This window comes from Nicotiana tomentosiformis, chromosome 6 (genome assembly GCF_000390325.3).
Source record: "Nicotiana tomentosiformis chromosome 6, ASM39032v3, whole genome shotgun sequence".
Taxonomy (NCBI): Eukaryota; Viridiplantae; Streptophyta; class Magnoliopsida; order Solanales; family Solanaceae; genus Nicotiana; species Nicotiana tomentosiformis.
In genome coordinates, this window is record NC_090817.1 from 128,587,188 (window position 1) to 128,714,751 (window position 127,564).

Sequence of the window (127,564 nt, forward strand, 5' to 3'; positions counted from 1 at the left end):
CCACCAAAAATCTTTTCCTCTTCCAATATGGGACAATGTCTCATTGTCAAGATGGGAAAACTTAAAATTTTACTCAAAAATTTTATTTTCCCTCCATTTCCCATTCACCCTCATTTTAATACTATTTCATCTTAAAAAATTAAAAAACCTCAACAGTTATGACGTTAGAGGTTATGTTGTATTTTTTAGCTTCTTTTTATATTTCTGTGGTACGTACGGTAAAATTAAGTAATGGAGTTGAAATCTAGAGAAGTACAAGTTTTAATAATACCATATGGTTTTTAGCTTAACATGGAAAGCGTGGCTTGGATAGAGAGATAAGCATGTCGTCGCACGAGACAAACATATAAATGTATAATGGTACAAGCCAATAGCCATGTTAAAGAGTCAATACTAAACTACAAACTATAAACATTGACTTTTAACACAAATTTTGTGTAATTTTAGATTCAACCAAAAATTATTTTGTGTATAGGATTTTCACTACTAATATATTACTATTTTCTAAAATCATATACATATATACATAAAAAATTTGTCAAACTTTACGGGTGCCCGTGACCTCTCTCTGTAGAACATAGGTTCGCCTCTGCATACTACTTTCCCCTATATATTATTTGTCTTTTAATGTTTATACTCCATAAGAATGATACATAGCCTTTATCATAAAAATATTTATCTAAAGTACATTTATCACTCTTTAAACATCTCTAATTAATTAATTCTAATAAAAATAGTAACGACATAAATGACTCGCAATTTTCTTTTTCCGAAATATTTGACATTTTAGAAGGGCAAAAAAGAGACCGTTTAATTATTATACTTTTTTTTCTTCTTCAAAATGACTACTATTTGGACCAAATACTCGCAGTAAATTCACCAATTAATTTCAAGGTTATCTTAAATTTTAATCTAAAGCCTGCTTGTCGATGAATCTTGGTTTAACGAGGTTTAGGTCCGTCTTATCTTTAGTTTAATTTCAATCAACCATGATATAATTGAAGGAACAAAAAACAAAAATGCTGACTTTCAAGTTAGTCCTTTAATTTGGTTTGAGATCGAGAGAGAGAAATCTTGGGTTCGTAAAGCTGCCACATAAAGAGGGCAACAAATACATTATGATTTAGGGGTTGACCTTCATTAACAGATATATGTCCTAATCAAGTTTGTATCTGTGGTGCTGAGTCTAAGATATTAATTTCAAGCCAATGGAGTAACATTCATTAACGTTCATACAGTTGGAACATGTCATGTGCATATAAGCATAGCAGATTAATTATGTTTTTTTTCAGGTTCACAACTTTAGGACAACATCCTCTTCCACCCTCCACTGAAGGTTGGATATGAATTATGTATGTTAATTTGTTAGTTAGGAGGAGTCAGAAAAACACAGTTGTACAATCATTACTACGAATATCTTCTCTTTTTTTGGGTACTAGTGGCATGCAATGAAAATGAAATAACTGCACAAATAGAAAGATCAAAATAAATCAAAATGTGCATGTGTATTGAATACGTCGTAGTTTGGCAGTTGAGCCCCAACTCAGACTTGTTATATGTTTTCTTTAACATCTCAGGCTGGGAAAATTGGCAAATGACAATTGCCATTTGCCAATTTTAGACCACATATGGTGGAAACGTACCCACCAAAGGTTCAGACCTCTCTTTTACAGGAATAGATGCGTTCTCTACTTCTGTGGTTCATTTGTTGAATGCGTAGGGTGTGTATTTGCAAGGTAAAATTCATTTTAAATTATGATACGAAAATAAAATTAACCCAAGTTAGTTCAGTGGGTTAGGGGCACATCACAAATGCCGCCGACAAAAATCAGATATTTAAATGGAGAAGGATAGAGATGACCCATAATCTATTGAGTTTTGAACATGCACCACCAATCCTCAGAATTTGTATCTAAAAAAATAAAAATAAAAAGTGGCACCACCATTGTCAAAGAGCCTGAACAAAATTGAACTCAACTATCAATTTACTCACCATTTAGCCTTTTTCAGAGGCTTCTTAATTAATGTCACCTTTTGATCCAACATAAGGTACTCCCTTTTCCTATCTTTCCTACCCTACATTCATGGCCACAACTCCAAAATAAAGAAGTTAAAATTTCAAGGAAAATTTTACTAAAAGAAAAGGCAGAAAAAGTTAGTTAAGTAAACAGATATGAAGGATATTAGTACCTATATCAGAGCCTAACAATGGCAACGTGGTTGCTCTTGAAGATAACTAAAAATAGACCAAAGATCCTACCTCTCTTCCCTCTCCTCACTGATCCTTTCCCTTAGTTTCAAACTAGACTTACTGTTTCTTCAAGAATCTCACTCTACATTCCACAATAAGAAGTAAAAACTAAAAAGTAAAAAGCTCAATGTAATATAAGTGCCAGTAGTCCCCTCTTCCTTTTCACATAAGAAACCAGAAAAGTGTAATATCTATCTGAATAGTATTGCCATCACTCTATTGATTTAGTTTGAGACCATAAGCCAAACAGCAAAGGCAGGAAACTCTAATTTTCTGAACAATCCGATACTACCAACCTAACCTTTGGCAAGGAATTATCTTTGCAGTAGCAGTTGCAAAAATGCAATAATATAGCAACAGAAAATAATATTAACAAGAAGAAATCAAAATTACGCCAACCCCTATTCAGTTTCTTAGTTGAGTTGATGTAATGCCCAAGCAGAAACTTAACATGAACAAGGGTGAAGGTCAATAAAAAACGTTTCAGTAGCATCGCTTTAATCTTGAGATTGTCATGTTTCATTAAGATACAGTTGTTGCTAATTCTTCAGGCAGACATGATATTAGGCTTCTCCTAAGACAAAATGTACGGCAAAACCAGGGAAAGGTTAATATTCAAAACCAGATAAGAAAGGTAAATGATATATAAAAAGGAAGCTATAGCAATTAGCAGGGGGCAGAAGAAGGGAAAAGAAAAAAGAGAGAAAGAAAATCTACTTTAAGAGGGGACCTCATTCACCTCAAGTCGCTGCCCAGTATACATGTCCTACACAAGAGCCAGTGCCTTCAGTTTCTGAATCTTTACATGCTTGCCTCTAAGGTGGAAGCCATGAGCAGAATTGTGCACGATACCACATCCGCGCGAGCATGAAAGCTTGTTCTTATGAAATAGAATAAGACTGCTCTATATTTACTTCGTTTTATCATGTATAGAGGGGCTAGAATATTCTGCTCCATTTTCTGAAGAAGTCATGTTAGAGGAAGCACTTGATGATACAGCACTATGATCATCGGGGCTACCGCTGAAACTGTTTGACGCAGGGGCAGGATTTCCTTGCGGTTCGCCATTTGCCTGCCTTTGTCCTTGTTCTGCTAGTCGTCTAAGAAGGTTCATGACAGTAGGAAGGAACTTTGTGGATAAAGAGAGAAGTCCAGGAATCTGAAACACATAAATTGAAGATCAGTTCCCTAAAATTTTTGAAGGAAGTTCTCCATATTGCAAGTAAAGTAATGAAATTGGGCAAATCACACTTGCTTTCAACTTCTAGTCTAAGAATGTTTCACCACCAGAGACTAGATTAGATTAAATAATAACTCCTGAAAGCCCACACGAAACATGAAGGTGGAATCCAGATGTCCGTCTAAAAGATCCACAGGAAAACAATGAACATATTTTTTTATCAAGGACCATTAAATTTAGGAAAGTTTGACTATGTTGGTTGCGTTAACCTTATCAAAACAGAAGTCTAGAAAGTCAGCTGCTACAGAAATGGCGTGTAAGAGTTAATTGGTCAAATTGCTGTTAAAACATAGAAACTGATATAATAGGAATTCAGATCTGATACTTACAGCACCATTGCGGAATTCACCAGAGATGTCCATTTGCACCCAAAGGGCTTTCAATAGTAGAAAAGAAACAAATATAACTCCCAAATACAAAGGGTTTCTGGAGAAAAAGTAAATCTCAACATAAGTTAAGCAATCAACGATGGATACACCAAGCCAGTGGGTACACAAACATGAATGTATCAAATTGTGGTGCTTTCTGATTTATTAGCAGAAAAGGTACCTTAAAAATGTCATGAATTCATTGAAACCCAAAACAACCAAGGCAACAATTGCCCAAGGAGGTGGTAACCAATTGTTACTTCTCCTGCTAGCCTCCTGCAGGGTAAAGTACCAGAAAATCAGAAAGATACAGCATAAGGGGAAACCACAAATATTCAAATGGCAATCAGAAAACTCAAAAGAATTTCTCAAGAAATATTCCGAATAGAAAGTCAACATGGTAAGATCAACTATGTACAGCAAATGTTGCGCATATTTATAACAGCTCAGATAATAGTTAAAATCACAGTGACAAGCACAGATAACGTGAGTGAGAACCCACACATTCTTAAACTGCTTAAACAGTTACATTCAAACAGTTGCTCTGAAACCCCAACATCAACTGAAGGGGGTAGGCTTTGTTCAAAATCGACTTCCAAGAACCAATTATAGTTACCCAGCCATTAATCTAGACATATTATTCAACATTGCTAATCCACCTTACTGCCAACCAAAACAAGTATAAAAGGACTTCACTTTCAAAAGAAGACTGAAGCGAAGCAATAGCAGCCAAAAGATCATGCCTGAGCAGCAATGGCTTGTGTAACAGTATATTCAGTCTCAGATTTAAATTGCCTCCACAAAGACTTGCACTGGACAGGTGTGATCAAAGTTTTCAATGCGGGGACCTGCAATAAAAATTGACTTAAAGATGATCAACTTGACAGCTTGAAAGATAGCAAGCAAAATAAACCATAAATGTCAGAGGTACAGTTTCTAAAGCTGAAACTAAGTGGTGACTCGTGAGCTTTATCATATGCACGTGAAGTATTGGACTGAGAAAACCCGATCCAGATTTTAACACAACATACTTTAGCCCCCAGAACTTTGGTTCAGTTCTAAGGACGCAGCGCAGGCTGTATGAATTGGGCGCATGTCACGAGTTCGACTCCTGCCACTGACACAAAATATGGAATTCAAATGGGAGCAGCGTAGAGGTGCGGGACCATACTCCATCAAGTTTCAAACCTGTTCTTACAATTGGGGTTGGGCTAGCTAATTCACATGGATTTCACGCTTATATAAAAAAAATTACATAACATAGTTAATGGCCATGACTGGGAAGATTCGAAGCAAACATTCACATTTTATGACATCTTGTTGGGCATCCAGACTTGCCGGGATCTTGTCCCCCCACCACCCCACCACCCCCTCTTTGGTTACTTTTTCTGCTTGCAAAAACTTCTAACACAAACCACGTCATTTATTAAGCTAATTACCTCATCCCAAGTGCTAGAGGCTAGAGGATCAACAGATGTGGATCTCTCTGAGGTGGAAGCACCTGATTTTCCATCCACAAGAGCAAGGGCTAGTGTCTTCTCTATACTATCACCCTCATCTTCCAAGCGAATCGCAGCCATAACTGACAGGAGCTTCAGAGACTGGGAGAACATTTGAAGGAGTCAACACAGACTGAAATGTAATACTCAAACCTGAAATCACATCCAAATGAGGAAGCTCAATCTAGTCAGTCATACAGCTGATCTAGCAGTTTTGGTAATTGCTCGGATATCTTCTTTTCCAGTCCAAACTCGTGGCATTGAATCAGAATCATGACTAAATAATGTTGAAAACCTGTCAATAATTTTCAGGTCAGTAACTCTTCTTCATCAACTTTTCTGTCAAGAAAAGTGAGAATAGAGTAACTCATGTCTGTACCTATCCTTCATGCGAATCAAAACCCTTCCAGCTTCTTCCTTTGCCTTTGCTTCAACTACTCCCTGTGCATAATCCTTCAGTCTTGAAACCATATTATCTCTAGCTTGTTCATCCATTTCAAAATCAGAAAGTGCAGTAGAGAAACCCAAGACTCCGGTTTCAGTCTCACGCTGAAGCAGCTTTCTTATCGCTGGCCATGTATCATCACCAGCTCCATCTAAAAGAGCTTCAACAGGTCCAGCTAATGCCTCGTTCAATTTTGTCTGAATTCCCATTAGTGCCAGTATAATTACATTAGAAAGAACAGTTGCAACTTGCAACAACAATAACAACATACCCAGTGTAATCCCACAAGTAGGGTATGGGGAGGGTAGTGTGTACGCAGACCTTACCCCTACTTTGTGAAGGTAGAGAAGTTGTTTTCGATAGACCCTCGGCTCAAAGAAAGCATAGTCACAGCAGACGACAAAGAAATATGGAGGTGGAGAAGCTTTAGAAAAAGAAACAGTAACAGCAGCCAGCAAAGTAAGATAACCGAAGCAAAATAAACAACGGGTAATAGTGACATCTAAGAATGGGAAATACAAGAATAACATTAGTACTATAAGTGAGGGAAATTAGAAAGAACAGTTGAATCTAAAAATATAGTTCTCAATGTTGCATGCTATAATATAAGATTCTTTAAAAACAATCAACATTTCAATTTATTTCATGAATGAATGCAGCAATCCAGCTCTCAGCTGCAACTGGCTGATGACAAACTCCCCACATAAGAAAGGGAAAACCCAAACATTCCTTTTTTTCCTAGATTGATTGAGGGATAGGCGAACGACAAATTATTTGAATGTCAAAATGCAACAGGAAAGCACTACCAAAGGATTAAATGAACTTTACTTTTTGATAGGTACTACAATGATTAAAACATACAGGTTCGCAAACTTCGTGCCTCATAGAGGGTTGTAACTTCAGCCAGCTTGGCACTACGAACTTCAGCAATATGAGCATCTACATCACGCTTGAGCTTATCCCTTATTCTAGAGGGATCCCAATTTGCTTGCCCAATAACAGCATCTGCAAAACAGTACTAGTAGTCATATTTCAAAAGCTAATCCGCCGTGACTGAACCCAATATTTAATCCCTGCATAATATCAGTCATTTACAGGCAAAGCCTTCCCCAGCCTTCCCCGTCTAACATAGTCCTCTACTTACAGCGTTAAAGGAAAGGGGATAAAGGGACGGGCCGCGGGATAAAATACGGGTTAATGGATAAATGGGACGGGTTAATGGGTGGGTGTTTTTTCCACCTATATATGCTGACATGGACAGCGGTTAGTTTTAAGAGATAAAAGTGGTCCACTTTACTAACGGCAAGGGTAATTTTGATACCAAAGGATAACGAAGGGCAAAAGTGGTCTATTTCCAATAGTTGAAGGGTAATTTTGGCCCCTTTTTTTTTTGAAAAAGGTAACAATAATTTTGGCCCTTTTCCGTATATAATATATCATGCAGGGCAGCAATAGCAGGCTATATCTTGTACCTGCACATTCTTCATTGAAGTGGGACATAAAAAACTCGGTGCAGTCCTGAGCAGCCACAGCGAACCCTTTACCTCCCTTTAGTGTGCCTTATCAAATGCTTCTTTGAATATTTCCAAAGTACGAGATCTTATGTGTCCCAGCATAGATTGGTACGCTTCTTGGACAAGCTGCAATAGGAGAAAGGATAAGTAACTAGATAAAGCAATCAGAAAATGTACCTTCAAAGGTTAAAAAAGCTTAGAACATTAACTCCAGCAGTTTCTCTTCCAATTGGATACATTATCTAACTTAATATTATAAATGAAAAAATAATAATTCTTTTTCTTCTTTTTTTATTTTTTATTTTTTTTCCACCATTACCTGCAGCAATTTCTCTTCCAACCGCTTCCGTTTTGTAGATCTTACTCCATCATCAAAGAAAGTAGCGTCAGCATCATACCTGAAAAGAAAGAATGTTACTGACCAAGTGCACATGTCCTTATTAATGAAATACGTACACCACAACTGATATAACATGTATCAAGAACAGAAAAAACATCAAATTATATCAATAGGAAAAAGAGAATTCTGTACAGATCTACATCGCTGTAGAAGTGCAACTTTGTAGTTTTAGTGTAGTAGCTTCTCTTCAGACAAAGTTACAGGCTTCCTACATTCTTTGGTATCATAGATGCAGTTTTAGACTTTGTCACCAGAGATTGTATAAGAAATGATAGAAATTTGGTCGCAAAATTTGGTAGACGTAGGAAAAAATACAAGCACACAGCTATAGAAAAGTTAATGCTGCACTGCATGAAAGTATGTCCCTACTATGACAGACAACTGTTTAAAATTGAGGTAAGCTTCCTTCCAAAGCCCTGGACTGGATGAGATTGCACGGCCTCTTTTAATTGACACCATTCCTAGAACAAAGATCAATCACGTCAATACACCTCATTTGTATTGAAAAAAGCACATATTTATGGGCAATTTTATCAGAGATTGTCAATAAATATAAGAATGTACAACACATTAAGTTAACCTTCAAAACAATTCAATACCTCATTTTCTGTAAAAGAAGCATATTTTTCATGGGCAATTTCTTCACAGCGTACAGTAGCTACCATAACCTGTAATTAGATAAGAATCAAACACAATAACTATGGAAACATAACCGGAAACTTCAAAGAGAATCAAATGTTAACCTTATGGGCAGGCAGGTCAAGGTCCTTGTTCTCCTTTATAATCTTCCATATCTCTTGAGCACTAAATGAAAAGCCCGAAGCAGGAACAACTGCCCGACGATCTCCAGCAAGCCCACCAGGTGCAATAGAATGAAAAAATCGGTGTCTTAGACTAGCCACCTTATGAAGAAAACAAAAATGAACAGAAATAAGCAACTCAAAGCCCATTAAACTGGAAAAGGAAAAACCATATTGGCAAAGTAACCACTTCTAAGAAATTAAACTTTTTAAAAGAGAAAAAGAAAGATAAAATGATCATTGTTTCCATTAATTTACTTTAAAGTACCTGTTCTTTGAATTGTTCTTCCTTTTCTTCATAACTAGAAAGAGCCACAACCTCGACCTGGAATGTCAATCGATTTCATTACATGAACATGCATAGACATAAAAGAGACAGTAAGAAGGTTAGGACAGATCGTAATGAGACTCACATTAAAGAAGTCGCTTAAAGGTGTTTCCTTGTAAGCTTGCGGCTTTGGGACGGAATCCCAAATCTATCCAAGAGAAGTGAACAAAAAATAATATTTGATTTTGTAAGACGAAACATAATAAGAAGAATCGTGCATATAGTACCTTTTGAATATCTTCCCGTAGTACAGGCTCCAAATTCTCAAGTGGAGTCTACAAAATTCAATTGGAAAATTAACTGGCTTATTGAAGTCTTTATACAATTTGCAGTTGAATGTGTAACACTCATTTATAAGAGAGGAAGGAACCTACCCTTGTTTTATCACGTATAACAAACATCAATGTCGTTTTACGAGGACTAAATAACCGCATCATGACCTGTTTAACATAAAGAAATCAGTAAATTGATCCAGGATATACAAAAAAAATAGTAAATTTTTTCTACTTTTACCTGGAAAACAGTCTTCAAAAGAGGTTTATTTGCAGCTTGCTCACGGCCAATGTCGTGACACCACCTGAATGTTGAGACATTTGATCAACTTGTCTATTTCAATTTTTGCTGGTATTATTTTATGTCAAGTCTATGTACTTCATACACTAAAGGAAGCTTACATGTTGATTAGCACTATATCGGAAACAGCAAGTGCAAACAGGGCACTCTGTTTTTCAAATGCAGTGTCATCCTAAAAGGAAAATAAAGTCTGAATGAGAAAACAATAAGCTCTATGCCCAGTTATAACACTCCATGACAAATGATGGGCAGGGAGCATTCAATGAGCATTGGTAGCTGAATTTTGGCGGCTCCAAATTTATCTCTTTCATATACATGATTGAAGATGGATATTACAACATTGACACAGACAATACGGGAAGCAAAATCAAATGTCTCATACACAAGCCAATTAGTAAGAACTTTTCCAGCATTATGTCAGGAGCATTGTCCTAGACAATGGCCCAGAGAAAGCTACTAGTCTTAAATTTGTCTTCATAGGTCAAGGAGCCGGATACATTAAATTTTAAAAGCAATACGAGACAACAAGGCTAATAAAGAATCAAGAAAATAATTGGTTTGTGTCCTCTTTAATTAGTAACAAACAGCTGATTCATATTAGCGGTAACAATGAATACAAATATATCATACAGCAGTACATGCAGATATGAATTGAGAATAATATATGTCTGGTCACAAGAATTGCATTGAATGGAGCAACAAAGAGGAAAGTCAATAATCATTTTTTTTGCATTTATAACCACACCTCTCCTTGCTCTCTTCCATCAGTGCCCTCTAAATCCATAACAAGGGTGCAAGGCTCAATTCCATCACATTGAGCCATCCAAATACCTTTCGTGGTTTGTGACCTGAAATGAAGTAAATTCTTTCAGCTCACTTCAATAGAATATCAGAGAATTAGCATTAATAACATAACTTCCAAAGACTTACCTTCCCTTGTAAGCATCCATCTCTCTGAAGTTGGTAAAGAAAAGATGATTTAACAGCGTACTCTTCCCTGTCATAATCATGGAATAGCATCAAAATGATTTAAAATTTGTCAAAATTGGCATTTATGGAATAGCATCAACTCAAAAGAAAATCAATGACTAAGAGTTAATCAAAATCTATGTTGCGTGGACTCTCCAAAATAATGTCACACCCGTGTCGGATCCTCCAAAAATACACTATTTTTGGAGGATCCGACACGCACCCGGTAACATTTTCGGAGAGTCCGAGCAACATAGATCAAAATGACCCGTGGTCAGTAGAGCTGAAAGGTATCCTGATAAAGGAGAGGTCTAAAAAGTGAGCCGTTCTAAAACATGCACAGGAAGATCTGAATCAGCTTTAGGATGCTTTTGACCTTTTGTTCACTAAGGATCAACATTCCCAAGTTACATTCTTTTATGTAAGGTGTTATATAACAGTCAAGAAGATGCAAAAAGTACAAAAGAAGATGGGTTAGCCCCATTACAAAAAGTACATTATCCAGGGCGGGGAGCTAACCAAAAAAACAAAAAGCTTGGCTGCCGAGTCAAAGTTATAGAGCCAATGAAATCTTGAAATGTGATAACATCATTTACAGGGGATAGATTACTCCAACTAAATAGATTCCGAAGACATTTGGGTTTCAAGTTTTCAAGTTAAATTGAAGTCAATAGATTCCAAAGAGCAAAATGAACGATAAGTGTTCACATTTCCAAGAAATTGTTCATACCACTACTTTGTGGGCCCATAATGGATACTACAGCATATGAAAGACCGCATTCTGCCAGTTTAACTTCCTTCGAGAAGTTCTCAAGTCCAGCAACATTGAACACCCCATCCCCATCAATGAGGTGAGTTGAACAACATTCATCACTTTTATCTGAAAGAACACAGATATAAAGTCAGAAAAACCCACTTATGATCTGAAGCTAACAGTCAAGGGGCTACACTCTTGATTACAGTGGCTAATCCAGGATTTTTAAATCATGGGAGCTCTAACTGATTTTAATTTGGAAATTGCTACTTAGACTGGGTGCTCAGTTAATATATTTGTGTAAATTAATAGTTTTTCTATATAAATAATAGTGTTTGTTTCAAAAGCGATGGGTGCTTAGAATACATAATCATTGCTCGATTAGATAAAAGTAAATCAACTTATGAATAGCAAAAAAAAAGGAAAATATTACTTTTTGCTATACAATAAAAGGGGGTCCCTCCCGGACCCTATTCAAAGGATGTTTCGTGCAGCGGGCGGCCCTTTTCTTTATAAGTTCAAAACCACCCCGGGCTGCCCTTTTCTTTATAAGTTCAAAACCACTCCCTCAACCACAAGCACCAACCATAGATGCATGCCCTTTCGAAAATGGCATAGAACATCTATTCTAACTGTAAAACATTCATGGTTGCAACCCAATTACATTTACTAATTCATCAATCTTTTCCATTTGTTGAAGAGAATTCAATTTAAGCTCATTTACACTATGCCAGGTAAACAAACAACTAAAGGCAATCTATCCACTCTAAGAAATCAATGTAATTTGAAATAAGTTACTACTTAACAACTAAAACCCAATGGCCAGAAAACAAAAAACATATAGTTAAACCGTGAGAAAGACGGTAAACTGAAGAACTATTACATGGCATTTGGTTTATGAATATGGAGCACGAAATTAATGGGGCGGAAGTTAAAAGCAGATCATTTAGAGTGTGAATTGGGAACTATGGAAGTGGATTGGAGCATCAGAAAGATAGAAGACATACCCATATGAGAAAGCTCAAAGCTCGATCAATGCTTGTGAATTCGAGGAGGAGAGTGCCAAAGTGCGATCTTTGAATAGAAATATGGCTTCTTCTGTCTTAAAAAGTGCGCCTCATATCCGATTATCACATGTGAAAACTCTATCAAGAATTGTAACTTTGCAATCATCAAAATCAAAGAGGAAGAATACTACTCCTACTACTAGTACTAGTAATTAGTGAGAGTAATAACAATAATAATAATTAGGTTAATACACCAGGTAAACAAAATCTATGAATACCCGGGACACCTTGTAAGGTGAAATACGAAAATTTGTAATATCTAATTAAATATGTCTCCCTTTTGAGAGGGAAGAGAATCTAGAGATATATCTTTAAAATATTAGTACAGTATCAATTTTAGGTGGCACAACATTATCTCTGCTTATTTCAATAAATAATTTTTTTTAAATCACATAAATAATATTAAATAATATGTTTGAGTTATATAAAATTATAAAATAAAAAATATCTTAAAATGATGAATATTTTTCTCATTTTTCTAGCTCAATAAATGAAGAAATCATGTTTCTTAGAAGTTATGAGATGCCTTATTAAGATTTATGATGATTTATGTTTGAATGCCTTATAAAAATGTTCTTCTTCGGTAATCTAATACTGAAAACAAAACATAAAATTATTTTATCACGACTCTCAAATAACATAAGCTAAAAATTGAATCTTACGCTTTTTTAACCCTATACCTCCTAAAAAAACTTGCTAATGGCAATGTAAAATTGAAAAAATGACTAATATTAATATAATATTTATAACAAATAAATTAATATAAAAAATAATATAGTGAAACGTTGTCATTTGTTGGATGGAGCAAAAAAAATGATAATTTATTTATGATATATTTTGTCTTCTACTATTTTATTCTTATTATTTGTGTTTTTACCAATTTAGTTGTCAATACTATACTACAATTGATTTGGCTCTATTTTCTGACTTCTTTCACCGCTAATGCTCTTTTTATGAAAATAAATTTATATGCCTGAATAGTTTGTCAACTTAACAAATAATTAATTTTACTTATATGATGAATTTGAAAAATAAAATAAAATTGGTTGTTGTTGCTAATTATTTAAGTCAAAGATTCAATTATTTGTTCTATTAAAGGAAATAAATTAGTTTTTTTTAATTCAAAACAATAATATTAGTTTGTATTATTTTCCTGATATTTAATTTACTTTAAAACCAACTAACGTTATGGGTTATTAAATTTTTCTTTGTTTAAAAAAAATTAAGATTTTATTTTATATAAATTAATATTTATTTAAACTATGTAACATAATTATAAGTTATTTTACCTAATAGTATCTACTTATATTTTTATAAAGTCAAAAAGAAATTAAGCTGTCGTTTTTTCTTTTCTAATTACTCGTACAATTTAATTCATCATGTTTGAAAACTATGTAAATACACTCGTTAATTGTAAATTTATAATTAAAAAACATGCTAAGACAAGTGAGTTATCACTTGAATAACAAACCAAATGAAGCATGACTATGTTATCTTAGTCGGCATGTATAATGTATATGTTTGAATTGTCTCCATTTTTTACAAAGTCAAATCAAAAAAGGATTTATATAAGATAAAATTGTGTTCAGCTCAAATAGACAAAAAATATTTTATTAAAAATTAAGACTCCTAAACCAAAAAGAAGTTCAAAGTGTCGTTTTGTACCTAATATATTCGTAAAGAATTAATTTGTCAAAATTTTACTAACTTTAAAAACCTTTCTAAACCTAAAAGAGGTATGAATTGGTTAAAACTTTCCTAGTGTAAAATTTAATACTCCTAAATATAAATGGATTTCAAAGTAAAAACTTTCCTCGTGCAAAAATTGAGAAGGAACGAAAATTTTCAACTGAAGGGATTAAAAATCAAACGAAATTTTATTATAGTGAACGAATTGAAAAAGAACTAAACTTTCCTACCGAAGGAATTGAAAATTTTAATTAATTATCTAAGATTTAAACTTTCCTAGTGTAAATTGAACGTCCTTGAAATTGTAGAATGGAAAAGAAATTCAAAAACAAAAGCTCTAAATATTCAAAAAAATAATTACTTAATTATTCCTAAATATTAGAAAATTAATTAAATGGATATTCCTAAATATTAGAAAATACAGTCAAACTTCTCTATAACAGTTTCGTTTGTTCCGATATTTTTTTGCTGCTATAGTGAAAGAATGTTATAGAAAATATATATTATAACATAACATAAAAATCGATTCCAAGAAAAAACTTGGCAAGTGAATGGTTGTTATATGAGAATGTTGTTATAGAGAGGTCTGAATGTAGTCAAATGACCATTTCGCCTTATGTGAAATCAAATTTTAAAGGGTAAAAAAAGCGAACAACATTTCGCTAAAAGCATTCGTACTTTTAATATCTATACTATATCTATACTATATTAAAAGCACAAAGTCCTTTAGCGAAATGTCGTTCGCTTTTTTTATCCTTTAAAAATAAATTTTACATTGGACAAAATTATAATTTTAATTATTTTTCTAATATTTAAGACTTTTAAATCAAATAAAATTTTAGTTATTAAACTTTTCCTTATTTGGACTAGGTAAGAAGTCCTAATATTTAGGTAATGGTAAAAACTTTAAAAAGTTATCTTTTTTCCAAATCAAATAAAGTTTGTTTGCCTAATCATTACTTTGAAACATGTAAGAAATTTTAAATAGGAAGTAAAAATCAATTATTATTTTAAATATATAATATAAGCTATTTATCTATTTAGAAAAAATTATAACAAAATGTAATGTGCTAATTTTATAAAAATAATGGTTAATATACTTAAGAAAGTTATCCCCTTTTCAAAATTACTTAAAGTTTTATCTATTTCCTTATTTGAACTATGTAAAAGATCTTAATATAGGATTTTAAAATCATTTAATATATTAATTATCTAATATAAATTATTTATTTATTTAAAAAATGTAATATAATTATAATTCTTTACATATTAACTTTGAACTATATATATGAACCATAATACATCTGCATATCAATTTGGGCTACTTTTCATCCAAATAATATATTTTTTACATAATTTTTGAAAACTACATTTACCAATTAGAACAAGCAACTATATATTTAAAAATATAAAAGATATAGAGAGATAGGGAGAAAGAGAGATCAGAAAAGTAGTTGGCAAGGGTCAATAACAATAATTATTCTGCAAACACAAAGATTCAAAAGTGAAATATGATCATATTAGTTTTTTTAAACCTTTTGAACATATAATTCATAGTGGATAAAATTATAATTATAGTTAGATATTTATATCATGATATGACCTTTAAGAATTTGAATAAATAAAAAATACATTATTTTTGTTAATATTGATAATAAATAATTAAGTCTCTAAATTATACAACTAATTAGCAAAAGAAACCTATTCAATTATTTTTTAAATTCATGAAAAATAAATTTTCAATTTGACAAACTCTTAATTAGGGTACATAAAGTTATTTTCATAGAAAGAACATTAGTATTAAAACCAATCAAAAAATAAAGCAAACCCAGTTATAATATAGTATTAAGAGTCTAATTGGTAAAATGTAAACTTGAAGCAATAAAGATGAAATAACAAATGACAAGATGTATTCTATTTGAGTTGTCATAAATTAATTTTTCCTTTTTTCGCATTTGTTCCGGCAAATAATAGGTTTCTATATTTAGTTCATAATTATTTATTATAAAATATTAACTAAACATTACTCATTTTTAGACTTTAGATTATCACGTATCAAATTTTAAGAGCTATAAGATAAACTTCTCATTCCCGAATCTCTAAAAGATCAAAAAATTAAATTTTTTAATTTGTTTTATTTGTCAAATCTTCAAAGAATAATAATAACAATATTTTTGTGTTATTTATTTTCAGTATTAAGTCAATAAAATATTAACAATTGTCATAAAATATTCCCAGAAAGTCCTCAAAATCACAACAAGGATTTGCGAACGTTAGCGGGACATGATTATTTTTTTTATTGAACTAGCTAAATAGGGTCGACATTCATCATTTTTAGGAACTTATAATTTTTTTAAAAATTTTTAATTTATAACTCTAACAAATTATATGATAATATCTAAGTGATTTTTAAACTTATTTACTTATTAATATGGGTACACGCGCAAAATGCATATTCTAAGACTAATAATATATTAAAAGCACGAAACCCCTTAATGAAATATTATCATCTTTTTTACCCTTCAAAAATATATTTCACACTAGATAAAATTATAATTTATTTTTATTTTCCTAATATTTAGGAATTTGAGTCAAGTAAAATTTTAATTATAAATTTTTTTCTTATTTGAAAAAGTAATTAACACCAAAAAAGGAAAAACCTCAAGTTGACACCTAAATTGGAGAAATCAAAGTAAGGAACTAAATATTGTGCACCTTGAACTCTATTAGGTTTAGGAGTCTTCATTATGAGTGTAAGCGAATTAGATTTTAAATATTTTTTTTTTTTATGAAAAAAAATATCATTTGAATTTTGGCAGGGTAACTTCCCTTCCTTCTCCAAGGAAGTTCAACAAAGGAGGAACAAAAGGCCCTTTACAATATTAATTATAATAACAATCATCCAGAATTAAAAACTGCACTTTCTATAAGCTTTGATTTTTATTTATAAGGTAAATAAGTAATTTTAATTTATACATTATATTTAAAGATTATTACATTTAAACTTTATAATAATCGCTAGGTTATACGTGCGAAAGACGTACTCTATAACTAGTAGTATGGATATAGATAAAGATCAATTTCATTTGTATTTACTATGTGAATAAAAAATTAGAATTTTTGTATACAAAAATAACTTAATAGCATTACTTTTAGTAAAAGGAAAATATCAAGTCTTTGAATATGCTAAAATATGCTGTTCGAATTTGACAAGAAATTAAAGTTTGACTTATTATCTTTACAAGAAAACAATCCCAGTTTATTAATCGGAATATCAGCTTGTTAAAAGTTGTAGTTGGCAAGCAAAACCCTCTTTGATTACGAAAATTAAGATTAATAAAATAAAATAAAAGTCAAGGAAGAATACTAGAATCATAGTCCACAAATAATTTTTTACTAGCTCAGCTAAAGTGCTAATGTCTCGATTTCGATATATATATATATATATATATATATATATATATATATATATATATATATATATATATATATATATATATGCCAAATACATACGCAACCCCTTAAAGTTGTCACCATTTTCCATTTAGACACTTAAACTGAACCTATTACCTATTGGACACTCAAACTATTGGCGAATCAAACTATTGGCGAAGTGTACCTATTGAACACAAAAAAACTCATACCCACAAAAAAACAAGCATGTGAAATCAAGCGTTGTTTACATGGCAATGTAACCAATAAAAGAAAATCACATCACTAAAAAAAAATACACATTGGCTCTTGAGACCAGGCCCACCACCTTCCTGTTTCTCTTACTTCCCTCATCACCTGCTTGTTCATCTTCAGTCACCGCACCAACAATAATCACCATAGAAAATCACTAACTTCATTGAAATTTAAACTAAAAATTAAAAAAAGACAGCACACTACAATCATACTTATAAAGAACACAAAATCAATCACCAAGTTGTTGCTTTGGATCTTCTAGTCAGGATGAGGATAATAAGGAATCAACAACACCCACAAAGTCCACTACCCTCACTCCACGACTTAGCTGAATATATGCAGATTTCAGAAAATTAATAGTTCCAATATATATTTTTTGGCATGTTCGAAGAATGTCAAGAGAGATACAACGATGCAATTTTTGGGTCATCACATTGATGACGGATTTCCCGATCACCATGATCCCGCTCCCCTCTTCGGAAGAGATAGAGGACATGCGAAGGGGTTAGAAAACCTTATATTCTAGTGCTTAATAAAAATTTAATTTTGTAATTTTGATGTTGTATATTTGAAGTAAATCTGTACAAAAACCAGAATTATTAGGAGGAAGAGGAACGAGAAAGTAGGAGAAAACAAGTATTTGAATAAAAAAAGAGAAAAAACTTTACTTCAGTTATTAAAGGCTTCACGCGCGCAACTCATAGTGAGATTTACTAATTATGCCACGTCTGCGTAAAGTGTTCAATAGGTACACTTTGCCAATAATTTAAGTGTCCAATAGGTAATAGGTTCAGTGTCTAAATGGAAAATTGTGACAACTTTAAGGGGCTACCTATGTATTTGGCCAAATATATATTATTATAAAAGCACGAATATTTAATGCTAAATATTGAACGACTAAAATATCCCTAAAATCTTGATCGACTTTTATACCCTTAAATATTTATTGAATTTACGGATATAATTGTAATTACCCAAAGTTGGAATTCTTTTCGGATTTAAATTGCACATAGACAGACCATACAAAGTGTATAGTTTATTTTCAATATGATTCATATTAGATACGATTTATATTATTCAATCAAAGTTAAACTTTCATTAGGACTCTTATAATTTATACACTTAGAATTTTTGTTAGTGCCACATAGTTATACACTTAGAATTTTTGTTAGTGCCACATGGTTGAAGGGAAATCCTATTATTTATAGGGTTATCATGGACAAACGGTGGGCTGGATTCTAGGAGGAAATTGAACGCTCCAAGGACGCTCTTTGTTAAGGTTACGTTTAATGGAATTTTGTTCTGTATCTTTTATTGTGAATATAAATATTTTGAATACAGATTATATGTTAGCAAGATTTGCAATATTTTTCTTTTTTATTGAAAGTTGGGTCGTGTTAGTTTATTCTAATTTTCTATATAGTTTATACTTTATATATGTGTAAGTACTACTTATGTACAGAATCATGGAAGAGAAGATTATTTGGCAAACGACACGAGAAGAAAAGTTAATATATATGGGAAAAGCGTCTTTGTTTTCCCTACGAAGATGTGGGTTTTGCTTTTCTTCCTATGTCAAAATGATACTCCCCTAATTCTGCTTTACTCAACTACATATCTATTGATAGGTTTGATACATGGAGTGTTTGTTTTCCTTTTTGCTTTTAATATTTTTGAATTTTATGAATAACGTATAGTGGAACTCGCTAGGCTTTTCTGATTGATATAGGTCATGTATCGTTTAATGTATCTTAATGTTAATGCACTTAAACTACTTTAGGAAGATTTTTAAGATTAGTAAAAATAATTGTGTAATACATAGTTATTTTTATGGAAGATGTAATTAATCATTTTTGTCTTTTGATTAAAAAAATTATTTGGTGTGTAGGAAATTAGCCAAGTCACAAGCGTTGTTTGCTCTTTAATTACACAATACAGTTATCTGAAGGAGTGTCAAATGCACGCAATTGCATTGCTATAATAAATTTTTTTTTCCTGAACTTGGTAACCTTTATAAGTTCTCCTCTCTTATGGTTTCTTTATTCATGTGCGTATGGCTTCGGAGCTTGATAAGTTTTATATGTTCTCCTCAGTCCTCTCTCATTATTTCTTTGCCTGCATGTGCGATTTTTTTTATGAGATACCTCGTCTTGTACCGGCTAACTAGAGCCCTTATGTGTCTTGAACTTATATTGAATGCGGTTAATATAAATTTTATAATATTTTTTGATTTTTTTTATAATCGTCAATTAAAAGAAGACATTTTCTCATTTGTTATAGCTATTGCCGCCGCTGAAGTAGTTATTGCACTAGCTATTATTTCATTAATTTACCGTAACAGAAAATCAACTCGTATCAACCAATCAAATTTGTTGAATAATTAGTATTAATACAGCCAAGAAGATCTTATGAAAATTGAACATTTTCGTAGTGAAGATTTAAAACAGATATTGGAAATTTTAGAAAAATATTTCGTAATTGATTTAGCAAAAAATAAGTTTTAAATCTATTGGACTTACTTAGTGAAAATAGATTGAAAATCTTTAGCATAATTAATATATTAATATATCATATATTCAAAATAAATTCAGAATTAAATTTAATAGATGTATCTAAGGAGAATTCGCTTTGAAGAAACTATTCCCTAGATACACATGTCGTGTTATTTCACAATTGAACAAATTTAAAAATTTAAAAAGACCTAAAGTTAGGGATTTATCAATAGGTAATGTTGCACCAATGTCCAACCAAAGGGAGACTGCGGTACGACCCAAAATTAACCGTCATGATGGCGCCTATCGTGGAACTAGGCCAGCCTCAACTCAACAACCCAACACCAACAACAATAAGTTTGAAAACGTTAACGGAAGCATTTAACATTAAAGAAAAACTGTTCGAAACATAAGAAAATCCCAAAGTGATACAATCCAGCCCAAAACCAGGGTGTCACTGAGTACATAAGCATCTATATCAGAAATACAGTCTACTATATGTCTAGAGATATAAACTGAAAGTACGACAAAGATAAAAAAAAAAAGGAGAGTCAAGGCCCGCGAACGCAATACATCTACCTTGATAGTCTCCAAAACTCTAGGATCCTCAATCAGCAACCGTCGCTATGACCGGTATCGCATAGATCTGCACACGAGGTGCGGGGAGTAACGTGAGTACACCATCTCAGTAAGTAATAAGTCCAAACTTTGGACCGAAAGGTAGTGACGAACTCAACCTCAACAGGCATAACAGAAATCAATGTGCAGAAACGTAGGCATGCTTTCAAGTTAAATATACAGCTCAAACAGTAAAGGAAATATAGATCTAAACAGTGTAAGGTATACAACTTAGCTATCTCTACATGCCAATGCACATACTGTATGAAATACCCCATGTGCTCCACTCTCAAGTATCCAACCACTCGGTACTGTATATGGCCATCCGGCACAGGGAAATCCATCCCGAAATATATACAACACTGACTATAAGTCACCAGTACCGAGGAAAAAGGGCAACATAACCATATGGAGAAATCCATCTCCAGGTATCAAGTGCTTCGGACAAATCCAGATCCAGGGAAATACATCCCTCAATAATATCATCCGCGCTCACTAGGTGTGTGTTACAAACTCCGAAGGGGCTCCTACAGCCCAAGTGCTATCATAATCATCAATATAACCACTGCGGTGTACAGCCCGATCCCATAACTGTCACTCATAACCAGGCTCTCGGCCTCACTCAATCATCAACCTTTTCAGTCTCACCCACGGGCTCATAATGTCATGAAAACAAACCCGAAACAATAATATGATGATTCAATAACTAATCGAGACTGAGGTATGATATAAAAATACATGAACATGACTGAGTACGGAATATTAATAAAAATAATGAGATGACAGCAAGAAATGACCACTAAGGGTCCCAACAATACCGGCATAAAGCCTAAACATGATATCTAGCATAATTTACAGCTCAATTACTTTATCACGTGATGAACGCATGGATATTAACAAAATAGAGTCACTAAACGGTGCCATGGAATCACGCAGGCCACAATTCTCATGGTGCATGCCCGTACACCCGTCACTTGGCATGTGTGTCACTTTAATACCAGTCACATAACATGTAATTTGGGGTTTCAAACCCTCAGAACTAAGTTTGAAAGCGTTACTTACCTTAAACCAAGCAAAATCCTACTCTGCGATGTCCTTGCCTCTCAAATCGGCCTCCAAACGTCCCGAATCTAGCCATAAGCAATACAATACGATCAATATAGGATAAAGAAACCAATTCCACAAGAAAAATATCAAATTATAGCCAAAATCCAAAATCAGCTCAAACCTGGCCCCCTAGCCCACGTCTCGGAATCCAATAAAAATTACAAAACCCGAAAGTCCATTCACTCACGAGTCTAGTCATACCAAATTTATCAAAATCCGACCTCAATTGCCCCTCCAAATCCCCAAAGTTCACTTTCCAATTCCCAAGCCCTAAATCCCCAAATTTTCAATTCCAATCCCTAATTAAATGATGAACAAAGCCATAGATTCACGGAAATTAGACCAATACGGGTTAGAATCACTTACCCCAAGGTCCTCCTTGAAAACCTTCGAAAAATTGCCTCTCTCCCGAGCTCCCCAAGTCCAAAATTGAAAATGAAAGACAAAACCTCGAGCTGGGGTTTTCTGCCCAGTTAAAATCGGATTCCAGTCGATGAATCTTGAAATGGGATATGCCATACAATAAACCATTAAACAAAGCAAACTAGACGGTTCGATCAAAATGAATTCTTGTTTTGACTAAATAGTTATGGATGACTTGACAATTCCAATTCGAATCGACCAATCGAATCTTATATATTTTCCACGTTCATAGGAGTGCGTTTATGTTTCTGCTTTACGAATATGATTTTTTGGTCATTTCTAATAATATATATCCTTATTCCTATTTTGGCATTTTTAATTTCCGAAGTGTTAGCCTTGTTATCCAGAAACTTGTTCAGAAATACCGTAATGGAAGGAACATAGGAGTTTGTCGCTAGGTATTTGACCAAATAGGATCTTCCAATTCCTGTAGAACCTATCACTAAAATACCCCTAGAGGGGGATAAGGCTAAGGGAGCGAAAAGGGTTTTCCATGAGATGGGAAATAAAAACTATTTTCCCCACACGAAATTTGTGAATAAGTGATTGTCTGATAATGAGCAAGGAATATCCGTCTTTACCGGCCGTGGAAGCTCTTACTCGAGGGGGTGCTCTTGGCCCAATGAATATCACTTATTCTGGTATTTATCAATGGTGGTATACAATCGGTTTATGCACTAATGAAGATCTTTATACTAGCGCTCTTTTTCTATTATTTCTTTCTATCATATCCTTAATAGTAGGTTGGTTACACCTACAACCGAAATGGAAACCGAGCGTTTCCTGGTTCAAAAATGTCGAATCTCGTCTGAATCATTATTTGTCAGGACTCTTTGGCGTAAGTTCCTTGGATTGGACATGGCATTTAGCTCATGTTGCTATTCCTGCATCTAGAGGGGAGTACGTTCGGTGGAATAATTTCTTAGATGTATTACCGCATCCCCAAGGGTTAGGCCCACTTTTTACAGGTCAATGGAATCTTTATGATCAAAACCCCAATTCAAGTAGTTATTTATTTGGTACTGCCCAAGGGGCAGGAACTGCTATTCTAACTCTTCTCGGGGGATTCCATCCACAAACGCAAAGTTTATGGCTGACTGATATTGCCCATCACCATTTAGTTATTACATTTATTTTATATCTCGTGGTAACAAAAATATATTGTTCTGGGGTATATCAAGGTTTAGTCTTAAGTTCATATTTCGTCGACCAATCCTTCCTAATTTACATCTTTATTGAAAGAATTTCTTTTGTAATTCCTTACATAAGGATTCATAAAATACCAGATCGCCACCTACACAAGTAAATTGTTGATAAAACTCCAAAATGGCATTTTTTTTTACCCAATTTAAAGGGCCCCGCTTTTTTCGATAAGAGTAGGTAACCCGTTCCCTGTCTTTATTTCTATTGCATTATATCTCATCGTATCACATTATGTTCTGCGAGATTAGAAAATCACCATCAATACCTCGATCTAGGTCTAAGATAATCCTTTGTTCCATAGCCCTGGGGCTATTTACAACTAGCCAATTAAGAAGTGTCACGACCCAAAATTCTAACCAGTCGTGATGGCGCCTATCTCAATACTAGGCAAGCTGAAATCTCAATGAACCACAACTTCTTTCAAGTCTGAAAATATAATATTTAAATAACATCCACAAATCTCATAATTACCTATACAACCACTCTCAAAACCTGGTGTCACTAAGTACATGAGCATCTAATTATGAATACAAGTCTGAAAAGTACAGTCTATAACAGTCTGAGACCAAATATAGTAAATAAGGAGATAGGGAAGGAGAGACAAGGTCTGCAAAACACGACAGCTACCTCAGAATCTCCAAAAAATTAAATGTGTGAAAGAATCAACACTCGCTATGTCCGGGAACACCTGGATCTGCACACGAAGTGCAGGGTGTAGTATGAGTACAACCAACTCAACAAGTAATAATAATAAATAAGGAACTGAAGATAGTAACGAGCTATACAATTATGGTTCATTTCCAGTAATTCTAGCAAAGAATAGACATGCTATCAAATCTAGCAGTTTAATGTCAAATCAATTTTTATACAGTTCTTGTTCATATAATCTGTATATCAAAATCTTTCAGAGATTTCACAATAATGACAGATAGCAACTAAGTGCAACAACAAATGGAAATCAAGTACAATCTTCTAGGACAACAATCACTCAATGGGCTCCCAGCCCTCATCACTCCCTCGGCTCCCAACCCTCATCACTCACTCTCAATGAGTACCCGCGCTCACAGGGGGTGTACAGACTCTGGAGGGGCTCCTACAGCCCAAGCGCTATAATCTGCACAGACAACTCACGTGCCATATTACAAATATCTGGATCCGCGCACGGCCAACTCACGTGATATAGTATAAATATCTGAATCCGCACGGCCAACTCACATGTTGCACGGCCAACTCACGTGCTATAGTATAATATAAGGATCTGCACAGCCAACTCACGTGCTATGATATTAATATCTCACAATCAGGCCCTCGGCCTCTCTCAGTCATAAATCTCTCCAGTCTCTCGGGCTCTCATTAATCATGAAATCAGCCCAAACAATAATAATATGATGTATCAATAATAATAACAGAGACTAAGATAAAATGTGCAAGTAAAAACTGAGACTGAGTACATATAGCATTTAGCAGGCAATTCAACAAGTTCACGACCTCTGTGGGTCCCAACAGTACTATTACATAGCCTAAGCATGATTTCTAACAAGATTTACAGTCAAATTTTATCAACACATAGAGAGCATATAGCTAACAATAAATTATTCAACTTTACAGTTTTCCGGGATGGACCAAGTCACAATCCCCTCAGTGCACGCCCATACGTCCGTCACCTAGCATGTGCGTCACCTCCAGAATAATCACATGATACCAAAATCCGAGGTTTAATACCCTCAAGACCAGATTTAAAACTATTATTTACCTCAAAGCGTGAAATGTTTTACTCTGCTATGCCTTTGCCTCGCAAATCGGCCTCCGAATGCCTCGAATCTAGTCACAAATAATTTGTTTCAGTCAATAAAATTTATTAGAATTAATTCCATAAGAAAATGCTAATTTTCTATAAAAATCTGAATTTTAGCTCAAAAATCGCCCGCGGGGCCCATGTCTCGGAACTCTACAAAAGTTATAAAATACGAAAGTCCATTCAACCACGAGTCTACCTATACTAATTTTACCAAATTTTGACCTCAATTCGACCCTCAAATCTACAAATCTTATTTCCAAATTTCTAAGTTTCAATTTCCAATTTACACCTCAAAATCATATAATCTAGTCGGATTATTCGATGATAATTCAATATTATTGAGTAGAAATGATCACAAGGGACTTGCCTCAAGTTTTCCTTGAAAATATATCAAAAATCGGCTCTCCTCAAGCTCCAATTTGTCAAAAATGGCGAATGGGACGAAGTCCCTGTTTTTATAATTCTGCCCAGACAACCTCGGTTCTGCCTCAATCTTGGCCTTCGATCGAGGTCCTCGATCCTGGACCTCGATCCTAGTCCTCGATCATGTCTTCGACCCTGGTTTCGACCGTGGCCCTCGACCCTGGGCTCGATTATGGCTTCGATCGTGGCCCTCGACCCTGGGCTCGATCATAGCTTCGATCGTGGCCCTTGACCCTGGGCTCGATTCTGGCAGGTTCTGGGCTCGATTCTGAGAGATTTATTGGCTCGAATCTGGCAGAAGAAATTTCCATCAGAAAGAAATTGCAGCAGCTGTTGTAGTTCAATTTTTGATCCGTTAACCATCCGAAACTCACTCGAGGCCCCCGGGACCTCAACCAAATATACCAACAAGTCCTAAAACATCATACAAACTTAGTCGAATCCTCAAATCACCTCAAACAACGCTAAAACCATGAATTACGCCCCAATTCAAGTCTATTGAACTTTGAAATTTCTAATTTTTACAAATAACGCCGAAACCTATCAAATCACGTCCGATTGACCTCAAATTTTGCACACAAGTCATAAAATGACATAACATACCTATTAAAATTTTCAGCATCAGATTTCGACCCCGATATCAAAAATTCACCCCCGGTCAAACTTCCTAAAAATTCAACTTTCGGCATTTCAAGCCTAATTCCTCTACGGACCTCCAAATATTTTTCCGAACACGCTTCTAAATCCAAAATTACCATACGGAGCTATTGGAATCATCAAAATTCAAATCTGAGGTCGTTTACACATAGGTCCATATCCGGTCCACTTTTCTAACTTAAATTTTCAATTATGAGACTAAGTGTCTTATTTCATTCCGAATTCCTTCCGGACCCGAACCAACTAACTCGATAAGTCATAAATCAATTGTATGACATAAATTGAGCAGTAAATGGGGGAATAGAATTATAATATTCAAAATGACATGTCGGGTCGTTACAAGAAGTCTCGGATGTACTAGCACTGCATCAAAGATGCAGTCATTGATTCTCCCGAGAGGTCACAATTACCGCGAGCCAAGTGGAGCATGCATGAAGTAGTCATATGCTTCTTCTATTATTTTCCTTGGCGCAGCTGGGCCATCCTGGACTTGAACCAGAAACCTCGCCCGTGAAGTAAATCATCGTACCTACAGTCCAACCAATTGGGAGAGAATCAATAGATTCCTTTTCGGGAGCGATTTATCCTTCCCGAACGCAGCATACAACTCTCCCCCGATCTGTTAGTTGTCAATTGAATTTATAGCATAATGAGACAAATAATTTTTTCCCTTTATTTTTATGGTACTATTCAAATATAATAACCTTCAACATATATACTATTAGCTTTTGATTATTTTAGCTACTTTTTATCGTTTTACTGCCTAAAGATGATTTTGATGCTTTCTCCATCATTAATGCGAGAAGAAACTATATGAAATAAGTTAGAATAAAGTGTCGTAATAAGGACAGATTTTTCAAAAAGAAGTATAATGTTGTGTAGAAAATACTAGATCTTAGAGAAGGCAGTATACATAAATGAGATATTTCTTATTCTTAGGCAGTAGATTTAAAATGTGGACCTGATATAAACGAGTAGCCAAACCAAATAGCTTCAAAATAGCATGTAACTAATGGAGGAAAAAAGAAGGCATGTTTTACTTTTTTTAAAGGAGGAATCAAAATCATTCGGAAGAAAAAAAAGATTAGGCCAAAAAAAAAAAAAATATATGACGATTGTGACGATTACGAAAGGAATAGAGGTTAGGTTGATTGCTTTAAAGGATATTTTTATATTTTAGTTTTTTAATTCTATATATAATATATATCATTAGTGATTGATACTTTTTGAAATTTTAGTGATTTTTATGGATTGTAATTATTCATCCAAATTTTAGTAATTTTAAATTATTCACATGAATTGGTTATGAGTTTAAATTTGCGTTAATTGAAATTTCTTATAGTGTATTTGATACCAAATTAAATTGAAAGACATTTTAAAAGTTAAAAAAGTTACTCTAATACTTAGTAATGTATTTTTACAATATCATTTGCATGAAACTCTATACAGACTAGATGCTAAGTGATAATGTGTAACATAAAATATTGGTAACTTCCGTATTAGAATTAAAACTATAAATATAGTGGAATCAACATAAGCTCTCTCTTTAACTACTTAATTGATAATGTGTAACATAAAATATTGGTAACTTCCGTATTAGAATTAAAACTATAAATATAGTGGAATCAACATAAGCTCTCTCTTTAACTACTTAATACAAGCTCGCTCTTTTGTTGACAAAAAAACCATTAAGCACAAAAATTTAGGTTGTAAAATTTCACTATAGATTTGAAAATCACAAGTACATATTTTAATGTTAATTTTTTTTTTGGTAATTAAACTTTTATATATACCAGAAAAAATATTTACACTCAATACAGAACCCTTATAGAGTTTTCTATACTTTCCTTCCTCCCCTATACACACCTTTGCTATCCTTCTGCTATTCTAGCTATTACTTTGGATAGTAGTCCAATCTACTTAGAACTTTTTCTATTTTTCTGTTGCTTCTACAATGCACTTCTTGTACAATTAGCTTGCTAAGAATCTCACAGTTCCTCGCTTTGGCTTGAAATAGTCTTGCCTTCCTTTCCTGCCACACAAAATATACATATCCTGCTAATTGTAACGACCCGACCGGTCCTTTTGAGAGTAATAGCCCTGATCCCCTATTAACTGCTTTCCCCAAATGTTTTTCTGCTATTGTGACTTGCCGGGATGATTGATTTTGAGTTTCGGAGTATTTTGGGATACTTAGTCCTCAAATGAGAGTTTAAGCCTTAAGATTTAGACCGTAGTCGGAACTGTATAAAAACGGGTCCAAAATGGAATTTCATCAACTCCGTTGAGTGATTTTGGGGTTAGGAGAGCATCCGGAATGTGTTTTTGGGGTCTGTAGCAGATTTAGGCTTGAATTGGCGGAAGCTAATTTTTCGGCGATTTCAGCCGATAGTGAAAATTTTGATATCGAGCTCGGAATGGAATTTCGAAAATAGTTGTAGGTTCGTAATGTTGATTATGACTTTTGCGCAAAATTCGAGGTCAATCGGACGTGATTTGATAGGTTTCGACATCAGTTATAGAATTTTGAAGTTTCAAGTTCTTTAAAATTAAATTGGAGGGTAATTCGTGATTTTTGCGTTATTTGATGGGATTTGAGAGCTCGACTAAATTCGTAAAGTGTTTTAGGATTGGTTGGTATGTTTGGTTGAGGTCCCGGGGACCTCGGGTATGTTTCGGATGCTTAACGGGTGAAAACTTGGACTTAGAGGAATTTCTGAACTTTGCTGGTTCTGGTGTTTTCGCACCTGCGTAAAAGAGACCGCAGGTGCGCGAGCCGCACATGCGGAGATGGAAGCGCAGATGCGAGAAATCGAGAGTTAGCCTGGGGTCGCAGGTGCGAGGAAGTTTCCGCATCTGCGATGCCCGCAATTGCGCAAGAACGTTCGCAAATGCGCAAGATGTGCAGAAGCGGAAGGAACTCCGCAGGCGCGAGTGCGCAGATGCGGCCCTTTCATCGCAGATGCGAAGGCAGAGGGGGTAAGTGAGTTGCGCAGATGCACACGTTTTTCCGCATAAGCGCACCCGCAGGTGCGAGCCCAGGTTCCGCAGGTGCGGAAATACCTGGGCAGTGATTAAAATCGAAGGACTTCGCGATTTTTATCATTTTTGGCTTTGCAAACTCGGGTTAGGGCGATTTTTGAGAGCATTTTTGAGGCATTTCTTGAGGTAAGTTCCTTGTGCTTATTTTTGGTCAATAATCTTGCCTTGCCATGTATTTTTCCAACTAGTTAATGTGTATTTAAGGTGGAAATTTGAAGTTGGAGACTAGGGATTTGGGAGTTTGAATTGTGGATTGGAGGACCATGTGGTGTAGGATTTTAGTAAATTTGATATGGTTAGACTCGTGAGTGAATGAGATTTCTAGTTTTGTGAATTTTGTCGGGTTTCGAGACGTGGGCTCCGGGGGCCGGGTTTGAGCCAATTTCGGGTTTTTGGCCTAATTTTTGTAGTTTTCTTGTGGGATACATTCCATTAGCGCGTATTGATGTTATTGTACTGTTATGAATAGATTCGGGCCATTTGGAGTCAGATACTCATGGCAAGAACGTGATATCAAATTAATTTGAGCGGTTCGAGGTAAGTGGCTTGCCTAACTCTGTGTTGGGGACTTCCCCCTTAGGATATATTGATATTATTTGGTGTGTGGGTGTCGTGTACGTGAGGTGACGAGTACGTACACGGGCTATTATTGCAAAAATAATCCCGTTTTTCCTTTCTAAATCATAATTTATTTTATATATGCTGAGTGGTACTACTCTTGGCTATTTATAATATGTTGTTTATCTTTAAAATATTGTGTTTCTTTATATTTTTTGCAATATTAGGCTTACCTAGTCGTAAAGACTAGGTGCCATCACGACACCTTACGGAGGGATAATTTGGGGTCGTGACAAGTTGGTATCAGAGCACTAGGTTCGTAGGAGTCGCGAGTCACAAGCCGGTTTATTAGAGTCTTGCGGATCGGTGCAGAGACGTCCGTACTTATCTTCGGGAGGCTATGTAACTGTTAGGAACAATCATATTTCTTTGATTTCCTTGTCGTGCGAGTTATTGACACCAAAAAAATTCTAAGATTCTATCCTATTCTTTCTCACAGATGGTGAGGACCCGCAATGGGAGGACCGACGACCAGACACCCGAGCCCCCTGCCAGAGCCACCAGAGGCCGTGGTCGGGGTAGAGGACGACCACGCGGTGCAGCCCGAGCACCTGCGAGAGTTGCGTCAGAGGAGCCCCCAGCAGCTCCAGCTGGAGGGCCAGCGCCGGAGATCCCTATTGCTACTCCAGCCCTCCAAGCGACTTTAGCTCAGTTCTTGAGCATGTTCAGCACTCTGGCTCAGGCTGGACTATTTCCGATAGCTCCCGCTACATCTCAGGCCAGGGGAGGGGCACAGACTCCCGTAGCCCGCACCTCTGAGCAGAGGATCCAGGTTGATCAGGCACCAGAGTATATTCCTATGCCCCCAGTGGCTACGGTTTAGCATAAGATCAGGGTAGCTGCTTCTGAGGTAGAGTAGCTCGGACTTGAGAGGTACAAGAAGTACCACCCACCTACTTTCAGCGGACTAGCTTCAGATGATGCTCTGGGTTTTCTTGAGGAGTGTCATCATATTCTTCACACTATGGGCATTGTGGAGACGAGTGGGGTTTCTTTCACCGCTTTCCAGCTGAGGGGAGCAACATATCAGTGGCGACGTGCCTATGAGCTGAGTAGTCCGGACGAGGCAGCCTCACTTACTTGGACTCACTTTTCAGAGATGTTCTTGCGTGAGTATGTTCCTCAGAGCCTCAGGGATGCTTGGCGTGCAGAGTTCGAGCAGTTGCGTCAGGGTTCTATGACTGTGTCGGAGTATACAATCCATTTCAGTGGGTTAGCTCACCATGCACCATTTCTGGTTGCTACAGTCAGAGAGAGGGTTCATCGCTTCATTGAGGGACTCCACCCCAATATTCGGACCAGTATGGCCAGGGAGTTGGAGATGGACATCACTTATCAGCAGGCAGTGAGCATTGCCAGGAGAGTGAAGGGCATGTTCGCCCGTGACCGAGAGGAGAGAGAGGCCAAGAGGTCTCGAGAGACTGGTCATTATTCAGGAGCTCGTGCACCAGCAGCACGCTATGGTAGGGGTTTTGTGAGTCGCCCTGTTCATTCAACTCTTCCAGCAGCCAGCGGTGTCCCAGCTCCTCCTAGACCTCATGAGCCCTATTATGCACCGCCAGTATCCAGTATGCCTCCTACTCGAGGTGCTATTACCGGCCAGTCCATCAGGCCAGGTCCGAGTCAGTCTCAGCCGCCGCGTCCTCCAAGAGGTTGTTTTGAGTGTGGTGACACTCGTCACCTGGTTAGAGATTGCCCCAGAGCCAGGAGGGGTGCACCTCCACAGACTTATCAGCCTCCACATGCTCCACTGGGTCCTCCGGCCATTCTTCCAGCACCAACTGCTACCCCACCTCCTCATCCAGCTCGAGGTGGAGGTCGGGGAGGTCGAGGTCGCCTTAGAGGGAGAGGCCAGGCCAGGTACTATGCTCTTCCAGCCCGTTCAGAAGCCGTTGCTTCAGATTCAATTATCACAGGTATCGTCCCCGTCTGTCATAGGGATGCATCAGTATTATTTGACCCAGGCTCTACGTATTCATATGTGTCTTCTTATTTTGCTCCACATTTGGGGATATCTCGGGATTCTTTGAGTTCCCATGTTTATGTATCTACTCCTGTGGGATATTCTCTCGTTGTGGGCCGCGTATATCGGTCATGTTTGATTGCTCTTAGTGGTTTTGAGACCAGAGCCAATTTGTTATTTCTCAGTATAGTAGATTTTGATGTTATCTTGGGCATGGACTGGTTGTCGCCCCATTATGCTATTCTTGATTGTCACGCTAAGACCGTGACGCTGGCTATGCCAGGTTTGCCGAGATTAGAGTGGAGAGGTACCTTAGATTATACGCCCTGCAGGGTCATTTCATTTCTTAAGGCTCAGCGAATGGTTGAGAAGGGGCGTGATGTGTATTTGGCCTATGTGAGAGATATCAGTATTGATACCCCTACAGTCGATTCAGTTCCAGTAGTGAGGGACTTTCCAGATGTGTTTCCAGCTAATCTTCCGGCTATGCCGCCCGATAGAGATATTAATTTTGGCATTGATTTGTTGCCGGGCACTCATCCCATCTCTATTCCTCCATATCGTATGGCTCCTCCTGAATTAAAGAAGTTGAAGGAGCACTTGCAGGAGTTGCTTGATAAGGGCTTCATCAGGCCTAGTGTATCACCTTGGGGTGCTCCGATCTTATTTGTGAAGAAGAAGGATGGTTCTATGCATATGTGTATTGATTATCGGCAGTTGAACAAGATTACAGTGAAGAACGGGTATCCTTTGCCTCGCATTGATGACTTATTTGATCAGTTACAGGGTTCCAGGGTATTTTCCAAGATTGACTTGCGTTCTGGCTATCATCAGTTGAAGATTCGGGAGCCGGATATCCCGAAGACTGCTTTCAGGACCAGATATGGTCACTATGAGTTTCTTGTCATGTCATTTGGGCTGACCAATGCCCTAGCAGCCTTTATGCATTTGATGCAAAGTGTATTCCGGCCTTATCTTGATTCCTTCATCATTGTGTTTATTGACGACATCCTGGTATATTCCCGGTCTCGGGAAGATCATGAGCAGCACCTGAGGACCGTGCTTCAGACTTTGAGGGATAAGAGGTTGTATGCAAAATTTTCTAAGTGTGAATTCTGGCTTGATTCAGTGGCATTCTTGGGCCACATAGTGTCTTGTGATGGGATCAAGGTAGATCCGAAGAAGGTGTAGGCAGTGCAGAGTTGGCCTAGACCGTCATCAGCTATGGAGATCCGCAATTTTCTTGATTTGGCAGGGTATTACCGTCGCTTTGTGGAGGGATTTTCATCCATTGCAGCACCTATGACCAGGCTGACCCATAAGGGTGCTCCGTTCAGGTGGACCGAGGAGTGTGAGCAGAGCTTTCAGAAGCTCAAGACAGCTTTGACTACAACCCCAGTATTAGTATTGCCTACAGGTTCAGGGGCATACACTGTCTATTGTGATGCCTCGAGGATTGGCCTTGGAGCGGTATTGATGCAGGACGGTAGGGCAATTTCCTACGCGTCTAGACAGTTGAAGGTGCATAAGAAGAACTATCCAATTCATGATCTCGAGTTAGCAGCTATTGTTCACGCCCTGAAGATCTGGCGTCATTATTTGTACGGTGTTTCCTATGAGATTTACACTGATCACCGGAGTTTGCAGTACTTGTCCAGGTAGAAGGACCTTAATTTGCGTCAGCAGAGGTGGTTGGAGCTACTTAAAGACTATGACATCACTATATTATACCACCCGGGAAAGGCCAATGTAGTGGCCGACGCCCTGAGTCGCCGGACAGAGAGTTTGGAGAGTTTGGCATATCTTCCGGCAGCTGAGAGGCCCTTAGCCTTGGATGTTCAGGCCTTAGCCAACCAGTTCGTGAGATTGGATATTTTAGAGCCTAGCCGGCTATTAGCTTGTATGGTTGCTCGGTCTTTTCTTTATGATCGTATCATGGAATGCTAGTATGATGATCCTCATCTTCTAGTTCTTCAGGACAGGGTTCGGCGAGGTGATGCCAGAGATGTGACTATTGGTGATGACGGCGAGATGAGGATGCAGGGCCGGATCTGTGTGCCCAATATAGATGGCCTTCGGGAGTTGATTCTTGAGGAGGCCCATAGCTCGCGGTACTCCATTCATCCGGGTGCCACGAAGATGTACCAGGACTTGAGGCAGCACTATTGGTGGATAAGAATGAAAAAGGATATAGTTGGGTTTGTGGCCAAGTGTCTCAAATGTCAGCGAGTCAAATATGAGCACCAGAGACCGAGTGGATTACTTCAGAGGTTAGAGATCTCAGAGTGGAAGTGGGAGCGGATCACCATGGACTTTGTAGTTGGACTTCCACGGACTTTGAGAAAGTTCAATGCTATTTGGGTGATCGTGGACCGACTGACCAAGTCAGCCCATTTCATTCCAATGTTGACTACATACTCTTCGGAGAGGTTGGCTGAGATTTATATCAGAGAGATTGTCCGCCTTCATGGTATTCCAATATCCATCATTTCAGACAGAGGTACACAGTTCACATCACGATTTTGGAGAGCCGTACAGCAGGAGTTGGGTACTAGGGTGGAGTTGAACACAGCCTTTCACCCTCAGACGGACGGGCAGTCCGAGCACACAATTCAGATTCTTGAGGATATGCTCTGTGCCTGTGTGATTGAGTTTGGAGGGTCATGGGACCGATACTTGCCACTTGCAGAGTTCGCTTACAAAAATAATTACCAGTCCATCATTCAGATGGCACCGTATGAGGCTTTGTATGGTAGACGGTGCCGGTCCCCAGTGGGATGGTTTAAGCCAGGCGAGGCCCGATTGTTGGGTACAGATTTGGTCCAGGATGCCCTGGTTAAGGTGAAGGTGATTCAGGAGAGACTTCGCACGGCCTAGTCCAGGCAGAAGAGTTATGCAGACCGTAAGGTTTGTGATTTGGCATTTATGGTTGGTGAGCGGGTCTTGCTTCGGGTATCACCTATGAAGGGTGTCATGAGGTTCGGAAAGAAGGGCAAGCTGAGCCCGAGGTTCATTGGTCCTTTTGAGATATTGCAGTGAGTTGGGGAGGTTGCTTATGAGCTTGCCTTGCCTCCCAGCCTAGCAGGAGTTCACCCGGTATTCCACGTTTCTATGCTCCGGAGGTATCACAGTGATCCGACTCATGTATTGGATTACAGCTCTGTCCAGTTGGACAAAGATCTATCTTATGTTGAGGAGCCAGTAGCCATTTTGGACAGGCAGGTCAGAAAGCTCAGGTCAAAGAATATTGCTTCAGTAAAGGTCCAGTGGAGGGGTCAGCCAGTCGAGGAGGCGACTTGGGAGACCGAGCAGGATATGCGCAGCCAGTACCCTCATCTTTTCACAGTTTCAGGTATGTCTTTATACTCGTTCGAGGACGAATGATTGTTTTAAGAGGGGGAGGATGTAATGACACGGCCGGTCCTTTTGAGAGTAATAGCCCCGATCCCCTATTAACTGCTTTCCCCAAATGTTTTTCTGCTATTGTGACTTGCCGGGATGATTGATTTTGAGTTTCGGAGTATTTTGGGACACTTAGTCCCCAAATGAGAGCTTAAGCCTTAAGATTTGGACCGTAGTCGGAACTATGTGAAGACGGATTTGGAATGGAATTCCGTCAACTCCGTTAGCTCCGTTGAGTGATTTTGGGGTTAAGAGCTCGTTCGGAATGTGTTTTGGGGGTCTCTAGCAAATTTAGGCTTGAATTGGCGGAAGCTAATTTTTCGGCGATTTCGGCCGATAGTGAAAATTTTGATATCGAACTCGGAATGGAATTCCGAAAATGGATGTAGGTTCGTAATGTTGATTATGACTTGTGCGCAAAATTCGAGGTCAATCGGACGTGATTTGATTGGTTTTGACATCGGTTGTAGAATTTTAAAGTTTCAAGTTCTTTAAAATTGAATTGGAGGGTGATTCATGATTTTTGCATTGTTTGATGGGATTTGAGAGCTCGACTAAATTCGTAAGGTGTTTTAGGATTGGTTGGTATGTTTGGTTGAGGTCCCGGGGGTCTCGGGTGTGTTTCGGATGCTTAACGGGTGAAAACTTGGACTTAGAGGAATTTCTGAACTTTGCTGGTTCTGGTGTTTTCGCACCTGCGTAAAAGAGACCGCAGGTGCGCGAGCTGCACATGCGGAGATGGAAGCGCAGATGTGAGAAATCGAGAGTTGGCCTGGGGTCACAGGTGCTAGGAAGTTTCCACATCTGCGATGCCCGCAATTGCTCAAGGACATTCGCAAATGCGCAAGATGCGCAGAAGCAGAAGGGACTCTGCAGGCGCGAGTGCGCAGATGCGGCCCTTTCGTCGCAGATGCGAAGGCAGAGGGGGTAAGTGAGTTGCGCAGATGCGCACATTTTTCCGCATAAGCGCACCCGCAGGTGCGAGCCCAGGTTCTGCAGGTGCGGAAATACCTGGGCAATGATTAAAACCGAAAGGCTTCGCGATTTTTATCCTTTTTGGCTTTGCAAACTCGGGTTAGGGCGATTTTTGAGAGCATTTTCGAGGCATTTCTTGAGGTAAGTTCCTTGTGCTTATTTTTGGTCAATAATCTTTCCTTGCCATGTATTTTCCCACCTAGTTAATGTGTATTTAAGGTGGAAATTTGAAGTTGGAAACTAGGGATTTGGGAGTTTGAATTGTGGATTGGAGGACCATTTGGTGTCGGATTTTAGTAAATTTGATATGGTTAGACTCGTGAGTGAATTAGCTTTCTAGTTTCGTGAATTTTGTCAGGTTTCGAGACGTGAGCCCCGGGGGCCGGGTTTGAGCCAATTTTGGGTTTTTGGCCTAATTTTTGTAGTTTTCTTGTGGGATACATTCCATTAGCGCGTATTGATGTTATTGTACTATTTTGAATAGATTCGGGCTATTTAGAGTCGGATACTCGTGGCAAGAACGTGATATCAAGTTAATTTGAGCGGTTCGAGGTAAGTGGCTTGCCTAACCCTGTGTTGGGGACTTCCCCCTTAGGATATATTGATATTATTTGGTGTGTGGGCGCCGTGTACGTGAGGTGACGAGTACGTACACGGGCTATTATTGCAAAAATAATTCCGTTTTTCCTTTCTAAATCATAAATTATTTTATATATGCCGAGTGGTACTACTCTTGGCTATTTATAATATGTTGTTTATCTTTAAAATGTTGTGTTTCTTTATATTTTTCGTAATATTAGGCTTACCTAGTCGTAAAGACTAGGTGCCATCACGACACCTGACGGAGGGATAATTTGGGGTCGTGACACTAATACAATCTTGAATAGCTCTGCTTTTGTATTTTTGTTTCTTGTCAAGTTTTCTGCCCATTACAATTCCTCAGCCCATTCATAGATGTTTCTGCTGATACCTTGCCAGTTGAGCATCCTTTTCCATAGCTCAACAGCATATTGGCATTCAAAGAATAGATGTTGTATAGATTTATTTGCACGTGAACATAAAGGACATGTCTGATCATTGTGAATACCCCACTTTAGCAATATATCCTTTGTGTACAACCTGCCATTTTCCACCAAAGTTAGCGTGAATATCCACCTAGGACATCCTGCATTGTTGTATACCAATTTCCTCCAGCTCACTTTGTTAAATTCTCCTCGCAGTTTATGGTACATGTGCTTTATAGAGCAAGTCTGCATCTGCCTGAGATCTTCATAATTGTATCCTACTTTCTCAAAGTTTTCTTTGGCTTTCAGTATCTTCCTCATGATCCATGATGCTTGGTTTATTTGCACCTCCCATACGTGTTTGTTCTTTATGTAGTAACAGTGTACCCATTGTATCCATATCTTGTTCTTTTCTTTGCATAGATTCCAGAATTGTTTGCTGATATCTGCTTTATTCCATAGACCAATGTCCATTACATTGAAGCCTCATGCTGACCTGGGTTGGCATACTTTCTCCCAAGCTACTAAAGCTTTCTTTGAAATGTTGTTATCTCCTGTCCATAAGAAGTTTTTGCAAATTGCCTCAATCAGCTTGGTAATCTTCTTTGGTAGCATGAAAATTTGAGCCCAATAAGTTTGAATGGAGAATAAGACACTTTTGATGAGTTGTAGTCACCTTGCATATGACAATAGCTTGGTTGTCCAGGATGTGATTCTTCCCACTAGCTTGTCAAGTATAGGTTGACATTGGATTAGTGAGACCCTTTTAGAGCTTAAAGGTACTCCAAGATATCTTACTGGAATCTCCTCTTTTGGATTCCAAGGAACTCCAGTATTTCTTTTTGAAATCTTGTGATACTCCACCAAAGAAGATGGAACTTTTCTGCTTATTAATTTCCAATCCTGACGCTTTTGAGAAGTCCATAAAACAGTTGTATAGTAGCTGAATTGAACCAATGTCTCCCCTGCAGACCAACAAAAGGTCATCTGCAAAACCAAGTTGCATGATCTGCATCTTTGCACATTTAGGATAATAGTTGAAATCCGGGATATGGTGCAATGCCTTCAATCTTCTTGTGAAGTATTCCATTGCCAGCACAAAAAGAAATGGGGATAGTGGATCCCCTTATCTAAGTCCTTTACTGGCTTCAAATGGATGAGTTGGTGAACCATTCAAGATGATGGTATACGTAACACTTTGTACACAAGCCATTATCCATTTCACAAACTGCTCTGGAAATGCTAATGCACTCAAAACCTGCTCAAGAAAAGGTCATTCAAGTGAATCATATTCCTTCTGCATGTCTAGCTTCATCATGCATCGAGGTGGCACCTCTTTCCTTCCATACCCTTTTACTAACTCATGGCTTAGTATGATATTATCAATAATGACTTTTCCAGGGACAAAGGAAGATTAAGTCTTGTCTATTAGATCATCCATGACACCTTGTAATCGACTGATCAGGACCTTTGAAATGATTTTGTAAATTGTGGTGCAACATGAAATAGGTCCATACTCCTTGATGGTAGCAGGATTTATGACTTTAGGAATTAGAGTTATTAATATGCAGTTAACTGGCTTAAACATCTGTGATGTCTGAAAGAAATCCAGCACAGCTTGTGTTACCTCCTCCCCTATGATATGCCATGACTTCTTGAAAAAAATTGCATTAAGCCCATCAAATCCTGGGGCCTTCAAGTCATTTATATCTTGTAGATCTTCCCATATCTCTTGCCTTGTGACATGCTGAATCAATTTAACTTGTTGTTTTCTTTTGAGCATTGTCTCTTTTTGCATTACATTTGGATTTATTGTTGGGATTGCAGGAGCATTTGACCCTAGCAATTGTTTATAGTATCCAAGTATTTCTGCGTCTATTTCCTCCTCCATATGTATTTGAACCCCTAAATCAGTCGTGAGAGCATGTATTCCATTTAAAGTGTTCCTGTCCTTCATATGAGCAAAGAAATATGCAGAGTTAGTATCTCCCAACTTCAGCCACTGTACCCTTGATCTTTGCCTATAAATGCTTTCCTTTATCAGTATCCACTTCTCTAGATTACTTTTCAGTTCCTTTTCTTTCTCAACTAATTTTGTATTTATCATTCTACAACCCATTTTCTCCTGCACTTCCTGTAATTCCCTTCTGGTTTCTTTGATTCTGTCATCAACACCTTTGTAGTGTTGTGTGTTGAGCCCCTTAATAACTTGTTTGATTCTCTTTAGTTTGTTCCATACTCCCTGTACCTTTCCAACATCTCCAGTTGTGTTCCATACTTGTTCTATTCCTTGTATAAATTGAGGGTGATCAGTTATGCAGTTAAAGAACCTGAATAGACGGGCTTTCTTCCTCTGTATTTGTGAGATCATCGGCTTAAGTGGGGAATGATCAGAGAATGATGGTTTTAGGATTTGTATACACAGGCTGGGCATTGTCATAATCCAGTTTATGTTTATCAATCCTCTGTCTATCCTGCTATAGGTATGATTATTTGTCCATGTGTAATCCCTTCCCATAGTGGGTAACTCATTCATGCCAGTATCACTTATGAACTCCATGAAATCCTTTGCTTCAATATCTTGTATTATACTGCCATGCTGTCTATCCTGACTATTCAGTACTAAGTTGAAATCTCCCATTGCTAGCCATGGTCCTTGCTGTATACTGTTTATCTGCCTCAATTTCTGCCACATACTCAACCTGTCTTTGATAGTATGCAAGCCATATATTGCTGTAAAGCCAAATACTAATAATCTTGAGTGAGTTCTGACTTGTCCATGTATGTACTAACAATCTATGTTAATTGGTTCAAACTCAAAGATTCTTGGGTCCCATAATATTCATATTCTGCTCTTATTATTGCTGCTGAAATTTGATATTCACTGCCATCCGGGTGCAATTGTATTGATGATACTACTAGCTTTCTGCTCCTTTATTCTGTGTTCTACTAATGCTATCACTATTTTTTTATTCTGCTTTATGAACTCCTTTGTCTCCTTTTGCTTGTATGCTTTATTTAAACCTCTAACATTAAATGTAATCACACTAATACTAGTATGAATTGAGTATCATGATATATCTCCTGTGCCCCATAAATCCTCATTTGCATATTGCTTGGTCTTGGCTCATTGGTTGCTTGTCCACTTTCTAAGGATTGAAACCCATTACTTCTACCTAGAGTCTTGCCTTCAGCTTGCTTTGTTTTTGCCATTCTTGCTGCTGACTTCCCACTAACCGTTGTCCACCCTTCTTCTTAAGATTGTTTAGTAGCTACACTAATCTGCATTGTGTTATTCTCTAGGAGTTTTGTTATTTCCATCTTCTTTGTTTGCTCCTTCTCCTGATTATTGTTCTTAGGTCCAGCTTTCTCAGTCTTCTGCCAGACTTGTTTGACTTTATTTCCTCTCCCTCTGTATGCCTGCCTTTGTGGTTGTTGCATTATGTTTTCATTGCAATTGTATCCTATTTGTAGACATTTGTTGCAGTATGTTGGTTCCCAATCATAGCTTATCTCTTGTTCAATTGTTTTCCTCATTGAATCCTGCAGCTTCACCCTTCTAGTAAGAGGTTTTGTAATGTCCATCTCAATTAGCATTCTCGCATAAGAGATTCTGATTGTACCAATTGTACAATCATTCGCATACACTGGATTTCTCAGGGCACTCCCTATCTTGCTTAATGCTTTCATACTCCAGTAATTCAGGGGAAGATTTGGGAACTTCACCTACAATGGAATGGTTCTCAGTACTTCATCATGCAGATTAAAATCTGGTGTCCATGCTTTCATTATAATGGAGCGGTTGTTGATGGTGTGAGGCCCAGTATATAAAACTTGACTTCTTTCCTCCAAGTTTGCAAATCTAATTACAAAATAGTCTTCATTATGATAATAAATCAGAGGTTTCATGCAGAACTTACCCACTGAATTAAGGAATCGTTCCATTGCTCCTATGGATGGTGAATCCCCAATTACATACAGTATAAGTGTTGTACTCTATTTTGTATTTTCCTGCTCAACATCCTCTAGATCTAATTTTATAATTTTCTCCCCATCTTGAATCATTGGTGCAATATATTGAAGATTCATTCCTCTCGATGCCAGCTTATTCCCTGCTACAACATTTGCCCATGACTGAGTTCCATTTTCCTTCTCCATTTATTCAGTACCTTTGAGATTTTCAGCCTTATCAGCTTTGCATGGCATTGTTACATTGCTATTTGGTGTAATAGAGTTCATCTCTGTCTTTCTGCTCCCAGATCCACTATCTATTCCACTACTAGCTACAGGCGTAGCTATCACTGCTTTCAGCTTGCCATTGTTAATTGCTGGATCTTATTCTAGTCTGCTCTGCTCACTCATCATGCTCTTCGGAGTGTTGTTTCCTCAATTCTCACCCTTTTTGGTGAGACAAAAATTTTTATTACTGGCTTCCTTACATCTACTGATCTCGGATCTATAGTCGAAATTTTCATTAGATTCCGTTTAGGTCGTCTTCTTCCTCCCATGGCTTCCAGTTGCGTACGTTAGCAAAGCTACGTTAACGTGCGCCAAGAGAAACGTGAAAGAATTTTTTGTTAGCACAAGACAATTTTAATGTTAAAATATTTATTCTATATAAGATTTTGTTTCATATGATACGAATATGATTCTTTGGAAGAAATTTAGGTGGAATGACTTCTTTGAGTGTGCTTGCTATGTTATATATTGTTTTAACGATTTTCAATAGTTTATAAGCTAGGATGAAGATATTTAAAAAATATTGTGATGATTCTAAAAATAAAATTGAGGTTACGAAAGATCGATATTTTTACTGTTGAGTAACTAAATTTTTTTTCTCAGACGATGATTTTCCTCCTTCTATTATGCCAATAAATAGTTAGTGATATTTAGGTACTTAGCGTATAGAGTGTCGTTTAATTTATATTTTTATACAAGTAATAGTACTACCTAATTGTTGATTTTGATGCTTTATAAAATGTCTTTTCATTTGAAAATTTTGTCACTCATTAATACAATTATGGAAAGAACTTTGTCTATTGTCATATATATATTTTTGTTAATTTAATATGAATTTATAAATTTATTTTCTAATCATATAATATTTTTATTAAACGACGCGAAAAATTACGTGCAACGCACGTAGATAGAAACTAGTATATATATATATATATATATATATAAAGGCATTTAGACAATATTTGGTTAAAATTTTAAAAGTATATATTTGAATTTAAAGTCTTTCAAAAGATTTTTTCAATTTTTAGCAAGAATTGTCCTTCAATCATTTCCGCTTCTTTAATCTTCTTTTCTTCTCCCTTTATGCTAAAGCTTACTCCCTCTATCTTAAATTATCTGTCGTGTTTCTCTCTTACACGCCCCTTAAAAAATATTAAATAGGATAAATTTTGACTATTTTACCCTTATTTATATTTTAAGATATAGAGGGTGTTTGGTCAAGCTTATAAGCTGGTCAAACTGGCTTATAAGCACCTTTTGGCTTATCTACGCGTTTGGTAAACACCCAAAGTGCTTATAAGCTAAAAGCGGCTATAAGTCATAAGTTGGTCAGCCCCAACTTATGGCTTTTCAGCTTACAAGCACTTTTAGTTTGACCAAAACTTTTACTAGTTTATCCTTAATAATATTTTTTAATTCACAAAATATTTTTCCCAAAATAAATTTCCTAACTTTCTCTTCATTGCATATTCGTTGTTCATCATTTTCATTACAAAGAAACTTTTTAGTTCATAATCTTTTGTAAAGTTTTTAAAGATATTTTAGTTATTTTAATGAAAGAACGGCTTATCAACACTTTTCTACCAAACACATCAACTGCTTATTATCAGTTTCAGCAAGTATATCCAAACACCTAAATACTTATTTAAAAAATCAGTTTCAACACTTAAAAATATTTTTTAGCACTTCAAGTTTATCAACTATTTACAATCAGCTAATCCAAACGGGTTCATAATCTCTCTTCATTTAATATTTAGTCATAATTTAGGTGTTTGTAGTTTTCAAGGATAATTATTACTAAGGGTAAAAAAGGAAAAAAATAATCAATTTTATCTTGAACTTCTAATATGACATATGACAAACAATTTGAGACAACTATTTTTAGTAATCACGACTGATAATATGAGACGGAGGGAGTACTTGACTAAACAAATTTGAAGAAGAGTTTTGCATAGATTTTTCTAATTTTAGCAAAAGCTTTTGTTCAAACAAATGTCAAGATGAAATCTTTTTAGTAGTCTTTTTTCCAAAATAAATAAATTTCTTGCATTTGTTTGGCAAAAAAAATTATGCAAAGAATAAAAAGTCTTCTTTTAGGTTTACAAAAAGTGTTCCTTGAAAATTTGTTTTTTGCGAAAACAAAAACAAATTGTTTTGAAAGCAGTCTTATGTAAATTATCTAAGCCAAATGTCATCTAAAAAAGATCTGGGTAATTAGTAAAATCACACAAGTATCATTGTATATATAACTTGTAAAGTAAGATGTCCCTCACATTAACATTCGAATTGTTTTTACCCAAATGTGCATGTTGGCTGAATTTTTTTTTACTAATGTAGAATTATTGTAAGAATTTCAAAAATTATACAAAACATATATGTGAAATGCAATTACATATATTCTAAGTTAGCAGAGTTAACACACGGTGTGAAAGATCTCATTAGCTTAAATCGAATTTTAAATTGCAATTTTTTCTATAAATTGTGAAGTAACACGATAATTGCATTTATTGAATGATGCGACTTATAAATCGCATTGAATCAACGCGATTTCGCATTCTATCAAATGATATTCATACGATACGACTTATAAAACGTATTTTTTAAAACCACCTTATAGAAGTAGGACTTACAAACAAAGTTATAAATCACATTCTGTTAATGCTACTAATAATCGTGTTTTATTAATACGACTTATAAATTGCATTATGTTAATCCTAATTATTAATAGCTGTCTCTCAATGACACTTGTAAATCGTACTATTAATGCGTTTATAAATCGCATTGGCCATTGCGATTTATTAAGTACGACTTACAAACAAACCGCAAATACAGAAGTTTGTCTCAAACTAGTGGCTCGTCAACCATTTGGCTCTGAGTGCAGAAAGGTACGGAGTTGAAGATGGGTCACCGAGTATCCCGCCGGCTGACCGCCATCTGCCTCTCTCTTCTCTTCTTCGTCTCGTCAACACACTCCTTCTATCTCCCCGGCGTTGCTCCTCGCGATTTTCACACTGTACGCTCTAAACTACTTCTATCCTTAGTTTTTTTCCCTTTTTTTTTTTTGTGTTTCAACGGTATTTTTATCAAGATAGGATCTTTTGGATCAAATAGTAATGTGATTGATCGTTTCTTAAATAATTTAAGCATATTTTAGTGTTCGGTATTCAGTAATTTCTGAAGTCTTACTATTTTACTGAGTTCATGTGACTGATAAATGATTGGATCTATGGTTTTTGACTGAGTGTTTAAGTTTTATGAAATGGGTTGCTGTTGCCTGCTTGATCTGATGTTTAGGGTAAATAAAAATGTTTGCTTTGTTTAGTACCTATAAAAAGTTTGATTTGCTTGATAAATGTGATATTTTGCTCTCTTTGTTGATAGACAAGAGTGGGTTGCTAGTGGTGAGCACCCTCCAACCAAGAGGTTGTGATTTCGAGTCGCCCCAAGAGCAATGTAGGGAGTTCTTGGAGGGAGGGAGTCGAGCGTCTATCGAAAACAGGGGTAGGGTTAAGGTCTACGTACACACTACCCTCACCAGACATCACTAGTGGATTATATTGGGTTGTTGTTGTTTGTTGTTGTTGTTGATAGACTAATTCTAACTTATAGCCTGTTTGGCCAAGCCGTAAAAATAAACTTATTTTGAGAAGTGTTTTTTTCAATAGTGCTTTTCAAAAAAGTACTTTTGGAGAAAAGAATTTGAAAAGCACTTTTGAATAATAATTTGTGTTTAGCCAATCTTTTCAAAAAGTGCTTTTATGTGTCAAATTACAAATAAGGACATGAAGAGATTTGCTTAATAGTTAATATTATATAAGTAGATAAATAATTACAAATTTTTATTATTAAAGATAATAATTAAATTTTTTATTTTATTTAATTAAAATATAAAAATAAAATTGAAAAGTACTTTATTCTTTCAAGATAATTTAAATATATTAAAAATCATCCAATAAATATGAAAGCTCATCCCAAAAGTCATTTTATATTACTTAATAGTTTAAACTAAGTAAGGTTATTTTGGTATATATAATATTTTGCAAAGGGTATTTTTGGTAGGAAGAAAAGTCAAAACTGCTTCTGCTTCTGGAGAGAAGTTACTTTTTTCTGCTTCTTCAAAACTGCTTCTGCTTCTAGCCAAAAGCACTTTTTTTTCAAAAAAAAAAAAAGCACTTTTGGCCTGCTGAGAAGCTTGGCCAAACATGCTATTAGTCAACTGAGGTAGACTCACCAGAGAAATGTAATACTCTGTCTGTCCTGCGGAGCCAGGAACTTTAGAGAATTCAAAATATAAAGGAGTAAACACATGAAGAAGCTAAGGGGACATATAATGTGTTTACACAAAAAAATTGACCTATATACACAATGCATTCTTCCGGTGAAGTGGTGTCAATTGACTGCGCTTGGACATGGGTAGCTCCACCCTTGCTAAAAGAATGACGCGGTTTGGAGTTGGAGGGTCAAAAAAAATTGTTGATTTCCAAATAATAGTAGTACCAAATAAATTGGGATAGAGGGAGTATATGTTAAAGCTCCAAAAACGTATTTCAAAGAGAAAGAAACCATGAAGGTCTTCCTATTTAAGAGATCACTTGAAGTGTTGCTTTTCCAACTGAGCTTGATTTACTTGAAGTCACCAGATGTTTGTCTATTGGGTTAACCTGACGTCTTGGACTTGTTGCTGGATAGAATCCATTAGAAAAGAGAATCAGTTGAATAAATCGGTGTTTGGGTGTCACGTTTTGCTATATATGTTTATATCTGTTGCTTTTGATTGTTCCCCCTTACTAAAAAAGATTGTGTTCCCTAGAGCTTCCTCTGTAGTTTTATTGTTTCTAACAAAGCTTCCTTTTCTGTGTTCCTCTTCTTCTTTAACAGGGTGATCCACTTTCTGTTAAAGTGAACAAGCTGTCATCTACCAAGACACAACTTCCCTATGACTATTACTACCTGAAGTACTGCAAACCTACAAAAATTTTGAATAGTGCAGAGAATTTGGGGGAGGTTCTTCGAGGGGACCGCATAGAGAATTCAGTTTATACTGTAAGGATATATGCTTTTATAGTCTAATGATGGTTTTATGTACTTATGTGTGCACTCGCTAACTGGATCTATATTTTAATCATCTGTTCACAGTTCCAAATGAGACAAGAACAGTCATGCCAAGTGGTGTGTCGGCAAAAACTTGATGCCGAATCTGCAAAGAACTTCAAGGAAAAAATTGATGATGAATACAGAGTCAATATGTAAGAGTAAATTTTCTTTAGCATTGTTCCCTTTATATTTTGTTCACTCCTGCCATTTGTGATACTTCTGTTCATGTTTTTTGCGTGAAATGAAAATTTAATATCAATCACATGGTGTTGCAGGATTTTGGATAACCTTCCTGTTGCTGTTCGTAGACAGAGGCGGGATGGAAGTCGGTCAACTACTTATGAGCATGGTTTCCGCGTTGGTTTCAAGGGGAATTATGCTGGGGTTAGTGATGTCTCTGAATTGTCAGATATGATAGCTTAATCTTCTCAAAATAATATAAATGTTTATGCATTCCACTTGCTTCTGTCAGAGCAAAGAGGAGAAATATTTTATAAACAACCACTTAAGCTTTCAAGTCATGTACCACAAGGATCCTGAAACTGATACTGCTCGTATTGTTGGATTTGAAGTCACTCCAAACAGGTTTAAATGCTTAACACCTATGACTTCTGAATCTATTTTAATTCCTCTCACCCCAGGGGGGCGGGGGGTTGTAACTCTAGCCTATCTGTTATCTTCTGATAATTTTATTAACAGCATTAATCACGAATACAAGGAGTGGAATGACAAGAACCCTCAAGTGTCAACATGCAACGAGAATACAAAAAATTTGATACAAGGTACCGCTATTCCACAGGAAGTAGATACAGATAAGGAGGTTGTATTCACATATGATGTTTCTTTCAAGGTATTCTCTTATTGAATCTTTAATTCCTTGTCCTTCCTGCTTCAGGCTTCAAGATATTCTTCGCTGATTCTGGATATCCTATCCACTATTATCTATCTTTCTCCAGGAAAGCGATGTAAAGTGGGCTTCTCGTTGGGATACATACCTTCTCATGAATGATGATCAGATTCACTGGTTTTCCATCATAAATTCTCTTATGATTGTCCTTTTCCTGTCCGGTATGGTTGCCATGATCATGATGAGAACTTTGTACAGAGATATTGCGAACTATAATCAATTGGAAACACAAGATGAAGCTCAAGAAGAAACAGGATGGAAGCTTGTTCATGGAGATGTTTTCCGTCCTCCAATTAATTCTGGATTACTGTGTGTTTATGTCGGGACCGGTGTTCAAATACTTGCAATGACACTAGTCACAATGATCTTTGCTCTGCTAGGTTTCTTGTCACCTTCCAACCGCGGTGGACTAATGACTGCCACGGTTCTGTTATGGGTTTTCATGGGCTTGTTGGCTGGGTATACTTCTGCACGTCTATACAAAATGTTCAAGGGAACAGAGTGGAAAAGGATTACCTTGAAAACTGCTTTCATGTTCCCTGGTATACTTTTTGCCATCTTCTTCGTATTGAATGCTCTCATCTGGGAAGAGCGATCTTCTGGGGCAGTGCCATTTGGAACCATGTTTGCTCTTGTTTGCTTATGGTTTGGAATCTCGGTCCCCTTAGTGTTTGTCGGAAGCTACCTTGGATATAAGAAGCCAGCCATTGAAGACCCTATTAAGACGAACAAAATCCCTAGGCAAATACCAGAGCAAGCATGGTACATGAGACCAGCTTTTTCTATACTTATTGGGGGTATTCTCCCATTTGGAGCTGTTTTCATTGAGCTGTTCTTCATCTTGACCTCCATATGGCTGAACCAGTACTACTATATCTTTGGTTTCCTTTTCATCGTTTTTCTGATCTTGATAATCACATGTGCCGAGATAGCCGTCGTGCTCTGTTACTTCCAGTTGTGCAGTGAAGACTATCATTGGTGGTGGAGAGCTTATCTTACTGCTGGATCCTCTGCTTTATACCTGTTCCTCTACTCCATCTTCTATTTCTTCACCAAGTTGGAAATCACAAAGTTGGTTTCAGCAATCTTGTATTTTGGCTATATGTTGATTGCATCATATGCCTTCTTTGTGTTAACAGGAACAATTGGATTCTATGCTTGCTTCTGGTTTGTTCGAAAGATCTACTCCTCGGTGAAGATCGACTGATCACAAGGGAGCCTCATAATATGTTGTTATTGTAGTGAAATGATGTAGGTTCTTATGTGCCAAGGTAAAAGGTAGAAAGTTTTCTTGCTTCAAAGAACAAGGGCTAAAGAGAGGAAGTTCCCAGGCTAGCATAGGTTTAGTCTGTATCTTGTCATCATATTTTTCGTTTAAACAGATGCCTGCATTCTTGATTGTACTATCTAGCTATACGATTTGGTGAAATTTTTGATAAAATTTTGTTCATCTCGAATCTTATGATGATGTAAACAAATCTGAGGTGCTTTAAGCCTCTGGAGTCATTGCTATTTGTAAATGAATTCTGCAATGGGAATACGTGGCGACTTTCCTATGTTATTTACATCAGGTTAGCCACTTTCGTGGCCTTGTATCTAGAAGTTAGCTGCTTTTTCAAAAGGGAAAAGGGCAATATACCCCTGTACTTTCGAAAAATGTTTAAATATACCCTTCATTATACTATGAGTCCAAATATATTATGTCGCTATACTTTAGATTCAAATATACCCCTCATTTAAACGGAGTGACACATGTCATCGTCCTATTGGCCAATTCTAAATATTTCCTAATTAATTAAAGACCCATACCCGAAAAATAATTTTCTAAAGCAATTTTTTTTACTAAAAACTGAAAAAACGAAAATATTTTTTTTTCTAATTTTTACAAAAAAATGGCTTTGAAAAAAACTGAAAAAACTGAAAAGTATTTTCTAAAGCAATTTTTTTGTAAAAACTAAAAAAAAATATTTTCGTTTTTTTCATTTTTTAGTAAAAATAATTTCAGTTTTTTTCAGTTTTTACAAAAAAAAATTGCTTTAGAAAATATTTTTCGTTTTTTCCAGTTTTTAGTAAAAATAATTTCAGTTTTTTCTAATTTTTAGTAAAAATAATTTTAGTTTTTTCAGTTTTTACAAAAAAAATTGCTTTAGAAAATATTTTTCAGTTTTTTCAGTTTTTTTTTAAGTAATTTTTTTGTAAAAACTGAAATAAATATTTTCGTTTTTTCCAGTTTTTAGTAAAAATAATTTCAGTTTTTTCTAATTTTTAGTAAAAATAATTTCAGTGTTTTTCTTTTTTTACAAAAAAAATTGCTTTAGAAAATTATTTTTCGGGTATGGGTAATGAGTATGAGTCTTTTTAATTAATTAGGAGATATTTAGAATTGGTCAATTGGACGATGACACATGTCATCCATTTAAATGAGGGGTATATTTGAACCCAAAATATAACAACATGAGTATATTTGGACTCATAATATAACGAAGGATATATTTAAACATTTTTCAAAAGTACACGAGTATATTTGGCTTTTTTCCCTTTTCAAAATTAGACCAAATCTGTAGTAGACAAGCAGTCTTTTCTTAAATTGATAAGTTAGCAGACTAAAAATGCCAGAAATTTGGGATAGGAATCCAAAGATCTTCAAATGTATGTGCAGTGGGTTGACTCATAATGGTTAGTTGAGCAACGAAGATGAAGGCCTAACTTGCGCATTTGGAGGTAAAAAGTTAAGCAATATATCAATTCAACAAATTAAAATAACTGAGATTTTTAAGAAGAAAAAAGGAGAGTTTTTAAATTATGCAAAGAATGCATCACCCGGTACACAAGCCAGGCAGCACAAGATGAAGTACAAGATAGAGAAAACATCTTAAAAGAGAGCTTGATGTTATTGCAACGTCACAGTAACATTACTACTAGTGCAGAGCAATGAATAATTGCTTTCTTACGTAGATAAATACAATATTGAAATCCCTCAACTGAAAAGGGCTTATAGATTCTACCACTAAAAATACTGCACACGGCCACATCAAGAATCATGTAGATGTGCACTTGGACCAACTCAAACTCTTGTTTTACAGAACACAGGCGTACACCAACCAATCTGACAGTAACTTATACAATGTACAGAATCTTCCCCCGTAGTTTTTCAATAAATATGAGCTTTGACCTTTTGGATGTGTTGCATATCTGTACAACTTCACCCTCAGTGAAGCCAAAAAATGATTTTGGTGATCCTTGGATGTGAAGTAGCTTCTTGAAATAATTCAGAAAAAGAATACTTAACTATTGCTATCGTGTATAATAGTACTAGCTGAAACCTTGTTTGTTTGTTTATCCTCAGTATCATCAACTGCAGATAGCTTCGACTGAGAGTTTCTTCATAACACCTGGACATGGATCACCACCAAAAATTTCTGGCGTCACAGGTACTGTGCACGACTCTTGCCCGATGCAATACTGAAAAAAACAGAAAACAAAAAAATGCAATTAGTTCAGTCAGAAAATAACATCCTGCAACTGCTTGCATAAATAAGAGGAAAAACTTAGCGCGATTAGGTCCAAGGGAACAATGCATTAGGATCTTATTTTCTAGGGGAAGACCGAAAAAAAAATCAATTTTGACAGCTACAACTAGTTATAACTGTGAATTTTGTCCAAGTTATTCTTCTAGAATATGGTGGTAAAATCACAAGCAAGATTTATTACCTTTTCAAAAGCATCATATGAGTGGTGGGCATGGCAGCTTCCTTCCCTGAAGCTTCCACAAACCCCCTGTGGTGATCCAAAACTTGCAAATTTGATTGAAGTAATCTTTTGACCAGGAGCACAACTTAAGTGCGCTCTAGGCCTGAGTGGTTTGTCAACTTTCCCAGATGCTTGCATCTGCCAATTCACTAACTGTGGTTGCCATTCATTTATATCTGCGCAGACACTTGCTAATTCTCTCTTGACCAAAGAAATTGCATTGGGATCCCCTCCCCATTCTTCAAATACAACTAACAAGTTTCCAGTAGGATGCAGCCAAGAACGTGGCACGTGATACCTGAATATCATGATTCTCAGTTAATAGCGAGCTTCTTGTTACACCAGAGGAAAATGCACCAAAAAGGTTTGTCATTACTTACCATCTCTGTGAGGCCTCTCCACAGTTACTTTGGCACTTATCCTCACTAAAGAAACCTGCATAGTTACAGGCACCACACGTACCAGATGCTTTATATCCAGGCCAGTATCGTCCAAGACTTTGTCCGTTTATCCACACTTGACCTTTGCCCATGACATTCATATCTAAAGCCAAAGGCTCATTTCCAGCTGGAGCATTGAAAGTGGTCTGGAAATATGAAGAGCTTGATATGAAAATTATTACGGTAAAATAAAACAATTAACCACTACAGATTACTCTAATAATTGAGCTTAAGATAAATCAAATATTCATTAACGAACAAGGCATAGATATGAGTTATGCACCTTGAACCAGGTGAGAGGCTGTCTCTGAGCCACCAAAGAGCCTTCAACCCACTCAACAGACGAGCTGCCACTGAGCGAATGAAGATTCAAGGCTTCTCCTTTTAGACCAACCTGGTCAAGAAAGTTAAAAAGTCAAATAAACTGGCAGTTAAAACAACTAAATTATCTGTCAAACGTTTCAAAAAGACAAACCTTGTAAGACCATTTCCGCCATGTTAAATCTCTTTTGCCCTCGTCAAGACCACTGAGTGAAACTGGCCCAAGAACACCAGTGTTCCATGTCTCAAAATGTGGGCCAATATTCTGAGTTCGAGCACAAGTAAAAACAAGCCAAGTGAACATGTGTACTTGAAGTACCAAAGTGTGACTCTGAAAATTAATTTTTGTGTGTGTGTGTGTGTGTGTGCAGTCTTTAGAGCCATGCAACTGCCTATGAGGATATACACTGTCATATGGACGACAATAGAGAAAGAGGGGCAAGATGGAGTGAGAACAAACCGGAAGACCAACAGCAATGCTTAGCAGAGAAATCTTGTTTACACCAGCTCTCAGATTTACTGCTTTATTGAAAGTAAGTTTCTGGCTTTTTAGACTTCCATATACAGTTCCTGCAAAAAAAAAAAAAAAACGATTTAACCAACCGAGACGTTATATAACTAACTTGTGGTTATACAGTGGAATGTCGGTGGCTTATTTTTTATTATCACATAAATTATCGCGTTGCTTGAGGGTTCCTGATGACACCAAACAGTTTCTCACCATGGAGGAGCCAGGGGCGGAAAGGCGTTCACCGGAAAATTACACTATATATACTAGGTCAAAGTTATTTATTATACATATATAGTAGATATTGATTCCCCTCGACTTCTTCGTATGTTTACTTCTTTATATCTTGACCCTTACTGAAATTCCTGTTGGGCCACTGGTTCTCACCTTTCAAATATTTAAAGAACAAATCCATTGCAAATAGATTTTTTTTAAAATTGACATAAAGCCAACAGAAATCTAATACTGTTTCATCATTTTTGTTATTTCCTTAAAATTTGAAGGATCAGTGCAGAACTAAAGATGCAAGTGTAAAGCTCGTGAAAAACAAATAATCATGTGACATACCTGCTAATTGATCATTCACGAAAACATGCAAAGCAGGACCAGCTGAAGAGACTCTAAGCCAAGGCCATTTTCCGCTACTCAAAAACCCTTCTCTTGGATCAATCTTGACACTGAAGATAGACATAAATGATCTTAAACTTGTGCGGAAGCTAAAGTATTAAAATGTCATTAATTTTCCTACTTTTGACATACGAAGCAGCACTCAGAAACTATGAGAAGCTACACAAGCACTTACTCGGTCATATACCACAAATAATCTGACACATCTCTTGTGGTATTTATCTGTTCCAGTAACCCAACAACCGTGAAAGTATTGTCTTCATAAGATGCTGGCTCATCATTGTATGACTGCCAAGAAAATCCCCTATTTACTGGAGTCATCTTCATCAGAGCACTTTGAGCACCAACCTTCACATGGAATTAAAAGAGCCGTTAGTCGCAGTAAGTGGTAAGAGGTAAGGAATTCTCTTTTTCATAACTCATTAATGTTTACTTAGAATTTGAGATGCAATTTCATTGTTATGCATCAAATAGCATAAATGCTTAATGGAGAGAGTCCAGTTCTCACCCTTGCAGTATTATATACGGTGTTCTTGCAGTCGGGTAGAATGCTGATAGACCAGGGTGGTAAGTTATAATGCCTGTTCGCGAAGGCCACTGTAGCAAAAGAATGTTGGTTGTAGTTTGCAAGGAATGCAGCACACGCCCCAGACTTCGACCTAAAAACACGGGCCTGCGGAAGAAATAGCAGTTAATTTCACTTCAGATTTCACATATACGTCGACTGCTCAAGAATTGCAACAAACCTTACCTCTTGATAGTGTCCAAGGGATGTCACAGTTGGATCGCCAGATACCAAAGCTGGTTCACAAAGCTTTATTGCTCTATGCAGATCTTTCAGATGACCCCACTTAGGTTGCCGTAACAATCCTAACGATCAAAAGGAAAAAAGAAACTTCATTTGGCTAAACAATCTAGTTCTTCTTCAGCTTCTTTTTTTTTTCTCTTTCGCGTCTTATTTCAAGCGGTAAACCATGAACATAAGAAACCTCATCAGCAAGAAATTATCTTTTCACAGCAATAACCAAACTTGAAAGTGTGATATCATATTCGTTGCAGAATAGGACTCGTCAAACCAATCACATTAGATGATATAATCACTATCAGCTAAGCCATCAAAAGTTACTGAAATTTCAAGCTTGGGAAACCAGGAAGCTTTTAAAAGAAGCAAATAGATACTTTTGTCACCGGCTTTTGCTTCAAATGCAGCTGGCATCAGGGGCAGATGCAACATAGGACCACCGGGTTCATCTGAACTCTGTACTTTCTACGCGGAACATAAATTTACGTGAAAAAATCCACCAAAATTGCATAAAATAATAGATCTGAACCCATAATTTTAAAAATAAAATAAATTCAATGTCGAGAATCTTAAAGATTGAACTCATAGAACTTAAATTATGGATCTTCTCTGGCTGACATGACTTACTACACCATCATATATCTATTGGTTGGCTTTTTTATTAGATTAATAACAGGTGGTAACCTCAAAGCATTCAACCTAAATTGTTACTCAATTCAAATAAAACAACTTGGTCAAAGAGTCCACTTTTCCATGGTTATGAAATGATAGAATTCTGATCTTAGCTCCTTCTTAAATGAAGATATTTAGTAGACTCAAATTTAAAGGAAAAAGTGCATACCAAATTCATCAAGTGGTGCATCATAATCATAACTAGTAGCAATAAATGGGCCACCAGCAGTCCTACCAAAGTTTGTTCCTCCATGATACTGAACCAAGAAAGAAATAAACATCATAAAACAATGCTCTTTGATTCATAAGCAATAGTAAATCTTGAAAATTAAAAGGGCAGCCCGGTGCACTAAGCTACCACTATGAGCGGGGTCCAGGAAAGGGCAGGACCACAAGGGTTTATTGTACACAGTCTTACCCTGCATTTTTGCAAGAAACTGTTTCCACGGCTCGAGCCCGTGGCAATAACTTTATATCCCAAGGCTCCCGTTCTAACTCTTGAAAATTAAATATTAAAAAGAAAACGCTCAATATACCATGTAGTAATTGATGAATGAGCCCCCAGTCTGTATAAATTTAGCAACACCAAATGCTAAGTCCTCAACAGGACGATAAGGAACTGGACCTCCAAATTCAGTGAACCTGCAAAAATTAATAATATAAAATTATTTCCAACATGGACTGTTGCTAAGATGTAAAATAAGAAACTGATCATTTATTGCTTCTGAAATATGTGTTTGCAAATTTACCATGCAGTCCAGGCTTCTGTCCACATCTTGGGTTTATAAGCCTTGTTTGGTGAGAAGGTGTCGCAGTAGAAACCATTGCAAGTATTAATCTAAACATGGGAAAGAGATACATTTTGAGTAAGATAATAAAGGAAGAAATATAAGAAATAGTTCTAACTTAACAAAAAAAAATGACACTATTAGCATTGAAAATCAAACAAATTTCTTTGACCATGATCTTTTCAAGAATTTTTAATTTCTTAATTAAGTGGCTGTGATTTAAAGTAGTTATATATAAATTTCTATTTACATGTTCAATCTCTCACAAAAAATACTTGCATTTGCCCTGCCTCACTCCAGGGGCAGATTTAGGCCGTTTGAAAGGTAAACGTGAACGATGGTCTTTCTAACAAACTAGGTATTTTATGTATATATTTTGTAAAATTGATCTAATATCATCTGTTGAACCTCGGCTCCAAAAAGGACGAATAATACACTTGGTTGAACGCTGAGTTATTTATCCAAAGGAACACATCCCCTTTATGTCACTAATAAAAATATGAAAACAAAGTAGTATTATAGAACTTATTCCCTAAACATTTTCACATTTACACCATAAATAAAGTAGAAATCAGATAAAAATATCTAACCAGACTGCAAGACAAGGAATTACTGTATGTATTAATTTGGTTGCAACTGTGATTCAATAATAGGATTAAAGTTAGAAAGGTGTATTCATACTTGGTAATAGACAAATTAACATGGTCTCAAGTCGGTGATCCAAAAAATGACAAATGTGAGTGATATTTGATGAAACGACAGGAGAAAAGACAGGTATGCTTTAAACAATAGACATACCATGTGTAGGATTTAATTTATCAATAATGAGAAGAAAAATAAAAACGACAAACAAGAAAGAGCAAATTAATGAGTTGTTATAGGGGCAAAACTTACGACAGGATCTGGAGCATCATTTTGCTTGCACATGACCCATGGGACACCTGTCCCAAGATCCAACGCCATTTTTGCTGCCCATTCTGAGTAAGATTTACCTGCTTCACCTAGTCTCAACTCTATTGGCCCATATTCATTCTCAATCTGCCATTTAAGTGGCCATTTGGACATAAGAATTGTGAAATTCCGATAAAAAGTGAATTTTTTTTTTCTGAAAATGGTATTTAAAAATTAAAACTGTTTTTAAATTTTTGTGAGTAATTGAAGTTAAAATTTTAAAAAATAATTTTTGGAGTTTTTCAAATTTCAAAAAAATCTGAGATTTTACGTGAAATTTGAAATTTACATTGCCAAACACTAATTCCTAATAAATAAATAAAAAAAGTGAACTTTTTTTTGGCCAAACGGGCCCTAAGTTAAATCAAAGAAAGAAAATTGCTTTCAACAATTTACCTCTCATTTTTAGCTATAGGAAAAAAATTGTACTGGAATTAAGGAAAATAGAAAGGAATTAAGAACTTCTTTAACAACCTGTGATAGTATTATAGGACCACCCTGAGATTCGTACAGCCGTTCTGCTTTCATCATATTAACAATCTTGGTAGTGAATTTTTGCATTGCAGCCTTTGTTATAGTAGCAATTTAGGCATGAAAAGAAATAGAGCCAAAATTAGAAACCAATGACATTAAAGTAATACTTACGAATTTATAGGTATTTTTTTAAATCTAATTACCTTGAAAGGCCCATTATCTGTTCTGAAACTGATACCTGGAACATACTTCAGCCAAACAGGGAAACCCCTAAAATTGAAACAGATAAAGCAAATCAAGAACTTAACTTTATGCCAAAATGGGTAATTACAATTTTAGCAGATAGGATAACAAGTTTATATACCCAAAATTCCATTCAGCACAAGCGTAAGGTCCAACTCTGAGATGCACATAAAGTCCTGCTTGGTGCACTAGCTTAATAAACTTCACTAGATCATACCTCTCTTCAAAGTAATACTGTAAAATGAAAGAAAAAAGAAGAGGAAATTGAATATCAGTACAAGTAAGTCATGAAAATTACCACTAAAGGTCTCAACTTTTACTCACTTTGCCTTGTTCAGGCTCATGCCCATTCCAGAAAACATAAGTCTGAATCACATCTATGCCTCCTTTTTTCGCCTTCTGAATTAAATCCGGCCACATCTGTGCAATACCAAACAAGGAATTTAAAGACACCATTTTGCCAAAAGAAAATCTTGAACAAAAAATGGGACATAACATAAATGATAAAACAAACAAAGTGCATTGTAATACCTCAGGGGTGCTTCTTGGGTAGTGAATAGATCCAGAAATAAGAATTCTTTTTTGGCCATTTACAATTATAGCATTTCGGTCATATGACACAGAAGCTAATCCGGAAAAAACACATGAACCCAATAACACTAACAACATCAGCAACACATTCGACATTACTAGCCTCGACACCATGTTGATTAGCATTGAGAACTCAGTCGCAAGTCTCAAGCTTGTGCCTTTACAAGAAATGACCTTTATTCCCAACCTTATCCCTTCTTTTCTTGCTACACTTTATTCTATAACTCTGTTATCTAGAAAGAAAAACATTAGGAGCGGGAAAGGAAAACAGCTGTGTTTAGTCTGAAATTTTCTTAAACTTTTTCCTACTTGTACAGCGTTAAAAGAATAAAGTTTAGAGTGTGTGTGATGAAATGAGGACTTGGGACTTAACAAAAAATTCCAGCTGTTTATAAACACCAAAAGTACGGATTAGTTTGAAAGTGAAAGTGGGACCATTTTTTAACTGTACCATGAAAATGGGTCCCATATTTGGCGTTTCCTACGCTTTTCCTAAAGCTCATCACTGCAACAAATTTATTATAGTAGATCTGAATTCTGACGATAACATATAGAAAATCATACTAGTCAATTCTGTAACTGATAAATTGACATAAAGATATGTATTAGGAGTATTTGATTAGTTATAATTAAATGATAGTAACACTTATATAAAGAACAGTTTTTTGTCAGGCTGAAAGTTTCCTCTGCATGCATTTTTGACAAATAATAGGTGAATATGTAGTATTTAGTACGACGAAAGTCATTTTTAGGTATATATTTTTTACAAAATAGGTTATTTTTTTAAATTGTAAGTGAAAAGTTTTTCTTAAAAGAATTTTATTAGACTGACGCTAATGTTAGCAAATTGGATAGAGTTTTAGTGAAATTTTTGAGAAAATTTATAAAAATATATAAATGTCGAGTTGAGTAGAAATATGAAACTAGTGTTGGAATATTTAGGAAGAAAAAATGAGAGTGCCATAAATTATTTTTCCCTTGTTTCTTAAAAGCATTTTTCTAACAATATTTTCGGTGATATCTAACGCACCCGTAAATTAATTAGGCATTAACAGCTGTTTGACTCTGTTATTATCTTTTTCTTTTTTACACATCTCTGTTTGGCTCGGTTAGAAAAGACGAACTTTAACACGGTGTTTCAAGCAGATGTACAAAGATTCTCCACTGTTCCGGCCTTATTGGCCGGAGCTTTATGTTTGTTCTTGGGGCCGCTTTCTCAATCGCTTAAAACGCAAGTACAACTGTCTCTATACAAATGGTCTCATATAATTGGACAGTGCGCTTCACGTCTCAGTTAAAGCATATGATACAAATTCTTCTAGGAAAGTACGCTTTGTGTAATTGGCCTGTCGTATGCATGGTTTGGCTAAAATTTCTAAGTAATAAAATTAAAAGCTATTATTAATCTAAATTTAATTGTAAAGTATTTTTAAAATAAATTTTTATTTTATTTGTTATTTTTCGCATGTTGAGAGAAAATAATAATTTATTTTTTTTGTTTTTTCTTTAGCATTAATTATTTATTTCAAATTATTTTTCAAATCAATTAAGACTATATACAATTAATATGTATATCATAACAAATTATGTACTTTATTTATTATTTCTTAAAAGGCACGGGAGGTCCAAATTGGACAACTAAAAGTGAACGCAAGGAGTACTAATCTCCAGGTGTTTGTGTTGTCTCGAGTTTTTAAAAATTGACTTTGAAATTTTGTAAAATAAAATCGGTAACGGAGTTTCTATTTATTTATTTTGCAGAGTTAGAAAATTGTGGTTAGAAACTTCCAATAAAAAGTTAGTATTTGATTTTGTTAAAAACTCAAAAATTAACTTATAAATTTAATTTCAAAACTTGAAACAAACAGAAATTAAAACTCATAGGTCTTCTAGAAGAGGTTCCCAGAATATATCATAGGCAAGGAAACTTAAAAACGAAAATTAGAATTTTTATTGTTTTGGTGCTTCAACACGAATTTGAAAAGGAAATGTTAAGTATGAAGGCAGCTTTAGACATTAAAACTCCCCTTCATTTTCTAGTCTTTTCATTTCTCCAAGTTCCTACTTAGATTTGAGATACTTGTCATGGTTAAAAATTAATGGATGAAATTTAATTAAATAAATTAAAGCACTAAGCATAGTTAAAGTATTTAGTTTCTTCTTTTATCTATTTTCAAAAAATAATATCTTTTACAATTCAATAATTATAGCTACACATTATCTAACATTCCTTCTCTCTTTCTTGTAGTAGTTTTCTTTCCATGAGTTAATTATTTTTGACTTCTACAAAATCTTCTTACATTCTCATTAAAAAGAAATTAAAAAAATATGAGAAGTAAATTCCAACCTTTGACAATAAAAATTAAAGAACGGTACAAATTTACTTTGAGAAAAATATAAAATAACAGAGAAATGACAACTCAAGTTGAGCCTCAAAATGGATTTGTACCGTTTTTTAATTTTTATTGTCAAATGTTGGAATTTACTTCTAATATTTTATTTTATTTTTTTAATGAGAATACAAGAAGATTTTTTAGAAGTGAAAAGAAAAATTAACTCATGGAAAAATAATCACTACAAAAAAAGAGAAGAAATATTAGATATTCTTATATACCACCACACAACAACTTGAATAAAGCAACATGTTATAGTTTACAAAGTAACATCTCAAAAGGCAAAGAATAAGAGCAGTAATAAGCAAAAATAGAGGGGGAAAACTAGTAGAATCATAGGAAGTTTACCGTTAAAAGATATTATTTGGAAATAGATAAAAAAAAAAAAATTAAATACTTTAATCACGGTTAATTTATTTAATTAAATCTCATCCATTAATTTTTAATCATGACAAGTGTCTCAAATCTAAATAGGAACTTGGAGAAATGGAGAGACTAGAAAATGGAGGGGAGTTGGATCCGTATAAAAGTAAAACTGATGAATAGTGTCTAATAGCACCATTTACTAATTTGTAACAGAAAACCTGAAAATGTGGATTTTATTCAGTTTTCGGATTAATGTATTTAACTTCCAAAATCTTATGGCTTTGCCAACTAACTATTTATGGCCAATAAGGGACGTAAACATCTTTAAGTATAGACAATGTTTTTAATTATTTCCCCATTTTCAGGTAAAATGGTTCCACTTAAAATTCTTGTATGTCAGCTTGTTATGGGGAATTACATGATTTATGGAATTAGGAGCCTCCAAATATAGTACTAATAATAATTGAGATTATAATGCTGATTTCGGGTATGTTTAATTTAGTGTATTGTGCTACTTAATCACGAACTAAATTAAATAGCCTTTTCCAGTTATAACTTTCATCTCTTTTCCAATCTGCTAAATTAAATTGTGAATTGTACTGTGATATCTTGAATTGGAAAAATAGCCTTTAAAAGATAATAAGTTTTAATGTATTAGTTAAGTTGACGTTTTGATGCAGCGGTCACCCTTCATTTTCGAAGTAAAAGTATTTATTTTTCTACAAGCTAGCATTATCCCTTTGAATTCAAACAGAAAAATTAATCTAGTTTTATCCCTTTGAATTCAAACCCAACCATATTTAGCTTCTGATGCATTAAACGACGTCCAAAATTTATAAAACTTTCGAATTTGAAGTCTATAAACGTAAAATACTATTATATTTGTTATATAATTATGTTAATTATAAAAACTTGTGTGTGTGTGTGTGTGTGTGGGGGGGGGGGGGGGGGGGGTACTATGTATGTGTGTGGACGGCCAAATATGTAGTACCAGAGGGGAATCAAATATTTGAATTTTATATGTTTGGAAATTTACCATAATCTATTTAGTTTATTAGCTAGGTTCGAAATATAATTTTTTTACTTTTTAGTAAATTTATAAATACATATATGAGATCTGAGCTAAAGTTAATTAGTTTTCGCCTTGTAGTGTGTAGTACCATAAATTCTCAGCTAACTCCCATTCTTCTCTCCTTTTCCGAACCAACTCACCTCGTATAATACTGCATTTATTTTTTCTTCAACATATTATATGTTTCATTGCGATTTTTGGGAAAGAATTTATTTATTCACTTGAAGATTGAGACGAAAAATGAATTAACAATAATAATAATAATAATAATAATATTAATATGTTAATATTATAGTATCCGTTATTTGGTCGGGTCGGGTGAACTAAAATATTCTCATGTAGCTTCTGAGAGCTCGGCCTCAATCAGATTGACAGATTGTCCAAATTGGTTGGTCAAAGGAGTATAATTTTTCGTCTGCATGCAGCTATACGAACATGGGCGAAGCTACACTCTCTTAAGGGTTGTCAATTTGACCACCCTTCGTTAGCAAATTATACTGCGTATATCTATATTTATCTATATTATTATAAAAACATGAATAATTGAATATAATATTGGTTTACAAAAATAACCTTATACTATTAAGCATAATAACTCATAATAAAAGGATATAACTGGAATTCTAGATATTAGTCTTATAATCTTATTAGTTTTAGAACATAATACTACACGTTAGGAATCCTACATGATTACCTTTAGAAATCCTATTAGTATAATTACTTTTGAAATTTCTAAGTCATAAAAAATTGAACAAGTAAATATTTAGTCATGTAATCCTATTCTTTTTAGGATATACTTCTTAAAAATTCCTATTACTAATTTAATTTGAAAACATATTATAATATCCTATTACTAATTTAATTTGAGAATGTATTATATTGTCCAAATTCATCTAGAAAAAGGAGACCTTATATTCTTATAAAAGCATAAATACAATATTAATATACCAAAATATCCCTAAAATATTAAGCCGAAGAACTCATAAGGAAAGGACATAACTGTAATAACCTATTTTTTGGACTACAATAACTTCTATGCTAATTTTTAATGTTTAAAATTTTAAAATTAATAAATTTTGTCAATTAAATTTTTATTAAAAATATATAGGAAGGTTTAATAAAAATAACTTCATAAGAATCCTCCGTATTGGCAATACATTACTACGCTATAATGTCCAATACCAAGAAAAAATAAAAGTAATATTAAATAGATTGCATAAAGAGTTGAAATTGAGAAAAAGATACTCCCACGTTAATATATTTTTATTTTATATTTAAACTATTTTTTCACTCAAATAATATTTTTTTATCAGTTTTTCGTGTAATATTGAAAAATACTCAATTATTAAATAACAACTAAGAAAATATTTAAGAATATAAATGTGTAAGAAAGAGAAAAAAAATAGTTGGTAAGAGTCAATACCACTAATGATTCTACAAACATAACGATCTAAAAGTGAAATATCATATCAAATTTTTACTCTTTGAAAATAAATTTTATGGTGGATAAAATTATAATTAAGATTAAATATTCAAACAAGAGATGAACTAATATTAAAATCTGAATCAACATAAAATAAATTATTTTTTATGTTAAAACCAAATAATTTAATCTTTTAATTAATTATTTAGCAAGAGAGTCCAATTCAGTTATTTTTTAAATTCATCATATGAGTAAAATTCTTATTCAAGTTTAAAAAAATCTAAGGATACATAAATTTATTCCATAAAAAGAGCGTTAGAACACAATGTAAAAAGGATAGTATATTATTAAGAATCAAAATGATATACAAGTGTCTGAGAAAGCACAATCAAAGCTAAATCCTAATCAAGAACAAGTTTTTATGACTATATTATAAAGAGCCGATTCTGGTATAACGGGATTATTCTTTGCAGATACCTCCGGCGGAATAGAAATAATTTTTTTATGTCATGCATTACTTGCAAATATCATATTAAGAGGCATGACACTATAAACAATAATAGCAAATGGTGCACCGATAATAATTTTATTGCGAGGCCACCCACTTCATATTTGATATACCTCTTCAAACAACTTAAATAATCATTACAAATATATCAAAGCAGAGAAACGGTGCTAAATTTATAAGGAAAGCAAAATTGATAATATGGGATGAAGCACTTATGTCTAAGTATCAAATAATCGAAATAATTGCCCGAAGTTCTAGAGATATATTAGATATTAATGAACCGTTTGTTGGAAAATTAATGGTTTGGGAGGTGATTTACGTCAATACTACCTGTAGTTCCAAAATCGACAGAAGCAGAGACTGTAAAAGCTATCTTGCCAAATTTATACTTCTGGCCTCAAATGAAAAAGATTCAACTGACAAAAAATATAAAGTAAAAATAGATTCAGTATTCAGTGTCTTTTTGCTTCGTGCCGGAAACGAATAAGAACATCCAATAAAAGATGATTTGGTTCTTCCTGAACACTTGGTTATCAATCCCAAATTGCAATGGTAGTGCATTTAATAAGAGAAATATTTCCATCATTAGATTAAAATACATTTTGTGCAAATCGCACGATAGAATTAAAAAGATGTCTTAGCTAGCAGAAATGAATATATTGATCAACTAAATAAAAAGGTTGATTGCAAAATTTTATAGTAAAAATAAAATGTTCTTCCGCTTTTAACTCAGCAGAAAATGATATCAATAATTACTACCAAGAAGAATACTTAAATACTTTAATACCAAATGGCCTTCTATCATATATGTTTGTTGTCAAGTTTATTATTTCTTACATATTTTAGTGTCACCGTATGTATAATAGACCAAGTTAAAATTGATCTTCCATTGTATATAGGTTAATTTTGAAGAAAAATAGGTCCATCATGCTACTGAAAAACTTAGATACGCCGAATAACTTATGTATTAACACACATATAGTATATAGAAGTTTTGACAATAACGTCATACATGTAAAAATTATGATACTGATCAATGTGCTTCTAAGTATATTCTTATCCATGAATTCAACTTTCGTCTTCCGAAACTAATGAATAACCTTTTAAATTTGTTGGAAAATATTTTTTAGTATGTTTATGTTTTGCATATATAATAAATAAAGCATAAGGACAACTATCCTAAATATTGGATTATATTTACCGCAATATATTTTCTTGCACGAATAATTGTATGTTGCACTTTCAAGAGGGAAATCAAGATCGACAACAAGCGTTCTGGTTAAGGCAAAGAAACCAAAGCATTAGGAGGAAACATACACAAAAAAAATTATCAAAAAAGTGTTCGTTAAGATACCATCACATTTAAATACTTTTAAACTATAATACATAATTATCTAACTAACATAACAAAATTGATCAATTGTGTAAGTTTTGATGATGTTCTTTTATTTTAAATTTATATATTATGCTAATGTAATAATATTTTTCGGCATTTAGATGATTGTTATGTTATTAAACATAAAATTTCTCTCATTAATTAAGTTTTATTGTTTCTTTATATAAATAAATGTTTAAATCATCATGTGTCATTATTAACGTGCAACGCACGTTCATAGATACTAGTATGTAAAATATTAGGTTTTAAAGGTATATAACATGCATTGAACACTCTTTCTTGGGGATTATTTTTTTTACTTATTTCAAGTTTGAACACCCTTAAAAATATTCCTGGCTTCCCCACTGCGAACAAGTATAAGTAACTTACTAATTGATCGAAGAAAAACTAAAATTCATATAAACAAGGCTTACAGCTAAGCGAAGATGAGACAACGTGGCACCATTCACAAAATAATAATCCCATTTTATTGTTTTAATTTTTGCAACGTCCCATTTTGTTCTTCAGTATGCTATTTATTGTCCCATTCAAAATGTGGAGATATTGTTAAAGCACCTCAACATATCCTTAGCTGATTTTTTTTTTGGTAATTAATTTTTATTACCAGAAAAAATATTTACAAGTATAACAAAACCTTATCACTATCCACCTAGGTTTGGACATGCAGTCCCAAACATAGGAACATCAAAACTAATTAACACCAGTTCTAAGTATAGACTAGCTAAGGATAAAATTTAAATATTGAAATCTTTTAGCTAGACTAGGACTCAAGCTTCCTCAACAATGGACCTCTTGGATTATCGTTTTAACCAGCTCCTCACTTCTCCTTTGCTGCCTGCGAAAAGTTCTCCAATTCCTTTCTTGCCATATATGGTATACAATGCAAGTTAGAAGCATTCTGTATATTGCTGATGGTGGTTGTTTACCTGCTGCATATTTTGTAGCCCATTTTACCTCTTCATTCCACCCAGCCATATCTCTTTTGACTCCAATCCAGTATAATAGTTTCCTCCAAAGTGTTGCTGAGTAGGTGCATCTGAAGAAAGGATGATTGTGGTCCTTTGTACCTCCTTCACACAACGAACATGATGGATTGGTTAATATTCCCCAAGTGATAAGCCTGTCTCGTGTGTATAATCTGCCCACGATTGCTAGATAAAAGATAAAGATCCATTTAGGATTGCTAGTGTTATTGCATAATAGTCTCCTCCATTCAACTTTAGGGAACTCTCCTCTAAGCTTATTATACATGTCTCTGATGGAGTAGCTCCTCGCATTCATCACCTCCTACACTCCTATATTTGCTTCATTTAGATACTTTGCAGTTCCTAATATTTTTCGATTGAGCGAAGAAGATTGTTTCACATTTACATTTCATATCACATGTTGTTTTATATAGTATGTATGCATCCACTGTATCCATAGGCGATCCTTCTTCTTACACAAATTCCATAGTTGCTTAAAGATTGCAGCTCTGTACCACGTGAGGATGTCAGTGATGTTCAAACCACCTACAGACTTTGGCCAGCACAATTGTTTCCAGGTCACTAATGCTTTATTGCTCCCTTCTACTTCACCTGTCCAGAGAAACCTCTTATAAATGCTCTCAATTTTTAAAATAATCTTCTTTGTTAAAGGAAAGATTTGTGACCAAAAGGATTGGATGGCAATCGGAATACTTTTGATCAATTGTAACCTTCCTGCATAAGATAAAAACTTTGCTGTCCAATGCTTAACTCTGGTGAGCATCATATCCAGTAGGGCCTGACACTGAGTTATAGATAATCTTTTGGTACTTAATGGAACCCCCAAGTATCTGAATGGTAGTGTGCCTGTGGAGAAGCCTAGGCATTGATTAATCTGTTGTTGAACATCCACTGTTACCCCTCCAAAATAGATACAACTTTTGTCTTATTTGTAATCAGTCCTGAGTAGCTAGAATAGTGCTAAAACACTCATAGAGCAGTTGAATGGACACCACATCACTTCTGCAAAATAATAACAAATCATCTGCAAAGCTGAGTCGCACTATGTTCAGCTTCTCACATCGGGGATGATAGTTAAAGTCAGGCATGTCCTTCAAAGTCATTAAGATTCTGGTCAAGTATTCCATGGCCAGGACAAAAAGATATGGCGACATTGGATCCCCTTGTCTGACTCCTCTTCTGGCATCGAAGGGAGCTGTTGGCTTGCCATTTATAGCAATAAAACAGGACACTGTAGTGACACATGTCATGATCCATGATAGGAATTTCTCTGGGATATTCAGTTTTGTGAGAACCTGCTCAAGAAACCCCCACTCTAAAGAATTGTACGCTTTCTGCATATTAATCTTGACCATACACTTGGTTGAAATTCCTTTCCTTCCATATCCTTTTACAAGTTCATGCCCCAGTAGGATATTATCATTCAATACTCTTCCTGGTACAAATGCTGCTTGACTCATATCTATTAAGGAGTCCATCACTGGTTGCAACCGGCTTGTGATCATCTTTGAGATAATTTTGTATATAATAGTGCAACATGAAATTGGTCGATACTGTTTGATGGAAGATGGATTCTTCACTTTGGGAATTAGTGTGATTGAGGTACTATTTATTGGCTTGTACATGGAACCCTCATTAAAGAATTTCAATACAGCCTTGGTAACATCCTCTCCAATTAAGTTCCATACCTTTTTGTAGAAGTATGCATTAAATCCATCCCCTCCTAGAGCCTTACAATCTCCTATTCACTTTAATGCTTGCACCACATCAGCTTTAGTGAAAGGGGAGATGAGTTGTAATTGTTGAAATCTTGTAAATCGTGGACCTTTCCTTATTATACTAGGATTAATAGCAGGCATACTATTAGCTGATTTTCCTAGTAATCTTCTGTAGAAACTCACTACTTCCTGCTCATATATCCTTAGCCGATTGATTGTTACGTGTCCTAAAACTATTCATTCAGACTCAGAAAGAATCGTCCTAGAATATATGATTTTTTAAAACCATTTTTTAAATACTTTTAGTTGTAATTTACTGTACTGTTTTACATTTAATAAATATGTATGAACTTTATTTTAAATATTGATATTTAATTCTCATTGTAAATTAAAAGAATAATGTAAATTTACTGAGTTCGAAAACTCAATCAGCGAGTGGTCCTGTCATGGAACTAAGGAGTTCATGCACTTTTATGGAGAAAAGCGAACAACCAGTAAACTATACATGCGAACCAGCTTTTTCTAGCCTTTGACTTTCTAACAAATTAACGCTTTGGCTTTTCAATGATTGGCGCAATGGATTCCAGTGGAAAAGCACATTAGTAGAAAAATTTCCATAAATATAAGAGCCCGTTTGGACATAAGAAATTTTTTCCTCCTTCTAATTTTTTTTTAAAATCAGCATTTGTCCATAAAATTTTCAATTTTCACTTGAAAATGCATTTTAAAAATTTTTAAAAATTTGAAAAACTCCAAAAAGTTATTTTTCAAAATTTTCTTTCAAATCAATCATAAAATTTCAAAAACAACCCAAAATTATATTCATGTCCAAACACAACTCTAAATTTCAAATACCATTTTCACATGAAAAAAGTTTTTTCCCTATTTTGGAATTTTACAATTCTTATGTCCAAACGCCCACTAAGTTGATGAGAGAATTTATACTATACTGAGTGGAGCTAGAAATTTTAGTAAGGAGTATCAGAATATATATATATATAAAAAAAAAAAGAAACACATGAAAAAAATAAAGGAAGTCAACACACAATGTATATATATATAATTGACCTAGTTAAACCGTATAATTTTTCAGTGAAGAAGTGTCAATTAGCCTAAGGTAGACGATGTGTACATGGTTCATGCATTGAAACCTCTAGAAACAATTTTCATGCAACTACAAGGAACAATGTTGGGATTTATTAATTAAAACAAAAGAGGGGTGAATGGAAAATGGTGGGAAAAGAAATAGAGAGAAATAAAATTTTGAATTAGTCCCTTTTACAAAGGAACGTGGTCCCTCATTGGATAGGAAGAGGAAAATTCTTGTGCTTATATATGGAAGCACTTCTTTTAGCTCTTAAAGAGTTGAGAAGACAGCAAGCCTCGCATCGTCGTCGTTCGACTTCGACTTTGATTGATAATTTTTTGGATCAAATTTATTTTCCTTTTCCGTCAATAATATTTTCTTTTCTAGTATTTTTGCGTGAAAAAATATTAATTTGGAATTTTGCGGCATTATTTTCCAACGCTCAAATTAGCGACCAAATATTCCGTTTTAACAGAAATTCAAATTTTCTGCTAAATAGACACCTTATCAAATGAACTGGCACCTTTGCACCTATTGGGACTCAACTTTTTTTAGCTATAAATAGAAAGGCTCAACCTCATTTTTCACCACCGAATCTGAAAATCTCTCCCCTCTCTCTTCTGCATTCTACATTGATTTTCAAAGCAAAACACAAGTATTTTGTGTGATTTACTCTGCCATTTGAGTTCGTCAAAGTTCTATTATTTGAAGTGCCGCTATCACAGAATAATTATTTCGCTCTATCATGGAAGAATTAATCCAAAATCTTAGGCAACTGTGAGGGAATTAAATTGCTTAAGGACACATAAGAAATTTGTGAGCTTGGAATTTTCTGTTTTTATTTTCTTAAACTAACGTCTTCTGATTTTCTGATTTTGAATATACAATACTAACAAACAGCAGTACATCTGCATACTAGAGTATGAACTATAGTAGGCAATTTTCCTGGTAAGCTGAATTTATCGTATAATGATAACCAAAGGAATTCCCAGTTTTGTTTTTAGAGTTAATATGTATATCTTTTTATTTTATTTTCATCTCCAAAGAAGTTGAGAAACATAAAATTGCAATTGATGATTATCATATTCGTAATATTACGTATTCTTTAGGATTTAAGACTGCTCACTTGGTGGGCTATTCGAACCTTCATCTAGGCATGTTCATGGATCGGATCTGATCGGATTTGACACTATTTAGATTGTAATTTTGAATTTCGAATTTTGTAAATTGCAATTCGAATCCGAGCCAAACTAAATTCGGATCAGATTGCATTTTGAAGTTTGGATCGAATAAATATTTCAGATTTTGGTTCGGATTGTACGCCTTATTAAGATGCTAAATAAATAATTTTAAGTTGCTATCTCCTACTATTTTATGTAGCAAAACTCATTGATTTTCATATCTTTTACTTAATATTGAAAACAAAGAAAAGGTATTTGTAGACATCAAAATTTTAGCAGATCAAGGTAAATCCTAAATTCAAGACGACTCTTAAAATATTAGGAGTCTATTAGGGTTACTTGGTGGCTACTCCATTCAAACCCTAATTCATGCCTATAAATAGGCTACATATGTCCTTCGAAGAGGATTTCAACAATTCCATAAACTCTCGGAATATGCACAAAGAGATCAAATATACGATCTCTAAAATTCCCTAAAACTCTTGGAATATTCACTAAGAGATCAAAGACGTTCCAAATATATCTTGTTCAAAGTTCTAGCAACATTCAAGATCCAAATGAATTGTTGCTACATGCTTCTTGATCATCATACATCAAGAAGATGCATATCATCCTCGAATAATGGCTAATAAATCGAAGGAAAGAATCAAGGGATAAACAGAGTTGTAACCCGCAATGTTTATCAATAAAATTCTTTTTTTTTTCTTTATAGTTGTTTGTAATTGTAGTTTTATTTTCCTTCGAAAATTCGTTCCAAACAAATTGATACGCCCAGTGGGACCAGTTCTGCCCTTCATCTCTTCTTCATCGAAAACTACAAGTTTCAAGATTATATGTTGTGATGGTCGAGTACTTCAAGTCTCGTCTTCAAGTTTCAGCAAGCCAACATATCGACAATCCTTGAAGTAGGAAAAATTTGTAGACACTGAAATTTTAGTAGATCAAGATAAATCCTAAATTCAAGAAGACTATTGAAATATTAGGAGTCTATTAGGGTTACTTGGTGGCTACTCCACTCAAACCCTAATTTATGCCTATAAATAGGCTACATATGTCCTTCAAATAGGATCTCAACAATTCCATAAACTCTCAAAATATGCACAAAGAGATCAAATATACGATCTCTAAAATTCCATAAAACTCTTGGAATATTCATTAAGAGATCAAAGACATGTCAAATATGTCTTGTTCAAAGTTCAATCAACATTCAAGATCCAAATGGATTGTTGTTACATGCTTTTTGATCATCATACATCAAGAAGATGCATATCTTCCTCGAATAATGGATAATAAATCGGAGGAAAGAATCAAGAGATAAACAGAGTTGTAACCCGTAATGTTTATCAATAAATTTCTTTTTTTCTTTATAGTTGTTTGTAATTGGTGTTTTATTTTCCTTCAAAAATTCGTTGCAAACAAATTTGGTACAAGATCAAATTACTTGTTCGTGATCAAATCCAAATTCAAGCTCAAGAAGGAGATTCAAGACCAAGCTTTACAAGCCCTTGAATCAAAATCAAAATCAAGCTCACTCAGAGAGTTTATATTCTTGAAGAATCGGAGGAATACCATAGAGATTGTAACACTTTCATTTTGTTGAAATCAAATACTACATTTGTTAAACAATTTTCCAGTCTTGATTATTTATTTTTCTCGACGCGAAAATTTGTTGTTACAAATTTTTGGGACGCCTAGTGGGACTAGTTCTGCCAGAATTTGTAGACAATAAATTTGCGTCGAGAAAATAAATTCAAGACCGAAAAATATCGCAACAATCGTAGTATTTGATTTCAAATAATTTGAGTGTACAATCTCTATGCATCCTTTGATTCTTCTTTCCAATAGTAAATAAATTCAAAGGCCCTTGAGTTTGATCTTGAATATATAGTTGTTGCCACGAACGATGATCTTGAATTCATCTAGCACGAACTTTGATTTGAACTCGTACTCCTTGGATCTTGATTTGTTCTTCGTTCTTGATCTTGAGCTTGATTGCTTGAACTTGAACTTGATTTGTACTTCGTTCATGAGCTTGAACTTGATTTGTTCTTCGTTCTTGAGCTTGAACTTAAACTTGATTGCATGAAGCTTGAAACTTATGGAGAAATTTGCAGCGTTTGATCCATGAGCTCTTTCTTGCTTCTTGTTATAACTTCTTGTGTCTTCTAGCTTTATGAATACCTCTATTTATAGTTGCAGAGAGTGGTGTGGCTCTGCGATTTGATTGTTCCATTTGAACTGACCAATACCATCTAGACACTTGGCACAACTCTATTGGTTGTTGATTTGACTTGGATTGCCACCCTTCTTGACATGTGTCACGATTTTATTGGCTCATTTATTTGGTTTGGATTGTCACATAATTTGATACGTGAAATGATTTTGTTGACTCGTTTATTTGTCTTGGATCGCCACATCACTTGACACGTGGCATGAGCCGGCTTTAAGATGGGCTGATAGCCATTTGGATCTTGGGCTAATGAAGTAGACTTATCATTTAATTTGTAGTCCAATTAGATGGACTAGCCCAACACATCTATATTGAATTTAAATAATTAACCCAATTTACTAGTCACAATATTTGTTTGGACTAGTATCTTGAGTTTAATATGGTCCAAATTATTTTATGAATTTAAACCCGATAAAATTTAAATGTTTACAACATTATTAGTGAGAGAGATAACAAAGAAACCTTTTTGTGAAAGGGCACCCATCTCTTTTTTATGTAAAATATAAATTTCGGATTTCGGATCGGTTCGGATGTAAATTGAGCCAAACGTTATCCGATCCGATATCCAAAATAATTAAATTAAATATTCAAAATCCAATCCAAAGACCTAAAATTTGATTCAAACCAACCCGAATAACATGAATTGGTTCGGATTTTTGGGTTGACCCAAATAATTCACAACCCTACTTCATCGTCTAGGTGAGCAAGCATTCAAATCCTCTCCCCTCCCCAATTTCCTAGTCCTCTTCCTCCCCCCATGTATAATAAAAATTAAGAAAACTAAAGAGAGAGAAAAAAGTATTGTATGATAGACATTACCATGGGAGGATGCAAATATAGAAGGTATATGAAGTTGATCAACATCTCATACATTGCATTCTGACTCAAACTATATATGTATAATTGAAATTCTTAAACATGTGTACTTCTACTAAGTTCAAACTCATTAGTACAAAAAAACTTATAATTGTAATGGTGCTCGATTCAACTAAGTTAAAATCCCATGCCCACAAATATAACGGAATCAGGCTATAAATTTAAAGAAAAGTGAAAATATGAACTCTTCTAAAAGAAACCTGAGTATGTGGCGTAACTTAACACAAAATGTAAGGATAAATAGAAATGTAAATATAGATTGTAGAGAATGCGAAATAGATAAGGTTGTCAGGGACAACGAATCTTAGGATTCAATAAATAGAATCAATCTAAGAAATCTGAAAGAACGATTCTTTACTATAGAAGAATATAACACTTTTATTACAATGTAAGCCTGAGAAAAAATTTGTTTTACAGAAATGGTAACCAAGCCCTTTTATAGTGGAGGGATTTGGCTCTAAGCATAATAAAATAAACATTCAGTAGGAGACCCATGATAAGTCAGTTTTTTCATAATTTCTGCTAAGATTCTCTCTAGTGGGATTGCAACGGCTTTTGTCTGCGAGCTCGATCTTGCTTAGAACCCTCGATTTTGGTTTGAGCTTGATTTCGACTCAAGCCCATGATCTTGGTTCGAGCCCGATCCTAGCTCGAGCCCTTGAATTGATTCGAGGTCAATGTTGGTTGGTCTCTGAATTATCAGCATGATAGATCTATTCTGCATCATGGTTCGATTTTGATTCGAGCTTGATAATGATATCGAACTCGACATGGATCGGCCTCCCCGGGTTCGAGGTTAGTTTGTTCCACCTTCGGGATCTTACTTCGATAGATCATCATTCGAACTCGATCGGACATGCTAAGGCCGAAATCTATTTCGACCGTATACATATTGTCCCCTCGTTTCTCAGAAAGAATGTGGCGAGAAACGATATGATTTTTTAACGGCTCGATCGTATTATAACATGACGTTTCCCTCGGGTTTGACCATGACGCATCTTGTAGCTGTCCCGTCGGTTTAGTCTTTCAAGGCCTATAATACATGTCAGGCGGTGGTCGGCCACCGCTGATACTGAACTGCCATCACTTGAACCTATAAATAACCCTTTCTTTTATCTTTTGCCACTTTTACATCTTCTATCTTCCAAATTTTCCAAGTTCTTCTTCGTACTCTCCAACTTACCAGTAAATCTGTGATTTCTTTCTGCAAAAGCCCCCCTTCAATTCTACCCAATCTTTGTCACTTTCTTCTATTCCTCACCTTTGAATTTGAAAATGGCGAAAACATCACAAACCATTCCTCAGAAAGAGAAGGCTTCATCTTCACAGTGTGCCGCCGATGAGACACTGGCAGAACCACGGCCTGAGGAGTGTATTCCCGGGGCGTGTGTTCTTACTTCAGATTTTAAGGTTGATAAAGGTTCATCGGTCCCTGGTCGATGTGAGCCGGTATTGAGGTACACGTGTTCAATTACCGAGAAACACCTCAAACAGCTAAAGAAGGATTGCAATTGGGGTGAAAAAGAAATAATAATTCATACCCCTGATGAAGATATCACTTCTTACGTGAAAGGGTTTTTGAATGTGTATACTTACCCTTTTACTTTAGGTCCCCTCGATTCCGTTATTATTGACTCCTGTCGACAATACCAGGTAACCCTAGGCCATGTCCATCTTTATTTGTGGTGGATCGTTATCCTGAACCGATATTTTATGAGCAAAATTGAACGGATGCTGTTCACCCTCGACCATCTTATCCAATTGTACCGTCCTCGACTTTTTCGAGGAGGGTTAATAAAACTTCAGCGTCGAGCTATCAAGGCTCTGTTCTCGAATATTGACGAGGACAGGGACCGGGGTTGGATGGGAAGGTTTGTTCGAGTAAGGACTTCGGACATGATTCTGACTGAAAAGATGCCCTTTCCCGATGAGTGGAATATGAAACGTAAGTGTGATCTTGCTGTTACTTCTACTTTGTTCTTTCATTTATTCTCTCATCGACACTCCTCTTTTTGTGATGTAGCAGTTCCCTGGATGCCCGGAGCAGTTCCTGATCTCAAGAACTGGGTATGAGCCCTTGTTTTGACCTCCACATACGCCGAGCGCTCATGGCGTGATTTGTCAAAGGGTCAGTGGGAGGCCAAAAATCACGGTAAGCTCATTTCTCGTACTCTTTGGTGATCCGAACGAGGTAGTTTTCAAAATATTTTATTAAGGTTTTCCATATGCAGGTTTGGGTAATGACGCGGTTTTGAGGCCCTTGCCCAATGAGGAGGAAATTTTGGCCTCTGTCCCAAAGCCGGTGAAGGAAAATAAAAGGAAAAGAGCCTCCGTTTCCGAAGATCCAAAATCGAAGAAGAGGATGGCTCGTAAGCCGAACAAGAATGTCATTACTTTGATCGTGGAATCCGTTCTGCATCTAAGGGATGGAGATGAAGATGAAGAAGAAGAAGAAGAAGAAGAAGAAGAAGAAGAAGAAGAAGAAGAAGAAGAAAATGATGAGTCCGCGCTAGCGGTCCGAATGAAGAGGACCACCGATGCCTCATCGGCGGCTGGATCGATGATGCTCCATGAGGCTCCGCCTCGAACTGAGGATATACCGGATAAAGATTTGGGTAGAGTCCTCGAACTATCGGATATCGAAGACGTATCTCATCGGAGCCAACCGGCAGGGGATATGACTGAAGAGGCCTTCGAACCCCTTCGAACCGAGGAGAATGCTCCAGGCGATTCATTTGGGGCAGCAGCAATTGAGGATTCACCTACCTTTCCCGCTTTTTCCGCAGGGGTGATTCGGGAAGCTCAAGATCTGGGAGCCCTCGATCTAGACAGGCCCCGCGATGAAGAAGATCCCTTTCGTGACCTGTTTACCGGCATTGAGGACGTTGCCGATGCTGGTGATGAAGCGGATCTTTTTCACGGAATGCGGCAGGTTTTGAATCAGGTGAGCTTTTAAAATTATTTTGTCGGTACTATCTTTATGTTCATTTTTCGTTAATTTTGCTTCTTATTTCTTTGTAGGCAGTGGCAGTTCATCGAGAACAATGTTCTCGATCCCAAAATAAGTTGCATCGATACGAGGTCGACCTACAATAGGCTACTGACGAGAGGAACTCCCTTAGACTTTCCTTAGGGCAGAGAGAAGAGGAAGTAAAAGACCTTAGAGCTGAGCTGGCCAAGGCTTATCGAGATCAGACCGATTTGTTTGAGCAGGTAATGATGCTTTTGAAAGCCTATGGGATTGATACCGGGACGATAGCTAGCATTCCGGTCTCACAGCTGCAGCAAAAAATCGAGATGATCGGGAAGCTTCGTGAGGAGGTCGACGTGATAAGAACAGAGTCTTTGCGGTGGAAAGAAGGTATGGACCGCTTTGCTGCAGAAAAAGAGACTGCTCGAGCCCAGTTATCATCGTCAGAAACCCAACTTCAGAAAATGAAGGAAAAAGGCCTGGTTCAAGCAAGAAGAATTGAGGAAATTGAGGCTCGGTTGGCCTCTGTACTTGCCAAGACTGAATCTGATGCCGAAAAGGCAAAGGCCGATACGGATACGCTCGTGGCCGTCTATCGGGCCGATGCTGAAGCTGCCCAAGTCCAGGCAAGAGAGGCAGCCAAGTCCACCGATATTCGAGCACATTAGGTCACCGAACTTGCTAAGTGCTGATCCCGAAGGAAAACTCTCGAGGATATCCATGCTCGTGGTTTTGATCTCGCTGAAGAGATAAAAAGGGCCAAAGAACTCGAAGCCGATGCTGAAGCTCTGGTTTTTGATGGCGATGATGATGATGATGGGAGCAAGGGTGAACCCGAAAACGGGGGGGATCTTGATAAAGAAGAGACCGCTCCTGACCGAGAAGTTTAGTTCTTAGTTTTTACGTTGTAATAACTCATGCAGATAAATTTATATATAGATATATCTCCTTTTTTGCCGACTTGCTTCTGTTTTTGTTTCCTGTCTTGTGAGGACTTTATTCACGCCTTATGAATGTTTTCATAATGATTTAAATAACTTAATCAAATTTGGACTTCATAGCCTCTGTAACCGAGCGAGCGCTTACTCAAACTTGGAGCGATGTAACCCTTAGTCTTATTAGTTGTCAATGATTCGATCTTGAAGAAATATACCCCGTAGGTATAATGGTCGAGTGAGTGCTTGCTCAAACTCGAAATAAAAGTAGCCTGTAGGCTTAGTAGTCGAGTGAATGATTCGAACTCGAAGTAATGTAGCATGTAAGCGTAATGGTCGAGTGAGTGTTTCCTCGTACTCGAAATAAAAGTAGCATATAGGCTTAGTTGAGTGAATGATTCGAACTCAAAGTAATGTACCCCGTAGGCGTAATGGTCGAGTGAGTGTTTGCTCGAACTCGAAATAAAAGTAGCCCATAGGCTTAGTCGAGTGAATGATTCGAACTCGAAGTAAAGTAGCCCGTAGGCGTAATGGTCGAGTGAGTGTTTACTTGAACTCGAAATAAAAGTAGCCCGTAGGCTTAGTCGAGTGAATAATTCGAACTCGAAGTAATGTAGCCCGTAGGCATAATGGTCGAGTGAGTGTTTGCTCGAACTCGAAATAAATGTAGCCCGTAGGCTTAGTCGAGTGAATGATTTGAACTCGAAGTAATGTAGCCCGTAGGCGTAATGGTCGAGTGAGTGTTTGCTCGAACTCGAAATAAAAGTAGCACGTAGTCTTAGTCGAGTGAATGATTCGAACTCGAAGTAATGTAGCCCGTAGGCGTAATGGTCGAGTGAGTGTTTGCTCGAACTCAAAATAAAAGTAGCCCGTATTCTTAGTCGAGTGAATGATTCGAACTCGAAGTAATGTAGCCCGTAGGCATAATGGTCGAGTGAGTGTTTGCTCGAACTCGAAATAAAAGTAGCACGTAGGCTTAGTCGAGTGAATGATTCGAACTCGAAGTAGTGTAGCCCGTAGGCGTAATGGTCGAGTGAGTGTTTGCTCGAACTCGAAATAAAAGTAACCCGTAGGCTTAGTCGAGTGAATGATTCGAACTCGAAGTAATATAGCCCATAGGCGTAATGGTCGAGTGAGTGTTTTCTCGAACTCGAAATAAAAGTAGCCCGTAGGCTCAGTGGTCGAATTTATCTTAATTCTGATTTCATAATAAATCTCAAAATAAAGGAATTTTCCTTGGATATAAGATGCCGATAAAGAAGAGAACTTTCTTCGCACGTTATTACACGCCTGGGTTTGGGCCAATCTATATGAGCATGGTTCGCTTTGACCATTTGGCTCTTATAATTTTTCCTATTGGAACCCTGTTGGTGTGAAATAACTCTCTTGCGAGGCCTCGGATATTGTTGTAAATGCTGCACGATCATTGGTTTCCTCATTAAAAACCTTGCCGAAAAACCCATTTGGGATAAAACCGGTCTAAGGGAAAAAGAGTGCAACGCGTGCTTTCAAGTGAGAGATCCATTTTAGCCCTTGTTCGGACTTCTGCAGGGGTCAGTTTTGAAATATAAATGAATATGGAAAGGTCGCCTTAGCAGTAGTACCGTTTTAGATGTGATACATTCCAGCTTCTTGATAGCTGTTTGCCGTTTATAATGCCGAGCCTGTACGATCCCTTTCCGATGTTCTCGAGCACTTGATATGGTCCTTCCCAGTTCGGTCCTAGTTTTCCTTCATTCGGATTTCGGGTATTGATGGTAATTTTTCTTAACACTAAGTCCCCAGGATTGAAATGGCAGAGCTTGGTTCTTCGATTATAATATCTTTCGATTCGCTGCTTTTGGGCGGCCAATTGGACGAGACCAGCTTCTCGTCTTTCGTCCAATAGTTCGAGGCTGGTATTCATAGCCTCATTATTTGATTCTTCCATTGCGAATCAAAATCTGGCACTGGGTTCACCAACTTCGACCGGTATCAATGCTTCGGACCCATATACTACGGAGAATGGGGTCGCCCCCGTACTGGATTTTGACGTCGTCTTATATGCCCAAAGGACTTCGGGCAGGATTTCTCTCCATTTCCCTTTAGCGTCATTCAAACTCTTCTTTAAGTTTTGAATGACAATTTTGTTCGTTGATTCGGCCTGTCCATTCGCACTGGGGTGGTATGGCGTCGATAATATCCTTCTTATCTTGTGGTCTTCAAGGAATCTTGTTACTTTGCTGCCAACGAATTGTTTTCCATTATCACACACTATTTCGGCGGGTATCCCGAATCGGCATATGATATGATCCCAAATAAAGTGTATAACTTCTTTCTCTCTTATTTTCTCAAACTCCTGCGCTTTAACCCATTTAGAAAAAATAGTCAGTCATAAATAAAATGAATTTGGCTTTACCTGGGGTCGATGGCAGAGGGCCGACGATATCCATTCCCCACTTCATGAACGACCATGGGGATAGGACTAAGTGGAGTTGCTCTCCGGGTTGGTGGATCATCGGTGCAAACCTTTGACATTTGTCACATTTACGAACAAATTCCTTCGCATCTTTGCCCATATAGATCCAATAATACCCTGCTCTGAAACTAATGTATCGGCTCCAGAGTGATTCCCGCAAGTACCCTCTTGCACTTCCCGTAGGATGTAACTGGTATCTCCCGGACCCAAGCATACTGCCAACGGTCCATCGAATGTTCTTCGGTACAACATTCCGTCCGAAGACAATGTGAATCGAGCAGCTTTAGTCCGTAGGGTTCTGGAATCTTTAGGGTCCGATGAGAGTTTTCCGCTCTTCAAGTATTCAATATACTTGTTTCTCCAATCCCAGGTTAAGCTTGTAGAATTTATTTCGGCGTGACCTTCTTCGATTACCAATTTTGAAAGTTGAACAACATTCCCCGAGCCCGAGTCATCTACCTCGACCGACGGCCCCAAATTCGCAAGCGCATCGGCCTCATTATTCTGTTCCCGTGGTACATGCCGTAAAGTCCATTGTTTGAAATGGTGCAAAGTGACAAGCAGTTTATCTAAATACCTTTGCATTCTACCTTCTCGAACTTCGAAGAATTTGTTTACTTGACTCACCACCAGCAAGGAGTCGCAATTGGCTTCAATGACTTCTGCTCCCAAGTTTCTAGCTAGCTCGAGACCTGCAATCATGGCTTCATACTCGGCCTCGTTGTTAGTCAACCTGATAGTTTTAATAGATTGCCTAATAGTGTTACCCGTGGGTGCTTTCAAAACTATGCCTAGCCCAGACCTTTTCACGTTCGAAGCCCGTCCATAAAAAGGATCCATACCTCTGATGATGTACCTGATTTCAACAGATCTTTTTCGACTTCGGGTACGAGGGTTGACGTGAAATCGGCCACGAAGTCTGCTAAAATTTGAGACTTGATGGCCATGCGGGGTTGATATTCGATACCGTACCTACTGAGTTCGACGACCTATTTAGCCAGTCGGCCTGATAACTCGGGTTTGTGCAAAATATTACGAAGCAGGTAAGTGGTTAACACACATATGGGATGACATTGAAAGTACGGCCTTAACTTTCTTGAGGCGCTTATCAATGCAAGTGCCAATTTTTCTAGGAGCGGATATCTAGTTTCCGCTTCTCCTAAGGTTCGACTCGTATAATAAACAGGGAATTGCGTACCTTGATCTTCTCGAACTAGGACACCGCTTATGGCGACTTTCGATACTGCCAAGTACAAACAAAGTTTTTTGTCTGTTTTTGGTATGTGAAGTAGTGGTGGGCTTGATAGATATCACTTTAGTTCCTCTAATGCTTGTTGGCACTCCGGGGTCCAAGCAAAATCGTTCTTCTTTTTGAGTAGAGAGAAAAATTTATGACTTCGGTCAAATGATCTTGAAATGAATCGGCCTAAGGTTGCAATCCGACCCGTTAGCCTTTGTACGACCTTCACGCTGTCCACAACGACGATGTCTTCGATGGACTTGATTTTATCGGGGTTTATCTCTATTCCACGATATGACACCATGAAGCCGAGGAACTTGCCCGAACCGACCCCGAAAGCACGTTTCTCGGGGTTGAGCTTCATATTGTATTTCCTTCAAATCTCGAATGTTTCCTGCAAATGAGTCAAATGGTCCTCTGCGCGTAGGGACTTAACTAACATGTCATCAATATAAACTTCCATTGATTTTCCTATTTATTCTTCGAACATTTTATTTATTAGGCGTTGGTAAGTAGCCCCTGCATTTTTTAGCCCGAAGGGCATCACATTATAATAATACGTTCCATATTTGGTGGCAAATGAAGTCTTTTCCTGGTCCTCCGGGTTCATCTGGATTTGATTATACCCGGAATAGGCATCGAAAAAAGTGAGGATCTCGTGGCCGGCCGTGACATCGATCATGCGATCGATGTTGGGCAGCGGAAAGGAATCCTTGGGGAATGCTTTATTCAAATCCTTATAGTCCACACACATTCTAAGTTTGTTCCCCTTTTTAGGGACTACAACTACGTTAGCTAGCCATTCGGGATATTTCACCTCCCGAATGGACCCTACTTTGAGAAGCTTGGTTACCTCGTCCTTTATGAATGTGTGTGCTCTATTGGACTAGGGTCTTCTCTTTTGCTTCACCGGTTTGAACCTGGGGTCCAAACATAGCCGATGCGTCGTTATGTCCGGCGGGATCCCTGTTATATCTAAATGAGACCATGCAAAACAATCGATGTTATCGATAAGAAATTGAACAAGTTTCTTCCTGAGTTCGGGGCTCAACCCCGTTCCCAAGTATATATTTCGCTCGGGCCAGTGCTCGATTAATGTGACTTGATCTACCTCCTCAATTGTTGATTTGGAGTTATCGGGAATCATGAAAGATCGAGGGACCCTTTGATCATCATCCTCTTCGATTTTCTGGTTGTTTGGCTGGGTTGAAGCCGATGTCTGTGATTGCTATTTGGTGTCCCGTTCTCCTTCTAGGCCCGATCTTTTTATCGGCGAAAGTGAGGACATTGGTTTAGCTTCGTCGACGACGAACATTTTCTTTGCGACTGGTTGTTCTCCGTACACCGTTTTGACACCCCTCGATGTCGGGAATTTGAGGGCCTAGTGTAGGGTCGAATGCATCATCGAGGTGCTTCTATAGGATCGGCATATTTATTGAAGCCGCTCTTACTCATAAGCCCCCGAGAATTTTGTCCTCGATCAATCCTTCGATTGTTCCACACTGCATTGCGTGTTGAACCGTTGTTCAACCGATCTGCGATGTACAGTCGATATCGGTCTCTGCTTGACCTTTGTTCTCTGTCGATCTCCTTTTGGTATTTAGTAACTGTCCTATTCTGAAGAACGGGTTCGTACTGAGCTCCCAACTGATCGTCCTCGGCCCTAATTTTCGATTGGTATCGGTTGTGTACATCTGCCCAAGTTATCGCTGGATACTCGATCAAATTTTGTTTCAGCCGATGTGATGCTGTCGAACTTAGCTCATTCAACCCTTTGGGTGAAAGCTTGTACGGGCCAATCGTCTGTGACCGGGGGTAAATTCATTCGTTCTATTTGAAATCGGGATACGAATTCCCTCATTATTTCATTCTCCCTTTGCTTTACTTTGAAGAGGTGTGATTTCCTTGTTGCAACCTTTATGGCACCAGCATATGCATTTACGAACGAATCTGCCAACATGGCAAAAGAATCGATGGAATTCGGCGGTAAATTATGGTACCAGATCATCGCTCCCTTCGAGAGGGTCTTCCCGAGCTTTTTCAACAACACGGATTCGATCTCATCGTCCTCCAAATCGTTGCCTTTTATGGCACATGTGTAAGAGGTGACATGTTCATTAGGATCGATCGTACCGTTATATTTGGAAATTTTGGGCATACGGAATTTTTTGGGGATTGGCTTCGGCACCGCACTCGACGGAAAAGGCTTTTGTATGAATTTTTTTGAATCAAGCCCCTTTATCATTGGTGGAGCCCCCGGGATTTGATCGACCCTGGCATTGTACGTTTTCACCCTCTTGTCATTGGCTTCGACTCATTTTGTGAGTTCCTCGAGCAATTTAGTAATTTCGGGAGTAGTCCCCGATTCTTGTTTGTTAGATTTCACTGTGGCAGGCTCTGTTATGGGGGTGACTTCTTGAAGTGGATTGGAATCCGGCCTGCTTTGTGCGCGAGTTTGGCTCTGTAGCTGAGCTATCGCTACTCGTTGAGCTTGTAGCATCTCGAAGATCATACGTAAGCTGGCGCCGATTTTTCTCGCATTTTGGGTGTCTCGAGTTACGGATCGAGTACCGCCCTGAATGCTTCTTTCCGGTTCAGAACGCTGATTCGCCTCCAAAGCTATTTGTGAATTGACATCCAATGGTATTTCGGCTCGAATTTTGGGTACTTCGATTCGAGTCTCGGTGCCATCATTAATTGGCCTTCCGGCCCCGGGTGCCAAATTGTTGGTTTCATCTTGAAGACCGGCTTCGTTATCGATCAGTGAAGATATTTGATTGGTGGTTATTCGTAGCTGATCTGAAATTCAAGATGTTTTCGAAAATAAGCGTAAAGCACAATGACGTGTTTTTTCAGATTTGTATCAAATAACTACTGTTATCCTCGGCCCCACGGTGGGCGCCAAACTGCTTACCCGAAAAATGGATAGAGTTGAATTTATACGCAGTTCCGAGGATATGTGGCGTAACTTAACACAAAATGTAAGGATAAATAGAAATGTAAATATAGATTGCAGAGAATGCGAAATAGATAAGGTTGTCAGGGACAACGAATCTTAGGATTCAACAAATAGAATCAATCTAAGAAATCTGAAAGAACGATTCTTTACTGTAGAAGAATATAACACTTTTATTACAATGTAAGCCTGAGAAAAAACTTGTTTTACAGAAATGGTAACCAAGCCCTTTTATAGTGGAGGGATTTGGCTCTAAGCATAATAAAATAAACATTCAGTGGGAGACCCATGATAAGTCAGTTTTTTCACAATTTCTGCTAAGATTCTCTCTAGTGGGATTGCAACGGCTTTTGTCTGCGAGCTCGATCTTGCTTAGAACCCTCGATTTTGGTTTGAGCTTGATTTCGACTCGAGCCCATGATCTTGGTTCGAGTCCGATCCTGGCTCGAGCCCTCGAATTGATTCGAGGTCAATGTTGGTTGGTCTCTGGATTATCAGCATGATAGATCTATTCTGCATCATGGTTCGATTTCGATTCGAGTTTGATAATGATATCGAACTCGACATGGATCGGCCTCCCTGGGTTCGAGGTTAGTTTGTTCCACCTTCGGGATCTTACTTCGATAGATCATTGTTCGAACTCGATCGGACGTGCTAAGGTCGAAATCTATATAGTATAGTATACATACATATATATATATATATATATATATATATATATATTATATCGGAAATAAGGTCTACATGTCAAAGCCATAGACAACAAAAATTGTCGATCATTACTTCATTACCCCAAGCCCATCCTCTAATCACTGCAATTACGATATCTGCTTTTCTTATAACAAAATTATATATAGAGTTTGATGCCTAAAAGTTTCAAGTAAAATGGATACAAGTATCTTTTGATTTCGTTATAACTAAAGGCAAAGTCATTTCTGCAACTCTGTAGATTGCAAATCTCACATGTTTTATACACCATTTATTCACCTTCTAACCACCCCCCCCCCCCCCCCCCCCCCCCCACACACACACACACACACCAAAACAAAAACCATGGGCAAATTAGAAAATAATCACTAGATCTAGATTGAACATAAGTATTTGCTAGCCTTCAAAAATAAAAATAAAATTGATAGAAGATTTTGTTGTGTGGTTGATTGGGTCAGTTTCAGCAATTAGATGAGAAAAGAGACGAAGCAACGTTGGTCACATGTGCATGCCATTAAACTTTAATTGAAAATAAAAGCACCGGCTCTAGTTGAAATGTTCCTTTCATGCTTTAAAGTTTCAACAACATAAATTATGCAAATAGTTTTCATTTGGTCACTCAAAAAAGCACTGATTTCTCATTTGCTTCTGCTGGTCCAATCGGAACAAGATGCATTCTAAACTTCGTCAGTTTTAACTTTACCATTCATATATTAATTTTTAATCTAAATCGTAACTTAGCTTGTATGTGAATTTCCGGCCGGAACTATAGATTAATAGAAGTTCTAAAGCTTTACGTATGTATATGTTTATAAATTGTTAAAAGGACTTGGGATAGTCATTTTTACGGGTGGTTACCGGAAAATAGCTAGGACTTGCAAAATTATTAAAAAGTAGTCACTATTCGATGCGGAAATAAAATATGAACAAAAGTTCTCTAACTGAAACACGAAAAGTTCCAGCATTATATGCTGGATTATGGAACTCCTGCGTATAAACTTTCAGCATATTATGTTAGAACCGCACATTATGTTAGAACTCCAGCACATTATGCTGGAATCTTACATGTAAAAAATTTGAACTCTAACATATTATGCTGGAATATTTCCGGATTTTGAGAATGGTTTTGTTCATATTTTATTTTTATACGAAAAAGTGACTAAATTTCGATTAATTTTAAAAATATGGCTAATTTTTAATTAATAGATATAAATCTGGCTATTTCTGATATCCCCCTATATAAACTCTTTATATATTTTGTAGGCCAACTCCCCTCATTAATCCATAAAGAATTAACTCAAATAGCGGCTCACCCTATCACTTAAATTAAAAATAGTCAGTGAATATATAATTTATGTATCATATGTGTATAATTATGTATAATCAATATATAATTTATATATATGGTTAGAAAAGGTAAATAATTAATATAGTCGGCTATTTTTGTAAAGATCCCATAGCACTATAGGAGCGCCCAACTCTAAGGATTGAAAGTGTGTGTCATTATCAGATACTAGATGGTAAGCAGTAGTTATCATCTTTAACATGACCTGTTGGGTTATTGAATAAGTGGGCCTCTTCGACTTTTCATTTATTGGAGCTTAGAAAAAATGAATTTTTATATTTCTATATACTATTTTAATTTTTATTACCCTCCCTACTTAAGTTTTAATATAATTATATATTATATACCTAATTATCAATTATGTACATTTTTAGGCATTTAATGATAATAATTAGTGTCCTAAAATCATTCTAACTTATCTTCCACTCCCCCACGTTTCTCTCTCCACAACCCCCTCCCCCCTCACGTATCTTGCACTCACCCACGTTTCTCTCTCCTCAAAATTCAGTATCACTCCATTAACGTCTATTTCCACTCTTTTTCAAAAACCAGTCTATATTTTTTCACTCTTATTCAAAAATTCCTCTCCATTTTTATAGATTCAAGTTCTAAATACTCTACCACACACCTCCATTAACGCCTACTTGCTTAGTTTTCAATGAAGAAGAAAACAGTTTCGAAGATCAGCCCTAAAAAAGCTAAAGTAGGTGATATTCCTACATTTGATTTGGGTGTTTTCTCAGAGAATTTACCAAAAAAAGTTTCAAAATCAGCACATGAAAAAGAAGAGACCAAGCCGAGGCTTTCCCCTCGTGAAGCTAGGGCAGAAGCTCATACAAAACAAAAGCACGATATGGATGCTGGTGAATCCTCGATACCTGTTAAATCTGCAAAACGGAAAGGCAAAGAAATTGCTTCCGATGATGATTTCGTCAAAAAAGAAGTTATCATGAAAGTTGCAAAAAAGAAATTAGAGTGTCTCCTACTGTTAAACCTTCAAAAAGAAGAAGGTTCAAAAAATTTCTAAAACTATTCCCCAACAGTCTTTGGAGAAGGTAAAAAAAATTTAGTTTCAGTTTTTTTTTAAAGCTAAAAAACTTGTTCTCATTCTTATGAATATGCATAATTTTTATTTTTTTAATTGTAAAAATTTTGTCTACATTGTGTAGATTTATTGTAGATTTATGTTTTTCTGATTGTAGTATAAACGTAATTATTTTGTTTATTGGTTTTGACTCTATTTTTCTGATTGTAGATAAATTATAATATAACTATAGTTATTTTGTTTTCTGGTTTTGACTCTGTTTTTCTAATTGTAGATAAATTATAGTATAAATGTAGTTATTTTGTTTTCTTGTTTTGAAACAAGTTTTAATAACTTTCTTTTTCCGTTGATGTAGAATGGACTATTTTTTGCACCTCCTGATGTTGATTATGGGATTATTAGGTTTCAAACATTATCCGACCCCACTATTCCAGGCCAAATCAAGGATTTACTATCTGAAAATGGTTTAAAGTTGTTTAAGAAGACATGTTTTGGGTATTTTCTTTCCTTGCCCAAAATATGTATGCAAAATCAAGCAATTCATCTTCTCATGAAGTATGATACGAACGCATCTGGTTCCGACTTTTTTTCAGCAGAGATAAAGGCTGAGAGGCTGAATTTTAGTTTAAGAGAGTTTGCCCTGATTAGTGGCCTTAGATGTTTTACGGAAGTGACAGACTTTGGTTACACACCTAAATATGACAGTAAAATAATGAGAAGCTATTTTCCAAACAAGGAAAATGTTGAGAAGTCATACTTAAAACAAATTGTAACCAACCGTAGTTGGGTGAACGATGAGGATGCAATCAAGTTGTGTATTCTCTATCTTATAGAATTCTTCCTCTGTCCTTCAGACAAAGATAATGTAGGTTTGATAGACCATTTTAGGTTCTATTTGGTGGACTCAGGGCAGTATGTGAACTACGCATGGGGTAGTGAATCTTATACACAATTGCTTCAGTCCGTTAGGCACAAGCTCAACCCTTCTGTTCATTTTTATGTCATTCGAGGCTTTGCACTAGCTATGCAAATATGGTTGTATGAGTGTTGCTCTACCATCAATACTGATATAGCTACAAGGGTTGCTAATTCGATCCCTCGCATACTTAGCTAGTCAGCTAGTAAAGACAAGATATGGATATCTCCAATTGAAGATAAAATGATCAAACTATCATGGATCAAGGTAAATGATTTTCACTTATGCACAAACAATATAATACAAATTATCTACATATTTTATACATCTTATGTCTAAGTCACTCACATTTCTTTTTTTCACTCAATTCACCAACATAATTAAAGCACCAGAAGAGCTTTCAAGAATGAATTTGCCAGATAAAGTTGAATACATCTTTGAAGAAGTTGAAACAAAGTCCGGGCATCCGATAGATGCTCCATCTCCATCCGGATATAAGCAGGCAATTGGAATAGATGGCAAGAAAGATATTATGAAATAAATAAAAAAATTAAGAAAAGATGTTGACAAGGTAACATATATACATAATCCTAGATAGTTTCTTTAATTTATGTTATGCAAATTATTTCGTTAACTCTTTCTATTTTAATATGTAGGTTGGTTCAGATCTTGGAACTTTAAAGAAAGGGGTTTTTGAAGAACTAGGTAGCATTCGACTCCTACTCAATGATTCAATCGAGGCTGTTTTATAGGCGATAAATAGTCAAAAGGATAATATTGATGCTAAGATTTCATTTGAAATATATTCATTTTAGACAACAATATTTACCATGTCTAAGTTTATATTATCATTCATAAAGTATATAGCCTAACAAATTAAATGACTGTTGTTTACTAGCAGTTCTACAAAAAATGATGAGCACTCCAAAGAAAAGAATAATCAACACTTTTCGGGCAATAGTGCTAAACCAGTGCATGCCAACAACAGTAAAACATGCATCTACATTATATCTACATTATATCTACAATATATCTACATATATCTAAATATCTACATTATGTCTACAATATATCTACATATCTACATTATGTCTATAATATATCTACATATTGCCTAAATTACCAGCAACTAATCTGCATTATATTTCCAATGGTTTTCTTAGATACAGGGCACGCGAAGGACATAGAAATCGAGGAGAATGTTCCTGTAGGTATTGATTTATCTTCCCAATTTGAAGGGGCATTTGATGAAGAGAATGCAGGTATGATTTTGTCACGACCTAATTTCCCCTCTGTATGATGTCATGACGACACCTAATCTCTACGACTAGGTAAGCCTAACATTTGTGGAATAATAAAATAAAAATATAAATTTAACAACTAACTGTAGCAATAGTAACATAATTGGGTACCATGCCGCTTGGCATGTACAATAACTAACTATTCAATAATATACAAAAAAATCTCAAAACCCGGAACATCGTGAATCACAAACTCCAGAAGGAAAAACTAGTGTCTTTATACATCAAAGTCTAACAAAAAAAAATACAGAAGATAATGGACTTGGGAAAGAGTAGAAGGGGACTCCGAGGTCTGCAGACGCGACAGATATACCTTGAAGTCTCCAAAGTTATCCCGGCTCACTGATAGCGCAGCTGATAAGGAGCACATGGATCTGCACACGAAAACATGTGCAGAAGAGTAGCATGAGTACACAACAATCGGTACCCAGTAAGTGCCAAGCCTAACCTCGATCGAGTAGTGACGAGGTCAGGTGAGGACCCTACTAGTATACATAACAATAAAGCAAGGCAAGAATGAAATATCGCAGTAAAATAAAAACTGAAATTTAACAAGGAAGAATTCATAGAAGGTAATAGCTCAGTACACAGAAATACTACATGGGATCTCCCTAGATATCGTCTCATAGTCCCAAATGTAAATGTGCAGAACAGGGGGATCTCCCGCAATACCGTTTCGTAGTCCCAAAGTAAATATGCAGTACATGGGGATCTCCCGTCTCATAGTCCCAAACGTAAATGTGCAGAACAGGGGGATCTCCCGGAATACCGTTCCGTAGTTCCAAAGTAAATATGCAGTACATGGGGATCTTCTGGAATACCGTTCCATAGTCCCAAAGTAAATATGCAGCCAAACAATAGAATTCATTAGTTACGGCACGAAATTCTACAGTTCAACCTAAGTACCAGTTAAGGAAAGACGGTAAATTCACTAAACATATTGCACGTAGTTCAAGTAAACAGTTAAGGCAAGTAGGCATGCTATTCCAGTCTAACCGGATACTACACATGCTGATGAAACTCAAATAAGAAGGAAATCAAGTTATTACTTAGTAGAAAAATCAGGTTTTTACACAATTTACTCGTGTACGTACTCGTCACTTCACGTACACGGCGCTCATGTATCAAAAACAATACAAATTCTACGGGGAGTTCTCCCACACAAGGTTAGGCAAGCCACTTACCTCGAACCAAGCTCAATCAAACGGTCACAATGCCTTTCCCACGAATATCCGACTCTGAATGGCCCAAATCTAACCAAAACAATTACATATCATAAATACAACTATAATAGGCTAATCTAATTAATGAAATCAAGATTTTAATAAAAATTTCGAAATTCGTCCTAAAATGTTGACTCGGGCCCACGTCTCGAAATCGGATAAAAGTCACAAAATACGAACATCCATTCACTCACGAATCTAACCATATAAAAATTACTCAAATCCGACCACAAATCCCCTTCCAAAACTCGAAATCTTTGTTGAAGAAGTTCTTCCAATTTTTCCCTAACTTCATTCCCAAAATCCGAAATTAAAGAGGAAATTAATGATGGATTAGTGAAATATAACCATAAAGGAGTTAAGAATCGTTACCCAATCGATACCTCTGAAAATCCCTCAAAATCTCGTCTAAATCCGAGCTCCCAACTCAAGTTTTTGATAAAATGGCAAAACCCTAATTTTTTGGAAACTTTAATATTGCCCAGTGATTCCTTAATCGTGATCGCGGAAATAGCCTCGCGATCGCGAAGAACAACTTTGCTTCCCCATAAATTAACTCTATGCGAATGCGTAAAACACCACGAGAATGCGATGCTCTGGTTCTCATACTTACGCGATCGCGAACACCCCAACGCATTCGCGATGAGCAAAGCGCGTGGCCCAGCTTTGGTCCACTTAACACTACGCTACTGCGACCTTGGCTCTGCATTCGCGAAGCACCACCTCACTTTACTACGCGTTCGCTTGCCCTTGTCCACGAATGCGAAGAATAATTCCATCCTCTACCCAGCTAAGCCTACGCGATCGTGGATCACCCCACGCGATTGCGTATAAGGAAACCAAAACTCACATACTAGAAAACTTCAGCAACCTCCTAAGTCCAGAAATTGATCCGTTGGGCATCCGAAACTCACCCGAGGCCCCCGGGACCTCAACCAAATATACCAACCAATCTTAAAACACCATACAAATTTAGTCAAGCCCTCAAACCACATCAAACAATGTTAAAATCATGAATCGCCCTCCAATTCAAACTTAAAGAACTTGAAACTTCAAATTTCTACAACTGATGCCGGAACCTATCAAACCACGTCCGATTGATCCCAAATTTTGTACACAAGTCATATTCAATATTACGGACCTACTACTACTTCTGAAATCAGAATCCTACCCCGATATCAAAATTTTCACTACCGGTTCAAATCTCCAAAAATTCGACTTTTGCCATTTCAAGCCTAAATAAGCTACGTACCTCCAAAACATAATTCGGACACGTCCCTAAGACCAAAATCACCTAACGGAGCTAACGGAACTGACGAAACTTCATTCCGGAGTCGTCTTCATACAGTTTCGACTACGGTCCAAATCCTAATGCTTAATTCTCCATTTAGGGACTAAGTGTCCCAAAACACTCCAATGGCCAAAACGAAACCTCCCGGCAAGTTACAATAGCAGAAATAAATATGGGAGAAGAAGTAAATAGGGGATCAGGGCTATTACTCTCAAAATGACCAGCCGGGTCGTTACAGATTTAGTACATGTTATCATCACATTTCACAATACATTTTGCATATCAGTTGCAGGACAATATTTCAGCAAATTTACTACAATTAAACTACAATTTATATGCAGTGATGTTAATGTTTACCACAAATTATCTACAATTTTATTAAGTTATACATATTTATTGTAATAGAGAAGGAAACTATGCATGTAGAATCTCCAAAACAGGAAGCTACATTAAGCATTCCAGGAGAACAAAAAAATGAGGAGAAGGAGACAAAAATGCAATCTCCCATTCAAGAAGAGAGCGTTATACAACAAAGAGATGATTGTTGTGAAGATTTCAGTGGTATTATACATTACATTATAATTGTAGGAAAAAAAACAGGTTTAATATAAGTTTCAATTTTCAATAAAGGGCTAATGCAACATGTCTTCTTATTCTTTTGTTTTAAATTTTGAAGGTGAACCAGTTGACTACATTAATGTAGGTGATTCGGACAATGACTCCAGATCTGAAAAAAGGAAAGTAACACTTGATAATTTTGAGGTGCCAGAGAACTTCTCCCAGATTGTTAAGTTCGGCGAGCTTAATGAAGATGAAACAACCCCTGTGCATCAAGGAAGAACAAGGCAGCCTGGAAAGCATGTCAGATCCTCCTTTCTCCCTTTTAATAGTTCTGGGGGGAGCACTTCTGTTGGACCTCCAATTTTTCTCATCAAACATCCATTTACTGGGGTTATTGGCGAAGATGTTGATTCTGACTTGTTGGAAGAATTTAATAAGTGGTTATACTTTGGTACCGATACAGTTTCAAAGAGGTTAGTTTATATAATTTGTTCATATTTTCGAGTGCATTCATCTTTTGAATTTTTACTTAAATCTACATATTTATTATAATTGCTATGTGTTTAAATATGAGGAAGGCACCTTATTCTGTAAAAGATAACCAACTTAAGCCGTGGTATGATCTTGGAGTCGAGAAAGTTGATAAAAAGGAGTGATTTTATACTTTGGCACATCCCGGGCAAGTCCTCAATGACACGGTAAATACATACCCTGGCAGAATTTAATGACTAGATGTAGTATTCTGTCATCTAAAGATTTTGTAATTTTTTTGTTTAAAAATTATAGTTAAATTGTATGAAGCATTGAAAAATAATGAAATCTGTTTTTATGCAGCACATTGATGTTATTTTATACTATTTGAGAAAGAGAGAACAGTATAGTCCTCAAAACAAAATACGGTTTACATCTACTGAGTGTATATTCAAGACTAGAATTGAACAAATTTATCAGAGGTACATCAATGCTCCTGCCGATAAAAAGTTTGATGTTGTCAAACCCTAGGACGTCGTATCCGAATACATATTGGGGTACAGGTTACTCGCAAATGTTGCATGGGATCAAGTTGATTTTGTGATTATGCCCATAAACATTGTGGAGAAATTTTATTGGTTGTTGGTTGTGTTTGACATTACCGATAAGGTTCTATATGTTTATGATTCTATGGTCTCTTCACGAAATCACAACCTTGTTGAATCTGTTGTCAACAAGTTTGCTGTTATGATCCTCCTCTACTTATCATGCACCGGCTTCTATGGTAAGTGTCCAGACATCAACTACAAGAACACAAGTACGGAAGAAGAAGAATTAGTTGCCCTTTTCTGTAGAAACATTTTAGTTAAATTATTTAGTTGTAGCTATTTTGTAGTAAAGTTGTAGACAAATTGTTATTTAAGAACAAGTCAGTTAAAGTTTATTTATAGTAGATTTGTGCTACAATTATTTTACCCTATGTTTTGTTATTTTATCCAGGATGCTGCTACTTAGAATAGGAAACATCTGGGTTTTTTTTTGTTGAAAGTTGTTAGTACTTGATATCGTTATTATTAGCATATAATTTCTTTATAACTTAACTACAATTATATATTATATATATAAAAAAATGCATAATCCAATCAAGTTATGAAAGGTTGAAATGAATACACTCAATAATTAAACAAAACAAATACAAACTAATTGCATTAAGAGCTGAAAATATTTCATTATAGGAGACAGTCTTTATTCATTTTATCAACACAATTACACCTTAACTATATTTCTCCAGAACACCTCAACACAATTTATCAAAAAATCTTATGACTTTATTAAATTTTATTATCTTTTGTTATGCCCTTTTAGTCCGCAGTTGCCACATGAAACCTTGTACTTCTTTGCATTTACTTCATTATATGGTTTGTATCTTTGTTTTTGAGGTTTTCCTGGTTGTCTTTTCCCAATAGGTGGCATTACAACTTCTTCAGCTATATGTTGTGGCACATTTCATTTGATTTCGTCAGGCAACGGGTCTACTGGTATTTCATAAGTATGCAAAAGGCTCTACCTCGTGTAATAAGGAGAACAATAGTTTTCATAAGACTCATTCCTGTGCCTCAAAGCCGCCAAAGCATGTGCCCAAGGAAGTTCATCAAGCTGGAATTGTCCACAACTACATCTCTTGTTTTGAAGACAAACAATTAAGCGCTTCACACCATCTATCACTGTATGGATGTGATCTGTTGAATCCCTCACCTACAATTTTATTACAAACACACAACAAGTTGTCAGAAACATATACAAAATAACTACAATTATACAATATTTTATCTACAATTAACATTATATATTTAGTTTGATGGAATCATTGATTTGATGTTACTGGATATAACTTACTCTCATCTTTTGCGATAATGTCTTGTTGTCCTCCAACTCTTTATTGTATTTTTTTCCAAGGTATGTGAATGTACCCTTTGCTTTCAATAACTTTTCATTAGTAAGAAGAATCCTCATGTACTCTAATAGTTCTACTATGGGCAACTCTCTTGCATATTTTGTTGCTGCATTCAATGACTCTGCAATGTTTGATGTCATCATCCACGTTATGTTCACCGTAGCTTGTACCTGAAACCATCTGTGATAGCCAATATCGTATAGGTATGCTTTAACACGTGTGTCGATCTCTTCAATCTTTGACATTCTTTCATTAAATTCATCAAGCGTGTATGATCGTGTCGTGACAAAGTACAATTCGCTTAACTTTAGATGACCCTTCTTAAACTTTGACCTTATATTTATCCAAATATGCCACATGCAAGCATAATGTGGCATGCCGGTATAAACAATAGATGTTGCCTTCAAGATACTCGCATTCCGATCCGAAACAACACACATATTTGATTTTTCACCATACGCATGTTTGAATTGCTCAAAAAACCACTTGCATGATGCGTCATTTTCTGAATCAACAACAGCATATGTCAGTGGTAATATGCTACCTATCACAGGTGGCAAAAAGAAATTCAATTTCCATAATAAAACTGGAGATGAAAAAAAATACATACTAAAAAACAAATTTACAATAATATTTCTACAATTAATCTACAATACCTGCTGCATCTATTGTGCTAGCTGTTAACATTATTCCCCTATATGCCGACTTCAAGAAGGTCCCATCAACTGCTACAACTGGCCTACAATACTCCCAACCCTTGATGGGCGTACTAAGCACAACAAATGCGTAAAAGAAACAGTAATCGTTAGTCTTCTGCAATTTAACTACCGACCCCGGATAAGTCTTCTCCAGAATATACAAATAACTTGGCAAGTGATTGTAGGAATCAGCCGGATGACCTCTCAAAAAATCCAAAGCATTTTTCTTTGCTCTCCAAGCTTGCATGTATGTTAAGTTCACACCGTGTTCCGACAACATATCAGTTTGTATGTCTTTTGGTATGTAAATTGTCTTAGGATCCGCATATTTTGGTATAACCATGCTACCAACTACCATGGCAGTAGGTTTGAGTTGTATGTATGTATTGTCCATCAAAGAGCATGCGTGCAAGCTGTTGAATTTTCGAACCTTGAACAATGCTGAATCATTTATGCTGGTGGACTTGAAGTGCCATGTACAGAATAAATTTTTTTAAAGAATATTATGAAGAATGTAGCTACAAAATAATAGGCTGTTTAAGCATAAAAATCTTATATTTAACAATTTATATACAAAAAACTACAAATTATATACAATTTGTATACAATGATATTACAAACTATACAAAAAGATACAAAGGAACTACAAATTAAACAAAAATATGATGCTGACAATTGAACTGTTCCTATCTTCTTGCGCTAGACCTTTTTACCCTAAATTGAAACTTGTTCATGACAGAATAGTACTTCATTGCACTGGCAATTGTTTGCTTGTCTTTATAGACTTGGCCTACTTCAATAACATTTGGTGTATGTTCTGTTATGATGATACTTTCATATTCCACTATCGCTGGAGATGTTGGCATATCAATCAACTTCAGTATTCCAGATAAACCTGCACTCAATTAAAGCTAACTACAGTTCAGACATACATTGTAGATAGTTTGTAGTAAAATTGTAGAACACGTGAAATTCAATACTTCAATATTCATAACAGTTGAACTACACATTTTATGTAGTATTTTTGTAGCAATATTGTAGAGAAATTATAGAACACATGAAATATAAAAAAATATCACCACTGAAATAACAGAGCAAACCTGTAATTGTGTTCAAATTAGAGATACTGCATTTCAAATCGAAATCACGCACTGTTATACATAGTAGATACATTCCTAAGCTTTTGTTTTCCTTTTTCGTCTCCATGTATACTCGAACTCCCATATCGTTCCGAATTTCCATTAGAGGACAATGTTCGTTGACAATGTATTTGATTTCTATGATTTTTTTCTGATATATTGATCATTAAATGCTCTGCGATTATAAAATTCAATTGACTATAATTTGAATCATCGCTGACTACAATTCCGTCAATATTAAAATCTCTGTATCTCCCAAAGCTATCCCAATTACCATTTAGCTGAAGCATAATAGCTATTTTTGATATTATGTCGCAGAATTCAATACAATTGTAGACAATTGTTTGCAATTGTTTTTTCAAAACCTTCGCTTATGGTTGTGAAACCAGAGGAAACAGAGAAAATCAGAGTATCGGCGATGATAAACTGAGAAAATCGGCGTAATAGCAGGCTTAATTCAATTGCGATGATTGCGTCGCAAAATTCTCTGCAGAATCCTACGCGATCCCAAAATTTCGCGTCTAAAAAAGGAAAGCTAATGCAGAAAGAATTCTAGTTTAAATAAATATATATAATTTATAGACAAAACGTATTTAGGCCGAGTAATTAAGTAAACATGGACATTTTTTGTAATAAAGTTTCATATAGTGTATACAAATGAAAAAATTCCTAGAAAAAAAGATTGGCTTTTGGGCCCAAGTGTTAGGCTTCTGCATAGGGAACCTTTTTTTATTTTTGGGATTTTTGCATGGTATGACAACTTATCTACATAATTGGCAGAAAAAAGCCTTAGTTATAAATATTGGCATGAGATAACCAATAAATGTATATCACAACAAGAATGTGTATATCACAATATTTTTCTTCTTTGTGTATATCGAAATATATATTATTGTTTTCCTTCTTTGTATATCTAAAATATAAAATGATAAATATAGTTGTTTAAAATTTATTTTTGTCTATATATAAATGTATATCACAACAAAAATATTTGCATTGCTTGTATATCACAGTATATGACACATCAAATATGTGTATACCAAAACGGATATCACAAATTTATGTTTCTTCTGTGTATATCAAACTGTATGTCAAAAATTTATTTTCCTTCTTTATATATTAAAATGTATATCAAATTTATTTATTCCCATGATTATATTTATTGTTTTATATTTTAGAACTTGCTCTAAACCTGTTATATCAAAAATTTATTTTTTTCTTTGACAAGAACGATATTGAAATAAGTTTATTCAAAATGAATTTCTCCCTCTTAAAATCAAAATGGACGATTTGATTTTGATTTAATATATTGCCAAATCTAACAATGTATATTACGATATACAAGATGATATACACGCATGCATATATGGTGAGATATATAGATGTATACCACCTCAAACACACATATTTTTATCTTACAATAAAAAAAGAAAAAAAGGGAGGGGGGGGGGGGAAGAAGAAAATTGGAATCCGCGGCTTGAAAAAGAAAGAGAAGAAGGGGGAAATTCATTTGTACCAGAATATACATCTAAGATATGTAAATATCGAATGAAAAATATGATCCGACAATCGCAATATTGGATTCTCATAATAATCAGTGCGAGAAACTTTTGTGACATGCGGCAGACTTCAGCCATATCGTTGGAATTGAAATAACACAAAAGAAACCCCCAAAAATTCTTACTGTAACTTCGTTTGAGATGCAAACCAAGTTTTGTAAGGAAACTTTATAATTCTATTTTTTTCTTTTACTTCAAGACCTTATAATTCTATCAAAAGTAATTCTCACATGCAATATTAAAAGGGCCCAAGTAAAAACTATTGAAATGCGGGGAAAGAAAAGATAAAAAGATTGTAGAAGAAATTGAAGAAGAAATATTAGAGAGAGAAACACTGGGAGAGAAAATAAATAAGAAACTAGGGTTTTTTTCGAATTTGGTTATATAATGTCAATCTTTTAGGCTGCCTTTGTCAAATTTAATACAAGGCTAAAAATGTGCAATTCTCTTTATGGGTTGTTATACCCATGCCATTTACACTTTATTTTTTTGGCTAAATGAAAGGAACTTAAATTAAAGGTGTTATTTGTACATTATGCCCAAATACATGTGAATTTAATTCCACTGTTAATGAAACTTTAGGACAAAAATGGGTTGCTCTAGTGGTGAGCATCCTCCACTTCCAACCAAGAGGTTGTGAGTTTGAGTCACCCCAAGAGTAAGGTGGGGAGTTCTTGGAGGGAGGGAGCCGAGGGTCTATCGGAAACAACCTCTCTATCCCAGGGTAGGGGTAAGGTCTGTGTACACACTACCCTCTCCTGACCCCACTAGTGAAATTATACTGGATTGTTGTTGTTGTTGTTGTTAATGAAACTTGGAAATTTTGGATTTTTTTCGTAGCATTTGTGTTTTTGTTCTTTCCATTCTATTTTCTTCTGTGATTGTCACTATTTATTTCTTTTATACCTGTAAAACCACAAAGTCTGTAATTCTCCAATCCAACTTAGTGAAAATTTGAATGGCAAAAATAATTTTCAAAGTAATCTAATAAGAATCAGTTCTATATCTGTCTCAGATATATACTTTGATTGATAGATTTTCCTACAATTTGAAGATAGGACACAAATTATGTACTATTTGAAGACAACATTATTTGTCAAAGAGACATCAAACCTCACCAGATTTCTGTATGTAAATTTGAAAAAGATGCATCTAGAAAAGAGCAAATATCATTTGTAGTCGGCCGGTGGAAACTATTATCATTCGCTAGCCATGAATTTATCCATACAATTTATAGCCCCAAATAAATTATAATAGTTAGCCTAACAAATATTATTGTAAAACCTAAATCGGCGATACTGGTTAACAGTAACGGCCGCCGGCCGGATTTGTCGAGCATGAATGTGGCTACGAGGATGAAAATTGTTTTGACGAATCCGACAACTACGGTGGCGAGCAACTTGTCGTGATCGGATTTAATACCTGCTTTTCCAAAAATTGTCGGACTATGCAAAACGACAACGTCGATTCCACTTGCTTGCTTAAAAAAATGAATTCTGACGCCGGTGAGTAGTATGTGACGGACGACCAGCATTGGTGAGAACATCAATTCGCACCATACTTTCCCGCCTTTGGGGCGTTTGGGTACTTCAACTATGTTGTCGTTGCTCTATTCCGGTATGCCGGCGGCTTCTTTAATATCGGCGAGTCGTAACTGAGCTTCTTTAATATCGGCGAGTCGTAGCTGAGCTTCTTTAATATCGGCGAGTCGTAACTGAGCTTCTTCTAATGAATCGGAGGTTTTGTTCAAAACTCACCTTGCATCGCCGAGTCGACACTATACAAAAAATATACTAAAATAGAATGTTACTATACAATTTATATACAATACATTGTCACTATACAGAATATATACAAAATAGACTGTCACTATATAAAAATATACTAAATAGACTGTCACTATACAATTTATATACAATAGATTGTCACTATACAAAATATATATAAAATAGACTGTCACTATACAAAATATATACTAAAATAGACTGTCACTATGTAATTTATATACAATAGACTGTCACTATATAGAATATATACAAAATAGACTGTCACTATGCAAAAAATATACAAAATAGACATTTCGGACTGTTAGATGTAATATGTTTGGGCCGAAAGGACATTTCGTATCCGTAAAAAAAAACATGGGCTATTAAAATTTTGAAAGGCTATAAAGGGTAGTTTTCTCTCTAGAAAACCCGGTCAAATGTAGATTTAGTGAATCTCAAAATAGAATAAAAGAAATCATTAACTTAATTAAATCAAACTAGGAAGGACACCCGAAATAAATGTAAGCATATTGGGAAAATACAGAAGAAGAAATAACAAGAAACACAAGAAAGGCAATTTCGTAATTTAGGTCTTTAGTGCGCACTCTGCACTTTCAATAGTAATAGTTACTCCACGTTTTTTAAACTAAACAACTACATACGTGTTATAAGAAAAATCAAATTATGGTGGATGTCTACTCTTCCTTCATGATCTTCTCAAATAGTTAATGATATATTCAATGACATATTTCTATGCTTAATGACATATTCAATGACATATTTTTCTTCACTTTTCATGCCTATATAAAGGCCTTGTAATAGATAAGAAAATACACACAATTGAAGAAGAAAATCTCTTCCTTCTCTCTATCTCTATTTCTTGTTCATGTTTTACTAAATTGCTTTTATTTCATAACAACATGTCCTGTTCATGTTTTACTAAATTGCTTTTATTTTATAACACGTTATCAGCACGAATTGCTCATTTCATGATCTTCTACGTCAAGATTATGTAAATTATAAGCAGACAATGAGATCAAGTACAATGAAAAATATCTTGGATGATAATACAAAGATAAGTTTTACATCCATCTAAACCCATTCATATTTTCATATTTTTGCATTAACTTTATGTGCAATATTTAGTTAAAATATTTTTTTCAATTGTATCCACTGAAATAAAGAACTGAAAAGGTATGTCTTTATTTACTACATCTCTTATAGGACAAATATAATATTCCAACGTATATATATGTTCTGACCTTTTACATACTATGATAGATAATTATTAAGGTAATTTAGTAATAATATTTTTACCATCACATGATGTATTTCATTGAAAGAAAAATTATCAAATATGTAGGCGATTTTACAGTACCTTGCAAATTTGGCATTCGAATATACAATCAATATCAACTCATTATAGTTATAATTTATAATAGTCACAGTTATGCATTAAGCCTTAAATATTTTTGCTGGAAATATATGGCTCATTCCTCCGTATTAGATTTTTTTGGTGAAGTTCTTATAGTTTTTGAAATATAAGTGGTTATAGGTTATCTGCATCTTTCCCCTAATTAATTTATTAAAATATAAAAATGATTGTATCATTTTAAAAAAAATGACATATATCCTAACTAGTATTTTTGTTGCAGAGGAACTGTTTCAAGATTGAAATAGTTATATATGTCTTCTTGAAAGTTAATTTACTTATGCCTATAATTATGAAGTAATAATATTTTAAAGGCTCGAGTGCGAGTCCTAGTGAATTTTAGCCTATTATGCCAAAGATTGAGGGTAAGACGATGGGTTCAAGTCCCAGCGCACTATGTTGATAAAAAGACGCTGGATTCAAGTTCCAACGCATTATGGCCTAGCATACCATTATATGGGTAAGACATTGGGTTTGAGTCCTAATGCACCATATTGATAATAATAATAACTAAATAAAAAATAATATATTTTTCATGAAAAAACTTGAAGCTTGTCCCACTTGATTTGCTCCATTCTTGAAGTGAATGTGATAGCAGTGCATGATAAGTCTAAATAAAGACAAGTGGTTGAAAAATGAATGTGGGCGTGCGAAAGGCCAAAATAATAATAGTTATCACTATGGTAATTATAAAAAGGGAGAACAAGACAATGTTTACCATCAAATTGGTATGAAAAAAATAAAATAAAGCACATTGTATGATTATACTCCATTCTTTGAAGAGAATGTGACATGTGATAAACATTGAGAATGCATACTCATTCCTGAAAGTGAATGTGAAAATATATATGTGATAAAGATTATGCATAATAATGTACTAGTGCATGGTTGGATAAATACTACAACTCACCTCTAAGGGGGTTTGAGACAAAGAAAGATAATGAATATTATTGTGTACTTACATGAATATATCATTGGTCGCATACATGTGATATGCCAAATATTTTGTCAAGCCTTATGAAAGTTATTAAAAGCAAAATTAAAGTAAGAAATTATTTTGCTTATGATGATTTTGAACATGACAATTATTATGATATGATTCTCTTTGTGAAGGAGACATTCATTATATGGATGGTGTGACAAAAGATCTTGTAGTACAAAAGCAGTTAAGAGATCTGAAAGAACTAATTTGTTACTACCCGAATGAATGAAATTGTTCATGACATTAATCTTGTAGTAAGTCTCAAAAGAAACATTTTGATTTACAAATATATTAGCCAAAGTGGTTGGCATATTGAGACTATAAATGAAAAGAAGATTGAATATCTTTATATTACTATAATCATATCGGGTAAATATAAAATGTTACCTGACTTTTCTTCTATTTGTACTACACAAGTATAAGCATGATGATGCAATCACAAGCCATAAGTAAACTAGAGGTTTACTGAAATAAATATTAGTTGGCATGACCGGTTGACCATCTCGGTTCAATTATGATGCGAAAATTTAATTGAGAATTACATTGGCATATATTGAAGAAATATAAGATTCTTCAAGAATTCTCTTCTGCTGCTTATTCTCATGATATACCAGTTAAGGTTGGGATTGAATCCCTTGATTTATGGAACGAATAAAAGGTGATAAATATGGGCCCAATCACCTTCCATGTGGACCGTTTACTATTATATGATTTTAATAGATGCATCTATTCTATGGTCACATGTGCATTTGTTATCAATTTGCAGTTTGGCTTTTACAAGATTGATTGCTCAAATTATTAGAGCACAGTTCCATAATATAAATTATGATGATTTATCTTGATAATACTGGTTTAAATCCAAGTTGGTTTAGCAGAAATTGTATGCCTCTAATTATATCTAAACCATTGGTTATGAGAACAAAATTGCCAAAATAAAATTTGATATGTGATATATTATTTAATATACAACAACACTTGTACGCATCTAGCCAAGTTATGATAAGTTCCCCCTATCACAATCGGTACAGGGTCAGAAACTAAATAATTTTCATCTAGAAATATGAATGTGCTATATGATTTAATTGTTCCACCACAATGCATAAAGATGGATCCCCAAATAAGGCTAGAGATATTTGTTGGTGATCCCAATAATAGGGGGAGAAAATGGGCAGCTGAAAAAGTAATGCATGTAATGAATTATTATGAGTATATCTAGATCCTCGTACGAGAAAATGTGAACTTGAAGTTCAAGTGATAATTCATTTGTAAAATATTGTCAGGCGTATTTGCTGACCCAAAACTAAATGTCATATTCAGCTGCTAATGCTCCAAATAAAATAAAGTTCATAATAAATAGAGTCTATGGCATGCATGAAGCATAATAGACTAATCGGTTCCAAAGATAAAACTCCTTGAAGAAGGAGAGGAGCAAATGTTCAAGATGGTCATAATAAGGAGGCAAGTGCTCTAGAAGAGCACCACGACATAACACTTCATAAGACCTCATGGGAGAGGCTCAGGTACCTGAAGATAATAAGATAAAGAGATCTCAATAAGTTATGTCTTTATTGGGTAATAGTAGAACCGATATAAAATGATCGTTGACGATATTGTTAATATAATGTAGCGCGCTCAATATTATTAATATTAACGAGGATCTTGAGCTCAAATCTGTCATGAAATTTGGACAGATAAATGATTGGCCAAATGAAAAATACGCAATGAAAATTAATTTCACCTGAAAAATATGAAGTTGGACGGATAGTCCCAACATCTGAAAGTATAAAGCCAGTGGAGGTATAAATGTATTCTTGTGCGGAAAAAAAAGGTCAAGTCGATAAATATAAAGACGACTTGTGTCATAAGAAAATTTGTAAATATCCTGGCATTGATTATATAGAGACATGTTCTCCTGTGGTGGATGTCGCCATTTCAGGTTTTAATCTGGCAATACAAGAAAAATGTGATATGCGTATAATGGAAATCATTGAGGATTTAAATTGTTCTGAAGCATATTAAGGTTTCCAAGAAATTTATTAAATAAAGATTCAAAAATCCTTATACGGATGGAAACAATCAGGGCGCATGTGGTATAATCGCCTGAGTGAGTACCTGTTGAAAGAAGGGTACAAGAATGATTCAATTTGTCCTTGTGTCTTTATAAAAAGATCTAGATCTAAATTTATTATAATCACCGTGTATGTTGATGATTTAAATATCATTGGAACTCCTAGAGAGCTTCCTAAAACAGTAGACTATTTAAAGAAAGAATTTGAAATGAAAGATCTTGGAAAGACAAAATTTTGTCTTGGTCTACAAATTGAGTATATGAACGATGGAATTTTTGTCCATCAACCAGCATACACTAAAATAATTTTAAAGCGATTATATATGGATAAAGCACATCCATTCTGACATCATGAAAATAATGAAGAGTTTATTGGTCCCGAAGTACCATATCTTAGTGCAATTGGTGCACTAATGTATCTTTCTAATATTACAAAGTATGGCATAACTTTTTCAGTTAATGTCTTAACAAGATATAGCTTTGCTCCTACAAGGAGACATTGGAATGGAATCAAACACATATTGCGGTATCTAAAAGGGACTACCGATATGGAATTATTTTATGACAATAATTTCAGTCCCGATCTTATTGGTTATGCCGATACTGGGTATTTATATGACCCACACAAGGCTCGATCTCAAACATGCTATGTGTTTACATATGGAGACACTGCCATATCTTGGCGATCGACTAAGCAATCAATCGTGGCTACTTCATTTAATCATGCTGAGATAATTGCTATTCATGAAGCAAGTCGAGAATGTGTATGGTTGAGGTCTATAATACATCTTATTCGAGACAAATGTGGTTTGAAGTGTGACAAACTACCCACAATTTTGTATGAAGACAATGCAACATGCATAGCCCAATTGAAGAGAGGATTCATAAAGGGGATAGGACAAAGCAAATTTTACCAAAGTTATTTTTCACACATGATCTTCAAAAGAATAGTGATATCAATGTGCAACAGATCCGTTCAAGTGATAATATGGCTGATATGTTCACCAAATCTCTACCGACATCAACCTTCAAGAAACTAGTGTACAAGATTGGGATGCGAAGGCTCAAGGATGTGAATTGATGCTCTCATCAGTGGGAGTTAATACGCGTTGTACTCTTTTTCCCTTACAAGGTTTTGTCCCACTGGGTTTTTCTTGCAAGGTTTTTAGCGAGGCAACCAAAAGGCGTATTTCTAAACATGTGTACTCTTTTTCCTTCACTAGGATTTTTTCCCATAGGATTTTTTCCTAATAAAGTTTTAACGAGGCACATTATCTATGGACATCCAAGGGGGAGTGTTATAAGAAAAATTAAATTATGGTGGATGTCTACTCTTCCTCCATGATCTTCTCAAATGCTTAATGACATATTCAATGACATATTTCTATGTTTAATGACATATTCAATGACATATTTTTCTTCACTTTTCATGCCTATATAAAGGCCTTGTAATGGATAAGAAAATACACACAATTGAAGAAGAAAATCTCTTCCTTCTCTCTATCTCTATTTCTTGTTCATGTTTTACTAAATTGCTTTTATTTCATAACAACATGTCTTGTTCATGTTTTACTAAATTGCTTTTATTTTATAACAATACGAATATTATTTCTAACGTGACGAAATATTGAGTTAGTTTTTAAAAGAAATACGGGTTGTGCCATAACCATTTGAAAGAAGTGCCATAAAACAATAGAGAAATGACATTTGCTAGCTAATTTAAAGGGCAATTATTTAGGAATTAGTCAATGCGTTCCGAATCTCAGTTTTTCAAGAAAAAAATATTCTAAGTTGTCCTGAAATCGAGATTTTTAATTTAAAATTTCAGGACAAAATAAGTATTGACTAATCTCTAAATATCATCCGTGCACTTGCCCCTAAAACAATTCAATCAATAGCCATGCACCTAACCACATGCTTGTTGGCATATTTCTCTTTTTTCAATTAGATTTTTCAATATTTTGCTTTATAAATTTATTAGTATTAGAAGTATCCATTAATTAGGCTTCTTAATATGTTACTAATGATAAACCTTTAAAATATTCGTAGGCTTCATAAAATATTCAATCTAACTAATTATTGTTGCATAATTTTTATGTTTATGATTGTTTTTTAAACATTTTAACTCATCCCGTTCACACAAAACGATAGTGCTAACATAATTATATACTCTCACTATTTCAATTTATGTGAAAATATCTTTTTAGTGCATTCCAAAAAATAATAATACTTTTTAAAATTTGGAAACACATTATTTCCTATTTTTTTTATAATCTAAAGCTTCTATAACCATAAATGTCATGATATGTTTATGACTATAATATTTTTAAAAAATATTTCTTTCTTAAACATGTGCTTATTGAAAGCTAATTTATCAGCATAAACTAAACGGGGTAAAGAGGTTGGAGAAGGAGTACGTTTAATGGTTTCTCTGTTTTTTCATTTGATAAGATGGAAGGATTATACTTTTTCAAACTCCAAGCAAGTCTCATAACATTTCTGTTAGAGCTTTGGATTAAAAGCAATGATATAATCCTTGCATGGATGTTGAGCGGGTTGGATGGGAAAATACAGATAGTGGGTTCGTAATGAAGTTACAGTTAGCGGGGTAAAAAAAAAAAATGAAACACACCAATTTAAAAAAGAACTAACCTTGTAAATCCCGAAGCCGCGAGAGCTCTAGTAGGTCAAACCCATATGTCGCACATCAGGTGACATTGGTATCACCAAGGGTAAGGGCCTTGCCAAGATCAACCAATCCCTTGATGCCGTACAATTTGCATAATATTAAAAGTAAAAAAAAACCAAGAATCAAAATAAGCCAAAAACTCTTCATTTCTTGTGTACTAAGGCAAAAGGGTTCCAAAAAACTTACCGTGTACGTCATATTGCAAGAATCTCCTGTGGGCAAGTTGTGATCTTTCAAGCCAAGCTTCGCAATAGACTTGCTATCTTCTTTGCAGCTTTGATAGCGGAGCAGCAAAACAGATCATGATTAAGCATATACCTCCGAAAGAATACTTAAACGGCCAAATACATAGACGACCCTTAACTTGGCACTTATTTTCAGTTAGACATCTTAACTTGATGTCTAACCTATTGAGAATTTATCAGTATGAATGAAAATTAGTGCCAAGTAAGAATTCATCCATATAGCTGGCACACTTAAACTAAATTGAATGAAGCCATAACTTAAAGTAGTAAGAAACAGTCTTGTCATTTGGACTATCTATAGGCTTCAACCGGTCAATGTTATGTAGACTCGTTTGGAGTTTGAAAAAAAGTATAATCCTGCCATCCTATCAAATGAAGAAACGAGAAAACAATTAAATGTGTAAGAGCATTTTCAATTTTTAGATAGTAGAACCAGAGGCAATACGCTGTGCTGGTGGACCCAAAGAGCTTCATGCTAGCTTTTTCCTAACTATAACGGAAGGTTATACATAAGCAAGTCGTGGATTTTATGAATGATTTATACTATTATGAACACCTTGAGAATAGTTAATTGCTTTTCATAATTGTGATACATGAAATAACAAATTAGGTGCAGAGGACACTAAGGACTTTCTTCCAATCAGCTTGGTGGGAAGTATTGATAAAACTATTACATAAATAGCTATCTATGAGAATGAGATGTGTCTTAAATAAGATACAACTAAAAAGACACTTTGCCAAAAAGAATTAAAACATATTCCGTTGGAGGCCATTGCACGTTAAAGCCCAATAGCAGAGCATCCCTCCCTCTACCAGCCTTGTTGAAGTCAGATTAACACAGGCCTAGACTTGATGGATCGGACCCAATCCTTTTTTCTTATCCGGATTATGTTGTAAATATAAATAGGAGTTTATTTTTTATTTCTATCGAAGTAAGAAGTAATGAAGAAATAGAGGAAACATCTTTGCAAATCAGGAAAACCTTAGTTATTTTAGCCCGACGATATCTTTACGAGCCTAAAAAAACCTTAGTTCTATTAGCTTGACCATACCTTCCTACTCTATTTCTTTTCATTTTGTATTTTTTTCTGCAAGGTAACTACTCAGAAAATATTAATCTAGTTAATGGGGTATATGAGGGTGAATGTTGGGCTTTTAAGCTTGGTTTAGCTTAATTTTAAGCTTGGTGTAACTTAAAGAGAGTGAATGAAAAATGGAGGGAAAAGGAAATATTTGAGTTTTCCTCTTTCACAAAGGGACATTGTCCCATATTGGAGGAAGAAAATGCTTTTGATGGGTATATATATAATTGCTCTTCTTCTAGCTCTTAAAGAGTTAAGAAGAAGGCAAGCCTCGCGTTGTCGTCGTTGTCGCTCGCTCGGCTTCGAAATTCGGATTTCGGATTTCGGATTTGGTCAACGATTAATTGATTAATCATTTTGGACAAAATTCCTTTCAATTATTTAATTAATTAATTAACGAAAATTCAATTCGGAATAACCCATGATCCGCGACGCGGTCCGGTTAGGCCCGTTTTCTTTCCCGGATTATTTTAAATCTGTTTTCCCGCAATATTTCAAACAGCATGTTCCAACAGCCATGGCTGTTTCTGAAAGGTTGCAAATAAGAGTGTTTAACGGGCGGGCTGGGACGGGTTGTACACAAAAAAAATCAGTCCGCCCGTTTAATGTTCTGGGCTATTAGCGGGCTGTACTTTTTCGAGTTTTTTTTTGTCCGTTCGGGTTCGGGCTTAACGGGCTGGACCGGGCCGTGCTATTTTTTTTAAGTAAATTTTATTTTTCTTATTCAATGTTATTGATACTTAAGTGTTTGCAAACTTTTAAGGCTTAGAATTAAACTTTAAAGTTTAAAGTTTTAAATTTGAAATTTGAATTTTACAATTTTGAAATTGAAATTTAAAAGTAAGTGGCTACAAAAAATTATTTAATAAGACCAATAGGCAATATGTAAGGATCAAGTTTCGAAGGCTTTTATTTGATATTTTTATTGAATAATATATAATACTTCAAATTAAGTTGCAAGTTCTTTTTTGATTTTGTTATTTTTGAACTTGCAAATTAAAAATTTACAACAATTATATATATAAAAAATAGTACATCACATGCTTTGCATCATTTTTGTAAGTTCATCCATGTCAACATGAGGTTCTTGGTTTCCGGCATTGGATGAATCAGAACCATAAACCATTATATCTCCAATTTCTTGGTCCTCCGCTTCATCTACCTCGTCACGCCCTTGATTTCGCCGTTATGATTTTATCCAATCTCTGAAGCATACTAGAATTTCCAAAGCGTTGCTGCCCAATGAATGACGGGTATTTTGAGTTTGACTAGAATTATCAGGTGTAGCTGGTGGTGTTTCAAGATTATCAGGTGATTGAATATCATCTAAATTATCATCTAAATCATCATCTATACCATAATTTTCTTGAAGTCACTCATAATCTACATTTAAATTTTCAGGTGAACTTTCAGAAATATGTGTAAAGCTACTAGAAGAACAAGCACCACCTCTTGATTTTTTGGAAGTTTTCTTACTACCACCTCTACTAGTGCACGTTTTTTGGCTGCTCTAAATATATCCATTATGTAAATTAAATTAATAATTCTAAATAATAAAATAAGTGTACACCAAAGAAGAGAAAGATATGGAACGAGTGTACCGGGATTTCGGATGCCGCACTAAATTTGATATCAAAAATCAAACTTCAATTGATAGATCGATACTTGATAGTTGATACTTGATAGTTGATACCACACTTCACTTGAATACTTGATATTTGGTAATAATAATTTTGTAATGGCTAAACTAAATATTTGATGAAACTTGAAATAATAAGTAATTGAGAATTTAAGAACAATAATCAATAATACCAAGAGAGAATTGAGAGAGAATTAGAGTAGTAAGAGAGTAAATTGTGAGAAAAAATGAAGAAGAAGGGGGGCTACTTATAGTTTTTAAAAGGTTAAAATTATAATTTATCAAATATTAAGGGTGTGGGGCTATTTTCTTAAGGGGGTAGGCCGAAATGGTCATTTAAGCAAAAAAGGGTTGTTGGCCAACGGTCATATTTGAATTTGACCGTTGGCAACAGTCCAGGAAAAAAAAAGAAATTGTAACAGATACCGGGTTGAACCGGGCTGTAGCCCGTTAAAAACTCGTTAACGGGTTTAGCGGGTTCCGGTGTACCTGTATCAAAAAAACTGTTCGTTTGAAACCCGCTCCCCGCCCAACCCGTCCCAGTCCGCCCCCCACGCTATAGTACCGGGCTGACTCGGGCTGAACCGGGTTATAAACGGGTCAGCCCGGCCCAATTAACATGTATAGTTGCAAACCTTTTCAGAAATAGTGCGAGACAGTCTATAAATATGCTTTGAATCCCAGAATCTTTACTTACGAAATTTTCTGATCTTTTTTTTCTTCTTCTTCTCCACAAAAATTCCAGTGTGTTTTACAATCTTCGAGTGGTTCGCTATTCATCGGCGTTTTTGGTACCAACATTCCGGTGAGTTAAATCATTCTATCCTGGGAGGATATATTCCAGCACCTCGGGTACTTGAGGAAAATAATTTTTTTAAGGACACACTGTGTATTCAGTGGGCTCGATTTATTCCAAAAATTATTTTTTCAAATATTATTTTGACATACTGTTTCTACTGACTTTCTTCAGAAAATTTACTGTTTTTAATAGTTATTACAGTAATACAGGTTAATAACAATCTTAAGGAAATTATTTTATATTCTGTATTCTGTTTGTGGAGATTAAAACCTGTGTGGTTTTCTACTCCTTCTGAATTTTACTATTCTGATTTGAAGATATAAAAACTTCATCAGAGTATTGAAATTCAGAAAACGATTTGAAGAACATAAAAACTTCATCGTTTTTTGTGAAATAGTATATAGAAACTTCGGTTTTTATTTATCATACGTACTGTTTATTGGTAATTACAATATTTTTTATTGTTCTGGTTTTGCCATTAATTAAACTCTTCTGTTGTTGACAGTGAGAAATGGCAATTGATAAAAAAATTCTTCTTCAACTGTTGTGGCAATGACGATAGCCTCGTCAAGCCGGACTGCTGTTCCACCGGCCGAAAAAACGGAAAAGTTTTCTGGAGCCAACTTCAAAGGATGACAGCAAATGGTATTCTTTTGGATTACCACACTTGGTATGCAAAAATTCACTAGTGAAGAACCTCCAGTGCCTGCTGCGGATATGCCGGACAACGAGAAATTCATGATTGTTGAGGCGTGGAAACATACAGATATTTTTGAAAAGGCTATATCTTAAATGCTTTAGAGGATGACTTGTACAATGTGTGCAGTGCGATGAATACTTCGAAAGAATTATGGGACACACTTGAGAAGAAGTACAAGACTGAAGATGCATGCTTGAAGAAGTTCGTAGTTGCCAAATTTCTAGACTATAAAATGATAGACAACAAAACTGTTGGAACCCAAGTTCAGGAGCTTCAACTTATTTTTCACGACCTTATTGCTGAAGGTATGGTCGTGAATGAAGTATTTCAAGTGGATGCAATGATTGAAAAATTGCCTCCTTCGTGAAGAGATTTTAAGAACTGTCTTAAGCACAAACGCAAAGAAATGAAGTTGAAAGATCTTGTGATTCGTCTCAAGATTGAGGAAGACAACAAAACAGCCGAGAAGAAGTCTCGTGGAAATTCAACGATCATGGGAGATAATATCGTTGAGGAGACTGCTCCAAAAAGTAAGAAGAGAAAGAGGTCTTGTGGACAGACTAAGGAGCAGAACAAAAAGAAATTCAAGGGTAGCTGCTATAATTGTGGAAAAACTGGTCACAAAGCCCCTGATTGTCGTCTCCCGAAAAAGGATAAGAAGAAGGGACAGACCAACATAGTGGAGAAGAATGATGACATTGATGATCTGTGTGCAATGCTTTCGGAATGCAATCTAGTTGGAAATCTGAAGGAGTGGTGGATTGACTCTGAAGCCACTCGACATGTTTGTGCTATCAAAAAAGCATTTGCGACTTACTCTACTGTTGGTCCCGAAGAAGAGCTTTCCATGGAAAATACTGCAACAACCAAGATTGAAGGTTATGGAAAGATATTCCTGAAGATAACTTCTGGCAAGGTGTTAACGCTCAACAACGTTCTTCATGTTCCTACTATTAGGAAGAATTTAGTTTATACTTCTTTACTTGTTAAGAATAGATTCAAATGTGTATTTGTTTCTGATAAAGTTGTTGTAAGTAAGAATGAAATGTATGTTGGAAAGGGCTACCTCCCAGAGGGCCTTTTCAAACTAAATGTAATGGTTGTTGACAGTATGAATAAAATTTTAGCTTCTTCTTATTTATTTGAGTCAAATGATTTATGGCATATTCGTTTAGGACATGTCAATTACAAAACCTTGCGGAAGTTAATTAATTTAGAAGTATTGCCTAAATTCGAGTGTAATAAATCAAAATGTCAAAATATGTGTTGAATCTAAGTTTGTAAAATATCCTTATAAGTCTATTGAAAGGAATTCAAATCCTTTAGACTTAATTCATACTGACATTTGTGATATGAAGTCGACACCGTCTCGAGGTGGGAAAAAATATTTTATTACTTTTATTGATGATTGCATTCGATATTGTTATATTTATTTGATTAATAGTAAGGATGAAGCAATTGAAGCATTTAAGCAATACAAGAATGAAGTAGAGAATCAATTGAATAAAAAGATCAAAATGATTAGAAGTGATAGGGTGGAGAATATGAATCTCCGTTTGCAGAAATATGTTCGGAATATGGAATTATCCATCAAACTACTGCACCTTACACACCTCAATCCAATGGAATTGCATAAAGGAAAAATCGGACATTAAAGGAAATGATGAATTCTTTATTAATAAGTTCCGAATTACCGCAGAGTTTGTGGGAGGAAGCTATCCTTACAGCTAACCGAATAATCAACAGAGTACCTCACAGCAAAATGCAAAGGTACACGTTCCTTTACCTAAAAGGGTTAAAATCGGACAAAAAACTGTAGATTGTATTTTCATTGGATATGTTACAAACAGTAAAGCATATCGGTTTTTTGGTTCATAAATCCGATAATCCCGAAATTCATGTTAATACGGTAATGGAATCAGATAATGCTGAATTCTTTGAAAGCATCTATCCCTATAAAAATTAATGTGAATTGTTAAATGAAAGACCTAAACGACCCCGGGAAGAACCAAAAGAAAATACTCCAAGTATAGAAGATCCAAGGTGTAGCAAACGTCAAAGAACATCTACTTCCTTTGGACCAGATTTTGTGACATTCTTGCTTGAAAGTGAACCTCAAACTTTTAAAGCAGCTATGTCATCATATGATTCAGCGTTTTGGAAAGAGGTAGTCAATAGTGAGATTCAATCAATTTTGGAAACCATACATGAGAATTGGTTGATCTTCCTCCAGGAAATAAGCCTTTAGGTTCGAAATGGATCTTTAAACGGAAAATGAAAGCTGATGGCACTATTGACAAATATAAGGCAAGACTTGTTGTCAAAGGTTATAGACAAAAGGAAGGCCTTGATTACTTTGATACTTACTCACCAGTAACGAGGATAACATCTATTAGGGTGTTAGTGGCACTAGCGGCCGTGTATGGTCTTGAAATCCATCAAATAGATGTTAAAATAGCTTTCTTAAATGGAGAATTGGAGGAAGAGATTTACATGGAACAACCTAAGGGTTTTGTGGTTCCTGGTAAAGTAAAGAAAGTGTGCAAACTTGTTAAGTCGCTTTATGGACTTAAACAAGCGCCCAAACAATGGCATGCCAAATTTGACCAAACAATGTTGGTAAGTGGGTTCAAAATCAACGAGTGTGACAAATGTGTTTACATTAAAAACACTCCAAGTCATGAAGTCATTGTTTGTTTATATGTTGATGACGTGTTGATAATGAGCAAAATATGACAAATATAAATGCTACTAAGCGCATGTTGGCTAGAAAATTCGACATGGAAGACTTAGGAGTTGCTGATGTGATCTTAGGAATCAGAATTCACAAGAATCTAGCATTATCACAGTCTCACTACATTGAAAAGGTACTTGACAAGTTCAAGTATTTGGATTTCAAGATTGCCAAGACTCCAATTGACGTGAGTTATGCACTTCAAAAGAATAAAGGTGAAAGTGACTCATAACTGGACTATGCAAGAGTATTGGAAAGTTTGATGTATATCATGAATTGTACGCGACCAGATATAGCATGTGCTATTAGCAAACTGAGTCGGTTTACAAGTAATCCTAATCAAATACATTGGATGGCAATGAAACGAGTTTTCGGGTATCTGAAACATACCCAAAATTATGCTTTGCATTATAACAAATATTTGTCACGACCCAAAATTCCACCACAGGCGTCGTGATGGCACCTAGTCTCTAAGACTAGGTAAGCCGATTTCTATCATATTTTGAAGCCATTTTTTTAATTAAATAAATAATCAAAACTAACAGTGGAACAAATATGAATGTACAACCTCCCAAGATTAGTAGTACTGAGTCACGGACTCTAATGGAATACATAAAATAATCTCAAGGATCGAATACTCAATACTGTTTGAATAATAAATAACAGTACAATAAAATAAAAAGACTCCAAGGAACTGCGACGACCAAGTAACTCTATCTTTAATCCTTGCGATCCCACTCTAACTATGTCCAAGTCCGATATCTACAATACCTGGCTCTGCACAAAAATATGCAGAAGTGTAGTATGAGTACACCACGGTCGGTACCCAGTAAGTATCAAGACTAACCTCAGTGGAGTAGAGATGAGGTACAGTCAAGACGCTCACTAATCTATTAACCTGTGTAATATGATATACATAATAATAGAAAACAGATAGCAGTGATAGCAACACAAATCAACTAGTGATTTAAACAGCAAGGCAACAGGAATACCGTAAATATTACTCAAACGAATAATAAACACAGGTACAACCAATTAATCAAGTACTTTCAATATACATCTTTATCTATAAGTTTTTCAATAAAATTCTCTAGAATATAATCCCTTTCAATAAATATATTTCGAATATACTTCCTTCAAATAAATATTCTTCCATTATAATTCTTTCAAATAAATATCTTTCGAATATAATTCTTTGAAGTAAATATCTTTCAAATATAATTCTTTCAAGTAAATATCTTTCAAATATACTTCTTTCAAGTAATTATCTTTCTAATATAATTCTTTCAAATAAATATCTTTCTAATATAATTCTTTCAAGTAAATATCCTTTCAATATAATTCTTTCAAATAAATATATTTCAAATATACTTCTTTCAAGTAAATATCTTTCCAGTATAATTCTTTCAAATAAATATCCTTCTAATATAATTCTTTCAAATAAATATCCTTCAAATATAATTCTTTCAAATAAAAGTCACCTTGTGACACCTCATTTAACTTTCCTGGCGTGAGAAATATATTCAACGTATCACATCAAATGGCACGGCAATACCTTCGTGCACTTGTCTCATTCTCACCCAATACATATATGTAGATCAAATCAATTGGCATGGTAACACCCTTCGTGCAATTATATCTTTATCACCGTGCATACATATAACAGTACCAACTAGGTGGGAGAAATGCCAATAACAATAAAAGAAATAACGTGGAGGCACACAGGAAGCAACAACGTCTACAAGTCACATAGAAAATATCGGTGCACAATAACATCTCAAGATAAAGACATGAATGTATACACAACAAAACGATATCACATTATAATGTATGTTTCTCGTCCTTGCCTGCACGGAAACACGCTTCGTGCCATGAATATATTATAATATAAAAATAATTGTATGGAATCACCCTTCGTGCCTTTACTCTCATCCTCACCTGATAATATAAATAAAATAGCACGGCATCACCCTTCGTGCTTTACACTCTCAATGGCACGACATCACCCTTCATGCTTTACACTCTCAAATGGCACGACATCACCCTTCATGCTTTACACTCTCAAATGGCACGACATCACCCTTCGTGCTTTACACTCTCAAATGGCATGGCATCACCCTTAGTGCTTTACACTCTCAAATGGCACGGCATCACCCTTCGTGCTTTACACTCTTCCTTACCAAGCATAAGTATATCATTAACAAGCAAGGCAGGAAGCATGAATAACATCAAGGAGAGTGTTTAAACCACAACACGATACAACAATTCATATCACAATTTTCCACTAACCACAACCAAATTTCAAATATGTAGCAGAATCAATAAATTTCTCAACAAATAGCCCAAGGCTCCACACAACATATAATAAACCTCAAAACAATCAACAGAGGTGGAAAAATACTCAGTATAGGGCAACACCTTCATTAATCCAAATTCTTGATAATTATATTAACTCCTCAATTTAAACTTATTTAATAAATATTTGCAGATAAGGATTCCATCATGAATTAAATTTCAAGAAAAATATCAAGTCAACAAACACACGGAATTTATTTTTGGATATGAGGGTGATTGTTGGGCTTTTAAGCTTGGTTTAGCTTAATTTTAAGCTTGGTGTAACTTAAAGAGGGTGAATGGGAAATGGAGGGAAAATGAAATATTTGAGTTTTCCTCCTTGGCAAAGGGACGTCCCATATTGGGGCAAGAAAAGGCTTTTGATGGGTATATATATACAATTGCTCTTCTTCTAGCTCTTAAAGAGTTAAGAAGAAGGCAAGCCTCGCGCCGTCGTTGTCGTGGCTCGCTCGGCTCGGCTTCGGCTTCGGCTTCGGGTTTGGATTTGGTCAACAATTGATTGATTAATCTTTTTGGACAAAATTTCTTTCAATTATTTAGTTAATTAATTAACAAAAATTCAATCCGGAATAACCCATGACCCGTGACCCGTGACCAGGTCCGGTCAGGCCCGTTTTCTTTCCCGGATTATTTTAAATTCGTTTTTTCGCAATATTTCAAACAACCTGTTCTAACATCCATGGTTGTTTTTGAAAGGTTGCAAACCTTTTCAGAAACAGTGCTAGAAAGTCTATAAGTATGCTTTGAATCCCAGAATCTTTACTTACGAAATGTTTTGATCTTCTTCTTCTTCTTCTTCTTCTTCTTCTTCTGCACAAAATATTCAGTGTGTTTTATAGCCTTCGAGTGGTTCACTGTTCATCGGCGTTTTTGGTACCAATACTTCGGTGAGTTAAATCGTTCTATTCTGGGAGGATATATTCCAGCACCTCGGGTACTTGAGGGGAATAATTTCCTTAAGGACACACTGTGTATTCAGTGGGTTCGATTTATTCCAAAAATTATTTTTTCAAATAATATTTTGACATACTGTTTCTACTGACTTTCTTCATAAAGTTTACTATTTTTAATAGTTATTACAGTAATACACAGGTTAATAACAGTGAATTCTCTTATGGTATGGAATATCAAGTGAGCGGCATGACCATATTTCTTTGGTCCCATTTATGTTGTTTCTTTATCATGCTCATGAACATTCTATCCCTATCTTCATTTCTGGCTCCAAGTTACTTTTGTTTCCTATTGATTTGAGGAATCTTGAGCATAATGTAATGACCCTTGGGTATCATTAGATTTCTGAGAATCAAGAGAGCCACTTTGCTTGATTTGAATCAAGGACCTGATAACACCTAATTGGCTGGTATCCTAGATACTTTGGCCTAGGCCAGGGGGCCTATTTCTCAACTTTTATTTAATATTTAAGTTGTTATATTCTGTCTGATATTGTTATATGATAGGCTTATCACTCTTAAGTTGAAATTTTGAATCGTGACAAGTTGATATTAGTGAGAGAGTCATATACCTTATAGGAGGAATCAACAATAAAGTTGTGTTTTTGATAATTATCAGATTCAGAGGCATAATTGTAGGAAGTAGAAATAGGTAATTTTCCAGAACTATGAGAAGTTGAATCTAGTGAACTGGTTTTAGTCCAAAATTGTAGGCTGTAAGGATGGATTTCGCAAGAGCTGGAAATATCATTCATTTCACCCAAAATTTTCTTTCTAATTGGAATTAAAGCCTTTCAAAATGCTTCTCATGGAGTGTCAAAGTGGCAAAAATTGCTCATAATTATTCACTTTATCTTTGTCCGAAAACTCTTCTTGTTTCCGAGCAAAGAGGTGCAGCTGTAAGCACCTAATTTTTGCCCCACATAGGAAATTACTCCTAAAAATAGTCCAAAAATAATTTTAATTATTTTATGAAAATTTATTAGTTTTTCTTTTATTTTTGCATTGTTCATGCATATTTAGAAATGTTTTAAATCATAAAATCATCAAAAAATATTTTATCTCCCATTTAGTGTGTTAATTACATTTAGGAATTAATCATAGGTTAAAAGCATGATTGAAATAAAAGTCATTTAATTAATTGGCCAAAATGTGAATTTTTAACAAAGTCAAGGAGAGGGGATGCCAAGTTTTCAAGTGAACTGGGCCAAGGACTAAGGCCCAATCTTTAACCAAACACCCGCCTAGTCAGTCCAAATACCCGACCCGCTTGGCCCAATATCCCTCTCCCCACTCATTAAAACAATCCTATTCTCCATTCAAGAGAAAGAACGGAGATCCCCCTAAAAAAAGGAGGTGTGATAGCTTTGGCGACTCTGTTGGGGATCGAACCCAGAATCTCTGGTTCAGGGTTCAGAATTCAAGCTTAGAATAAACTGTTATATTTGGCTTTGTTTATTATCTGATTTTTACGTGTTTGAGCTTTATGTGCTATATGTCGCTTTTTACTGCTTTGATATTGTTTGAACTGTATATAAAACTGTTACGAAACCCTTCTCCTCTCTGAGTCTTCTAAATCTTCTGGGAAGTGCACGCTGGCGTGACTTCTTTTTCTGTTAGTGTCATACCCTAATTTAGAACGAGGATCACATCAGTTACAAAGTAGGATGGCCTTTTGGTTCCCGGTACGTTGCCCCCCTAGGTTCGAGTTGTCCGCTCGGGTAAGCCAGGTCTAGAACAACACACCTCAGGATTTAAACCTAGAATAACATAGCCTCATGTCGGATCCCTAGTAGGAACGTTTCTCTGCATCACGTGCATTTGACTTTGGGGACTCAACACAGGGGTTGGGTCCGTCTAGGACAGGTGTACCCAAATTAAAAGACCATCCTGATACATCTTACGTGCTACTTGTGTATTTGTTTGTTCGACTTGCATGTTGACCGACTTCTACAATAGGAAAGAAAATGGAAAAAATCGAGAGAGAGTAAAATAAGAGAGTGAAAGTCACCTGGTTCTCATAAAATTCATGTGTTCAAAAATCGAACCGTGTCTGATTTCACTCAAAATGTGTTAAAAATAGATTAAGATTTTGAAATATTCCCCGTTTTTGACAGAACTATGCGGGTCTGATTCCCGCTGGGTGTGAGATACGTAGGCAAACCTCATCTGTTCCGGCCCCCAATTTTCAAAAATCCAAAAATATTTTCTTTTAATTCCTTCTTTAGAAATCTTTCCTTAGAAAATTCCAAATAAAAAAAACTTTAAACCAAAGTATTTTTCTTTCTTTTTTTTTTTAGAAGTTTTTTATTCGAGAAAAAACAAACAAATCAAATTAGAATCCAAAAAATATTTTTCTTTCTTCTTTAGAAGTCTTTCTTTTCAAAATTCTCAACAAAAAAAAAAAACAAATCAAATTCCAAAAATATTTTCTTTCTTCTTTATAAGTCTTTTTACGAAAATTAAGAAAAAAATCAAAATCCCAAAAAAAAGAGTTAGTTTATTTTCTTTATTCTTAATCTTCCCGAACTACGTAATGATCTGATTAATGCGGTGTCATGATACGTAGAAAATCCCCATAGGATTCGATCATAGCCATAAAATTAATTGAGTGAAAATAAAATAAAAAAAAAATTAAGTGAAAAAGAAAGAAAAGAGTGACAAAAATAAAAAGAGAAAAAGAGAGTGCCAAATATAAAAGAGCAACAGAAACAAAATGAGAAAATCAAGAGTGATCAAAGAGAGGCAGAAATGAAAGAAAATAGGTACAAAGTGAAAAAGGGTTAGTTAAGGCCGGGATGAAACATGCAATCGTTCAAACACATGGTAGGAGCGTTTAACTATTTAGGTGCATTGCATCCCAATTTGCGATTTCCTATCTGTTAAGCGTCTCAAAACTAACAAGGTTGTTGGGTGTGCAAATAGCCAGGTTCAGTTCAGGTGGTTAGTTTGTTGGCATTCTGGCGAGTCATCTATACAACATCAGGTTAAAGCACAAGGCAGTCATGACTAGCAAAGAATTGGACACAGGAGTTATTGACCCCTCGAGAGAGATTGTGGAGTCGGAATATGAATTGAAAGAGGAGGTCCAAAGGTTGAAACAACATATTTCGGATATGTATCAGGCTTGGATCGGGGGGCATCTTCCACCCTCTTTTACCATTAACTACACTAAAAAACCTGCCTCTATCCCACCACTGTCATAAGCTCAGGTTCCCACTGCCAGTGATCTTTCCCCTCAACATGCACTAGGATTTACCTCTTACCACAACTACCCTGGCACCTCGTCCCAACCTTTACATGCTCCACTAGCCAAAACAACCTCATACCCTACTCCAACATCCACTCCTGTCTTAGTAGCCCCTCCACAAGCTACCATCCATCGATTTTCTAGTGAACTCGCGTTCAAAGTTCCGGATGCCCAATATTATGCTCCAGAACCAACCTTCAAGGTCCCGGATCCTTATTGTTACACCTCTCACTTTGAGCCTCCTGTTGAAACCGAGAAACCATCTAAGAACGTAGAGCAAGATGAGATATTCAGGAAGGTAAAAAATTTAGAGCAATCCTTGAGGAACATGCAAGGGATATGAAGCTAAGTAAGTGTGGCTTACAAGGAATTGTGCTTGTTCCCTGACGTCCAACTGCCCGCCGGGTTCAAAATGCCAAAGTTTGATCTGTATGACGAGCATGGAGATCTCGTGGCCCATTTGAGAGGTTATTGCAGTGAGATGAGAGGCTCTGGTGGAAGGATGAGCTGTTGATGGTCTATTTCAGTCAGAGTTTGAGTGGGGAAGCCTTGGAATGGTACACCTGCCAAGATGCTAAAAGGTGGTATACATGGGACGATATGGCTCAGGACTTTGCCCGGCATTTTCAGTACAATATAGACATTGTCCCAGATCGCCTATCCTTGACCAAGATAGAAAAGAATCCTAATGAAAGCTTTAAGGAATATGGATTCATATGGAGAGAACAAGCTGCCCGGGTCAATCCACCGATGGAAGAAGACGAGATGGTTGAGTACTTTCTTCAAGCTCAAGAGCCTACTTACTTTGTGCATTTGATCTCGGCCGTGGGTAAGCCTTTTAATGATGTGGTAAAAATGGGAGGAATGGTAGAAGATGGGTTGAAGTCGAGAAAGATTATGAGCTATTTTGCCTTAAAATCCACAACACAAACAATTCAGAACGACACAGGAAGCTTGTTGGGTCAGAAGAAAAAGGATGATGTTGCCATGTTTGTCTCAGGATTACGAGATGGCTCAAAGGGTTCGCCTCACCAATATACTCAGCCTCGACCCCAATCACAACCTCAAACCTATCCCCGAGCTCCACATAATCCTAGCCAGTATTATCCTCCGTATAATGTCCAGTCATTTGTTCAACCACTAGGTTACTCCTTATGGTGAGCACCAGCACCACAAAATACTCGTTCGCCTTCACAATATTTTCGAGCACCCTATAACCCTAAAAACCATGGTCATGGAGGGAAACAAAGGCAGAAAGATAATTTCACACCAATCGGTGAGTCGTACACAAGCTTGTTTGAAAAGTTAAATATTCTGGCTTGATTGAGCCGCTCATCGGCTATACTCCTGACCCGTATGCAAAGGGTTTCGATCCTACTGTACTGTGCATGTACCACTCTAATGTGCAAGGGCATAGCAATGAAGATTGTTGGGCTATGAAAAGGGATCGATTTTGACAGCACTTATATAAATATTTGTTAAGCAACTTATTATTCTCATTCCTTTTCTTTTCTTGTTGCAGTGACTCATAGCATGGCTGAAAATATACAAAGTGATAAGGTGATGGGTGAAAGTGGGGCTTATAATTCAAATACAATAAGTCAAGCTCAAACAACAGAGTCAAATATAACCAAAAAAAGAAAAAAAAAAAGGTCTGTTGTGTGGGATCATTTTACAGAAATTATTACTTCTGAAGGGAGTACAAAAGCAAAATGTGACTATTGCTTTATTGAGTATTGTTTTAAGACCAAAGACGGTACGTCAACACTTCTTACTCATATGAATAAGTGTCCTAAACGCCCTGCTATTATTGATAAAAAACAATCAAATTTAGGCTTTCAATCTGTTCCGGGGGTAGTCGGGGTGACATAGCTGTTGTTACTTGGAAATTTGATCAAGAAGAGTGTAGGAAGGCATTAAGTCGTATGGTAATATTTGATGAGCTTCCTTTTAGCTTTGTTGAGAAAGAAGGTTTTAGAGAGTTTATGAAAGTGGCACAACCTTATTTTCGGATCCCTTCTCATAGTACTGTAACTAGGGATTGTTTTGATCTTTTTAATGAAGAAAAGCAAAAGTTGAAAAGGTCTTTTATAGAAACAAAACAAAGAGTATGTATTACCACTGATACCTGGACTTCTATACAAAGAATCAATTACATGTGTATCACTGCCCATTGGATTGATAGTGAATGGAATATGCATAAGAGAATAATTAATTTTTGTCCTATTGTTAGTCATAAAGGCGAAGATATGGCAAATGGTATCGGTAGGTGCTTACGTGAGTGGGGAATAAATAAGATTTTCATTGTCACATTTGATAATGCAAGCTCAAATGATGTGACAGTAAAAGAATTGTCTAAGCAATTAACAAAAATGAGAACTAATTTGATCAATGGTACTCACCTTCACGTGAGATGTATGGATCACATCATGAATCTTGTGGTCTAGGATGGTTTAAAATAATCTTCAGTGTCTATTGAATGTATTAGGCATGCAGTGAGATATGTTAGGCAGTCTCCTGCGAGGTTGAAGAGGTTTCAAGAATGTTTTGATGATAAATAACTCAAAAATAAAAAAGCTTTATGCTTGGATGTTCCAACTAGGTGGAATTCCACCTACTTGATGTTGCGCAGGACTGTTGAATTTGAAAGTGCATTTTCACATTATGCTTCTAGTGAAATTGGCTTGAGAGATTATCTTGAGCATTCTTATATTGAAGTTGGAATTTCTATAGGTGAAATTTTGAGTAGTGATTGGGAGAATGTAAAAATAATTATAAAGTTTCTTGAAATCTTCTATCTTCTTACTTTGAAGATATCTGGATCACATTATGTTACATCGAATATTCATTTTCTTGAAATTTATGTAGTTGTTGTTTAGTTGAAGCAATTGATAGCAAATGAATATACAGTTTTAAGTGAAATGGTAAAGAAGATGAAAGAAAAGTTTGATAAGTATTGGGGTGATCCAGGGAAAATGAACAAGATAATTTTTATCTCATGTATTTTGGATCCACATTACAAGCTCGAATCAGTTGGCTATGCACTTGTAAAGATGTTTGGTGTAGATCCGGGGGCAACTATACAAGCAGAAGTGACGAAGTACATGACTTCATTATTTTGTGAGTATTTAAAGTCCAGCTCAAAAGGTGTCATGCTTGCTTCATCTTCAGATTGTTCTTCATTGGACACTTCGACTTACGGGCTTTCTGGCAGTCAAGCAAGCACCCAAAGTATAGGACTTTTAGAATCACTCATGTAAGATATAAAAAAATATAAAAGTGGGAGTGGAGGTGTTGATACTAGAATAGAGTTAGATAAATATTTAGGTGAAGAAACTGAGGATGACACTAAAGAATTTGATGTTCTTCTTTGGTGAAAATTGAACTAAGCTAGATTTCCTATTCTTGCGCAGATGGCTCGTGATGTATTAGCTGTTCCGGTTTCAAGTGTGGCATCCGAATGTTTGTTTAGTACGGGAGGACGTCTTCTTGATTCATTTAGGAGTTCATTAACTCCTAAATTGGTGCAAGCTCTAGTGTGTCTTCAAGATTGGCTTCGAAATAAAAAATTAAAATAACCTGTTAGTGTTGAGGAAGATCTTGATAAAATCGAGCAGCTTGAACAAGGTAATAATATTGTTACTATATTTGTTGTATATAATTGTTGTTGATATGCTTATATTTATCGCACGACTCATTATTTTAATTTTTTTCTTCAGATTTAGCCAGCAATGGAAAAGACCCTTCCATAATGGACGCTTAGTGTTAATATATCTAGTAAGAATTCAAATTTAACCCATCAAGACTTCAAGTATTGAATATGTGCTTGCAACTGCTATTATTAGTCAGCATCAGTAGTTATCAGTAGACATCCTATCTTCTATTATCATTAATAAGTAGTTCATAGTTTCCTTATGATAAAGAGAACTTAAGTTATATTGTTGTACAAAATAAGCAGAAATGCTTCACCAAGCTAATGGTTGTGAAAACTGTGAATTTTGTATCTCGTCATCCCTTGATTTGGAAATTATAAATTAATTTTGACTGTTTTTTCCTTTTTCATCATCTTGGGTTATGGTGATTAGAATTTAGAAACATATGATGAGAGGAAAGAATATTTTGTTTTTCAGTAGATAAGTTAGGAAAGGAAGATATACTGGTTTGCTAACCATGAGGCAAAGTAGCCTATTCCAAAGGAGGAGTCATTAATCAATAGGTTTTCTAATTGCATGTATTTCCTTTTCAGAACCTACTAATCAGAGTTGAATACAGATAATTTTGATGCCATGTATTATACCAAGTGTTCTCTTCTATTTCTTCTGATAGTTATAAGTTATTAATAGGCTCATCCCCAGAGATGATTCTACTGGGAAATACGCTGCGAAAAAAAGATTGAGTACTTAATAATCTTTTCGGAAAGAATATGTATGAGAAAAGTCATCTAAACATCAAACAAGAATCAAGACAGTAGTATTTATCACAGTCTCTACTTCGTTGCCTAATGCTGAAATTTGGTGTATGTATATTTTTTTTACAGGGATCTACTCACTTATGGATTAAGCTGTTGTTTGAACTTTGAAGCTGCAAAAATTCAAGCACTGTTAGGCATTAGCTGCAGGCCAAACATTTCTGTGTAATCTGCTCACTTATGGATTAATCATTTTGAAATATGTATTCTCGACTCACTTTGAATATAGACTGAAATTTTATCATTTCAGAATTAATCATGGAGCATTGACTTTTCCTTTGCAGTTGTGGGCGGAGGAAAGACATATGTATTCTGGACTTATCTGTAATGTAGTCTACTTTGGGATGTAATGGACTCATCTATTATATTCTATAGGCTGGAATGTAATCTGCTAAGCATAAGAATTTTATTTTGAGTCACAATGGTCAGCAAACAATTAATGCACGCAATATAGATTGAGGCCGATAAACCGCCCGATAAGTGCTAAACCGATACCAATCTGCCGGATATCTTATCGGGTGGCTAGAGAATTAATATATTTAAAAGCCGATAATCAATAAGTCAAACCGTTAAGAGTAAATAACCGCACAATCCGCCCGATAAGCAGCCCTACCAAAACTGCTGATTGCTTGCTTATTGGATATGCTGAACATAGTGCTGCATATAGATTTCTTGTTTTAAAAATATAATGACCCGGCCGGTCGTTTTGAGTATTATAATCCCGTTTCCCTATTTACTGCTCAAATTGTGAATTACAGTTGTTATTTGGCTTGCCGGGGTAATTGGTTTGGGTCCGATGAGGTTTTGAAATGATTTGGGGCACTTAGTTCCAAGGTTTAGAATTTAAGTTGAAAAGGTTGACCAGATGTTGACTTATGTGTAACAACCCCGGAGAAATTTTGCTAAGGAAATTAAGGTTTGGTGGTGCCGAGGTAGATCAATTAGTATAAAGGTTTGAACAATACACCAATGTGTAAAGGAAAATTTTGTCGGAAAAGGGGCATTTCTGCGACCACTATACGGTCGCAGAATCACTCTGCGGACCGCATAATGGTCGCGAAGTGGTTTAGGAGAGGGGCAAAATTTGAGAAAAATTTGCGGCGCACTGTGTGACCGCAGACCTGTTTTGTGGTGCATTATGCGACTGCAGAACAAGTATGCAGACTGCATAATGACCGCAGACTGGATCAGTAACGCCCAGCTTTGGAGGCCAAATTATGCGGTCGGTATGCGGACCGCATACCTGTTATGCAACCGCATAACTGCGTCAGAGCTTCCATTCTTTCTAATTTTTTACCTGAGCCAACTTCGATTTATAGCCCTTGAAGCTCATTTTTTAGCCAAAATCTGATTTTTAGAGAGAGGTGAGAGCATTTTAGAGACAGAAAGTGAAGACTTAGTCATTTATTCATCAATTCTTGTTTAAGGTTTGAAGATTTCACAAGGATCTTGCTAGGGCATCAAAGAGGTAAGAATTTCTTTCCTCAATTCTTCAATTTCGGGTTTGGAGTAAAAACGAGTGATTTATAGTATGATTCTTGGGTGTAAGAGTATTATGTATACATACCAATAAGGTTGTGAAAAGATTGTTAAGTTCAAATGGGTAAGGATTGGGTTGGAAATGGTAGAAATCTTCATAGGCTATAATTGAAGATTTGAGGGTTGAGTTGGTGTCGGATTTTGGTAAAATTTGTATGGTTACACTCGTGGTTGGATGGACGTTCATATTCTATAACTTTTGTCGGGTTCCGATACGTGGGCTCCACGGGCGATTTTTGAGTTAATTTTGGATTTTATTGGAAAAATTAGTATCTCCTTATGGAATTAATTACAATAATTGGTATTGACTGAATTGAATTAATTGTGGCTAGATACAAGGCTTTCGGAGACCAATTCTCGTGGAAATGGCATAGCGGAATAAATAATTTCACGTTTTGAGGTAAGTAACAATTATAAATCTGGTCCTGAGGGTATGAAACCCCGGATTTTATGTCATGTGATTATTTTGGAGGTGACGCACATGCTAGGTAACGGGCGTGTGGGTGTGCACCGAAGGGATTGTGACTTGATCCGTCCCGTGAAACTGTAAAGTTAAATAACCTGTTGTTAGCTATAAGCTCTCTTAGTGTTGAAGAAATTTGACTGTAAATCATGTTAAAAATCATGCTTAAACTATGTGATAGTACTGTTGGGATCATAGAGGTCGCGAACTTGTTGAATTATTTGCTAATTTCTATCTTGTGCTCAATCTTGATTTTACTAGTGTATCATACCTCAGTCTTTCTTGATATTTGTTAATGCACTATGTTATCTTTGTTTGGGCTAATCTTTGTGATTTCTGAGATCCCGAGAGACTAGAGAGGTGAAGGACTGAGTAAGCATGAGGGCCTGTTAGTGAGGTAAGGATATTATGGCACGTGAGTTGTCCGTGCAGGATATTATAGCACGTGAGTTGTCCGTGCAAATTATGGCGCTTGGGCTATAGGAGCCCCTCCGGAGTCTGTACACACCCCCAGTGAGCGCGGGTACCCATTGAGTGTGAGTGCTGAGGGCTGAGAGCCGAGTGGTTGAGCTGTTGTGATGAGTTGAGTGACTGTCGCCTGAGAGGCTGTACTTGCTTTGCATTTGTTATTGCACTTGATTGCTATCTGTCATTGTTGTGCAATCTCTGAAAGATTTTAT

General features: G+C 35.7%; 4 protein-coding genes and 1 pseudogene across 5 annotated transcripts; 2 read left to right on the forward strand and 3 right to left on the reverse strand.

Annotated features, from left to right (window-relative positions):
• Positions 1–2,713: 2,713 nt before the first annotated feature.
• LOC104092959 (protein ROOT HAIR DEFECTIVE 3 homolog 1-like) lies at positions 2,714–12,448 on the reverse strand (annotated as a pseudogene).
• Positions 12,449–44,358: 31,910 nt separating this feature from the next.
• On the forward strand, positions 44,359–49,110 carry LOC104100565 (transmembrane 9 superfamily member 7-like). Of its 2 annotated transcripts, XR_011408853.1 has the most exons (8): positions 44,359–44,561; positions 46,427–46,591; positions 46,685–46,794; positions 46,918–47,026; positions 47,115–47,227; positions 47,342–47,492; positions 47,599–48,827; positions 48,858–48,952. XR_011408853.1 is itself a non-coding variant. In XM_009607822.4 (7 exons), the coding sequence occupies exons 1-7, from the start codon at positions 44,448–44,450 to the stop codon at positions 48,754–48,756; spliced, it is 1,920 nt and encodes a 639-aa protein (XP_009606117.1). In that variant the 5' UTR covers positions 44,359–44,447; the 3' UTR covers positions 48,757–49,110. The 2 variants fall into 2 exon arrangements, 1 of the variants encoding a protein (XP_009606117.1); XM_009607822.4 differs by having other exon boundaries at positions 47,599–49,110.
• Positions 49,111–50,419: 1,309 nt separating this feature from the next.
• On the reverse strand, positions 50,420–58,079 carry LOC104100564 (beta-galactosidase-like). Its single transcript, XM_070177803.1, has 19 exons — positions 57,657–58,079; positions 57,450–57,545; positions 57,247–57,359; positions 57,086–57,152; positions 56,883–56,975; positions 56,352–56,495; positions 55,419–55,507; positions 55,206–55,311; positions 54,839–54,926; positions 53,947–54,065; positions 53,704–53,868; positions 53,371–53,543; positions 53,136–53,245; positions 52,521–52,630; positions 52,215–52,325; positions 52,023–52,133; positions 51,680–51,885; positions 51,261–51,597; positions 50,420–51,011 (listed from the first exon to the last, which is right to left on the reverse strand). The coding sequence occupies exons 1-19, from the start codon at positions 57,840–57,842 to the stop codon at positions 50,901–50,903; spliced, it is 2,535 nt and encodes an 844-aa protein (XP_070033904.1). The 5' UTR covers positions 57,843–58,079; the 3' UTR covers positions 50,420–50,900.
• Positions 58,080–75,314: 17,235 nt separating this feature from the next.
• Positions 75,315–76,813, forward strand: LOC138894757 (uncharacterized). The gene is made up of 3 exons (XM_070179484.1): positions 75,315–75,896; positions 75,978–76,033; positions 76,624–76,813. The coding sequence occupies exons 1-3, from the start codon at positions 75,315–75,317 to the stop codon at positions 76,811–76,813; spliced, it is 828 nt and encodes a 275-aa protein (XP_070035585.1).
• A 17,123-nt stretch (positions 76,814–93,936) lies between these two features.
• On the reverse strand, positions 93,937–95,383 carry LOC104100566 (uncharacterized). Its single transcript, XM_009607823.2, has 3 exons — positions 94,984–95,383; positions 94,270–94,871; positions 93,937–94,128 (listed from the first exon to the last, which is right to left on the reverse strand). The coding sequence occupies exons 1-3, from the start codon at positions 95,381–95,383 to the stop codon at positions 93,937–93,939; spliced, it is 1,194 nt and encodes a 397-aa protein (XP_009606118.2).
• Positions 95,384–127,564: the final 32,181 nt, after the last annotated feature.

Bases quoted from the DNA above. Each gene is read 5' to 3' on its own strand.
- LOC104100564 (XM_070177803.1), bottom strand. From the start codon at position 57,842: ATGCTAATCAACATGGTGTCGAGGCTAGTAATGTCGAATGTGTTGCTG. The intron at 56,496-56,882 runs GTTGTTAAAGAA...CTTAAATGGCAG, and splicing joins GTCCTATAATACTATCACAG to ATTGAGAATGAATATGGGCC. The intron at 52,326-52,520 runs GTTTGTTCTCAC...GCTCGAACTCAG, and splicing joins GCATTGCTGTTGGTCTTCCG to AATATTGGCCCACATTTTGA.
- LOC104100566 (XM_009607823.2), bottom strand. From the start codon at position 95,383: ATGGTAGTTGGTAGCATGGTTATACCAAAATATGCGGATCCTAAGACA. The intron at 94,872-94,983 runs GTATTGTAGATT...CACCTGTGATAG, and splicing joins TAGCACAATAGATGCAGCAG to GTAGCATATTACCACTGACA. The intron at 94,129-94,269 runs GTAAGTTATATC...ATAAAATTGTAG, and splicing joins CATTATCGCAAAAGATGAGA to GTGAGGGATTCAACAGATCA.
- LOC138894757 (XM_070179484.1), top strand. From the start codon at position 75,315: ATGGCTCGTAAGCCGAACAAGAATGTCATTACTTTGATCGTGGAATCC. The intron at 75,897-75,977 runs GTGAGCTTTTAA...CTTTGTAGGCAG, and splicing joins TGCGGCAGGTTTTGAATCAG to TGGCAGTTCATCGAGAACAA. The intron at 76,034-76,623 runs GTCGACCTACAA...CTGATCCCGAAG, and splicing joins ATAAGTTGCATCGATACGAG to GAAAACTCTCGAGGATATCC.
- LOC104100565 (XM_009607822.4), top strand. From the start codon at position 44,448: ATGGGTCACCGAGTATCCCGCCGGCTGACCGCCATCTGCCTCTCTCTT. The intron at 47,027-47,114 runs GTTAGTGATGTC...TGCTTCTGTCAG, and splicing joins TCAAGGGGAATTATGCTGGG to AGCAAAGAGGAGAAATATTT. The intron at 47,228-47,341 runs GTTTAAATGCTT...TTTTATTAACAG, and splicing joins TTTGAAGTCACTCCAAACAG to CATTAATCACGAATACAAGG.